This window comes from Taudactylus pleione, unplaced genomic scaffold, assembly GCF_031769625.1.
Source record: "Taudactylus pleione unplaced genomic scaffold, aTauple2 ptg000095l, whole genome shotgun sequence".
NCBI lineage: Eukaryota > Metazoa > Chordata > Amphibia > Anura > Myobatrachidae > Taudactylus > Taudactylus pleione.
In genome coordinates, this window is record NW_028284497.1 from 7,662,535 (window position 1) to 7,806,713 (window position 144,179).

At 43.9% G+C, this 144,179-nt stretch overlaps 2 protein-coding genes across 3 annotated transcripts in view; both read right to left on the reverse strand.

Annotated features, from left to right (window-relative positions):
* The window catches only part of METTL3 (methyltransferase 3, N6-adenosine-methyltransferase complex catalytic subunit), a 21,207-nt gene extending 17,718 nt beyond the window's left edge, over window positions 1-3,489 (reverse strand). Inside the window, exons 1-5 of the mRNA XM_088469953.1 lie at window positions 3,141-3,489; window positions 2,841-3,055; window positions 1,078-1,461; window positions 585-760; window positions 1-163 (exon numbers count right to left, since the gene is read on the reverse strand). The exon at window positions 1-163 is cut by the window's left edge and continues 54 nt beyond it. Of these exons, the coding sequence (XP_088326079.1) occupies window positions 1-163; window positions 585-760; window positions 1,078-1,461; window positions 2,841-3,055; window positions 3,141-3,246 (1,044 nt within the window). The 5' untranslated portion in view covers window positions 3,247-3,489. The remainder of the gene's footprint in view (window positions 164-584; window positions 761-1,077; window positions 1,462-2,840; window positions 3,056-3,140) is intronic.
* A 29,053-nt stretch (window positions 3,490-32,542) lies between these two features.
* Window positions 32,543-69,136, reverse strand: SALL2 (spalt like transcription factor 2). Of its 2 annotated transcripts, none has more exons than XM_088470220.1 (3): window positions 68,786-69,136; window positions 34,962-37,531; window positions 32,543-33,891 (listed from the first exon to the last, which is right to left on the reverse strand). In XM_088470220.1, the coding sequence occupies exons 1-3, from the start codon at window positions 68,856-68,858 to the stop codon at window positions 33,514-33,516; spliced, it is 3,021 nt and encodes a 1,006-aa protein (XP_088326346.1). In that variant the 5' UTR covers window positions 68,859-69,136; the 3' UTR covers window positions 32,543-33,513. The 2 variants fall into 2 exon arrangements, with proteins under 2 accessions (XP_088326346.1, XP_088326345.1); XM_088470219.1 differs by having other exon boundaries at window positions 34,626-37,531.
* Between the last annotated feature and the right edge of the window lie 75,043 nt (window positions 69,137-144,179).

The window sequence follows — 144,179 nt, forward strand, 5'->3', positions numbered from 1 at the left end:
CATTTCTTGGCTGGGAGTAGATTCAGATCCCACTGCTATCAATCCAGTCTCCACCCATGCATCAATCTCATAATGAACATATTTACAAGTGTCCATGTGGAAACATGTATTAAGAAAGGAGCAGTCACCGAGAGACTCATCAGTGTGCAGATTAATGATGCGCCTGTAAAAAAAATACAGTATAAATGCCTTTTCTAGACAGGAAAGAACCATAAACTGGGAGCAGTATGCAAATAACAATGAGGTAACATGTTCAGTCACATTCTAGCAGTGTAAAAGGAAGAATCTGGACATTTGTTTTGCAGACAGGAACAAATAGGTATTTAAAAAAAAAAAAAAAAACCCTTTTGCAGATTCTCCAGTTCATATTGTGTACTTATGTGGTAATGAGAAGTCTAAATTGATCCCTGACATGATCTGTATTGTAAACTCCCACAACTTTGTTGAAACCTTGATAGTTTAGTAAAACAACTATACTAAACGTATTCAGATAAATCAAATATTTTGCCAAAGAAAAAGTTGATGTACAGCTGAAAACAAACACGATTGTAGCTTAAATAAGGTTTAAAATGGCTAAGTATTACCTAAAGTGCAGCCTCCGGCATGGAGTGTCTGCTCCTGCCCCTCTCATGCATTCTTCTTTAGTCCCATAGTCACAAAACTCTTGAACCTGAGCCCTCCCACGGGATCGGAATTTCTCCACAATGGACTGCTCCTTGGCTGTGCTGGTGTTTAGAAGTTCTAGGATCTCTTGACTTACCTAATGTACAGCAATGTAAAGAATATTAAAATTTAAAAAAAAAAAAAAAGAGGTAATAATCAAATTACAAAAAGAAAATGTGATACAGAGCTGCAATGCTTATTTATTCCATCTAATTATGCAGGTTAATTGCCCATTATTACCCACACTTCAGTTTCAGGAAATAAGAATAATATTCAACAAAACCATCCATGCAAATCTTGAAAATAGTATTTTATTTAAGACAGCTGTGTTGTGCCCCATTAAAGTTATATGTCAATATAAACATTTAAAATATTTTTTAATATATGTGCTTTAAAAAAAATATATATATTTACCTTTTTGCTTTGTTGCTCTTTGGTGGATTGTTGACTTAGCAAGCTTTCTATTTCCAGGTCCACATGTGATGCATGTTTACGTGCCTTCTTTTGGGGTTCCAAAACTTTTTTCTCACCTGAAGTACCTGCAGCAGAGACAGCTAATAAGGAAGATGAGGGATCACTCTCCAGATTTCTTCTCTTCTTGGTTCCTGATGCAATGGTTGGACCTTTTCTTTCAGTTACTGCTACCATCATAGCAGAAAGCTTAGAGTGATCAGCAAATGTTACAACAGTAGGTCGGTCATCATCTTCATGTTCCCAACCTTTTACCTCTATTAGCTCTTGGGCAGCAAATTTCTGTAAAAGGCTTTCAACAGCTTGACGTGACACAGGAAAATTTGTCTACAATGACAGAAAATGGTTTCAGACAGAATGTTTTTATGAATTGGCAAAACAAGTTAGAGAGAAAGAAAAAAAGGGGGTTGTATACCAATGCTCCCTTCAACTGCAGTCTTATAGTAAGGACATACATTATTGTTTCTATAGCGCCATATTACACAGCACTTTACATAGAACAGTTTGGGGTCCATGTATTAATAATTGCGGCACTGCCACGATAATTAACGTTCCAACTGGCCGGGGATATTTTCATTTTTAATAAAAATATCCAGGCTATGTCCTACCGCTGTCCCCTCAAGTTACATCCCCGGCATTTCGGAGAAGTCTTTCACTGAAGTGGAAGACTTACCCGGGGGAAGCTGACGCTGCGCATGGGCACAGCATCAGCTTCTTGGACTGGCCGGGAACCCCCATAGGCAAAACAACATCTGAAGATGGTGTAAATTACAGGGGCTAAACTCTGAAAAGTTTTGCTTTTTGGAGTTTAGTACATAGGGGTCAGATCGTAGTCCTCATTGATAGTAATGGGGACTGCGATATGAAGTGCTAATTAGCACTTAGCAGGAGATTTCTGTGAAATCTCCCTCATTGTGCCATTAGTACATAGCATCAATACATCAAATTCTGCATAATTTTATGTAAAAAAAAAAGGGGTACTTCCGTATCTTTGCGGCCCCCTGCTGGATGTGTGTTGAAGATACGGAAGTAGCGTAAACTTCAGGAAACACTATTCGGACCCTTGCGGGCTCGCTGCGCTCGTCACGCTGCGGGCACGGTGGCTCCCCACATGGATTGATTCCCCTTCCATGCCCACTTGGATGGTAGGGAATGACGCTGGATGGTAGGGAATGACGTTTGACACAAGCTTATAAGCCAGTGTCCAACGTCATTCCCTACCATCCAAGTGGGCATGGAGGGGGAATAAAACCATGTGGCTCGCTTTGCTCGCCACAGTGCCCGCAGCGTGGTGAACCCGCAAGGGTCCGAATAGTATTTCTTACGCTACTTACGTATCTTCACTGAATAGTGAAGATACGCAAGTAGCGTAAGCAGGGGCCGCAAAGATACGGAAGTACCAAAAAAGGCTTGATACATAGGCCTCTATTTCTTTAACAATTCTTCTCATTTCATAATATAAATATTGGGAATTAGATTGTAAGCTTCATGTGATATAGTTTTGGGGAATTGATGTGGTTGGTTGTAAACATGTTTAGATGTTGGTTGGTAAATTAATCTGTATATATTGTGAGAAAATGGAAATACATGTAAATAATAATCAAATAAAGTAAATTGAATGAAGATAAGAAGGGTAGAGGACACAGCACAGGGATAGCAGAGGCAATATATGTATAATAGTGTGTATATAACTATATATTACTCACCGTAGTAATAGCCTGCTGTATAGACACAGAGTCCGCCGGCAGCACAAGGGACAGGTCTGACAGATGGTGCAGAAGTTTATTCTCCAGCTCGGGGTCTGGGGTCACCTCGGTAGAAGTAGAACCACTGCCGCCTTTGGAAGACTGGGCAGGAGCTGATGGGACAGGGCTGTCACTGCGGAGGGATGGAGCCAGCCCGGCCTCCGGGTTCTGTGGATCTGCGGGACAGGAGGAAAAAGGGGATGACATACCGTATTGGGTACAAGACAAGGTAAGTGCAGTGTAACCGATGGGAGCCCTTACCCAGGACAAGCTGGGACGTGACATCCTTCCGCCTCCGCTGCAGCCGCTCCCGCAGATAGTCCAGCTGCTTCTTATGAGCCTGGATGGAGCTCCATGTGTCGGACATGTCGCTACCACGTTGAGGGCCGGGTACCCGACCGCACTGATTATCCTGGGCAGGTTACATACACCGCTCCCCGGGGTAATATCAGCACCTGCCTGCCGGCTGTACGAGACGATTATCAAAGGTCCGTTGCAGCACCCAATTCTAGACCTAACCGTACGAGACAGCAGTGCAGAGAACCCACCGGATGTGTACAGTGTGCACCGGAGGCGGGGAAGAGAGCAACATGCACACACTTCCCCCTTACGTCCGTCATGCTTTCCTTCACTTCACGTCAGTGCCAGCATGTATATACAGTAAAGAGAGGGTATGTTTACATCATGTAAACATATGTAATATGTGGTCAAGGCTGTGACGATGACGACTAAGTGCAGGAAGGAATTTAAATGTGTGGCTGAGGTACATTTGTGAGCAGGGCTATGACACTGAGTGCAGAAAGATGTACATATGTAAGCATTGCTGTGACTGAGTGTAGGGGGTATGTACATATGTAAGCAGGGCTGTGACTGACTGTAGGGGGTATGTACATATGTAAGCAGGGCTGTGACTGACTGTAGGGGGTATGTACATGTGTAAGCAGGGCTGTGACTAAGTGCAGGTAGGTAGGCAGGCCAGTGGGAAGAGTATATACATTGGTTGATTAAACAGTAAAGGTGCATACACACGGTCAGATGAACGATTTGCAAACGATTGAACGATTTTTGACTGCATTAAAATGAATTGAAATCGTCCAAAACTGACTGCAAACACATCAGATGTCAGATATCGTTATCTGACAAACTGGAACGCGCATCGTTCATCCTTGCACACATGTCAGATTTTTCTTTCAGATATGAACGATTGAACAATTTAAAAAATCTGACCGTGTGTACGCACCTTAACGGTGGGTACACACCTGACAGATATATCTGCAGATGATGGTCATTCATACACACTGAACTGCCATCATCTGCATGCTGCAGCAGCTCGGGCGGCTAGGGGGCATGGCCTAATCACGGAAGGCGTGGCCACACCCCCTTCGGGAAAAAAAACATCTACGACATGGCGCTGCACGCTGGGGAGGGGGGCGCTGTGTGCCCCTCAGCCCGGTGCACAGCCAAAGGGGTGCGCGATCAGCGTGATTGCTCCCCCTCTTTGGCATAGGAGACTGCTCGGGCTGCTGCTTTAGCAGCCTCGGACAGTGTCTCAGTGCAGCCCAGCACACAGCAGCGTGTGCTGGGCTGCTGTGGATGGGGAGCTGTGCCGGACCCGGGTAATTAGTACCCGCTCATGGCTCTCCCCCCTCTCTGCAACCCTGTGTATGGACGATAAGCTGATCGCCCGTACACACTTGCCAATGGACAGATATGTCTGCAGACATATCTGTTCATTGGCTGTGCAGCACAGCCAATGCGATATGTCTGTGAACAATGTTGTTCACAGACATATCGCTTGTACACACTGGCCGACGGGGGCACGATATATTGGCCGATCAAAATATATCGGCCAGTGTGTACCCAGCATAAGGGACATTTTCTCATCTATTTGGCCAATAGTTAAATATTTCACAGATGTTTACTCCCATAAGTTTTCCATTAGGAGATAGCCCAGGTATAACTTACTGGGGAAAAAAAAACATATGAAATTAAACTCTTTTCATGCTGTAGCATAGTTGATTTTTTTAAGAAGCAATTGACTTCAATTCTCACTAGCACCTCACTGCTATTTGTTAAAAAATATCTGTGTCACATTTGAATCAGGAAAGCCGCTGGCATGAATTCAGTCCACATGTCGTTCGATAGACACTAAGGGGTAAATTTACTAAGGTGAGAGTTTTTAGAAGTGGAGATGTTGCCCATAGCAACCAATCAGATTCTACTTAACATTTAACTAGCACCTTCTAGAAGATAATAGCTAGAATCTGATTGGTTGCTATGGGCAACATCTCTACTTCTAAAAACTCTCACTTAAATAAATTTACCCTTTAGAGGCTTTTTGACTTGGACGCAAGCACCTTTTTCTGTGTGTAATAAAATGTACACGTTTGTACTGCACATGCACTCTAATGCAAGTATATGTATGTTAAGATAATTTATTTCTGCCTTTCCTCTCCTTACACCTGGAGGTTTGGAATGTAGGTGGGAAGGGGCGTTCAAGTCTGGGGAGGTAAGCTCGTCACACACCTAAATATTATTTTGCCAACCAGCCAACTAGTTGACTTGTTGTTATGAAAATCTGGTAAGGTGTATATAGCAAATGACAATCGGCCAATTGCTCTCAAACAATGGAAAATGGACAAAAACGATCATCAGACAAGTTTGTTAAATAAAATGGATTTAACTAAGTTGTCCGAATGACCAATTTTGGCTATTTTCTTGCATTTGGGAGCAAATGGAAGATTCTAGTTTGCTCACATACTCTACCAGGTTTTCTTTCTTACAAACCAACTAGTAGGTTGGTAAGGTAATCTATTAGATGTGTGACCCATTAAGTAAGGCTAAGTGACTTGTCCACTGACCCAGGGATCTGCAAACTGAGCGGCCGATTGGTAAGCCAATATATACTTATCAATCTGCCATTGATATGTCTGAGTGGGCATTTAAATGTGCCCGCCCAGTTGAGATGTCGGCGGTCCCTGCAGCAAGTGTACGGTCGCCCGTACAGCTAGGGGCATCGATATATCTGCAAGATATATCGTCTGTGCTGCAGGGCCGATACTATTATATGTCTATGAACGACATAGTTCACAGCAGTGACGTGCGGTGAGGTAAATGGCTGGGGAGGCACTGGCTAGTATCAGAGCCAGATTTACAGATACATTTATGAACCTGAGGGTTCATGTGGGCATTATACCAAGCTGCAGCAGTATATAGTGGATGTAGTTATGACCGCCGGTCTCAATCCCGACAGCGGAATCCCACCGAAGATGCCAGCCCGAGCGAAGATAAGTACGGGGCGCCCTTAGCGTTTGCCGCGCAGGGGGAGGGTTAGGATTAGGGGCTCTGGTGGGGTTAGGTTTAGGCACCCCCAGGGTGGTGCCTAACCCTAAGTCCACCCGGGGGTTAGGCACCCTAAGGGAGGGTTAGGTAACTTACCTCAGGCTGTCGGGATTTCATCCTCTCGGCCTTTAAACCGGCTGTTAAACAGCCGCCGGCATTTCAATCCCATTCCGTATATAGTGTTGGATATTTGGTGTGTTTTGATCAGGGATGTGCAGAAAAGGTAGACAGGGGAGGCAGTGCCTCACCTGCCATACGCTTTTAACTCCAGAGTTTTGACTATAAAAGAGACTAGAATAATACAAAGAAGATATTTATAATATTTTATTAAATTTTTTTTTTATAGTTTTTATAGTCAATACTTTGGAGTATACCTAAGTATGACAGGAAAGGCTCTGGTTCACCTGACCGCACATCACTGGTTCACAGACATATCTTAAGCTGGCCATACACAAGAGCAACTTTCCTCCAACCATCCAACTAGTTGGTTGGTTGGAATGAAAATCTGGTAATTTATGGGAGCAAATGACAATCAGCAATTTGCTCCCAAACAGCAGAAAACACGAAAAAGGTAATTCAGGCAAGTTGGTCAAATCTGTTTGATTTAAACAACTTGTCTGAACAACAGCTTTCGTCAGTTTTCCGGTGTTTGGGAGCAAATGGCTGATTGGTGTGGTGTATGGCCAGCTTTAGTGTTCTTGTTAGACTGTTTTAGCGTGGCGCCGCACCCTCCCCAATTAGAAATTGCTAATATGCTCCCTAACATTATGGCAGCACCCCACAGTGTCCTGCGCGCGTGGGGGAGTTCCGGTGAAACAATCAACAGCAAGTGAAGAGATGTGGTGCGCATGGGCATGCCATCTTCGAACACTGTGGGGAGAGTTTGGGGGCAGCCCAGCATCTCCATGAGTGCTGTAGTGTTCACTCTAGGTCCTGTGGCAGGCAGGGCGCCTGAGCTAGGGCACATCTGCGTGAACAGTAGGCCCGAAAAGAGGGCATGACCAATTAAAAGGGGGCGTGTCTTTATGACATGTCCCCTTTTCGTCACTCTTGGAGGTGTGTCCGGCACTTACGGACATGCCGGGCAGCCCCCAAATGCAGCGGTCACTGTGAATGGATGCCGGGCACATGCTCCCGGCGTCCATTCACGGGCGGTGACCGCTGCTCTGCCATTTTCCCCACCCGCGGGACACTTGAGTTCCGTGGGTGGAGGACAGAACCCGCAAGTTGTTTCAGCGGCGCGCTGAAACAGCCTAGCGGGAACGCTATGCTGGCCATGCCCCCTACAGTCTCAAGGAAACGCCCACTTTTAGTGCACGTGTGTGCGCGCCAACGGTGAACTATGGCTGATTGAATGACATATCGCATAGTGCAGTGCTTCCCAAACTTTTTGGACTAACGGCGCCCTAGTGCATCAGCATTGTTTTCACGGCACACCTAAGCCAAAAGTTTGTTATTGAGAAATTCAGAAAAATGCAGTGAAGTAGTAAAGTGAAGTAAATTGTGCTTACCTGTCATCCTTAGGTTTGGTTATATAGTGGTTGACAGGTTTTTTGCTTCTGTTTGTGCACATATTTACATTACATAAAGAATTTGATTTGATGCTGGACCACCATCCCGAGGCACCCCTGCAAGTGTCCCGAGGGAGGCACCCCAGGGTGCTGCAGCGCACAGTTTGGGAACCACTGGCATAGTTTGTACCCAGCATAAGGGTGTGAATACATAATTGACATATAGTTAATGGTGGACACGGCTTTTGGGAGACTTGTCTGTTGCACCCCTTTTCTACACCTAGATCAAATATCCGGGCTGATGATCATCGGCATGGACATTTTCAGTGTAAAAACATTCCATATTTTAGCCCACAGATGGCACTCACGGGTCTTTATACAATGCTTGTAAGGACTCAGCATCAGCATCGTTTCGGAATATCAGACTCATTTATCAAGCTACTGATACTCCAAAATGTTGCTGCTGGTGTGTCCTTACAAGTATTATACTGTATGAAGGCCTGTGAGTGTGCTCTGTGGACTAATGTGGGGACAAAATGCCTGTTGTTCCCCCACAAAAGCAGCAACCAAATCCAGGTTATAACAGACCTGGCTGATCACATTATAACAGGGAACCTTGTAGTGTGGGGTCCCCCTAACAAGTGACACAGCCAAAGCCTGTTAAGCACAGGCCAGATTTCATAGTGTAAAATGACCCACAAACAAAATGCAGACCGCATCCCCTTAGAAGAAAAGCATGAGTGCACCTCCCAACACCCCTATTTGGTGGGTGTTGAGATATGCTAGCATAGTCCAACTACACAAATCAACATAGAAAGGCCAAAAGTTATATTCCAGTGGTCACCCCGGGTTTTTGTATAATTAAAAGTAGAGAAAAAAGAAGGGAAAAATAAATACCGTAGTAAGGATAGAAGAGAAAACTGAAAAAGGGAGGAAGGGGGGGGGGAGGTCAGGATTAAGAAATCAAGATAGGGAAACCAACAGAGTCCAGGGGGTATATTTACTAATTTGTGGGTTTTTAGAAGTAGAGATATTGCCTATAGCAACCAGTGTCTACTTAACATTTATCTAGCACCTTCTAGAAGATATCAGCTGTAATCTGACTGGTTGCTATGGGCAACATCTCCACTTCTAAAAACCTGCACTTTAGTAAATATACCTCCAGGACTAGAGAGAGCCTGAGAGTGGACCCATTATAGACCAAATTGTGTGGTACTTAGCAGTCAAGTTATTTTGAACCTAGTAATATATTCCATGGAAGCAATATAGTTAATTTTAAGCCAACGAAGGTGTCTGATCATTGGTCCATTTTTTTAATTAACCTCATTAATACAGTTTATTGAGTCCTACAGTGGATCTAGCTGCAACATCGGGCTAGGGACTAATACAAAATAAAAAACAAATAATTAGTTTTTAGTAACTCTTTTAAATAATAATGCCAAAATCAGATCTTCCAGGTGGAATTATTTTGCAAAATAATACAAGCAGAAATAAATATGATATTTATAGCTTTATAAAATATAAGTTATTCAAAATGATTTTATGTTTGCTGTGTTATAATTATCTTACTTTCAATGTTTTTTCTTTTGATTCTGAATCAATTGTAGCAGTACACCAGACCACTTAAGCTGGGTACACACGTGTCCAATTCTCATCCAGTCTGGCCTACCAGTGGTCCGACATTTATTAGACTGTGTATGCTCACACAACATCTGGTTTCATCCAATCCTGGTCATCTAGTATTGTCAAAAGATTTTTAAGCCTGCTGAAAAATCAGGAGACCAGATCGCCAGGCACCCGACCCATATAGAAGTGTGTTCGCTAATCAGGACGATATACATGATATCGTATATCGTTCGATCGTCTATATTGTCCTGTTTATTAGCCCCTTTCAATGACCAAACGATGGTCGATGCGCGGGCACGGTTGGTCGATATCGACCATCGCCCATGCCTGCAGGTCGTTAGCCTGGTTACTATAGGGACCCTCGATCGTTGATCAAAGGTTGTTATAGTAGTTGGGGGGTTGGTGCATGTGTTGGATGTTCGATGATCATCCAGCACATGTAGGACGATCAGACAACGATATCTGATCGTTGTCTGATCTGACCGTGTGTAAGCACCATAACGATAGCTGCTGTGTATACACTTAGCAAAATGCTACAGTAACTGCTGTAATTAAGGCTGCTTAGTGCCTTGAATAATAGGTCAAAGACTTATCTCGTTCAGAAAATATTCCCATTGTGACTTACTTAATGAGTGATTAAAAGTGTACATAAAGTATGGTACCCTCTTTTTACTTACATGGGAACAATCACTTAGTAATCCATGGCACTATTCCATTTACAGTTTTATATGTATCAGATGCTAAATGCATTAATTTTTTTTATTGTAACAATATACATTTCATACAAAATATGACATTGATTCCAATTTTCGGTTCTCACTATCTTGGTGATATATTTGGCACAGTGTATCTGGAACTCTTCAATTATTAGCAGTGTGTTCAAAATAGACAGGTTACATTACCACCATAACAATACATTAAATAATTAGACCTTGGGGACGTAACCTAAATGGCAGTGAGGGGGAGGTGGTGTCAGCGACTCTCCAGCCTGTGTCCTTTCCAATCTGTGTGTAGGCTGAGACTTGCTCCTTACAGCTCCCCCTGAGTCTGGGTCTCCCGGTCATCAGTGCAGTGTGTGACATTGAAGGCTCCTCTACCCCACCTCTTGCAGTGATGCTTACTGGCTGGTTGGGCAGTGAAGATTTTCCCCTATTTGTGTGAGAGCTTATCTTTCTCTGGGTGGATCTCCTAATTTATGGTGCTACCTGATAACGACACACAGTGGCCCTACTTACCTCTTCTGTCTCATTTCTCCCTGCTGTGGTTGTATGTCTTCAGCCCTAGAAGGACTTCAGTTTTTAATTTTGTGCCCATGGAGTAGGGCCATGGGCGTACCTATAATGGGTGCAATGTACATAGGGGCTCGCATGGCACATCATGCACCCACAGCATATACTTGCATCTACACTGCATGCATTGTAATCATTGGAAAAATGATGCGGGTGCCAGGAGATTCATCATTGGGAAAATGGCACCCATGCCAGTTGCCTGGCTATCTGCGCATGTGCACTAGACTGTATTTGGTGCATGTGCCAACAAGAGAGGGAGGGTCCGCATGGAGAATGCACATAATCCCCTCCTTTTGTGAACCATCCCTAAGTAGGACACAGTTTTTCTTCAGTGTAGGATATTTTATTCTATTCACTACCTTAGACCCGTATTCAATTAGTTTTGCGTCCGCGATCAAGTATTCTACATCGCGTGTTTTGAACACAGAAACTTATCGCGTGCGCCCCTGCTATTCGCCGTATTCAATACCAAACCACGCAAAAACAGCAAGCCGCGAAATCGGAACAGGTGGAAAGTGCTGTCAGAAATGGGGAAATCAGGATGAACCTCCAAAAAAGATAAACTAACATTGGGGATCAATGTAGATGTGCCCGAATAGCCCTAATAGAGCTATTTGGGGTACTTAAGTTGTTTCAATAGCTTCTTATTAGTGTCTTTGCACAATTGGTGAATAATGGCATTAAGCAGTATTTTGTTGGTGAAAATAAGTAGTCCTGTCAAATTTGGGCTACTTGAAAAAGGGTACTAGCATATTTTAAAGTCTCTAAAGTGAAGTTTTAATAAAAGTTAAATTCCTCCGTCATACAAGCACCTGTTATCCCAAAAACACTTGGCCCCTTCTTAGAGAACCCTCAGAACCTTATTTCGCTAGTTTTTGAAATTGTCCCCCCATTGTGGAAATTGTGCTTTTTCGCCCCCAAAATGAAAGTACTTTTTTGGGGTGTTCTTAAGTTTTTTCCAGGATTTTTTTACGCAGTTGTCCTTTGGGGGGCTGTTCCAAAGGCTCTGAGTGGTTTCCCCACCTTTGCACCCCAAAATAAAAAAAATTCAACAACTTCAACAACTTCTTGTCTCCTGCTATTCAGAGGCGAATTTTTTTTGCCTATTACATTGCATTGACTTTCCGCATACGTGAAACCCGGCTGGAATTGAATACAGAGATAAGTTTCAACCATGCGAAAAGCCCTGATCCGAGATGCTTTTCCGCAGAAGTCGGCTTTTTGTGTCTAATTGAACACGGCCCTTAGTTTGTAAAGGTGTTCAATTGAACACCTACACTGAGTATGTAGGGTCTGGCACTGATGGGCAATAAGCTGCGAATTTTATGATCTAACAGGATTGTATAAAGTGTACGCACATACAATCTCCATTTGTCTCGGATAAATCGGTCTCATTGCATGATTGGTTCTTCAAGGATGCTTATGAGATGTGTTAAATCTGGTCAGAGTATCGTGTGCAGTGTGTTCAAATAGTTTTTCATATGTAAACCTCTAATGACTTATGTTGTCTCCGGTCAGAGCAAACAAATGTTATCTCACTGTGAGGGTTATTCAGTGGTGGACACAGGTACAGTGCTCAATGTTTTTACACTGCACATACGCCCCAATGTTTACCGCCGTGAGACGCAGATCGAAATTGCATGGGGACCTATGCAATTTCTATGGGCATTTCTGGGTGGTAAATGGGGGGGAATGGCTAACAGTTGCCAGCGTGTCAGTGACTGCATTTAAAGACCAGTGATCGCACTGATCGAAAATAATTGTGGGTCCCAGGGAGAGGGGAGTTAGGGTGGGCAGAGCTGGGGGTAGGGAGGGGTAAGTGCAGACAGTAGTTGCGACAGTGCTAGGGCAAGGAGGCGGCTAGGGGCAGGTAGTGCTGGGGGTAGGAATGGGGCAAGGGTAGATAGTACCTGTGGCAGTACTGGGGGCAAGGAAGAGGTTAAGGGCAGGCAGTACTAAGGGTAGGGAGGGGACATGCAGTGCTGGGTGTAGGAAGGGTACAAGAGTAGATAGCTGGGGCAGTATTGGGGCAAGGAGGAGGTTAGGGACAGGCAGTGCTAGGTGTAAGGAGGGGTCAAGGTAGATAGCTAGAGCAGTATTAGGGGCAAGAAGGAGGTTAGGGACAGGCAGTGATTGGGTAAGGTGGAGGTTGCACACAGTTAACAGTCAAGATAAATGGTAATACACAGATACACAGTTGGGGATAGTGAATAAATGCACAGTTACACAGTCAGGATTGCAGGGGGGCGTACAGCTGGCCAGTAATACCAGGGGAAGGGACCACAGAACCAGCCAGTGACACCAGGGACAGGGGCCCTCACCTTTCAAGGTGCTCTTCTCCACCAGCACGGTGTACACATGAGCAGCAGCGGCACCAGCTTCCGGATGTGTTTCTGCAGCACCAACGGGACAACAATGTTCTGCACCGCGGCCAACACTACCCCACCCAGTTCCAACATCCCCACAGCGTGGAAGCTGAGGCACAGTGAATGGAGAGTGCCTGCGGCTGAGGTGGGAGCAGAGTGTGAGGGAGAGGGACCGGTGTGTGGCTGAGTGAGCCGGGAGCACAGGGAGAATGACTGAGTCTGTCTGAGACACTGAGTGAGCGAGAAGCAGGCGGCAGACACAGAGGAGCCGCAAGCACCAGGGGGATTCTGGGAGCTGTAGTGAGTAGAATCTGCCGGCAGCGATTGGTTGAGAAGACGCCGCCAACGGTGATTGGCTGCTGCGGCATTGCACACAGGACACACAGCGCGTCCTGCAGTGCCAGCTCAGTTTTAAAAAACGGGATCCTAACTTGCTGTATAAACCCGTATTTTGTGATCACTGAAGACACGGTTGCATTGCCACCGGCGACCGTGGCCACTCGCCTATTCTGCGCCTGCCATAGGCAAGTGCAGTGTCTGCATCTTTGTACACACGTCGGCCAATTCGTGCCACAGTTGGTGGGGGTGGGTGTCTCAATAGGACAACCATCGGCCGTGCATAAAGATGCAGTAGCTACTGCAACTGCGTCCATCTCTGAATCACCCACTGAATGTATTTGATATGATAAACAGTATTCAACGTTGTTTGCATTAACCATGTCATGTATTTGTTCCTTTTGTTATCAGTGTGTATTATTAATTTTGGACAGTCTATGGGGTAATTTTACTAAAGTGAGAGTTTGCAAACTCTGGATAGTTTGGTAATTTTTTCCCACTCTCAAATTTACTAATGTCAAGCTTGGAAGAGAGATCTCCTTTGGTACGGGAAAATACTGGAGAGTTAGCAAACTATCTTCAACTCACCATCGGCAAAACTCGAGAACCTTTTCACTGGTGAAGATAGGATTCGGGAATTTACCAAGATGAGAGTTTCTAAACTCTAATGAGATGGAAAAACTCTCCTGTAAAAACGCATGAAATAAATACACCTGCCTGTGATCTGTGAGTTTGGCAGAAACATACACAGATCACTGTGATCCATGTATGTTTCTGCCTGTAAATAGAAAAAAAAGGATTAAAAGTTAAAAAAGATGACATAGCCCCCCCCCCCCCCCCCTCCCCCCAAAAAAAGACTATCCAGCCCCGGACTTGCCAGCCAGTCCTGGTTATTAAAATTACAGGGAACAAAATGTGTCTAAGGAAGCTGCTGAGATATTCTATAAGGCGGAGAAATGCATTACAGACTCCCTTTTGTGGTCTCCACACATCCTTGCAATAGGAAGTTGTCATGCTAAACTGCTTGGTGTGGGAACATCTCACTGAACACCATCTGTGAGTACTTCAATACCTGGTCACCAGTTTGGATCACTACTGAACATACCTGAACACAGAGATTGATGTGTCGGTAGTGACATCACTTGGGTCTCCATATCCCATCTACACAGCACTTGTGGATTTTTCCCCTTTATCATAAGAGGTTTTCCCAGTAAAAGCAATTGCTGTACAAGACTAATATACAGAATCTGGGAAATCAAACAAAGTAGATACGCTGACTAAAGTTTTTTCAAGATTAAATCAGATATAACTCAGTGAACTGTTTATTATTAATTAAGGTAGTTACCTTTCCTCACTGCTTTATGAGTCAGATGGAATGAATATTAAGATAACAGAGGATATTTATTGAGATTTATTCCTAAGGGCAGTGTGGAGTACTATATGAATTTATTGAAACCTCTTTGAAGGTTTTGACTGTGGGCCTGATTCAGAGCCGCTCGCTGCTTGCGAGCGCTCGCTCTGAATCAGGGCGGGGATTTAAAATTTTTTTTTCTTCAGGCCGCTCGCTAAGCTCCTAAGGGAACGCCTGCATTTGTGCAGCCACCCCCCCTCCCCGCCTACAAAACGGGGCGAGCTGTCAATCAACATCGACAGCCTCCCCGTCTTGTAGCGAGACCCGTAGCGACGGAGCTGTCGTCGCTGGATGGGTCTCGCTCATGCGCACCCCTGGAGGTGGCACATGCGTAGTGGGGGACCATCGACCTGCTTGCGAGCGCTGCTATATCAACAAGCTCAGATTAAGCCTGAATTTTTTCTTTTTAAATAACTATTATTTTTATATTGTATTTTATTGTGTCTTTATTATAGCCATAATGTCATGTATTATTAAAATGTATTGCAAATGATTATTGTGTAACAAATTTTTCATTATGACAGCGCTTCCTATTATATTTTATTTTTCCATGCTGAATCAGGCCCAGAGATATCAGGACTCACCTACTTTAAACCAAGTAGGTGGTGAGTGACAAAAAGTATGTTGTGAAGTGTTGTTTAAACACAAAATTTTCTGCATATGTGAAGATGCAAAAAGGTTATATAAAATTGGCTAGAAAGCAAGTAGACTCAAATTTATTTCTGCTGAATAAAACAAGTGCTTTAATATTCCTCATCAGAGTTGGGTGTGGTGCAGAGCAGAGACAAAGGGACAGTTACTGTGATGCATGCTGGTAGTTGTACAACACCTGCAGTATCAAGTGGTTAAGCAATGGTGTTACAACGCACTGGCATGCCTGCGTTTGCCCTACCCCCGCCACAATCCCGTCACCACCCACAAACGGCACTCCCTATCAATCACTGCTGTGGGTCTGCGCAGCCTTTGCAATTGCAGTTATGTTTTTAATTGCTAGTTCGTGCATGCGCACTGTGATGCATACGCATGCTCAGAATGCAACAATCGTCCAATTGCATGCGTCTTTGCAACTGCGATCCATGATGAATCAGGCCATATGTCAGCATGGAAGATTTTGACCATATGAATAAAGTTTTGCATGAAAGACTTCTTGGGAGCAAATAAATTACTTAAATAAAATAAAAAGTCTGCTGAAGATAAACATTTGCAATTGTTTAAAAATTACAGTGATTTATCCTCTTTAAAAATATCATGAAGATAAACGAGACATGGAAATTAAGACTCTTAGGGGGCAATTCAATTCAGTGAGATGTGAATATCACCAGACAGGAGTTCCCGGAGCTATTCAATGACGGTGCTGTTAAGTCCGACTAGAGGATTTCTGCTCACACCCTCCTGCCGGTCCTGATGCTGTTTCCTGCTTAGCGCAGCGCTAAAAGCATCAATGCCGGCATTTAAGTCAGAGACTCCTGCTTACCATGACTTATCAATCGCCCCCTAAAGAGACAGACCTTAAATTGGCAGTTTTGTCTAAATTTGAGGCTGAAGTATAAAAAGAGTCTATGTTGAAAAAAGAGCATGAAAATTAGGTGCTTCTTGCAACGAAAGAGCAAGACATTGTTGAATTGCACCAAAAGTGTGTGGTACTTTGGAAGGAAGTGGAAGCATTAGAAGAATATAATATGGGACATCAGAGTGACACAGCACGCACACAAGGAAAAGTGGCGGAACTAGCTCTAGTCTTGAAAGAAAAATACTTTGTTGTTTCCATACAAGAAAAACTTGCAGAGTGTGATTTAGAAAGAGATGGCCTAACTAGGAATAATATCTCCATATGCTGCAGAATCATGCTCAGTGGGAAAGAGAGAATAATTCTAAAGACATGGAAACAGTGAAGCAAAAATTGTCTATAGAATTTTATAATAGTTGATCCAGAATGCGCAAACAATTAGTTCTTATTCTCTTATCACCCTCTGCTTTCTATATACAGTGCCTTGATAAAGTATTCACCCCCTCTTGGCTTTTTACCTTTTTTGTTACATTACAACCTGTAATTTATGTATTTTTTAATCTGAATTTTATGTGATGGATCTGCACAAAATAGTCGAATTTGGTGAAGTGAAATGAGAAAACTATATATAAAAAAGAATCTTTATAAATAAAATTCTGAAATGTAATCACCCCCTTTGCTATGAAGCCCCTCAAAAATTCTGGTGCAACCAGTTACCTTCAGAAGTCACATAATTAGTGAAATGAAGTCCACCTGTATGAAATCTAAGTGTCACATGATCTGTCAGTATAAACACCTTTTCTGAAAGGCCCCAGAGGCTGCAACACCAGTAAGCAAAAGGCATCACACCATGAAGACCAAGAAGCTCTCCAAACAAGTCAGGGACAAAGTTGTTGACAAGTACAATTCTGGGTTGGGTTATAAAAAAATATCCAAATATTTGATGATCCGCCGGAGCACCATCAAATCCATCATCATCAAATGGAAAGAACATGGTACCACAACAAACCTGCTTAGAGAGGGCCGTCCACCAAAACTCACAGACCGGACAAGGAGCGCATTAATCAGAGAGGCAACACAGAGACCAAAGGTAACCCTGAAGGAGCTGCAGAGTTCCACAGCAGAGACTTATGTATCTGTGCATGTGACCACAATAAGCTGTACTCTCCATAGAGCTGGGCATTATTGAAGAGTGGCCAGAAAAAAGCCATTACTTAGTGATAAAAATAAGACGACAAAATTTGAGTTTTCCAAAAGGCATGTGGGCGACTCCCCAAATGTATGGAGGAAGGTGCTCTGGTCAGATGAGACTAAAATTTAATTTTTTGGCCACCAAGGAAAACGCTATGTCTGGCGCAAACCCAACACATCCCATCACCCCAAGAACCCATCCCCACAGTGATACATGGCGGTGGCAGCATCATGCTGTGGGGATGTTTTCAGCAGCAGTGACTGGGAAACTGATTTGAGTCGAGGGAAAGATGGATGGTGTTAAATACAGGGATATTCTTGAGCAAAACCTGTTTCAGTCTGCCTCTGATTTGAGACTGGGACGGAGGTTCACCTTCCAGCAGGACAATGACCCGAAGCGTACTGCTAAAGCAGCAATCGAGGTGTGTCTGGGGAAACATTTAAATATGTTGGAATGGCCTAGTCAAAGCCCAGATCTCAATCCAATTGAGAATCTGTGGTCAGACTTGAAGATTGCTGTTCACAAGTGGAAACCATCCAACATGAAGGAGCTGGAGCAATTTGCCTTGAGGAATGGGCAAAAATCCCAGGGGCAAAATGTGGCAAGCTCATAGAGACTAATCCAAAGTGACTTGCAGCTGTAATTGCCGCAAAAGGTTGCTCGACAATGTACTGACTTTAGGGGGGTGAATAGTTATGCACGCTGAAGTTTTCTGTTATGTTGTCCTAAATGTTGTTTGATTCACAATATAAAAAAAACCACAACTTCACAGTTGTAGGCATGTTCTGTGAATGAAATGATGCACACCTTCAAACATTTTAATTCCACGTTGTGAGGCAACAAAACATGAAAACTGCAACAGGGGGGTGAATACGTTTGCAAGGCACTGTATGTATATCTCCCATAAATATTTGTGATTAATTTATGAATATATTGTATGATTTTAAGTTTTTTATGCATTTTTATGTTTTATGGTTTTCCGGTCCCTGAGATATGCATCACTAAATGGACTCCGATACAAATAAAGAAACATCTATTAATTTCCATTATGTAATCAGTGTGATCATTGGAATGCAATATGAAATGTGAACATCATACCTACCTCTGTTTTCATGTGTTGTGCAATATGTAACCAAAGACAAATTTCCTAGTCTGTGAAACGCAGGAGCGTGATTTCAGGTGACTAACTTCCAGTTTTCGTTCCATGCTAGTGCGTGGAACGTATGACGCAACATCCGGTGACGGAGTTCCGGTCATGACGATTACTGGAGGTCCGAATGCACCTGTTTTTGCGGCTAGTTAAGGTCATTTGAGGGAGTATATAAAGGAGATCTGGGCAGCAGTATCTAAATGCTTCTGAGGAAGAACCATCAATGGTTTGAAACACGTTAAGCAAAGATACAAGGATAGTACAGAAAGTGGTGGAACCCTGACTAGGAGCTCCGTTGCAGGTTTCCGGGACATGCTATGGATGACTCCGTTTGACCAAACACCTGAGGGATATCCTGGCTGCGCCCTGTTTACTGTGAACTACCAAAGAGTTCACCCTATGGTGATATATGCTGTTTTTTTATGTCTAAATGTGAGCGGCAGTGCGGTATCTGGACAGCAGTATGCCCTGTGCAGCACTGCCGTCCCTGTTGCTCCCTCCCCGCCCCCTTCCTCCCTCTGAGCGCTTACCTTTGCATGCATTGGGTGGAGGGCTGGCGGGACTTACTGCTGGCTTTCTTGGTGCGCCGCGCACCACTGCAGGGGGTCTACTCCTGCAGACCTCCAGAGCCGGAAACTGTGGCCAGTGAACCTGGAAGGATTCCGCCCTGTTTGGAAGAACCGGCCGCAACACCCTCCCTAAGGCCCTGGTGAGTGCATCTTGTAAAATAAATGTTTTCATGTGTTATCAGTTTCTCTTTTCTTTTTGTTGAGATATTAAAGTGTCTGGAAGGAATAGTTCCCACCTGGACCTTCCTCAGAGGTATTTAGCCACTCAGTCTTGTCGGCAACCACTGCAGAGCCTCCTCGGCCATACTTGACATGCTCTGGGCGCTCAGCTATTCATCAGTCCTAGCAGCAAGCCACCAGGAGCGTCTTAAGCACAGTCGAGGTGCTCTGAACTGCTTCCTGGTCCAGCGACCCCAACTCCTTTGTGATGTCATGATGTCACATGTTGTGATGTGGAGCTGGCTCAGGGTGCATTACAGCCCTGCTACGGCCCTGGCACCGTGTAGCCCAAAACATAGGAAACAGTTGGACAGCAAAGTAATAGTGTGTAGCAATATTGTTTTAAAAAAGTAGAAAATTAATATATAGAAAACACCAGCTGAATTAAACTGCAAAAAATAAACTAAACAAAACTAATAGCCATCATATGCAAACCATTTTATCATTCACTGGATATAATAGAAAACAAATATGGAGGAATACTAAAAACAAATCAGCAGCTTTATGGATTTTTTTTTTTAGAACTGCCCATTGAGTGAAATCTGTGGCTCAGACGTCGATTATGACTACTTACTAGAAGGAACTGCAGGTAGCAAAGCATAGCGGAAAGAAGAAACCATATGATAACCAGTCTTTAAAAGTTCAAAATAAACTTAAGCGTAACCCAAATAGTTAGTACTGTAAACAGTGAACTGACTAGTTTTGTGGTCTCTTGAGTTTTTCATCTGCAAATATATTATTTGTTTTGCGTTATTTCGTCCTTTAACCTGTGCCTTTGTAGGAAAGCAATAAAAAGAGACATTAATGTCATTCAGTGGCTTCAAAGTATCAATGTATTTACCATTAGACTGAAAGCAACCCAAAGCATTTCTGACAACTTGCAGTACTGACGTACATTCTGTGTAGCATTGGGGTCAGGAAGTGAAAGGTCACAAAATTTAAAGAAAACAATAAATGGTTCAATGTGGGGTTTATTGAGAGTAGGAGTCAAGAAAATTATAGTTTCTAGCAGAACTAGGGTATAGGTCAACAAAAGGCAGAAAAACTTCATCATGGATGTGACAAATAAAGACAACAAATCAATGGATACAAAAAGAGTATGTCACACAGGGAGACATTTTAAGTTACAGAGGATCCTTTATTCCTTTATAAAGTTATATTGTTCCTTTATAAAATTATGAAAGAAAAAAAAAAGGCATTTTTTTCTCATGTTTGTTACTTTCAGAATACCCGACACAGAGGGACTGATGTATGTTATTAACCATTTAGTTAATGTGCAAAAAACACATTTAATTTTAGATTTTTCAATCCATCCAGGTATACAAGCCATCTAAAAAACATGACTATACTTAACTGCATGGGATAAAGGCATGTCAGCTATAGATATATAAATATTTATATATATAATCTAGCCATGAAACAGAAAAAAGGACAACGGAACTCAGAGACTTCCAATAAAGCTCATATATTTGCTCCAAACCAACGTTTCAGGGCCTGCAATATCTTTTGTCAAGGTAACAGACCTTGTTGCCTTTACAGAAGGGCTTGCTGTGTGTATGTGTGTGCGTGGGGGAGCTTACTACTGAGGGCATTACAGGGGCCGCACTACTGGGGGCACTACAGGAGGCATTACAGGGGCCGCACTACTGGGGGCACTACAAGGGCCTTTACTACTGGGGGTACTGCAGGGGGCAGATGCTGTGTGTGAGCGTGTATATATAGATATACATACTTCTGCCTGCACCCCCCTCTTTGTACTCATTTAGCCCCTCAGATGAAAATTACTTTGCACAGGTGGAGTGGCGGATAAGTTTTGTGTTTTATATATATATATATATATAAAAATATATATATAAATATATATATAAATATGTATTTTTAACACAAAACTTATCCGCCACTCCACCTGTGCAAAGTAATTTTCATCTGAGGGGCTAAATGAGTACGAAGAGGGGGGCGCAGACAGATGTTTGGCCTAGGGTGCCTAGAAGTCTAGCACCGGCCCTGGTCTTTAGGAATACTCCAACAAATTTTGCAAAGTAATTTGAACTTGATTGAATATTCACAAAGATATAGTACATAGGGGCTAATTCAGCATTACACGCTAGTGCAGTGCTGAACGCAGATTCCCTATTATCGGGAATCTGAACGTGCGCAGGACCCGCTCTTTGAATGTGCAGAACGGGTCTGTCACGACCAGGGTTTCTCGGCATAGCGGTAGGCGGGTATTAAATGTGAGGTCACTATGGCGGGGGGCGTCTGGCGGTGGTGCTGGTGCCTGGCGGGGAGCATTGGTTGTTCGTGATCCTGTGCTGGCATGTTGTCACTCTAGGCTTGTTTGGTCTGGTGGTGTTTCCGTCCGCTCCAGCATGGGCGCCACCATCTTGCCTCTAGCCATGTGATCTAATTGCCCAATCCTGGTGGGTCACATGCTCTCTCTGGCCTGTCACAGCGGAGCACTGGGTATTTAAGGGAGTTGAGAGCTCTCTTTCATTGCCAGTGCAACGTGTTTCCCAGCCGCCGCTGAGAGAGAGTTCCTGTGCTCACTTACTGCCTGTTGGATCTTTGCCTTAGCCTGCTTACCTGACCTGCTCCATACCCTGCTGGAATCCTCTGCCTCCTCCTATTGCCTCTCCCTTGCCTGAGTACCTGTGTCAGCTGCCTCCACTTGCTAATCCCCTGGACATTATCAATTCACTTCAGTCTGCAATTCACTACAGCCTGCAATTGACTTCAACCTGCAATTCATTACAGCCTCACAAGACCCGGATTACTGGTTACTCATTGCTTCACCTCAGTTCCCATTTGCACTTTAGTGCCATCCCTGGACTTTATTTTCTCCCATTGTTCATGTCTGCCAAACCACTCATTAAAAGTTCCACGTTTTGTTTTAAATCTGCTTCTGTGTTTGCTCCTATCACCACCCCGGGCCCACAACAAAACCAGAACATCACAGGGTCCTGCGTGATCGCATGCAGCCCCTGCTATGCCTTTGGCTGATAGACAAGCAGAGGCATTTAAAGGGCGGTGCGGGGATGGCCGGCGGTCCCGGAAACAGTGGTGTGTTGACCCCGTTTTCCGGGAGTGGCAGAGCCTGTGTCCATGGACACAGCTTCCTGGTCTCGCAAGCTGGCCGGCCTGCATAAGCTGAGGCCCTGCGCCGTCCCATGGTCGCGATGGTTAACCCAGCCTATGACCTCAGTCGGAGTGGTGGGATCACAAATGCAGCAGGAGGTGTCAGACACCTCTAGCTAAAACATGAAATTACTAGGTAATGGCGCTCAGTGCAGTTCAGCTTATAGAAATGAAAACAAGTCCAATTATACTCAAATGTCCAGTCTGTGATATCCAACGATAGATTTCAAATCCTCCTTTTTGGGTGTCTCATATCCAGATGTTTCTCGGAGTAGTATAATAAATTGAAACAAAGAAACGTCATGGAATAGTATTTCTAAATAACATACTGTATCAGAAAACTCCACAAATTGTGGGACACTCATTCAATCCGTGTTGGTATAATGGTGCGTACCGAACTTACAGGAAGTCTACTGTATATAAAGGCCTCACATCAAGGTATCTTTAACCGGCAATATGTCTATCAAATAGAACCCAAGCAACCAGTAATATTATCACGTATAATGCAATTAAGCGATGCATACCATACTCATTCTCTATGAAGCAGAAATCCTCACATTATGGTTTCTTTGAGGAGAATAAGTGGACTTAAGCTGGGTACACACTGGGTGATATATTGGGCGATTGATCAGCCAATATATATCGTGCCCCCGTCGGCCAGTGTGTACAGACGATATGTCTGTGAACAACAACGTTGTTCACAGACATATCGCATGTCGATATGTTTGTGAACAACGTCGTTCACAGACATATCGCATTGGCTGTGCTGCACAGCCAATGAACAGATATGTCTGCAGACATATCTGTCCATCGGCAAGTGTGTACGGGCGATATTCTTTCCAATAAAAAATAAATAAATTGCTTATCTGAATGAGATGGATAGAAGATTTGAAAAGTTCAAGAGGCAAGTGTAGTCACTCACAACGCGTTTTGTCGTTGATGAAGTCGCACAACGAAACGCGTTGGGAGTGACCACACTTGCCTCTTGAACTTTTAAAAACTTCTATCCATCTCATTCAGATAAGCTGCTATTTATTTATTTTTTATTGGAAAGAATATCTCCTTTTAAATGAAATGAAATATTTATAGTTACAGATAATTCCTCTGATTTTATCCACTGTTCTTTGTTTGTTTATTTATGTGTCTTATTTTTAATTATTTGTTGTAATTTGAATAATTTGTCAGTTTTTCATGTATATGCACTGGCACTTTAAATTCCTTTAACCACACTGTGGGGTTGAATATTAGCCCTACAGTTCATAATAAGAATATTGATTCGTATTATAAGTATATTAGTATTTCACTTTAGCAAACCAGTCGCTCTTCTGTCTATCAATTTTATATATATATATATATATACATATATATATATATTGTGATAGAAGCGATGGTAAAGTGGTCAATGGCAGGTACATTTGTCCTAGGTTTTTGGCCTATGTGTTCTAAAAAACCCCAGGAGAAGTCTGTTTTGTAAGCAGTCCAGAGTATCGGCTTTTGGAAAAGCCGGTTTGGGTCCTGGGGGTGTGGATGTGAGGAGAGGGAGGGCTCCATCCACAAGCCACTCCAGGTTTTGTGCCTTTCAGCTTGGTAGCAGGCTCATTAGGGCTTATAGCTGGAACTGGCTGATATAAGCTGTGTTCAGTTGTAGCTGAGTGTCTCACACCTGGGGAAGTAGGCATGCAGGCTAGCATGTCCAGAGACACTGTTATGACAACGCTGTAAGTACTGTGCACATACTGTTGTTGATGGTGTGGGCAGTAGGCCCTACCGTTCTGGAAGTGAGGGTACCTACTGTTTAGTTATTGCCCAGACGGGCTAGGACTTTTATTTATGATTTTTTATATTCATTTGGCACAATAAAGACTGGCGCCGACCAGTTTGTACGAGAACCCCAGACTTGTGTCCTGTTTCTACGGCTGCTGTGTGTGTAAAGAGGGAGTCCATCTACCCCAGGAGAGGGACCCCTATCCCGACTGTGTCACATTATATATATATATATATACATATATATATATATACACACCCTTCTGCTCCATGAGAGGTTTCTGTTCTCCCTGAGCTTGCCTTAGGACACCTGCATTACGGTTTGACAGGTGTACCGCCCCAATCAAACTCCCCACCTGTATGAGCAAACAGCGGAGCGCACTATTTGTCAAATATTGGTGCACAGTCCGTAGCGCACCTCACCTCATAGCCAATTGCACATGAGCAGTTGGGCAACATTATGGCCAGGGGCAATGACTGTGCTGCCCCATAGGAATCTGCTGCATAATCTCTGAGGTGGGCCCTGGTGGAGGCCCAGACCTCGTAGCAGCCGCATACCCTACACCCACAGTAGCTATGCCTGGAGGGTTTCACTCCTGGAAATTCCTTCCTGTGCACTGTTACGGTCCCTGCTGAAATCCAAGTAGAGTGTCTGTCCCTTTTCACATCATCATCAGGCCTCATGTTGTCATTATTCAAAGTTCCAGCATCAACAGTTATTGGTGACCTGTAGCTGCATGATCATACAATAAGAAGCAGGGCCAACCAGAGACCTAATTTCCTCAGTGTACCAACAGCATAGAGTAAGGACACCTATATAGTGGAATCCTAATATTTCATGATGGTGGAGTATGTTTAAAAATAATACCTTATGGCAGTGGTTCCCAAACTTTTTTGAACCACGGCGCCCTAGAGTATCAGCATTGTTTTAACGGCACCCCTAAGCCAAAGGTTTTTATTAAGCAATTAAAAATATATATAGTATAGTAGTAAAGAGAAGTAAATTGTGCTGACCTGTCATCCTTAGGTTCAGTTAGGTGGATAGGTTTGCACTTCTGTTTGTCCACATATTTACATTACATTGACCATAAATAAATTGATTTGGTGCTGGACCACCAACCTGAAGCACCCATGCAAGTGTCCCGAGGCACCCCAGGGTGCCACGGAGCACAGTTTGGGAACCGCTGCCTTATGGAATTAAGTTGAGAGAAGCTCAGTGCAATGATTTTCATAAGGAGGAAGTTATGGGTGAAAATGTTGCGTCACTTCACAGAATCTACATCATTCCTTTCATCTTGCTCGCCAATGGGTGTTAGTGTAGTACTTACAAAAATGAGGACCCTTAGTGTTTGGCTGCAAGTTTATATATGTTTTATCAAAATATGTACAAAACAGTAAATGGACCCAGCATATGCTGAGTTACCTCATTGTGTCCATCCCTCTATACTTACCCCCTGTCCAGGGCTGTCTTAACAGCATTCTACTGTGCAGGGCAATGCACTCCACTGGGACAGATGCCTGCCCAATCACAGTAATAAGACTGTAAACAGTCAATATAATTAAACCTTTAGATTTATTGGTACTTTCAACAAAATCAATGTTTAAACATGAAAAAACATGATGTAAAGAGAGGATTATGGACTCCACCTACATCTTTTCTTTAGCTCACAGTGCAGATCCTACTCTGCACTGCATCTGTGATTAAAGTATGGCTGGCCTATAAGAGCGGGGTCCAGGGGGATGTGCCCCCTCTTAATACAGCCCTGTGGTTGCAGGTTGGGATGCAGGTGGAGAATGCTGCCTGGCTGCTCTGATTGCTTGTAATTCACAATCAGGGAGACCAGGGAGCAACTTTCTCTTCCTAACTCTCAGCCGGCTGCCTTATGCATGAAGCGAACCAACACAAACTCCATGGAGATGCCCCCCCCCCCCTGGCCCAGCCTGCCCCTGCTCAAAGGCCCCTAGTCCTGGGGCCCTGGGCAGCTGCCCAGCGTGCTCATGCATTAAGATAGCCCTGTTCCCTGTGTAATGGTCTTCCTCTCTGGGTGGTTATTCCTGTTGCTACAGTAAGAGCCATGCCTGAGGTGTGTGCACTGGCTTTAACTGTGCATGGCAGACAGGACAATCGAGGAAAGTCCTTCCTACTTTCATTGTGCTAGATAAATGAGGATGAGTGCTAACAACAACAGTGTATTTGCGTTGTATCCATATTGGACATTTACATTGCAATGCAGCTTGTACCCTGGAGAGTGCGAGATTAACCGAGACCAAGCTAGCTTTATATATATTTACCCTAGTGCTTTTAAATGGATAATATCACTCCATACCTCTACCATAGGACAAAATCAAATTTTTTTTTTTAGAGCAATTTCTTGGTATGGACTCCGGGGCAAAGTTGAAAGGAAGTTGGCTATTATTATTCCTGCAGTGCATGCACAGAACTAAATGCATATATTTGCCCTTATTCAGAGTGGTTTAAATCTCTTCAACCAGACCACCACTATCTGTACGCTTAGATTGGTGGTTGTCATCATCATCTGTATGCACTTGCACCAACACTTTCCTTGATGCAAAGGATCCATCTGAAAACAATGCTGCATATGGTGCAGATCCGTCGACACGCCCTCACTGAGCTGTGCTTATGTGACAAAGCACAGTTACGCCCCTTCGGTCACAATTTGACTAAATTGCATACAACTCTGCATCGCCCATAGTTGCTCCTCAAACTGGCTTGAGATCAACTCTTCATCTATCACTCTGTCTTTAAAGCTTTGTTGCAAATTTACAAATACAGTGTACAGTTGATGTAATTAAAATAGTAAGTTTTTATACATTTAAATTTAAGCCTATGGTTAAATGTAAACTTTGGCAAAATGTATCTTTAATGTAATTTTGGCAAATAATCTTATGCATAGCAGCCTTCCAGAGACAAGTGACCTCCCCACCTATACCTAATCCTGCTCAGCCTCATGTTAAATTTGTCATTTCTTTAATTCTCTTGCACACAGTATCTAACCAGCTTCTTTTTCAGTCAGGCACTTTATTTCAAACAGGTGACCTCCTTTACTTCAGTTCACAATGTTTTCTTTTCCATTCCCACGAATTCCTTTGGAAAGGTTTACACAAAATTTGCATTCATTTCTTGGTCATCCAAGACTGTTATATTGTCCAAGGCCCAAAGAATTTTCTTTCTTTACATGTTTTTCCTACTTTCTTTTGTCTATCCGTTTCTACTTCACTAATTCCCCCTGCACCCGCTGTCTGCTAATGTCTACCCCCTCTCTATTAATCTCAGATTGCTTAGTGGCCAAAGAAACCCAGGGGAATAGAATGTGTTGGATCTTGTGTCCTGGCTAAGAGAATAGAGACTGATTTTATCCAGTCTTTCTACTTATTTGGTGTAAGTTTGATACATTAGTACAACCTGTGTTCTAAAGGCGATGTACTTAGTATCTCAGCAAGTCTTTTGGCAGTTCTTAACAATTGATAAAGCTGTTTGGACAAGAACGAACTCCACATTTCTAATATCGTCTTGAAATAAAATGAGTGATAAATTAGTTAATTTGTAAAGTGAAACAGATACAGAACCTGATTCAGCAAGGATCGCAACTGCGATTACACACGCAATTGGCCGATTGTTGTGTTCTGCGCATGCGTATGCATTGCAGTGCGTGTGTGAACACTCCACTGCGATCAGCTGTGCAGACCCATCGCAGAGTGACTGACAGGAAGTACCATTTGGGATGGTGACGGTGGAAGTGGTCGGCGAAATGCAGGCATGCCAGTGCGTTTGAATGCCGTTGCAGGGGAGTGCATAAATTAGCCACTGTGATGCCATACGCAGCTTGTGTACTCACTGCATGTGACGAGGTTAGCAATTCCTGAGTAAGGTCAGAACTAGTGCAAGTGTGCGTGAGGCTGTGATGGAACTCAATGTTACCGATGGTTTCACAGTCTTGCTAAGTATTACGGATGTGTGTAAGATAAGGTGGGCATCCTTATGTTGTGCTGCAATGGCATAGCGATCACAGAGGATTAGCATATCATCGCAGTGAGACTACGGGCGTAAACGCTATTGCAATCGCAGTTGCCATCCATACTAAATAACGCCTACTATGCATTAATGTAAAACAAAGGATACTTATTTCCATAATAGCATAGTAATGTCTGGAAATATAGAATCCAGCCATTTATGTCTTATTAATTCCAGGTGGCTTGTTTGATCAAGGATAGGCCAGTTTGCTGATAAATAATTTTCATGCCCCCTATGCTATCCCTTTCCAAATAGTGCTACAGTATATACTTAAGACTTACTATGAACAGTGCTGATCTAGTCAAGTACACGCACAGACCTAAATGTGAGGTGCCTATTCTTAGTGGAAATATTCCCAATATTAGTATATGCAATGGTGAGTTGTAGGTATTTTACCAAAAGTGTAAGTCAATGTAAATAATATGAACTAGTGGACACTGAATTGTGGCATAATATGAAACAGGGGCACTATAATGTTGCACATGAATTTGGGGCATATATGTGGCATATGAACTGGCATATTTTCAAATGACACTAAAATTTGGCATGCTATGAACTGAGCACATTTCAGTGTGGCACTGGGGACATTGGCATAATGTGAACTGGGAGAAGTGTGTAGCGTAATGCGTACTGACAGCACTACAATGTAGCATTTTGTGGACTAGGCACTGCTATACGGCATAAAATGAACTACGGCACAACTCTGGTTCATAAGCTGAACTAGAGCACTACTATAAGGTATACCATTTAAAATGAATTAGGACACTGCTTTGGGCCATAAAATTAACTAGGGCTCTAGCATGGGACATAAAATGAACAACCGCTGAGGACAGAGGTAAAGCACTGGGGTAAGGGCCCTCTCAAAATTATGGTGTGGGGCCCCACAAAGTTCTGACTTGTCCCTGTTTGTGATTGCCCGCAATGTTACAATGTACTGGGGAAGTAGAATAGATGAATGCAGGTGGGAAACCTGCAGGAATGTAATACATGGTATAACATCACTACTCAGCATATCAGCTTTTATCAATTCAATTGTATCCTATTGGTATGATTTACCTGTGGATGGAGTGCCGGCGGCCAGAAGACCGACAGCGGCATCCCGATTTTGCCGGTAAGTAGCATAACCCTCCCCCTCTCCCCCCTAACCCTCCCCCGGTGGTGCCTAACCCTAACCTCCCCCTGGTGGTGCCTAACCCTAATCCCCACTCCTTGCAGCCTAAAACTAACCCACCCCGGCAGGTCCCTAAACCTAACCCCCCCATCCTTGGTCTAACGCTAACTGTAACCCACATACTTACCTTCGGGATGCCGATGTCGGTATCTTGATCCCTTCGGGATGCCGGCGTCAGCAATCTGACGGGTGTCAGGATTCCGGCGTCGGTATACTGATGTCCGGCATCCCATCCGCCAGCATCCTGACTGGATCCTGTATCCTTTTACAGTGCAGTTATAGTTGTACCGACTACTTTTCCTAATGCCTTGTGGGGAAATCTATGTAGGTATCGACATTTAACAATCAAATAGGTACTATACAGTATACAGTGAAAGTGCACTTCTGAGCACTAACTGCAGCACATAATACACACCTGCTTTTCTGCCATTACTGTAAAAGATGAAACAAGTACTACTGCCCACTTTCCCCAATCCTCCTTGACATCACTTTCTTAGTACTTATATAATACAGAGATACAAATGTGTCTTAATTATTAAAACATATAAATCTTGGGGTTTTATAGTTACTAGTGCATGCCTTATAAATGTATTCCCATATTTATTATGTAGGAGGAAAATAAAATAAGAATGAAAGGCAGGATAGTGTATGAAAGAAAATGGGTAAAATAAAAGTGATAAAGAGGAAATGTTCACCCAAGTGCTTTAAAGGGATTAAATCCAGGCTCAGTTGGCAGGAAGTTTGGCTGAATAGGAAGGAGAAGCCAGCTGGCCTAACAGTGGGGGATATCTGCGGCGTGAGCCTGGCAAGTCAAACATAATCGCTTAAATAATATTATCTGTAACCAGGACCTCTTGATCTCATCTTCTTCCAATCTGTGAGAAGAATGAACGTCAGGCCTATGCTCAGCTGCTACAATGCCTGAAAATTGAGACAGGAGCCATGGAAACACACCATCTTCTAATATGCAGCTTGGGCTAGTTTCGCTTCACAGTCTCCATGTGCCTTCTTAGATGACATTAAGATGTACAGTACTTGAAAAAGTATTCAGCCCCTAAAACTGTTACAATTTTGTTACTTCATATTCTGAATTTGACAGACTGAAGTACATTTTGTCACTGATGTACAGAATAACAATTTGAGTAAAAAAAGTATTACTAAACCATTTTACAAATTACTAAAAAACCATAGACTTAATGCAACCCCCACATTTTTTGTTATATTTAGAAAGCTTTGAATCCACTGAGTTTGCTGATATAACATTTTTTCATGTACCTAAATTCTGTTATACAATACTTGTGCCTTTTGAATTAAAGATTGAATAAAAAAAAGAAAAACAGTTACTCATAACTAATTGTAAGCTCAAATTTGCACAATTGCAATATATTGCCTCAAAAGTATCACATTGTGGTCATTGGTGTTGATTCAGAGTCGAACGCTATTGTGATTTTCACGCTGTTGAGCGTTTATCGGCAGCGTGCGTATGCGTCACAGCCGCATTGTGTATGTGCGGCGAATGAATTGCAATTGAGCTCCCTGTGAGGAATCACTCGCAATTAATTGACAGGAAGAGACTGTTTTGTGGATGGTTAGGAGGAGTTCCCGCCAAAACACAGGCGTGTCAGGGACATTTCCTGGACGTGTACTAGGCAGCGTCTGCGATCGCATTCATTAGTACTGTAAATACTTACAGAAGGCACATTTGTGGAGGTCACCACAAAAAAGGTGTCGTTAGTCTATAACAACCAATAAGACATTTGCCGTTATTTCTGTTCTGTACTAGAAACATGCGGTTACATTTCTGTTGGTTTATATGGGTAAAAGTACCATGTTGTATAGTTACCTGAGCACTAGTTTTCATGAATGTCTACTATTGCAAATCATAACAATTCTAATCCCTGAATATCCTGGGGAGAACTACATTTTGGAGGCTCTCCAAACTCCTGAGAGAGTGGGCCAATCTGAAGTGAGCGACCCGGGGTTTTAATGATGTGATTCACATTGAATCACGTCATTTTGACGCCTACCCCCTTACTGTGTAAATGTCGACAAGAATGTTGCAAACATGTAAAGCATTAATAAAATCTGCAATGTGTTTTATTGAAGAGATTACTTTTATTAAGAGAAAACATTTCATATGGAAACTATTTTAGCAATAAGCTACTGTCTGATAAATTCTGTTCACTTTTGTCCTAATAGAACCAGTACTTTACCATACATCTTCTGAGTACGTTCCCTAAAAGTTTAATAAAGCAAACAAAAGAGGGTAAAGCAGGTAGCAGTATGCAAATCAGCCCGGAAGCAATGAATATATAAAGTTTGGAAGTATGAGTATAGTTATTAATAGTGAACGTCAACATATGTACCATACTAATGAGGAGCAAAACAGAATTAATGCTTTATCTCTACATCATCTCTAACAATGTATTTAACTGTAGTCTGGCTCAAAGCAAATATATAGCAACAATATGAACTGTTCCTGTATGAAAAACACATTTTTGCTTTCACACATCGGGGGAGATGTACTAAGGCTTGGAGATAAAATTGAAAGAGATAAAGTACCAACCAATCAGCTCTTAACTGTCATGTTACAGGCTGTGTTTGAAAAGTGACAGGAGTTGATTGGTTCGTACTTTATCTCTCTCCACTTTATCTCTCTCCAAGGCTTAGTACATCTCCCCCATACAGTTGTACAGTTTGTCAGAACTTAAGTTACATAGATGTCTATTTACTAAGCTCTCTTAGGAGACAGAGTGAAAAGAGATAAGGTATCAGCCAATCAGCTCCCAACTGTCATTTTTCAAACACAGCCTGTGAGATGGCAGTTAGGAGCTGATTGGCTGGTACCTTATCACTTTTCAATTTGTCTCTTAACACTGCTTAGTAAATAGACATCTTCTGTAGGGGTTTATTTACAATGCCTTGGATGGAGATAAAGTCGACAGAGATAAGGTACCAACCAACCAGCTCCTAACTAATTTTTCAAACACAGCCCGTGACATGGCGGTTAGGAGCTGATTGGCTGGTACCTTATCTCCATTCACTTTATCTCCATCCAAGGCTTAGTAAATAGACCCCTAAGTTTGAAACTTCTTGTGCTCAGTGTTGAAGGTCATTTTATCCTTCCTTCCTGAGCATGGTCATGCATTGGTTGCTATTATTCCTTATGATTAGAACTTACAAGCCAGATCAATCCCTTAAATCTCCTTCATCTGCATCAAGTTTTTTGTCTTTATATTTTTTTCTGCTGTATATGGAAAAAATACACTATACTTGTAGATCGGATATATTTTTCTGTAGCAGTCAACTTCAACTTGTAATTGATAAATTGTCCAAAATATATATTTGTCATTTTGTAGGTGGAGGTTAAAGGAAAACTATGGTTAGTTCTAGTGTTCATGTCCCTTAAACGTGTCTGAGCTTTGCACAGATCCTATTCGTTCTTTAGAAAGTTTTTCACACAGAATAATATGTTACTGTGTCTCCAGTCCATGTGTAATATTTGCCATTTTATTCCTCAGTAGTGAATAGTATTACACAACCCATTCTCCTTTCTCAATAACTAGGGTGTCTACTTTTTTATGAGCAAAAACAATCAAGACAGCTGTTTCAAATGACAAGCTGTCCCACAATGTCCTTTCAACTGCTAATTCACTAAATCCACGCTAGGAATTGGTATCCAGTCACCCTCTTAATCATTGATAAATGTGGCTTCAAATTTAGGTTTTGATGTGTCAAAAACCAGGACTGTCCCTGGTAAACTGGGACATATGGGATTACTAATTATTAGCCCTTTTTCCATATCTCATTGAGACTTTATTGGGTTTTCATAGCTTGAAAACTAAAAGAAAACAGTGCAACTATTTTAGTTATGTGTCAGGAGAAGAAGCACTCTCTAAGTAAGTCTTTAAGCCCACAGTTGATTGCTGAGTCATCGTTTATATATAGAGAGTAGAGTCAGTAATAATGTAATAGCAGTCATTCTCTATTCTGCATGTTTTAAGAGCACTAGTTTACTTCTCTTCTTTTACTGGACTTTCATATAAAGCATCAGTTCCACTTGGTTTCTTTTCCTTGACTTCCATTAGTGCTCCAGTGGAGATGTGCCCAACTTTAGCTGTCTGCAAGCCAATCGGAATAGGAGGTGAGATGACAGCAGCTGTGGACGTAATGTTAACATTTGATGGGGGAGGGCCACTAGTGAGATAAGCAGTGTATTGGTTCCAAAATGATAATGGGCTAACTCCAACCACTTGTGTAGGGATATCTCTAGACAGGAAATCCTGCAGCCTCACTGGGGTTCCTGAGAGCAAAGGGCCAAGGTTTTCCAGAGAGAGACGTCTTCCTCTTCTGGATGTGCTATTATTCCATACATGTGTACTCATGTGGACCTACGGATGAAAAGAGAGGGTAGCAAACATTACAATATTAATATGTAACCTGTTTTGACTTTTGTGGGTGCCTATGTTGAGTAAAGTCTAAACATAGACCTAAGTTTTTATTTAAAAACATCACAACTCAAACTCAAGTTATGCAATAAAATATTCTCACTCATAAGTGACAAATGACTACACTAATGCAGGTCACATTGATGGATCAATTTAACCTTGCTCTATCCATAGAGGAAGTAATTTACATCTGCATTCTTCATTTTTAATTCACTTTTATAATAGAAGTCTAAGCAGGTTATCAGAAAAACGACTAGTGACACTAACATAATGAAAAGAGTCAGGAGAGTTTTGAGCTGCTCCTTAGGGAGAATGCTCAAATAAACCACTTCTAGTCAGGAAATATGGCTTTTGGGAAACTCCATTTGCTCGGCACCATTAGGTATTGAGAGCAAGACAGGAAATTTCATTGGAGCCTCTTCTAACAGGAAAATGGTAAAATTCATGGTGGTTAATTGGGAAAGTTTTAAAGTAAATACAAATGGTATGATTAATGGCAATGATGTGTGCTGTTTTGAATGCTTGTAATTCCGATATAATATACTTTTTTTTATCAAGGAAGTTTAACTGAACATTGTTCCATGTGCTGTATAATTTCTTAGTGCTGGTTACGATAGTTCAGTGAGTGTCACAAGGCTTGTATTTCACTGAATAGTTAATTTAGATGGAGAGCCTACCTTTAGATTCCCTCGTGTGGTGAACGCCCTTCCACACATATTGCAGGAAAAAGGCTTCTCTCCTGTATGTATCCTCTCATGAATCTGCAAAGCACTGGCCGAGGAGAAAGTCTTCTTACATACTATGCACAGATGCTGCTTAGGGCTGCGTCTCAAAGGAGGGGACAGGGAAGAAGGCACCGGCAGCCGTGGAAGCTGGACCAGTGCCAATGTCTGGGGTGGGCTTAACACTTCACTCTTCACTGTGCTCACCAGAAATGTTTGGGCTGGAGTTGGCAAGTCTGCATTTGGGTGTTTGGGGCTGCTGACTGGCTGAGGAGGGAAATTTTGTCTCACCTGGTGTGCATGTAGCACATGCTTCGTCAGTATGGATGCCTCCAGGAAGCTCTGCTTGCAAACCAAGCAATGGAACAGCCCATCTTTGGTGTGGCATTTCATGTGTTCTCCCAGTGACTCCATACTGGGCAGTTTTTCAGAACAGAGGTCACACATGTGGGCATCTTCTTTACTTGGGCTTGCTGCTGGTTTGTTGCACATATCTGTCTCTGGGTCTTGCTTACTTTCTGTATTGTTTTGAACTTGAGGTTTCACATTTGCATTTTCAGGGCTCAAGTTTATCTCTGTCTTATCATCTTCATTACTTAAATGATCGCTAGTTTCTTTTTGTAGAGCTTCCTCAGAAGCTGGTTTAGTGGTTGTGCTGGGTTCTGATGGTGTAACTATTTCAATAGTTGTAAGTGGCACAGGTTGAACAGTGGCATGGGGAGATGTGCTGTTCTCATCGTTCTTCTTCACAGCAGAGGCTGCAGCATCATCATCCATGCTTGATATTTCTGACTCTATTAATGCTGCCTTTTCACTCTCTGATTCACTGGCGTCCAAAGAGTCTTCATCGCTGCTAATCTCATCTGAAAAGTCTGGAGTAGTCTTTTCTTCTATGGAATCGGTTTTGCTGCCACCTCCATGGGGAATATCTCCATTTGGAATCTGTCCACCGAGATGCATCCTTATATGCTGCTGGAGAGTAACGGCATTGGTAAACTTTTTCTGGCAAATTGGACATGAATTTTGAGGCTTTGAGGATAAACTGGATTTATGACCTACAAAGTGGGCTTTTAAATTACCCTTTGTTGAGAAGGCACGCCCACATATCTTACACTTGAATGGCCTTTCCCCACCATGTTGGTTATAATGAAGCCTAAGTGCCCTGGGACAACTTAACACTCTTAAGCAGATGACACACTGGTTAGGCACAGTTGCTTGTTTGTCTATTTTTTCCACCAATTGTTGGAGTTTTGAAGTCTCAGAATATCCCAGTGGTTCTACAGCATATGAAAAGGGGAAGTTTCCAGTCTTAAAGTGACTAGCTAGTAATGCCCAACTTGGAAGGGAGGTAACAAGCTTGCTAAGTTGCATCCTTCCAGTGACATCAGTTCCTCCATTCCCTGTCCTTTCAACTGGAGGGGTGTTTTCATCAGACTTTGTTTTTGCACAAACATTGGGAACTTTTAGTGCACCAGAGCCATCATCAGCTTTCATAAGTACCAGTTTGTTAATTGATTGTAGTCCTTGGCTACCTGTGCTTGAGAATAGGTTTAAGCCCTCTGTGGCCATTATTGGAGGTAATACTGGCTTCTTTTCTATTGTCTCTTCTTCTGCCTTCTCTGGAGGTACTGACATGCCATATGGTAATCCTGTACTAGTCAAAACATAGTCCAAATGTTCAGGAACAGGATGTGGGTTCATTTGTATATGAGGATACTTTTCCCGATGACGATGAAAGTGTACTTTCAGATTACCTCTAGTTGTAAACCGGTTTCCACATATGTTGCATTTGTATGGTCTTTCTCCAGTGTGAGAACGCAAGTGAATCTGGAGGGCACTATCACTGCCGAAAACTTTTGCACAGAAACGACATTTGTGCTTTCCCGAAGCCCTTTCCTGGTGACTTTCTCCACGTAGGGAATCACTATTTTTCTGCTTTAAAAGGCTTGGGGCATTCTCCAGTACTCTTGCCCCCAAAAATAATCCAGCTGGCAAGGTAGGTAAACCTGGTGGAAAAATTGCATGTGGAGAAATAAGTTGGTTTGGTGGAGAGCTTGGAAGAGAAGCTTGCCCTGGAATTGACTTGTCACCAAACCCACTCATCAATTTGTCCTTCACATTGGGAATGCTTCTGGCTCCAAATGTTTGCCCTATATGATTGTAGAGATGAAGAAAAGTCTGTTTGGGTGTTTCATCTCTGCAGAATGTTTTTGATGATTCAGGTCCACATTCAGATTGTTTTGATGGACTGAAAACTGGTAAAGTTTTGGTGCTAGTTGACCTTTCTGGTGAGGACATTTGTGTATTAGAGTTAGTCATGGAGAGGGATCCAAGCATTAGTACCTGTTGACATATTTGCTCCGTTATTTGCATCTGGCGTATCTGCCTCTGCTGGAGGACTCTGAGTTCTTCCAAGATCATGGGAATGTTTATGGGAGCTGAAGCAGTCTGACCCCCAGGAACAGCTTCTTGACTCATTGGAGCCATGCCCACTTTTGGTCCTGCCATCCCTTCCATAATCAATCCTCCATTGGGAATAAGAAATCGCTGAGATGGGCCCACACCTTTTTTGTCCATTTCTTGTCTCATAGAGCTCATAAAACTTGTTCCTCTGTCACAGTGTTCAGTCACCATTGTTTTCTTTTCTGATCCAACACTTTCTGGAGAGCTAGGTTGTGAACGAGACTCCTCACTGATGCTAGCTTGCTTGCTCTTTCTATTAGTTTCCGCTTGGTTCTCTACAATCACAACAACTTGGTTGTCAAGTGGACAGCATTCCTTGTGCCTGGTGAAATCAGAAGGTTCATCAAACTGGGCACAGCACTTCTTGCATACCTGAACTTCTTCACCTGCTGTGTCACCTGTAAAAAGATCATATAAAAAAAAATTACATTGGACAAAGTTCTAAATACTAGCAGGAGGTTCAAACCTTCTATATCATCTGATTACCAAGTTGCATACTGTACATATTTTAAAATTGGTTTTAACAAAGTGTTTTACACAATTTGGCAAAAGTAAACATTTGTAGTAGTCTGTGCATTTTACACCTGTCTGATTGCTTGCACTGTTTTCCTGCTATTACATGGAGTATGTACATGAGATATTAAGGAAAACAATTTACTTTAAAGAATAATTTCAACACTAAAATTCAGTTTACAGTAACGTACAATATTAACCCCCTTAATTTTAGCATGAAGCCCCCATTTCTATTATCCTCTGCCCCCATGCAAACACACACACTCTCTCTTCATTTAACAGGGCTCTCTTTGTATCCCGGCTTTTGTCAAGCATTAATACTCCGGAGAGAAAAGCCAGCTTCACAGCTCCTGGTAATTGATTTGTATTCACACAAGAGCCAAGGGGACCGACTTCCAAGCATTGATATGGTAATCCTTTCATGGTAACTGTCCCTTGTTCTGGCTAATTTACTCCTGGGTTCTTCGAGCTTAATTAAACTTGTTGAATTAGCTGGGGGGTACCAGGGCTTTGAGACACAGCTTGGGAAGAGAGCGTACATAGTACCAAGTAACTGCTTCTTGGAATTTGCTTTCATCTTCGATATTGCTGAAATAATGTACATAACACAGGCAGTACATATGCGTGTATGTTATTGGCAAAGAAAGTGTTCTGCCTATGCTTCATTCAGTTCAATTTATGATCCAACTTGTGCCACACTTACTTATCATATGTGCATGAAACAGAAGGTGAAACAGAACTTGCACCTTTATGCACAAAACCCCAAATTGCCAAATCTGACATAATTGCTTTTCGTTTTCTAAGAACAAAAAAGAAAAACTAGCTGTGTAGTTGCTGACATTTTGAACACCAAGAGAAATAGGCTTTACAGGAAATCAATAGCCATAAGCATCTTTGTCATGATGATGTGTAAACACATAAAAAGAAAATGGCTTATTTGCCAAATTTCAAATGAATTAAAAGGGGAGGGACTTCTGTAAGAGGTTGCCAAGCTTTTACCAAAAGCAGACAAAGACATTTTTTAAGACAAATCTGTTGTACCACTATTTGTGCACACCTAAGGCAGCAAATATGTTTGCTAAACGCATTTAGGGAATTGTTTAATACACATATATCTGACACTAGAATGAAGAATATTACTTTACATCTCTAATAAACACAGTTTGCTTAGTATGTTTGGATCAAGAAAGCTGAATACATTCAATCTTAAGGAAATAGTGTTTTAATGAGGAGGTGGGCAAGGTTGTTCCTGCTATGAGATGAGTGGAGTACCTCACCAGCGACACCAAAATCCGAGATTTGACAGACAAGCTACCCATCTTCCAACCTGATTATTCTCCGTCCCCATTACCTTCAGTCACTGCGCTCTGCAATCATTAATTAAAAGTAGAAGTGCAGTATGACATATTAATCACCCGATTTTTTTTCCTGCTGTCAATGTACTAGAAATACATGTAAAAATGCTAAGAAGGCAGTAGTATTAACTACAGTCCTGTGAAAATGTAAGGGGTGAGCATACCTGCACACAGCGTGTATAGTTTACTTTCCACAGGTGCATGGGATTGGCTCACATTTGACTTGTACTGGACAATTCTTAAATATCTTCCAAACACAATAAATATTATATAGACATAATGATTGTAGGAGGCAGTAGGCCTGATTCAGAGGTGGATGCAGAAGTGTCCGCAAGAGTGTCTATGGGCAGCCGCCCGTCTGTGAGTGTATGCATATGCTGATACAAAGTCCTTCCCTTGTGTACATCTGTGTGTCAGAATACGCAAGTACTGAGATGCCCACTTTCAGCGTCTGTACATGCAGTGTTATTGATTGGTGCGTCCTTGCACACCACTATCAATCACACCCTTCAAACTTGCACCAGCCCTATGGTAAGTGCAGTTTCTGTATTCAAGTTTGGCCTCTTATGTGTGCTGCTGTGTGCCTGTGTAAGCCAGTGGCGTAACTAGGGTATTTGGAGGCAGGGCAAGTTAAAAAACGGACCCCCCCCAAGTATGTGCATGCGCCGAAAAAGTGGGCATGGTCAAATGACACACCACCGTTTCTCGTCACTCTGGGAACATTCCATTCCATATGGACCTTAATGCCCCCAGTAGTATAGCCCCACTTGCAATGCCCCCAGTAGCAGTGCCCCTTATGCAGTGCCCCCTGTAATAGTGCCCCTTATACAGTGCCCCCTGTAGTAGTGCCCCCAGTAGTGCCACTTATACAGTGCCCCCAGTAGTGGTCCCCCCTATGCAGTGCCCCCAGTAGTGTCCCCCCTATGCGGTGTCCCCAGTAGTGCCCCTTATACAGTGCCCCCAGTAGTACCACTTATACAGTGCCCCTTATACAGTGCCCCCAGTAGTAATCCCTCCTATGCAGTGCCCCCAGTAGTGGCCCCCCTATGCAGTGCCAGTGCCCCTTACATATATAGAACAAAGACACACACAAAAAAAACCCACAACACTTACCTGAATCCCTGCTCCTGCATCCACCTCTGTCCGCTCCTCCATCCTCCCAGCCCACTCTGCACTATGGGGGAGACGTCATGACGTCTCTCCCATCATCCACTGTGGGAGCCGGAAGGTGGAGCTCATGAGTGAGCTCCAGCCCGTCTCCGGCCGTGGGTGCAGAAGCCAATGAGAGTCTGTTTTACTCAAGGCTCCTCTAAATATAAAAAACAAATTTACAATAGATAAAAAAATAAATAAACATAATAAATAATAAAACAAAAAACACGTATCTAAAACACACAGTAATTGCATAAAATTTTCACTGTCATGCCCAGGGCACTCCCATAACCCGCCCATAATATAGGCCATCTCCGCACCTGCACTAAGACACCACCCTGTCACTGTCCAGGAAGGCCCACTACACTTTCAATACACTTCTCTCTGCGTGTGCCTGAAATTATGACTGCAACTCTGTACCGACACAATGAGGATATATGTGCGTTGCGACTTAGACACATGCGCAGTTGCACAAAATTGCACTGCTACGTCCAGTGCGTGCACCTCTGAATCAGGTCCATTGACCTATCCACTAGTGACTGTCATGATTTAAGGAAACCACAGACTGACAGTTATATTATATAGTACTTGTGGAGATTAATGCCAAAAAGGTGCATGTATATATAAAATAAACTTCATATTCATACATCCATCTCATAGTATAGAAATCTGAATAAACACTTTCATCGAACATATGTCTACAAAAATCATTCTGTATCTGTGTATAGTAAGTTACTACAGAGGCTTAGGGCCTGATTCAAAGTTACATTAAGGTCGGCTCTAGAGGCAGCGGCTTAGCATGCTCAGAAATAAATGCAGATCTTCATCTGTATTCAGACTTTCTGCACCACTCCAATCCATCTGTTTGCGAAAGTAGCCATCATAACTATCAGTGCCCATTTCTCCAATTATTAAGCTTGGTGCAAGAGATTCGCCTGAAATCAGATGAGTCTCTGCGTTATGAGTAGCCCACAGGTCCTCCTACACGCACGATGCGCCCTCAGAACACTCAGTCTGTGTTAATTCATCCACACAGCTGTGGAGATGTGGCTGAGTTGTGTATGAATCTGAATTGCCATGATATTTCAAAGTTGCATATGCTCGTCCACGAAGCATGCGGAGTTCAAAAAATCAGTCGTTAAACGAACTTGTTTGCATCTCTGTTTAAGCACCTTAGGGCCTATTTATTGAAGGTCGAATAGTCCAAATGCCCTCAAAATGAATTAGTTTTACCAGTGATAGGTCTCTTTATCGCATCATCCTATACATCAAAGGGATTACCGCTAATAGTATGTTACTACAGATGTGTCCTCTTGTACCTTTGCCGCTGATGTGACAAATCGCGCTACGTATGGCGCGAGCACCCGCGATTCATAGGAATGCTGCCGTGGCCTGGCGTACTGTTGCATGGTGCAATGCGTGCACATATTTGCGGCAAATACGGAAGAGCATACATCTGTATAAAGATTTTTTTTACATACAATATTGCTTAAATTATTTTAATTTATCTTATTTTTATTATTGTATTTAAATGTATTTGTCATCATTGCTTTATAAAAAAACGATAATAATTATAGTAATTTAATAATTAAAATATCTACTGTATGTAAAATTTCACAATCTATAGGTATAAGCTATATAATAATTCCTAAGTTCTGTTCTGTCTCATCAATGCACGCGCAGTGGAAGCCAGGGCACTTGCCAGCTTCCAACGACTTCCACTACCAGGGAAACGGGACAGACCTAGCCCACCGAAGAAAAATGTGGGCAGGTTAAGTAAGGGGGCAGAATGGAGCAAGGCGGGGCAGAGGAGCAGGGGGGGGGGGTGATGGAGTGGAGGAATGGGACGAGCAGCAGTCAGAGTTTATGTGTGTATGTTTTTTATACTTCTTTAATCTGAAATCTGGACATTAAGTTGAATTGCGCATATGACTCTGTGACCTAACACGACCGAGACTAGCCAGGGGAAGTTTCACCTCTCTAGACCAATGTTAATAAACAAGCATTTTTTATATCAATTTGGGCAATGAAACATTATTCTTGTAGCTGAAATGTGAGGAATATTGATAAAAAGGGCCTCAAATGCCTTGAATAATAACATTAAAATATGGTTAAAGAGCAGGAATATAAATTAAGGACTAGGGGCCTATTAATCTAATAATATTTGCAAAATATCTCCCCAAAACATCCAATTTCTTGGGGTACCCATCAATATTAAGTATCTCCTGGATGTACCATGGAGGGACCACAGTAGATATCTCAGAAATCTCCAGTGGTTCCTCCAATTCCGACAGCAGAAGCAACCACCATAGCTTTTGATGAGGGACTGCTAGGCTGTCATGTTTACCAAACTCCAGAATGGTGTTTGCTTATTTTAGCCTATGGGCTACATTCGCAGAGTTTATCATTACTGTTGCCCGCTCACACATGAGCCACCGGATGTCAACATGAGCTCTTCTGACTTTGGCACATGTGTAGATGGTTTAAGTATGTGCAGGTAGTCAACAGCAGCTTTGTCTACCTGCTGTGGTTGGTGCATAAGATCAACTGCTTGGCTAGATCCTGGAATCCTTTTTAAAATGAGATAGATGCTATTCACCACATGGAAAGCTAAACAAAGAGTGAACACTCTTCTCAACCAGCACAACCATTGCAATAGTTTATATGTTTAACATATAGGGCTGTTCCCCCCATTCCATCTCAACAATAAATCAATAGCACCCTCTTTTAATAATTAGACATGCTTCACCCCAACCAGTACTGAATTAATAGCATATACATTAATTATAGAGAGCTCCTCCAACCAATTCAGCCTCTCACTAAATCAATAGGCCTCATTGCTCCCAACTCAGCCACACACTGAATTAATAGCCCCACTTCAGCATTAGATATACTCCCATGACCTCACTTTAAATGTATAGGCCACACGATTAAATAGCCCTCACTACTAAATTAATAACCCCTTTCATCACCTCACCATTACATTATTATACAGTACCTCCCCCACTCCATCTCCTCATTACATCAATTGTCAGTGTTTTCCTCCTGAGATGCATGCTGTATGCACACCTCTTTCTATTTCCCTTGCTGTTCTTCTATACTGCACACATGTGACTCTGGAGTTCAAGATATGCAAAATTGCCTTTGCATGCACTGACTCTCATTCTGCTGCCAATGGCCTTAGAGGTGACGGAGAGAAGATTGATGGAGTAATAGCAGTGGATAGACCCCCAGCCCTGCACTTGATTGCTCCGCTACATGGGACAGTCAGGGAGCTGGTCTGTGACATAAAGTAAAATATATTGGCTTGTCCAGCCCAGTCCCTAAGAATGCCCCATAGCAAGTGGCGGTCCCCATAAAATAAAGCCACCACATGTCTATAAGAAAACATAATGAATCCCACACTGGAGCCTGCCACCCCTACCTCCAACACAACTTGTGCCCTGGTTGCACTGCGCTATTTATGGCTGTGGCTGCACCACAAGTTTTTTAGTTTGATTATATAACAGTTTTAAAAACTAAGACAGAAATGTAGCAATTTACAACACTTTTATTTCCACAACATTGATTTGGAACATCAATAGTGCAATGAAGGTCACCAATGACCTTCCCATGGCCAAATCCAAGGGTCACTTTTCTCTTCTCATCCAGTATCTGGACTATAGATAGACAGTTAAATGGTCGACAATGTCTAGATAGACAGCAGATGTTAGACAGGCAATAGGTCGACAGGGACAAAAGGTCGACATGGAAGAAGATTGACAGATACAAGTGGTCGTCTGGGTGAAAAGGTTGCCGCAAAAATGGTCGACGCACAACTGGTCAACACATGTTTTTTTGGGGGGGGGTTTGAGGGTTAGGTTAGGGTTAGGCACTTACACCAACGATTAGGGTTAAACACTTACCGCAATGATTAGGCACTTACCCCAATGGTTAGAGTTAGGCACCAGAAGAGAGGGTTAGGAATAGGCACTTGAAGGGATGGTTAAGGTCAGACATCTACCCCGATGGTTAGGATTAGGCACCAGGAGGGAGGATTAGGGTGAATATTAGGCTTAGAAAACAAAAAAAATCATGTGTTGACCATTTTTGTCCTGACCTTTTGACCCTGTCGACCATTTGTGCCAGTCAACCTTCTTCAATATAGACCTTTAGTGTGTCAACCTTTTGTCCCTGTTGGTCTTATGTCCCTGTCGACCTATTGCCTTTCTAACATCTGGTGTCTACCTAGACATTGTCAACCTTTTTACTGTCTATCTTTTATACCACACCCTTCTCATTCACCTTGATCTGTCTGCCACCATCAACATTGCTGAGCATCCTCTCCCCCTTTACACTATCCACTCCATTGGCCTCTGCAACTTTGCTCTGTCATGGTCCAATTCCAACCTCACCAACAACTACTTTTTTTTTTTATATACCTCTGTCTCCACCTATCCCTCATTTCCTTTTCTTACTTTTTCCCTTCATCAGCTCATTTGGCTTTCAATGCCATCAATACTTTTATGGCATCCAAATCTTCCTCTCCTCCTGTCCACTCTCCCTCTACCCTCTCATGTATCTCCAACTGCCTTTCTGCGATCTTCTTCTGGATAGCCCAATATTTCCTGAAACCTAACATGTCCAACACCAAAATTATTGTTTTCCCCCTATCATTGTCCTCCTCTCTCCGCAGTCATTTTCTCCTTCACTTTCTTAGCCCTAATGTCACCATAAGTCTCTTCCACTCTCATCATTTCTTGCTAAGACTTCTGTAACCCCCTCTTCCCTGGTTTCCCTCTTTCTCACCTGTCCCACCTGCTGCTCATCTCATTTCCCACTCCTGTCATCTGGTGTCTGCCTCTCCTTTCTACTGCCTACTTCACTGGCTCTCTATCCAATCCAATTTAAACTCCTGGATGTGGATCGAAAGATCTACATTAAAAAGATAGACAATGTCTAGATACAGTAGACACCAGATGTTAGACAGGCAATAGGTCGACATGGACAAAAGGTCGACACACTAAAGGCCAACATGTAAGAAGGTCGACAGTTACAAATGGTCAACAGGGTCAAAAGGTCGACATACATATGGCCGACATGAAAATGTTCGACACTGGTTTATTTTGTTTTCTAAGCCTAATCTTCATCCTGACCCTAACCCTCCCTCCTGGTGCCTAACTGTCGGGGTAGGTGTCTGACCCTAACCATCCCTTCTAGTCCCTAACCCTAACCTTCCGGTAAAAGCCTTCCCCTAACCCTCCCTCCTGGTGCCTAACCCTAACCGTTGGGGTAAGTGCCTAACCCTAACACTCCGGTAAGTGTCTAACCCTGACCCGCCAAAAAAAGTTGACCATTTTCATGGCGACATTTTGACAACGTCGACCATTTGCACCTTACATGTCGACCTTTAGCGTGTCGACCTTTTGTCCCTGTTGACATTTTGTCACTGTTGACCTATTGCCTATCTAACATCTGGTGTCTATTTAGGCACTGTCTACCTTTTTACTGTAGATCTTTAGACCGGACCGCAAACTCCTCACCCGCACTTACAATGTCTCAAATCACTTCTTCTCTCTCTACATCTGAAACCTAATCTCTCTCCGCACTCCCTCTCACCTCTGTGCTCTACCTCTGATTAACATTTCTCTTCCACCTTGGGGCTTGATTCACTACCGTATGCAACTGCGATTACGCATGCAATCTAGCGATTATTGCAATCTGCGAATGCATATGCATAGCAGTTCGCGTGCGCGAACCGGTTTCTGTGATTGGGACTGCGATCGCAGTGACTACGCAGGCTCATCACAGAGTGATTGACAGGAAGTGCTGTTTGTGGGAGGTGAAGGGGGCTGGTTTGTGAAACGCAGTTGTCCCAGTGCATTCGAACGCCGTTACAGGGGCCTGCATAAATTAGCCACTGCGATGCCGTATGCAGCTTGAGTACTCATAGCATGCAATGAAGTTAGTCATACTTGAGTATGGTCAGAGCTTGTGCAAGTGTGCGTGAGGCTGCGATCGTACTTGATTGTACCGATGGTTTCGCAGTCTTGCTAAACATTATAGATGTGTGCAGTGGCGTAACTAGGGTATTTGGAGCCCAGGGCAAATTTGAAAAGGGAGCCCCCCCCCCCAACATCCCGAGCTATTCCTTCGGCGCGCGGAAAAAAATGGACGTGGTCACTTAAAAATGGGGCGTGTCAACATGACACACCCCTTTATTTTCACGCTGAACATTCCTATCCATATGCACCTTAACCCCAGTAGTACCCCTTATACAGTACCCCCAGTATGCAGTTGTGGTCCCTCTTATGCAGGCCCATAGTAGTGCCTCTTATACAGTATCCCCAGTAGTGGTCCCCCTTATACAGCCCCCAATTAGTTCCCCTTACTCAGTACCCCCAGTAGTGGCCCCCCAAATGCAGTGCCCCACGTAGTGTTCCCCCTTATGCAGTGCCCCCAGTAGCAGTCCCCACAATGCAGTGCGCCCAGTAGCGGTATCCCCTTATGCAGTGCCCTTTATATGGTGCCCCCAGTAGTAGTCCCCCCCATGCAGTGCCCTTTATATAGTGCCCCCAGCAGTAGTCCCCCCCCCATGCAGTTTTCCCAGTAGTGGTCCCCTTATGCAGGCACCCTGTAGTGATCCCCCCTATCCAGTGCCCCCTGTAGTGGCCCTTCCTATTATTGCCCCCAGTAGTGGTCCCCCGAGTGCAGTGCCTCTTGTAGTAGGCCCCTTTTATAATGCCCCCTGTGGTAGTCCCCCCCCAAGTAGTAGTCCCCAGTAGAGTAGGTCCTCCCAATGGCGCCCCCAGTAGTAGCCACCCCTCCCCCAGTAGAGGTCCCCCCAGTAGTAGCCACCCCCTCCCCCGTTGTGCAGATAGGTTTAAAAAAAAAAAAATATATATATATATATAAAAATATACTTACCTGAATCTCTGCTCCTGGTCCTGCTCCCGACGCCGCTCCCGCCCGGGCTGGCGCACTCAGCATTATGGGACAGACGTCATGACGTCAGTCCCATTACCCCCCGCGGCGCCGGTCCAACGGCGCCAGGGCACGCACCCTGCTCGCCCTGCCCTAGTTACACCACTGGATGTGTGCTAAGTAAAGTGAACGTCCTTGTGTAGTGCTCAGACGGCTTAGCGATTGCAATGGATTAGCATACTATCGCAGTTGTACTGCGTGCGTAATCACATTTGAATACGCAGTTGCGATCAGTAGTGAATCAGGCCTTTGGTTACTTCCTCTCATGCTTACCTTCTAGCTTTCGAGGCATCCCCATCTTCTGGAACTCACTCCTCACCCATTCAGACTCTCAATAAGTCTCCACAGCTTTATTTATTAATTTTTTTAATTAATCTTTTTGTTAGAAGTTTTTCAAGGGAATACAAAGAAAAGGAAAAATAACATAACCATTACACATAAACATAGTTGAGAGGCAATGAATTGAAAACAGTCCATGTACATAGTAAGCCAACAAGCAATTGACAGTACACGCTTAGCAAAACTATGGAGAGCTTAAATTGGGATGCATATGATTTGGCAAAGAGGCAGTGATGTGCCTTATATACAAAGGAAATAGAAGAGGGGGGACAGACATTGCTGTACCCATAAAATAATGGAGGGTGTTATTCAAAAATTAAACAGTTTGCAGCGGTGAGTTTTGTAGTGGGGCTAGATACTTATGGGGGGGCCCATGGAAGCAGAAAGTACTGAGGGGACACATGGATCTGGATTCTTATGATGGCTCTAATGAGGTTGTGAATGTGTATTCCATCTCCCCAGCTTTAAACGCGCCCTTAAAACATACCTTTTTATTAAAGCCCTCCACATAACTTGATACTTTTCTCCTCCACCATCTCTCCTTCCCAGTTCACTATTTAACTGTTCACCCCCATCCCATCAGTATGTAAGCTCTTACGGGCAGTATCCTCTCTCCTCTTGTTCTTCCCTTGAACACCCTAGGTCACCAGTGCTCTGATCCCTTGTCTCCTTGTACAAGATCACACATTACTGTATGGATACCCACCCATGACTCACTTCTGTATGCTGCTGCTAGCTTCAACATGTTACCCTACCCTTGCTCCTCTTATCTATCCTACCCAGTCTGTGGTGTGATAATAATGCTTGGTACTTATTCTATGGTCAGCCCTTGTGTATTGTATATATGCTCTGATACTGTTTTGATTTTCTATTTTTACGCTCTACAGTGCTACATACATGTTGTGGTGCCTTAATACAAAAAAGGTAGTAATAATATTTAATGTTATACTTTTCTTTTTGTCATAAGTTTCATAATAAACCTGTCATACAGAGGCGTATCTATAATGGGTCCAGGGGGGCCCCGCACTGCACACCCTGCACCCATAGTATTACTTACCTCTCCAGAGTCTCACGTCGGTGCGGGGGTCCGGCGCGGTAAAAATGACTGAAAATGGCCACTGTGGCCATTTTCTTGTCGTTTGTGCATGCACAGTACAGGGAAAATGGCCGCCGCCGCCATTTTCCCGGTGACCTGCGCATACTCTATAGACTCTGGGTGCACTCTAGTGCCCAGAGTCTATAACTCTGGCGTTGGCCTTGCACAACTCAGTGCGCTGCCGGCCGCCGGACAGAGAGGAGGGGGCCCGTGACAGAGAAACGTCCCTGCTTTCATACATCATTCTTATAAATCCAGAATGAGAAATAGGGAATGAAAGAGACTGGAAAAGTTTGTCTGCTGCTGTGTGACAGTGGAAACATGAGACACTGCCTATCACTGGGGTGACAAAGCATTAATGGCCTGACAAATGTATTTATTAATTACCAGTTATTTATATAGCACATACATATTCCACACCGCTTTACTGAGAATATTTGACCATTTATATCAGTCCCTGCCCCAGTGGAACTTACTATCTATATTCCCTACCACATGTACACACACACACAGACACACACGGAGAGAATATACAAACTCCACACAGCTAGGGGGATTGAACCATCCATACTGATAAATCTCGTATCACTTGGCACTTGTGTGAAATACTTGACAGGCCAAATGAACACCACTTGTACGTCACTTTGTTAACTTAAGATATACCCATTATTCCTGAGAGGCAGTTATTATTATTATTATTATTATCCTTTATTTATATGGCGCCACAAGTGTTCCGCAGCGCCTTACATAGTACATAGAACTAATAAGTGAACAAGAAACAAGTAACTTACAGTACATTACAGTGCAGGACAGGGACACAACTTATATACATTGCTGAAATAGTGATTAAAGCACTCACAATAAGCTGCCGGGAGTTGGCGGTCCCGTGTTAGGTGCCCTAATGGGGAGTAGAGAGTAGAAGAAAATGTAAAGAGAAGCACATGAGGGAAGAGGTCCCTGCTCATGAGAGCTTACATTCTAAGGGGAGGGGCAGACAGACAGGCGTGACACAGAAGGGGAAGATAGGAAGGAAAGAGCATGAGGTGGGTTAGGAGGAGTGCTGGAAGGCCTTGATGAAGTAGTGGGTCTTGAGAGCCCGTTTGAAGATTTGTAGAGAGGTGGAGAGTCTGATAGGGAGAGGGAGAGCATTCCAAAGGTAGGGAGCAGCACGGGCAAAATCTCGGATGCGGGAGTGGGAGGAAGTAATCAGTTGGCAAGAGAGGCGGCATGCATTAGTTGAGCGAAGTGGGCGGGTGGGAGTGTGAAGGGAGAGAAGGTCAGAAATGTATGCGGGAGAGGATTTGGTGAGGGCTTTGTAGGTGAATGTAAGAACCTTGAATTGGCATCTGAAGGGGAAGGGGAGCCAGTGTAGGGCTTGAAGGAGAGGGGAAGCAGATATAGAACGTCTGGAGAGGAAGATGAGCCGAGCAGCAGCATTGAGAACAGATTGTAGTGGAGAGAGGTGAGAGACTGGGAGGCCAGCTAGGAGAAGGTTACAGTAGTCCAATCTGGATATGACCAGTGAGTGGATGAGGGTTTTAGTGGCATCCTGGGTGAGGAAGGGTCTAATCCTGGAGATATTTTTTAGGTGAAAACGGCAGGACTGCGAGATGTGCTGAATGTGCGGTTTAAAGGAGAGGGAGGAGTCTAGGATAACTCCAAGACAGCGCACTTTGGGGCTAGAGGAGATAGTTGTGCCATCAATAGATAACGAAATTGTGGAAAGTGATGTAGTGGAAGAGGGTGGGAAGATGATCAGCTCAGTCTTAGACATGTTAAGTTTAAGAAAGCGCTGGGACATCCACGAAGAGACAGCAGAGAGACAGTTGGAGATACGGGTAAGGAGCTCAGGGGTGAGCTCAGGGGTGGAAAGGTAAATTTGAGTATCATCTGCATAGAGATGATATTGGAGGTCAAAGGAGTTAATGAGTTCACCTAAAGAGGATGTATATAGGGAGAAAAGGAGAGGTCCAAGAACAGAACCTTGGGGAACTCCTACCTTTAGTGGAAGTGGAGGGGAAGAGGAGTCAAGAGAGGACACAGCGAAGGAACGATCAGAGAGGTAGGAGGAAAGCCAGGAGAGGGCAGTTTCACGTAAACCGAGAGAGTAAAGGATTTGCAGGAGGAGAGGGTGGTCTACAGTGTCAAATGCAGCAGAGAGGTCAAGGAGAATGAGCAGAGAGTAGTGACCCTTGGATTTGGCAGCAAGGAGGTCATTGCTGACTTTCGTGAGGGCAGTTTCCGTGGAGTGGAGAGATCGGAAGCCAGATTGAAATGAGTCAAGGAGGGAGTGGGAGGAAAGAAAGGTGGTAAGGCGGTTGTAGACAATACGCTCAAGGAGTTTGGAAGCAAAAGGGAGAAGAGAGATGGGTCGATAGTTTGAAAGTATGTTAGGATCAAGGGTAGGTTTTTTAAGAATGGGGGAGACAAGAGCATGTTTGAATGCAGAAGGGAGAGTGCCAGATGATAGGGAAAGATTAAGGAGGTGAGCCAGATGGGAACAGGCAGAAGGAGACAAGTGGGAGAGGAGACGGGAAGGGATAGGGTCAAGAGGGGAGGTGGAAGGAGGGGAGGACCGGATGAGGGCCAAGACTTCCTCTCCAGAAGCAGGGGAGAAGGATGTCAGAGTTGGTGAGACAGAAGGGGAGGGGTGGTAAGGGCAAGGAGGGAGAGGAGTGCTAAGGGTCTGATGGGATATGATGTCCTCACGTATGGAGTCAATTTTAGATGTAAAGTAGGTGGCAAAGTCGAGGGCAGAGAGCGAGGAGGGAAGGCAAGGAGGGGAAGGGCAGAGTAGGGAGTTGAAAGTGGCAAAGAGACGCCGGGGGTTTGAGGACTGGGAGGAGATGAGGTTCTTGAAATATGTTTGTTTGGAGAGAGACAGGGAAGCACTGTAGGAGGAGAGAATAAATTTGAAATGGAGGAAGTCAGCCTTAGAGCGTGACTTTCTCCACTGACGCTCCGCAATTCTTGAACACTTTTGTAGGTATCTGGTGCATTTGGAATGCCAGGGTTGTGGTGTGGATCTGCGAGGGTGAGTGGTTATTGCTGGAGCAACAGAATCAAGAGCAGAAGCAAGGGAGGAATTGTACAGGGAAGTAGCTTGTTCAGGACAGGAGAGAGAAATGATAGGGGAGAGAAGAGAGTCCAGCAGGGAGGAAAAAGCAACAGTGTCAATAGCCTCAATATTACGCTTAGTAATGGTAGCCTTAGGAGTTAGAGGAGGGCAAGGAGAGAGGGATAGGTTAAAAGAGAGAAGGTGATGGTCAGAGAGGGGGAATGGGCAATTGGAGTAATCAGAAATATCACAACGGTGCGTAAAGACCAGGTCAAGTGAGTGCCCACTCACATGGGAGGGTGAGGAGGTCCATTGGGCGAGACCAAATGAAGAGGTGAGGGTAAGGAGTTTAGCTGCAGAGGATTCTGTGGGAATGTCAATAGGAATATTAAAATCACCTAGGATAATGGAGGGAAGATCTGAGGAGAGAAAGTGAGGGAGCCAGGAAGCGAAGTTGTCAAGGAATTTGGAGGGAGAGCCAGGGGGACGGTAAATGACAGCTACTCTGAGGTTTACTGGTTGGAAGAGTCGTATAGCATGAACCTCAAATGTGGGGAATGTAAGGGATGGTTCAGAGGGTATTAGCTGGTATGAGTAACTGGTGGATAGAAGGACCCCAACTCCACCACCATGGCGACCCCCAGGCCGGGGGGTGTGGGAGAAGGCAAAGCCCCCAGAGGATAGAGCAGCAGGAGAAGTGGTGTCAGAGGGTGAGATCCAAGTTTCAGTGATGGCTAGGAGATTCAGAGAGTTGGAGATAAAAAGGTCATGGGTGGGGACCAGTTTATTACAGACTGACCTGGCGTTCCAGAGGGCACAGGATAGAGAGATAGCATTTGTGGGGGAGATGTGAATGAGATTGTCCGGGTTGCTGTAACGTGGAGGTGAGATTAATTTGGGGGACCGATATGAATAGAGTTTAGTGATGGTGCGGGCACCTGAGCTGGAAAGGGAACCAATAGGAGGTGGGCAGGGAGGGAGATGTGGATGGCAGTGGGGTGAAGTGACAGGGAGAGGAGTGTAGGAGGAGGGTTTGGTGGTGGGGTAGTAGGACAGAGGGGGGGTAGAACAGGAAGAAAGTGGAGTAATGGGTGAGGAGTGAAGAGTAGGCAGACAGAGGAGGGGGGAGAAGGGGAGGAGGAGGTGGAAGAGATAAGGGGGAAAGGATAAAGGTGGAAGCAGGGGGCAGAACAGAGGATTAGGTAGAGACAGAGGGAAGGAGGGAGTTGACGAAAACCTTGTCATGGTGTTTATAAGTAAACAAGAGGAAAGAAATTTGGAAATTTAAATGAGATATGAGTGCAAGAGATTTGTAGGAATGCAAGTAAGAAAACAGTGACGTATCAAAGAACAGTGTATCAATATGTATGCAGATTAACAAGATTGTTATAGGGAGAAATAAAAGTGGGGTTCTAAAGTGTGCAGAATGTGAAAAATAACGCAGATTGTAAGCAGACAGAGGATGTGAGGCTAGGCAAGAGAGCTGAGATAAAGGACAGTGTTTCAAAGTTGATAGATATAAACTGACATGGGGAAAAGTACGATAAGCATTGAATTGTATGCTAGAATCAGTAGGCCAGCATTATGAATAGCATTAGAAGTGTTCTTGCCGTGATTGTACAGGGAGTCCAGTTGTAGTCTGAGTCTTTAGATTGTTGGGGTTTGTTGCGTGATGGACCAGTTAAAAATAGTCTTTAATGTGAACTGAACCCTTTGGCTTACTTTTGACAGCGAAAAAGTAATGTTAAAAGAAATTTCCCTTATTACTTTTAGCATATCTGTAGGGTAATCTTTAGTGTGAGTCTGATGGTGGGAGGTATCAGCATGAGGCTAGGACGTATAGCCTTGCATCTTATCAAGTTTATATGTTTGACTATAGTGGTTAAACCTGCTCTCAGGGGTCATTTTCCTGTGGTCTCTCTCACACTTATAATTTACAGTAACCAGTCATAAAACCTTTACAAGCTAAAACTCTTTTCTCTTTTCTGGTAAATTTAAATGACACATCAAGAATGGCGGTCAGTATTTAGACTGCCGGCTTCCTGACTACATCCCATAAAGAATAGTTTGTGTATCTTTAAACAGCTCCACACATGTGCATGCAAGACTTCTACAGTAAGAGAAACCTGACTTCTATGTGTAAAGTGCCATAATTGGGGTGCCTTGCCCGTTGTTATGATGCTGATCAGGTGAGGCAGTTCACCCCATCTATGGAAGACTGATAAGCTGAGGAAGCCCTTTTGTCTGCGTGTAGACCCTTCCACGCTCCTTACTCAATCCTCCCCCTCCTCACCAGCTCTGCTCTTTTCCCCCTCCTATACCCTCCGTTTTTTCCTATTCAGATCCTGGGAAAGAGATTTTGCAGCTGGCTGAACTAAGGTTGTGAGTCACAAAAGCCCCCTCTCATCACAGTGACAATGCAAAGAAAGTGTCCCAAACCAATGAGCTGAGAATGGAGCCAACCCCCCTGAATTCCCATCCAAGCTTTGCTGCTAACTCTACAAGCCAGAGAGGCTTTATCTCGCCCGCACTGTGTGTGGCCTTGCATTAATATTATGTATTTGTGGGATGCCAGCATATTCCACAGTACCATATAATAGGCAATTAACAATGGAATCCTTGGCACTTTCTAGGCGTTTGTGTAAACCTGCATATTAAAATATTTTAGTCCTTTCTCCATTACGTATCCTGTGCTAGTGTATGGACTCGTATAGAGATAATGTAATAAGTAATAGTATTGCATTGATAATATAGGACAATGTTAATTGTCCTTTTACAGGAAAATACTAGTCAATGTTTACAGGTTATATTTAGTTTCACTTTTTGTAGTAAAACGTATTTGAGTATCTTATTATGCAGAGCAGTCATCAGTTGTGGGATTATAGATAGATATAAGGTTTTGCGCTAATGAGTAATAGCTGCTGAATACCTGGAAGGTATCCCCACCTTCCTAAATATTAGGAAATATGTATAGTTGGTGTCCGCGCTTTGAGGTCTGATGATGTTCTATAGTATACAATCCTAGTGTATTAGTTGAGGTGTAAGGACCTAAGTGAGTAAAAGTAATGATGGGTTCTAGTGTATATATTGTGTTTAGTGGACCAATCGTCCGAGCCTTGCTTGTGCAGTCCTGGTGTAAACCACCTGTGTAGTACTGTAGGATGGCTGTTCTTAGAACATTAGTCCCAGTGACGTAAACTGGTTTGCTATAACTTTAGGCAGTGTGTTCATCTGTATATGCATCAAAGATCAGAATGATGGTATTAAAAGTTAATGGTACACTGTTCGTAATAACGATGTATTGTAGATGTATTCTCCCCTCTCCAATGGTCTCTGTACCAGGAAACTGCCACTCCACCTCAAGGATTCACAAAACAAACCAGACAAACCACAGTATCAGGTGCTGATAGATACTTAGGTGCGGAAGATAGATAGCATAAGGAACTTACCCAGCTCTTGGCATGATCCCGCAGATCCACCAATGGCACTTCCTTGTATGGCTGTTGAGTGTGGGTGTAAGGGGCAGGGGACACAAGGTCCAATATTATCTGGACAGAACGCTATACATATATGGAAGGGTTAAATACATTTATTACTCTGTGCCCATGCCTGGTTGCGGCCATAAGGGTCTCAGAGCGAGAAATAGACAGTACAGAAGCAGATCAATATGACATGCAATCTGAAGATTAAAATGTGTAAAGTCAAGTATCTATAAAATATCGTCCCAACGCGTTTCATCCCATGTGGGGACTTTTTCAAGGGTAGGTGAAAAAGTCCCCACATGGGATGAAACGCGTTGGGACTATATTTCCATAGATACTTGAAAAAGTACCCTTGAAAAAGTCCCCACATGAGATGAAACACGTTGGGATAAGTTCCAACCACAAGAAAAGCCCCGATCCGCGATACTTTTTCACGGAAAACGGCTTTTCGCTTCTAATTGAATACGGCCCTAAATAGGAAATATTACACGGTTTTATCAATAATCCCATGCAGGGACAGAGCTTGCGATAAAACTCTGTCCCTTCAAATCCCCTCCGTAGTCTTCTCCCTGTATTTTTTTGAAAAATACAGGGAGACTGTGTCTGCGCATGCGCACGCCATCGGATACCGTGACTCAACCCCCCCTCGACCGACCCTTGCTCAGATCACACTTACCTCTGGTGCTCCAGTGATGTTCTTTGGGGCTCTGGTCAGCTGGTCCCCTGGCCTGCACTGTGACCCCGGTCAGCTGTTCTATGACCAGCTGACTGGAGCCCTGGAGGACATCACCGGAGCACCGATCACCCTGGAAGCCAGTGCGCTTTTTTTCTGTTTTACAATTTTTTATTTTTTTTGCAGTGTTCAGCTTGTGGTTTATTTAGACCACACAGCTGATCACGGGGCCCGGCCCCCGGCTCTGCACTGTCTGTTAGAGCAGAACAAGAGTCAGTGAACCGGGGGAAACCCTGGATAACGCCATCTCCAAGTGCCATTATTATCACAGCGCTTCCCCCGGTAATTTTTCACAATATATTTTTAGTGACTCTGGCCAGATCACATTTTTTCCCATTACAATTATGGAACATACGATCTGCTTACTAAAAATATGTGATAATTAGGGTTTGGAGTAGAATTTTAAGAATGCTACTACAATTGCCCATTAGTAAATTTATGTGAAACTAAAATAATGTGAAAAGGGTGTGAAAACAGCCTTTTTCACTTTATTTTACTAAACATAATGTTAATAAATAGAGCCCACTGTGTTTTTAAATTATTTGTATTTTTAATTATTCCTTTAACCATTTATTTTTAACTATTCCTTTAACCACAATTTTGATATTTTTAAATTTTGTTTATCCATGACAATAGTGAGTTGTATTATGATGCAATTAATCTAACTAATAAATCATTTGATTACTGTTTATCAATTTTTTGTTTGGTCATCTCTTATTTGCCAATTGCAACCCATCTTTCATGTTTAGGTAAGAGGGTGTTTGACCACTTATATCTTAAGTGCTGACACTACCAGTCCTATATTGCGAGGCTCCCATTTATGGAGAGTAAGGAACTAGTTTTGCATAGCAGAAGTGACACAATAAAGTTTTGATCTATAAAGTACCCCTCTCAGCGCTGCAAAGGGAGTAGATGGGATAAGGGTGAAAGAGAAGAGGGATGGAAGAGGGAGAAGACGGGAACATAAGGAGACTGGAATAGGGGGAGATGGAGGAAGACGGGAATTGGGGGAGATAAGAGAGGAAAAAATCTGCAACAATAGTGGCAATTGCTAGTGACTTGGCAAATGACAGGTCGAGTCTCCTATATCCAAATATTCCGAAATACTGAATCTTTTTAGCATGACTGAGATAGTGAAACCTTTGCTTTTTGATGGTTCAATGTACACAAACTTTGTTTAAGATACAAAATTATTATAAATATTGTATAAAATTAACTCCAGGCTGTGTGCATATGAAACATAAATTAATTTCATATATGCACACCAACTTTGTATAAGCCACAAAATTATTGAAAATATTGTTTAAAATGACCTGAAGACTGTGTGTATAAGGTGTATATAAAACATAAATACATTATGCAATGCAAATATTCTAAATTACGGAATATTCCGATATCCAAAATAACCCTGGTCCCAAGCATTTTGGATATGGGAGTCTCAACCTGTACTAGTAAATATACAACAGAACAGGTATTGCAACTCTGACTGCTGTGACATTTGTTAAACAGGCTTTCCCATGAAAACATTTGGAAACCCCACTCTATAAATGCTGCATTTGCCTCTGTCCTTGAAATATTTGTAGCACTTTATATGTATCAGATTACATTTTAGTTAAAAATAATACAAAAAGATAATTTTAGAGGGTTCACAAACTTTTGTATGTATCTCACCAGAATTAACAACAGGAAAAATATGCATTCCAAAATTCTGGTCATCCTAAAAGCTTGTTCAAAATAAGTAGGAAATTGCCAGCAAATAGAAGAGAATCCATGAAGCTTTATGGAATATGCACATTGTAAATAAAGGCAGTGATTTAGTTCTAAAGAAATTCATATACAGTATATACAGATTTTTACATGACCCAAAGGTGATTGTTTTTACTATTATAAAAATTATAAAAAAAATTAAGACCAGCGCGATGCACCATTATTAGGGGTCAAACACTTAAGGGCTGATGCCGAGGTGAAAGTACACCAATTTGCAAAGCGTATGGTGCATGAATTTGCTTGGGTGTGTTTACACAAACAGGCCATAGAGAGAGAGAATGAGCTGGAGGCATGGCCAAATCGTGAAGTAGTGGCATACTTGCCTACATTTCAGGGAGATTGTGATAGCCACACCTATGAGCGCTGAGGTAAAGTGGGCGTGTACTGCTACATCTAAGAGGCGTGTCAGAAAATGTACTTACATCCACATGTAAATGTGCCCCAAAGATTGGCTACGACCCCTCTCAGGACCAGAGCTCGTGGCCTGTCTATGGCCCTGTTTTTTCAAACATTTTTTATTTAAATCTACAACTGTTTTACTTCCTACCTTGCATCAGATAAGTGGTGGGGTGCACTATAATCAATAAAGTGTTCAAACCCCGAAATATGCAATTTTCGGGAGCTTGACCACATTTCTCATATGCACAAAGCTTCAGAAAGCAAAGCTTTCCGCAGCTTTGACCAGATGGTTAACACCATCTATAGATGGTGTTACCCAATGGAAGCCTATGGGCTTCTTTCCGCAAAGTGTTTTGAGAGAGATCCAAACGGATTCTCCCAGCACCCCTGGCGGCGTGCATGTCGTTCTGGGCATGCACAAAGGGACTTCTGGGTCATAAACCCAGAAGTTCCTCTTGCAAAAGACAGCTCTTATTGAGAGAGCTCCTAGCTCAGCTTTAATTCACAAAAGCAGGCAGCGTTTTCCGTGCATGCAAAATAAATGTAACAAACTTTTATATCTGTCTTGTCTTAGCATTTGGGCATCACATTACCGTGTCTACTTTAGACAGAGTTGTTTGTAAATGCAAGTTGCGACTTTTCTCCCCTGCAACTTGCTATCCTTTTAATACTGGGTACACACTAAACAATGTGTACCCAGCGCAATATCGCAAATGATGGGACCTGGCGGGGGGAGGCGGCATCGGCAAGTGCATACACACTTGCCAATACTGGCAGCGTTGGAATGATGGCTGCAGCATGGCCCCCCTAACAATATCACCCGTCGGACCTGCATGCAGGTCTGATGGACGATGTAGCTGACGACACACTTACCTTACTTTGAGTATAGAAAACATCACCAAAAAGGAACAGCGCAGCACGATATCTACACTACCGTTATACGTAATAGGTTGCTCACAGTGGTGTATCTATAATGGGTGCAGTGTGTGCGTGGTACATAGGCCCCCCGGGTCCAGGGGGGCCCCGCACCGCACACACTACACCCATATTATTTTAGACTTGTCCGTGGTCCCACGTCGGGTGTCTGCGCTGCTCAAAACACCGGAAAATGGCCACCACGGCCATTTTTCCGGTGTTCTGCGCATGCGCAGTACACTCCGGGCACTAGAGTATGCCCGGACTCTACTGCGCATACACAGAACGCTGGAAAAATGGCCACCACGGCCATTTTCCAGCGTTCTGCGCATGCGCAGTAGACTCCTGGCACACTCTAGTGGCCGGAGTCTACTAAGGCTCCGGTGGCTGGCTAACCGCGTCAGTCGGCTGCCGGCCACCGGGGTGAGAGGAGGGGGCCCCGCACAGGGAGTGCACACGGGCCCCCTCCTCTCTTAAGACGACCCTGGTTGGTCACCTACACATGCAACTGCTCTCCTTAACAAAACAAAAGCAACTCAGAGTGCAGGTATCAATCTATAACTATGACATTCCGATGCACCGGAATCGGCCAAATCGATCATAAAATCGTCTATTGTGTACCCAGCTTTAGTGTGCATAGGATCATTTTCCTGATGAATGTTTTTTTGCTCTGTCAACTTGTCCACTTCTTGCACTTGTGGTAACTTATTCCTTGGAGGACGAGACGGGGGTTTGAGGAGTGTGTATTGGCAACCAAAGTACAGTAAGGGCGTGTTGACCCGAAATGCATTCCAAGATGGCAACCTAATAATCACCAATGCACCTGTTTGGACGGGGAAGACTTGTGGTTCTGCAAGTTGGGAGCTGATGATGATGATGACGGCTGCATCTGATTTGCTGAATGCATCTAAAGCCGGGTACACACTAGACCATATGGTATCCGATCCGGCGGATCGGATGATGTATCGTCCACATCGGGCAGTGTGTACCCGCTATGTCGCTGACGATTTGCCCTCCCATGCGTCATCAACGACATCGCCTGTCGGACCTGCATGCAGGTACGACAGGCGATATCGTGAGTGGCGGCCATGCTGCCGAATGCAGCATGGCCCCCGCTATCGCACCGTTGCTCCCAGCAACTATTAGCAAGATTACACTGTACTAAACACTCGATTTAAAAAAATAAAATGTGATTCCTGTTTATGAAGTGGAAGGCTGCTACATTATTGTGTACTTTTTAAAAAGTTACAACTTTATATTTATGTATGGTCCAATTTGCTTTTGACATGCTCAGTGTGACTTGGGTACTATATACACTTTCCTACCACTGCAATGTACATGAATTGTGTACTGTGATTTTGCCCATCTTTTGTACTCACAGTGTGTGAAGCCAGACCTCTTGTCGTATATCTGGTGCATTTACTCCTGTTATTTGCAGGGGAAAAAAAAACATGCATTTGATACCTATGGAGACTTGATCACATCTCAGGTTTACAGCCAAATCTCGCATAGGAAGATAAATATGATTTTTTTCACAGGCGTTTTTTATTTTGCGCTTAGACACAAATTGCCCTGTAAATGACCATTTCAATTGCATTTATGACCGAAAAGGCAGAAATTGGCTGTAACAGGACACTCATATGCTAACATCATCTCTGTTTGGCATTAGGCAAAGGGGTACGTAATAGGAAAATAAATGCTTTATTATCAACATAAAGCATTTTCTCCAATATTGTCTCTATACCACATTCAGACCAAAATCCCGAGATCGAACCGGGATTTTGAACACAGGTCATTCCCGGATGAGACCCCGTTCACACCGCACTCGGCCAAGTTTACACTGCACACACATGCAGTGCTTTCTATTCTGCCGGTGCATGCAGATGACATAGGGGCCTATTCATCAACACTAAAATAATGGTTTTAAGGACATTTGCCTTAATTACCATTTTTTTGCGTTCATTTCCACACTCCCCATACATTAGTATGGGGATGTAGAAATTAGGCTATTCATCAAATTCCGAAAATGATCTATCATCAGTCCTGTGTCATGCCAACAGTAAAGCATCCTGAGACCATTCAAGTGTGGGGTTGCTTCTCAGCCAAGGGAGTGGGCTCACTCACAATTTTGCCATGAATAAAGAATGGTACTAAAACATCCTCCAAGAGCAACTTCTCCCAACCATCCAAGAACAGTCTGGTGACGAACAATGCCTTTTCCAGCATGATGGAGCACCTTGCCATAAGGTAAAAGTGATAACTAAGTGGCTCGGGGAACAAACATTGAAATTTTGGGTCCATGGCCAGGAAACTCCCCAGACCTTAATCGCATTGAGAATTTATGGTCGATTCTCAAGAGGCGGGTGGACAAACAAAAACCCACAAATTCTGACAAACTCCAAGCATTGATTAGGCAAGAATGGGCGGCCATCAGTCAGTATGTGGCCCGGAATGTGATTGACAGCATGCCAGAGCGAATTGCAGAGGTCTTGAAAAAGAAGGGGCAACACTGCAAATATTGACTCTTTGCATAAACTTAATGTAATTGTCAATAAAAGCCTTTGACACTTATGAAATGCTTGTCATTTTACTTCAGTATACCATAGTAACATCTAACAAAAAGGTCTAAAAACACTGAAGCAACAAACTTTGTGAAAACCAATACTTGTGTCATTCTCAAAACTTTTGGCCATGGCTGTACATAGTATATACAATCACATATTTTGAAAGCAGAGTTTTAGGAACCACTACAGGAGTTTATGAAATCACAGAGAGTATAGTCACAGCCATGATCATGCTGCAGGAGGAACCAGTCACACCTTCCAGGAGTGGATTAAGAGAAAAAGGACCCCGCATGCTGCTTCATTACCAGAGTCTACAGCACATGCGCTGGTCTTCAGGAAAATGGCATTGGTGTGATTTCTGCAGCTCTGACCACAGGTAAGTATAGTATATGGGTGCACGGTGTGTGGTGTGTACATCCTTGCCCTGCACACCGTGCACCCATTCTAGATATGCCCATGACAGCTTCCAATAATAACCGCTGCTGAAGGCACCAGTCACACCTTCAAATAATAACCTGGAGAGTAAATACTGTAGCCTCAGCAATGATTATGTTGCTAAATGCATCAGTCACACCTTCCTGGGATGCAGATAAGTGGGTGTCAGTTTGGGCACATGCCCTGGGTGTTGAAGGGAAAAGGGCGCCAGTAGTGAAGCTGAAGCTGCTGCACAGAGCACTGAGCAGAGATGGGGGACAGTCAGCTTATTGTTATCCCCTCCCTGGACCGTGCTCTGCTGCAATAGGCTCTGCATGGCCCCTCCTCTTCAACGACAGCCACCATGGTGGGCCCTGCCTGACAGGCACCTGCTTGATGATGTGTCTTGCTTCCTGAACACAGGAGAGGAACAGAAAAATCTCCAACAGGTAAATTATGGTATTGGGGTATAGGTTACGGTAGGTAAGAGTAAGAAGGTAAATGGTTAATGCTTTAATTGGGTTAATTAAGATGATGAGGGGGTAATTTACATAAATGGTAATATTTGATGCTGTTGGGGCTAATTAATAATGGGGATAATGTAGGTAATTATTGTAAAAGGGTCAATTATATTAATTATACTGAATGGGGTTGTTACGGTGATACTGAAGTTTTTTAGGTTTATTTATTAAGGAACGATTAATTAATAATGAGGGAATAATATTGTAAGGAAAACAAAAATACTGCCTGTATTTTGATACAGGTATGTCTAGACAGACAGTCAATAGGTCGACACCAGATGGTTGACATACAAATGCATACCTCCCAACATTTGTTGGGAGGGAGTCGGGACCTGCGCGCTTCGAAGGCGAAAAGGGGGCGTGGCCTAATCGTAAAGGGGGCATGGTCTGGTGACACGCCCCCATTTACATCACTAATGGGGCGTGCCCAGCATCTCCGAGATGCTAGGCAGCCCCCGGGCTTCCCCCCGTACGCTGAATAGATGCTGTGCGCATGCACACAGCGTCTATTCTAGCTCTGCATACACGTGTGTATGCTTCCCCCAACTTCCCCCCACCGCGGGACAATGCGGCCCACGGGCGGGACAGCGGGACAGTCCCAGAAAAACGGGACTATCCCGCTAAATGCGGTACAGTTGGGAGGTATGCAAATGGTCAGCACAAAAAATGTTGGCACATGTTTTTCAGGATTTTTTATGATTTTTAGGGTTAGGGCAAGGTTTCAGCTTAGGGTTTGGCATTTGGTGGAAGGCTAGGGTTAGGCTGTGGAAGGGGACGGTTAGGGTTAGGCACTAGGGGAGGGTTACGGTGCGTATCCACTTCACGACTAATGAATGACTGAACGATAACGACATCGTTATCGTTCAATCGTTCATTATACTGTGCAGTAGATATTGTGCCCACACTGAACAATATGTCGTTCAGTGCAGGCACCCTCCCTCATCCCCGTTTATGCACAACCTGATGATATAGTCAGGTTGGGCAGTATGTTCAGGCGATGACAGATGCTGACAACGACCTGCGGGAGTGCGCATCGCTGGTCGTTGCCAGCATATTCACTGCACGATTAATGAACGATTGAACAATAACGATGTTGTTATCATTCAATCGTCCATTTATATTGTGTAGTGGATATGCGCCTTTAGGGTTAGGCACTAGGTAGAGGTATTAGGTTATGGTGAGGATTAGGGTTAAAATACCTGTATAAAAAAAGAGTGTTCACCTTTTCTGTGTTGACCATTTGTGTGCAGACCATTTGAATCTGTCGACCTTAGTCCATATCGACCATTTAAAAGTTCACCATTTGACCCTGTCAGCCATTTGGTGATGACCTACTGACTGACTATTTAAAAATGTTAGATTTTTCAATCCACACCCCTGTATTTCATGGCAGTCACTGATGCTCTGTATTACATGGTGATCACTGTGATGTTCTCTGTATTATATGGCAGGTGCTGTGATGTTCTATGCATTATATGGTGGGCACTTTGATGTTCTCTACCTTATATGGCAGTTATATAGGAAGAGGTGACTACTATCTACAGGGGAGAGGGGAGGAGAACACCGAGCTAAGTATTTGCACCGGGTTACAGAAAGCCTAACCTCACATCCAATAACAATCTGTAGAGTAAATAGCCGCAGCCATGATTATACTGGAAGAGGCACAAGTCACGCCTTCTAATAATAAGTTGGAGAGTAAGTTTGCAAGGGAATTATATTATGCTCATACTGGGCCTGACTCTGAGTCGGACGCAGACTTATGCTAATTCTGCAAACGATTTCCAAGATACTGAGACACCCACTTGCAGCGTCTTGCAGCTGTGTAAATCCATCTCGGCACATCTTTAGATACACCATGAATGCACAATCGAAACTTGCACCAGCCCTATGGAAGGAACAGTTTCTACATCTTAACATGGCGTCCTGGGTGAGCGACTGTGCGACTTTAGACGCAGCCACTGCCAGCAACACGCCCACATCTGCCTTGCCACCCCACTATTACCTCCCAGGAGCGCCTATTAGAAACCGCTCTCCTGCATCCAAATTAATACCGTGTCGCGGTGCGGTAACAATCAGGACAGATGCTCAATGTGACTCAGACGCATGTACATAGCACATAAACATTGGCCAACTGTGTGATAATCGGCATATTGTGCCACTAAATCAGGCCCACTATGTTGTGAGTTATAAGCCTATATGAGCATATAATATGGTATGATTAATGTACAGACATATGTCTACCCAATGCTACTGGGAAATGTATTCAAAGTACAAATTAGCACTCCCTTATATCAGCATATGAATCGGTCATGTTAAAACGTATGTCAATTTTTTATAAACCACTCTGCATTTATATATATTATTTTATGTGCATGTAGATGCATATACAGTACAAAGACGTCACATTTTCATAATTTGTATATATGTCTGTGACCAAACGCTAAGTTGTTATCAAATTGAAACAAAATGGAATGGAAAAACATATGATAATAGTTGTTATTAGTTACTATATCTTGTATAACAGTTGCTGACACATAATGTAACATGGTACATTAAGGCAAATAATAGAAAGTTATGGTGGCCCTTCCCCAAAGAGCAGTCAGGGAGTTTTTATTCCCCCATGCCTGCCCCTTATTGCATTGTTTGTCAGTTGCCTTATACTGTACATCTATTATATAGATGTTCTAAAAAGTTTAACTGTTGCTCTTCAATTTAATATACACTATGTTCTTTCAAAGTTGCTAAAATCCAGTAGTCCAGGTACAGTGTCCCAGAACATGTATCATTTGGTATCGGCCTGCCTCACTGATGCACTATGCCCAGCAGCACTATAGAAGCAGAGAAGGCTGTTCTCTATAGGTCAAACATCTCTCTTCAGACATAAATACATAGGGCTTTCTTTACAAGTCTATTGTTAAGATGGGAAAAGCCTTTTCTCCTGTGTTTTCATCCAGGAAAGAGCTTTTCTCAGATTAATGTGGAGAAAGCAGACATTTCTCTGTTGCTCACCTATTTAGTGTTGCTTGTCGCCGTTTTCATAGCCATCTATAGGGATGTATGCTTAGTGCAATTTACTAAGCAACAAAAATCTTTGAGGACGTGTGAAGCTAGAAAGGGTAGTGCGCAAGTGCATTGTGCTGTGACCCGCCACTGTCAGCATAAGACTATCGGTGAAGGAGAGAAAACCCTCACAGAAGTGTACATTTTGTGCCAGGACTCCAAAAGATAGGTTCCGGAGCTACTAAAATCTGTATCACTGCCTACTGCAGTATTACATAGTATGCCACACAATGTTGTTTAACATTGTCCATTATTACTATTATTACTGCATTTTGTCCTCACTCATTTTGCATTATGGCACCTCTGTTATTAATGCTTTTTACTATGTAACGTGTATCTATCTGCAAGACACTGACTACTTTCCATCTCTCTCCATACTGCTGCATCATGAACCACTTACTGTATGCTACCATCCCTCTCTTGTTCCCCTTCTTCTCAATGTCACTTATCCATTCTTACATGTGTCCATTTCAACCTACTGTACTTTTTTCCTCTGTGCTTCCTCACTGCATGTTACACTTCTATGAATTGCTCATCCTGCCCACTGTAACCTATGTAGTGCACCCTAGGTGGTTGCCTCGTCTGGTACTTCCAAGGGCTGAATGAGCAACACGTGGAACTAATTATACAGTGGGCATTGTTTATTGCTTTTCATTTTACCCTTGTATTAGACTTGTATTGCTTATCTTGTACATTGTAACCTATGTAGTGCACACAAGGTGCTGTCTCGTCTGGTACTCTCTTGTGTAGAATGAACAATGCATGGTTCTGATGGTTTTGCAAGGATCATTCATCTCGCCATTTTTTTCTCCCTCATTTTGGTCATCTCTTTCAGGCATTGCCTATTCTATCCGATGCAAGCATATGTAGTGCTCCTAAAATGGCTGCCTCACCTTGTTATGATGATTAATCCTTGGAACTGATGACCCAAAATGGCTGCCTCACATTTATATTATATTCATGGCATCTGTATTTTATACTAATCTAAAACTTTGTATCATGTTCTGTATTTTACAAAAGTCTAAACCACCGTATTTTCATGGTACCTATAACGTGCCTTGAGTACTTTTGGAGAAAAGCACTATAAAAATAAAATTATTATTAGTTACAGACAGTTATAGATGATTATTATTAGTTAGCGCTGACTTTGAAAAAAAATAGACCCCAAAATGAACTGTGTGTCAAGTTGTGTCTCATTAAATATGGGTAATTTAACTTTTACAGATCTATTCAGCAAAGCTTGTAACGGCAGCACGAAACATTGTTTTATTTATCAAAGCTTGGCGAGAGATAGAATAGTTATAGATAAAGTACCAACCAATCAGCTCCTAACTTATTTTTCAAACAAAGCCTTTAAAATGTAAGTTAGAAGTTATTTGGTTAGTACTTTATCTCTCACAATTTTATTTCTTTCCAAGCTTTGATATATACCCCCTAGACTAGTGTCTAACTCCATGCTTATGATACCGATATTGTTTAGAACTGGCAACTTTAACACTGTGTGTCTGCTGGTATTAGAATGGGCTGTGTGATCAGTTCTAAAGCAGTTATTGTTCTGCCTTTTGAATGTGTATATTAGTATTAATTCATTGAAATATACATCTGCTTTTATTGTATTTCATGGAGAGTAGTTAGAGGAATATTATTTTGACAAATAACTCACATAGAACATTGTTGGGTATATTTCTAAATGTGTTCTTAAGTGGAAAAATAGAACACAAATAAACACTGTTTTCAAGTTGTCTCAAATTGAGACAGTAACAGAAAATTGCAAGTTTTATATGAGGTCCTGGCGCATATAAAATATACAAATAGTTTTTTCTGAGTGGCCATTAAGGCCAGGGACCGCTTCTAAGGCAACTTTCTACTGCAGTGAACATAAAACACTTTCTGTTCTGAGACTGCGAGATTTTTGTGCATGCAACATAAATGTCATAGCTATCTTTCTGCACACCTTTAAGTTTATCAGGTAATAGAGAATGCAGCTGTTGGTACATATAGTGTAAAAGAAAAAAAATACTTAAAAGTACTTTATAAGTGTACATTTTGGGTACTGTTTTTTCCCTCTAAGTACTGTAAGTGAAGATATGCAAGTAAGAACAATACTGTTTTTATTATTGTGTTTCTTAGTTAATAATATTTAATTTTACAACAGCTATTTGTACAAAATTCACTAATTGTAATGGGTTCTGAAATATGTATGATTTAATTGTCTGATAATATATTAATGATAGATCTGTTAGATATTGTATAGGCCTTGTATAACTTTCCCAGCATGGACATCCTTTGAAAAAAAATCTGCCAATATGTGTAGTCGAGGTCTTCAAAACATGTCACTATGCTTATCCATGCTTGGGAACATGGCTTGCTCTTAGTCTCTATATGGAATATATATGAAAGCTGGCAAATTAGTCAGATGATCTAAAAAGTCACATGGAATGATCCGCAAACCTAATCTGCATTACACTGTTTCTCTCTGTCCCTAAATACAGGAAACACCACATGTTCTGAATCTTATAGTGCACATAATTGCTAAAGACCCTGGGGATACAATACTCATTGCTGTTGCTGTACCTCTAATACAAGCAGTGTTTCTACAGTTAAATGCCTACATTACAATTATATTATATTGGGTAGTCTTGTGCGTCCACAAATCCCATAAATAAAAAACACTGATAGCATATAGCTGAATGAATATATATATATATATATATATATATATATATATATATATATATGTATATATATACATACATACATGCGAGAGAGGTATAATTATTAGTATTACTATTAATTAATTTCCTAATTAACTACTGTATACTGTATCTGTATATAGACACATCAAGTCATTATTGTAATTAATAATATTCTTCTATGCTGTAATAGATAAAAGTAAAGTGGTTTAAAAAGGTACCGACAGTTGCATTATGTAAAACCATACAGGTATCCAATGTACATGCTGGATTGCATTTAGCATACAGTACAAGCACTGTGTATTAATATAATTGTTTTAGCCAACACTGAATCACCTGCCTGAAGTGACTGTGATGCAGCCTTGTAGCATGTCTGTATTAAATGACTAATAAATCCAATTCTATATCACGTCTATTTTATTTCTAATAGAAACATAAACCACAACCACTTAAAATCTTTTCACAAGTGTAGATGTTTCACACTTTTCTAAATATGAGCTTCCAAACTCCTTCCTGTGAAGAGTTGATTAGTCACAGTTGAAGTCCAATGTTTCCCTCCTAGCACACCTAACACAGAGACACACACTCCTCTCCCTGAACTTGCCCCATCTCCAGTCACTGTCCTTACCATTCTCTGAAGAGGTCGAGTTGTCACAGTCAGAGATGAGCTGCTGAGGTTTCCTCTGTTTCCTGCGTGACATTTCAACCACTGATTTGTGCTTAAAACACCACTTCCACAGAACAAGTGCAGAATCCGATCTCTGCTGCTCCTGCACAATGGGCTAGATTCTTCTTCTTTGTCCCTCTTCCTGCTCAATACTGGGTGCCATTTAACATAGTTAATCTAATAACAATCCCTCTATCTATCTATCTATCTATCTATCTATCTATCTATCTATCTATCTATCTATCTATCTATCTATCTATCTATCTATCTATCTGTATAGTTATCCATCCAGCACTCAGAAATGTAACAGGAACTTTCTTTGTCTCTCTGCCTGTGGCATATTTAATCTCTCCCTGTGTTTGCTTTATCTGAAGCTCTTGTCCCAAACTCTCAGGCACATCACTGTTGGTCAGCTACTGATCAGACACTCCTACTTTTTCCAACTCCCACTTATTGTGACAAATAAGGCAAGAATTCCATGAAATTGACTGATTGCCCCTCTGAAATGGGTGCCTAGCCCTCCCCCAGTGTCACCTTCCTTTTAGTAGCAAAGGACAGTTTGAAGAATGTGGCTTTTTGAGTCTGCTATATGGCAGGCACTCAGTCCTGAATGCTATACCATGGTTTACATTTAGATAATTATAGTCATTTTATGATTTCATACATGATGGAGAGCTGGCAAGAACGCTACTGAGTCAATAACTTTGCAGAAGATATATTAATATATATTATATATATACATACAGTATATATATTATATATGTAATATATGCAGTAGAAAGTGTTTGTACAGTATATGTCCTATGTAAATAAATGGTCTCTGTTAATGATGTGGAAATTCTGTCAGTTTCAATAGTAACACATTTTAGAGAATTGCATTCCATGACAAAAATGTTCAAGATGTGTTGCTGGGATTTTGTTGTGTGATAAAGTTACATCTGGATTCAAACAGCGAAAACTCTGGTTAATGTTTGGCAGTATAACTTACTTCCAAGACACCATACAAATACAACTTGTATATTTGCTTTGGTAGCAATGACATCTATATGGATAGGGGTTAAGCTAGGCACACAACTGACAGTGCAAATTTCGACTGATGTCTTTCCGACAGGTCCGACATAGTGTATGCAGCACAGCCTATGTCAGTGACAGATCCGACATGTTATCGACCGACCTGGTGCAGTGTACACACTAAAAAATTCTCTGTCCAACAACCTAATATGTGACAGGTCGGCATGGGAATTGTATAGTGTGTACCCAGCTGACTTAGTAAAGTCACAGCTGTAGACCTGATGGAAGAAGACCTTCTACACACTCAACAGGAAAAGTATCTCGTTCACATTCAGCATAATAACACTTGGGGTCAAATGTAATAGGGTGAGAGTTTAGAATATGTGACAGTTTTCTCACACTTTTTAAACTCGGCCAATGTTATAGAGTCCGAGAACAAAGCAACAGAGCAAACTCGCAGGTTTTTCAGACTCAAATAACTCTCACGATTTAAAATCTCATCCAGATGATTTCCCATTTTGAAGATAAAACTCGACCAGTGTAATAGTATGAGAGATTACTGCTAAACTCTCACATTTTATAATCTCTCACCCTATTACATTTGGCCCTTGGTATTTTATTTTCTGTCCCTTAATGCCATGAAAACTATATTTAGTTTTGGGGGTGATGTTTTTTAAGACCAACATTGCCTTTTATATTTATAACACATATAGGGTCTGATTCACTACTGATCGCAACTGGGATTACACATGCATTTGGGTGATTGCTGCATTCTGCACATGCGTATGCATCGCAGTCGTGATCGCAGTGGCCGGTTCACGCACACCCACTGCGATCAGGACTGCGATCTCAGTGACTACGCAGACCCATCGCAGAGTGATTGACAGGAAGTGCCGTTTATGGGAGGTGATGTTCATTCTGTGTGCTGTATTATTAAGGGCTAAAACCACTTGCAGCCCTATTTATCATTCTTTTTTTACTAAAAAAAATGTGAAATAGGGTGTTTTTTAGTTTCACTTAAATGTATTAAACGGTTTTCGGAGCATTTTTCGTGTAAAAAAAAAAAAAACTACTCCAAGCCCTTCAATTTGCGTATTTTTAGTAAGCAAATCGCATTTCCCATACCTGTAATTTATTTACTAGAAATTAATTGTAAAAAAAAAACAGAGGAAAGTCCTGTGATAATAAAGCCATCTTCAGATGGTGTTATACAGCCTTTCCTCTGTTTCCCCAACTCCTGCTCTGCTCTAACAGGCAGATCCGGGAGCCGGCCCCTGTGATCAACTTTGTGTGTCTTAAGAGACCACAAGCTGATCACTTTAAAAAAAAAACCTCCAACACTTACCTGCATCCAGGGACCGGTGATCAGTGCTGCGGTGAGGTCCCCTGAGGCTCCAATCAGCTGGCCTCCGAGCTCCTGCACTGTGACCCCGGTGAGCTGCTCTATACTGTTATCTCAATTTACAGCACAGAGCAGCTGACCGGGGTCACAGTGTCGGAGCCTGGAGACCAGCTGACCAGAGTACCTCACCGCGGCACAGACCACTGGACAGGTAAGTGTAAGCTGAGCGGGGGTGACCACGGGGGGAGGGTCGTGGGAGTGGGGGGGCGGCAGTCCCAGGGTGGTCGCAAGGGGGGTTGTCCGGCAGCGCATGCATAGTCACACTGTCAGCGTATTTTATTTGTAAAAAATATCGTGAAAAGTGCGGAGAGGATTCGCAGGGACAGAGCTCTCTCACAAGATCTGTCCCTGCATGCGATATTTGATACATCCTTGTATTCAGATATCGCAATGCAAATTTTATATTATCACAACCCATCCGTATCTTAGATGCAGATTGTGATGAATAGAGCCCTTGGAGAGGGAAGGTGGCATTTGCCTACATATATTTCTAAGGAGTAAACTGTCCCTGTTTGCAGTTACTTTCATACATTTAAATACATTTTGCGAGTTGTTTTTTTGAAGGCTGCATGTTTGTCTAAACTTACATTAATATATATGCTGTGTACTCGCATGGACATGACCAACAAGTGATTATATAATTAACTCATCAATTTAGGTTTTTTTTTGTGCTGAAAAACAATACTAAAATAACTGAGAGGTTTACTAACTGTACTTAAAATTTATGCCGATATTTAAAATTCTCATTTTATTTATGTCCTTTTGTATATACTTATTTTAATTGTTTTCTATATTTGGTGTTAGTTGATAACTACATGCACAATTTCAGATGTTAAAATGATCTAAATAAACATTGAATCATTTTAGAAACTTGGTTCTAAAACCTGTATTACTAGTTTTGGATATACCACTGAATGTTCTATTCTTCTCAGGCTCTTTGATCCCCCTCTCATTCAGCCTGTCATGAAGTTCTAGCAATGAACAATTCCTCTGCAGGGGGCAAAATGAAGGAGGGGGGAGAATAGAGGGGAGAAAAGGGACAGTGAGCGGAGGTAGGCATTGGGAGGGGTGTCAGTAAAAGTATCTATGTAGTCACACAGCAGATGTCCTCTAGATGTATAATTTGAAAGTGTTGTCACAAACACAGCCTCAACAGGATACTGAGGGATATGTGTTCAACCAATTTGTAGTGCCGCAGGAAATCCGGTGACCTTAACCATTTCCATACTGCAGGGGCCAGAACGGTGTCACAGCAATGTTCAGGGAGCAGTTCCAATCCTGGGTCTAGAGCTAGAAAGGGAAAAGCAAGGTGAAGGTTATTAGATGGGGTGGCATATTTAAGAAAACTTAAAAAAAAAATCTTTGTTAAGATAAAGATTACTGGAAGAGTTCAGATATTTTAAAAAGAACCAATGACAACAGCAAAGATAATTAAGACATAAGAGATAAAGAACTTTGTTTAACAACTGTATGAAATTTATGCTACCAAAACCAAATTATCTGTGATTGCAGCAGCAATCCCATATATTCTAGTGATATAAAAATGTAAATAATAGAGAAGTGTTCAGTACACAAAACCTACCTCCATTATACTCTCTATTCAGGCTAAATACAAAGGTTGACAATTATACCAAACAAAAGTGTAGTACTCTGGTGGTGGGGCTTTCTAGTGCAGGTTCTTTATCCTTTTTTGCATATGCAAAGAGTGAGCCACCAACGCCAGCACAGATAGAGGCAAGATTCCTAGTCAGGGCCACAAGAAACACACTCGTGTAGAGGGAAAACTTTTTTTAAGGGATGCTGTGTAGCAGAGCCGTAACTAGACTTTTTGGTGCCCTGTGCCAGAGAGAGCATTGGTGCCACCCCCTATTTTTCAAATAGGGACATAAGACTTATATCTGAAAAAGGGCCATGGTCTCATGGCGAAGGGCCAGGATAGAGATAGGGGAGGCCAGGAGATGCTGGGGATAAAAGAAGAGGAAGCTAAAAGTGAGAATGATAATAAATAGAAAATTGACAGGCCCAAACAGCGCCCCCTGCCCTGCGGTGCTCTGTGCCATGGCACATGTCGAACCACCCTAGTTACAGCCCTGCTGTGTAAAGACTATGTGGGAGAAGGGCGGGGTGATTAAACTCAGTTTGACTGGGGCCAGCAGCGGCTTCTACCCTCTTGGATGAGGAGGGCTGGCCATGCTGTCTACACTGCACTAGGATTAGGAAAGGAGGAGAGAGTCCCCTCACAATGGATCTGGCAGGCGCCAGGACCAACACATGTGCACAATCGGCAGTTGGACTGTGCATGTGCAAAACATCGGCTTCTAGGGACTGCAGTAGCTGTAACCCCTCGAAGCCGGGTAAGGATGCCTGAAAGACTTCCCACTGGAAACATGCTCTGTCCAAGGGCAGTCCAAGGGGGAGAAAACACCTCTCCCTGGGACTGTCTGTCCTGTGTGTGATTGGCAGGCAGTGCTTCCATTAGGAAGTAACTGCCAGTCACAGTGTAGCCAGTACAGTCACGGACTGCAACTGGCTCACTGAGGTGGCATATTTTACTGGGGGGAAGGCTGTAGCCCTGCCCTAGGTAAAATCTACCACTGGCTGGGACTAAGGGCCTGATTCAGAGCCGGACGCTATGACCAGAGTGCTCGCTCTGAATCAGGGCCGGCCTAGCTGAAAATGGTGCGGCCTCCTTTCAGATTTCATTTGAGGGTAATTACATCCAAATCAGGTGAACGGTGTAGGAATTACAACGGTTTCTATATGTGCCTCCCACTTTTTACCCTCAAATTAAATCTGAAAGTCTGCAGTTAAAGCACATCTTGTTTGTTTCATTTCAAAGCCATTGTGGTGGTGAATAGAGGCCAAAATATGAAAATTCTGTCAATGTCCCAATATTTATGCACCTGACTGTATATATATATATATATATATATATATAAATATATATAGTATATATATATATATATATATATGCATACATACACACAAAAAACAAACACACACACATGTATACTGTATTTATATATACATACCGGCAGTCGGGATGCCTGCTGTCAAAATGGTGACAGCGGCATCTCGATGCTTGGTATCCCGACAGGGGTCGGGTAAATATACTAACCCTCCGCCCTTCTCCCCCTAACCCTCCCTTCTTGCACCCTATCCCTCCTCACTCTGCACCCTAACCCTCCCCTCTTGGTGCCTAACCATCCCCCCTTAGTGCCTAACCCTAACTGGGCCCCAATGGTGCCTAACCCCCCCAGTGGTGTCTAACCTTCAACTCATCCCCCCAAAGCCTAACCCTAACCATCACCCATGATGCCTAAACCTAACCCTCCCCCCCCACGGCTAACAGATAAGATGCCCCAATGTAACTCTGAATCGGGATGGCGGCTGTCCAGATTCCAGCATCGGGATCTAGACTGGCATCAGGATTTTGACACCTATTTTTCATCCCGGGTCGGGCTTCAGACGCCGGGATTTCAATAGCCGGCATACTAACTACATCCCCTGTGTGTGTGTGTGTGTGTATATATATATATATATATATATATATATTGTGACACAGGCGGGATAGGGGTCCCCCTCCTGGGGTGGGTGGTCTCCCTCTTTACACACACCGCAGCCGGAGAAACAGGACACAATTCTGGGGTTCTCATACAAGCTGGTCAGAGCCAGTCATTATTGTGCCATACATAAATAAAACAAAACATAAACAAAATACTATCCCGTCTGGGTTCTAACTAGACAGTAAGTTCCCTCACTATCAGAACAAAATCCCCGTCCACAGTACCTTCTGGTTTACAGCCAAGAGTGTCTCAGAGCAAGGTAACCTGCGGCCTGCTCTCCCAGGTATGTGACACTCAGCTACAACTGAACACAGCTTAAATCCGCCAGTTCCAGGTGTGAGCCCTAATAAGCCTGCTACCAGGCTAAAAGGCCCAAAACCTGGAGTGGCCTGTGGATGGAGCCCTCCCTCTCCTCACATCCACACCTCCAGGACCCAAACCGGCTTTTCCAAAAGCCGATACTCTGGTCTGTTTATAAAACAGACTTCTCCTGGGGTTTTTTAGAACACATAGGCCAGAAACCTAGGACAAACGTACCTGCCATTGACCACTTCACCAGTGCTTCTATCACATATCCTCCCCTTTGTTTTGGCCTGTGGGGCGGAACAACTGCAGCCCCCAAACAATTGACACGTGACAAAGCATCTGCATTGGCTTCCTGGCCTGTGTTCTACTGTAAATTTAAAGGTTTGTAACGCCAAGAACCATCTTGTTGTTCTCGCATTACTGTCCTTGTTTTCTGACATCCAGTTCAGAGGGGCATGGTCAGTGATCAATCTGAACTTCCTTCCCACCAAGTAGTACCTGAGAGTTTCTAACTCCCACTTTATGGCCAATGCTTCTTTCTCGACAGCAGCATTGTTTCTTTCCGGCTTAAGAAGAAAATCTGGTGTTCTTCACCCAGTTTGCTTTGGGACAGGACCGCTCCGATACCTACATCTGACACATCGGTTTGTACAACAAACTCTCTTTCAAAATCAGGGGTCATCAGAACTGGTTGGGTACATAATGCTATTTTTAACTCCTGGAAAGCCTTCTCTGCTTCAGGACCCCATTCCACCATGACTTTCTGTTTGTCTTTGGTAAGGTCAGTCAGTGGGACTGCAATGGTGGAAAACTTGGGTATAAACCTCCTATAATATCCAGTGAACCTGTCGAAGCTGGATAATTGGCTGAGACCAGATCAGTTTACAATTAAATCACATCTTGCGACTGGCCGCAAGACTCCATTTTGGAAATGAGATCGCAAGACGCCATTTTGCAAATGGCCGCCTAAGCGCTTTTTTAGGTAAACTTACCCTTTAGTACATGTGGCGATATTACTACTAGCAACATGCAATTGCATCTTTCATCATTTCTCATACACACATTAATACGCACAATTGCGCTGTTAACTAGTCGCATATTAGCGAATGCATAGGACTTTGTATGAGTATTATTAGCTTTATGCGCACGCATCTGCCCCAAGTTAGCTAGCATCCTTATATCAAACCCCGAATACTCATACATTACATATTCACACATAAGGTTTAGTAAGTTTTAAAGTATATGACTTAAGTTGGTTCAGTTAGTTTAAATGCTGTGAAATAAAGATATTTGATAACTTAGGTTCTGTACATGATAAGAAAGCAGTGTTTGGGTTCATACTGATGCGTACTCTTTCAACAGAATTCCGGTACTATCGGTGTGGAGATCGCATCATGCATACGCAACTTATGGACCGCAGAGACTACAAGCAATAAAATGTATATTTTAGGAACAACTGTTAGGATGCAGCATTGGGGGTGGGAAGGGAAGACCCCCAGCTGTTAGAGGCAGGGAAAGTCTATTTGAACCAGCCTGTTAAATGCTCTGTAAAAGATGCTTCTCCCCTGGGAACCAATGACATCAGCAACAAACTCCTCTATTGTCCGTTCTATTCTGGGGGGGTATAAAATGTGTGCTCAAACGCTGGGTTCTTGTCTTCTTGCTGAATGTTGAATGACGAGGGGTCTCTTGCTGATACCTATCACCGGGTCCGGAAGCTCTGCGTATGTATACTGTGCTTGGGTCTGTATATTTCCTTTGTGTCTAATTGTGTCTGGATCAGTAGCGTGTAACTGACTGTACTTTCACTTGAATAATACTTTGTGCTTTGGAACCACATGTTCTAAGTCTGGAGTCTCTATTTACTGTATGATTGCGTATGCGAATTAGCATTATTCTTAGAGTTTTATAGGAAGGATTTTAGAAGGTATAGGCAGGGGTATATAGACGTTCAATTTCAATATCGTCAAACCCTAAGAAGGCTCTCACCTGATACTTATTCAGGGGTCGTGGCCAGTTTTGTATTGCCTCGATCTTATTGAGCTGTGGCTTTATCTAACCTCTGCCAATGGTGTACCCAAGATACTTTACTTCTTCCATCCCCAGACAGCACTTTTTTGGGTTGGCTGTCAAACCTGCCTTATAGATGGAGTCCAACACTGCTTGTACTCTGGGCAAGTGAGACTGAAAATCAGGACTATGAATGACCACATCATCCAGATAAGCAGCAGCATACTGTGTATGGGGCCTTAGAATCCTGTCCATCATTCTTTGAAAGGTAGCAGGTGCCCCATGTAGCCCAAAGGGCAACATCTTGTATTGAAACATCCCCTCTGGTGCAGAAAAAGCTGTCTTTTTTTTGGCGTTCTCAGTTAACGGCACTTGCCAATACCCTTTGGTTAAGTCAAGAGTAGTTAAATATCTGGCTGACCCCAGCCTTTCAATTAGTTAGTCCACCCTAGGCATAGGGTAGGCATTGAACTTTGACACACTGTTCAATTTCCGGAAGTCATTGCAGAATCGCACACTCCCGTCAAGTTTTGGAATGAGCACAATGGGACTTGACCACTCACTATGCGATTCTTCAATTACATCCAACTCTAACATTTTTTAAATTTCCTTTGACACTGATTCTCTTTGGGCTTCTGGTAACCTATAGGGCTTTAGGTTAACCTCAACCCCTGGGTCAGTGATTATGTCATGTTTAATGACCGTGGTTTTCCCTGGTAGGTCAGAAAATAGCACCCTATTTCTGATCAGAAATTCCTTAACTTCCTGCTGTTGATTGGCCGACAGGGTTTTTGCCACTGTCACTTCGGGTACCATGGGCCCAGGGTTTACTGGAGGGGCTCGGATGGCTGACAGTGCTGCCCTATCCTTCCAGGGTTTTATAAGATTTACATGGTATATCTGTTCTGGCTTTATTTTCCCCAGCTGGTAAACTTTATAATTGACCTGCCCCACTTTTTCTAAGATTTCAAAGGGTCCTTGCCATTTAGCCAAAAGTTTACTTTCTACTCTGGGAGCCAACACTAACACTCTGTCCCCAGGAGCAAAGTTGTGTAAGCGAGCATTGCGGTTGTATACCCTCTGCTGTGCCTGTTGGGCCTGTTCCAAGTGCTCTCTTACTATCGGTACCACAGCAGCAATTCTTTCTTGCATTTGAGAAACATGCTCAATAACTGTTTTATACGGACTGGACTGCCCCTCCCATGTCTCTTTGGCAATGTCAAGTAATCCCCTTGGATGTCTCCCGTACAATAAATCAAAAGGGGAAAACCCTGTGGAGGATTGGGGAACCTCTTTTATGGCCAACAGCAAATAAGATAACAAGTAATCCCAATCTCTACCATCTTTGTCCACTACTTTCCTTAGCATGTGTTTTAAAGTTTTATTAAACCTCTCTACTAACCCATCGGTTGGGGGATGGTACACAGTGGTTCTTAACTGGTCAATTTTAAACAGGCGGCATAACTCCTTCATGATTTTTGACATAAATGGGGTACCTTGGTCAGTCAGGATCTCCTTAGGTATACCCAACCTGCTAAAGACATGAACTAATTCTCTAGCAATGGTCTTGGTTGACGTATTGCATGATGGAATCGCTCCCGGGTACCTGGTAGTGTAATCCATTATCACCAGAATATATTGATGGCCCTGGGCAGATTTCACAAATGGCCCAACCAAATCCATAGCTATTCTTTCAAACAGAACCTCAATAATGGGTAATAGAACCAGAGGACTTTTGAAATGTGGCCTTGGAGCATGATACTGACATTCAGGGCATGATGTACAATAGTCAGATACCTCTTTATGGACCCTGGGCCAAAAAAACCTCTGCACAATTCGCTCAGTGATTTTCTCTACCCCTAGGTGGTCTGCTGTTATATGACCATGGGCCAGATCTAACACTGTTCTTCTGTATGCTTTGGGAACTATTAATTGTTCCACAATATCTTCCCCCTTCTTAGTCATCTGATACAACAAATCCTGACATACTGCCATGTGAGGATATGACAAAGGACTATCGGGATCTATGGGTTTAACATTTTGATCACCTTGACATTCTTCCTGGCTTTTACCAGAGTAGGGTCATTTAACTGCTTCATGGCAAAGACCTCTCTTCTGACCTCTAAATCAGGCAGACGATCAACTGGCTCAACAACACTACCCACCTCAGTGGGAGGCACATCACTTGGCGAGCCACCATCACGCTCCGCATTCTCTAGTTCGCCAATCATACTCGAAAAAGGGAACATCTCTGACTCTGCTACTACGCCAGTAACCCTCTCAAATGAGTCAGGGCGATTTGCAAAATCGGCTTTCCCACAACTTCCAGAAGTGAACAAAGTCTCTCCCCAATATTGCATCATACATTAAGCCATGTACCAAACCCACAGAGACTATCGCGGAACCACATGATGTCTCGATGTTCACTTCTGCAGTAATATAATAGTGAGTGTCCCCATGTATGCAGGTCACACCAACAGTTTTCCCCTTACGCTTCAAGAGGTCCACCAGCTCCGCTTTCACAAGTGTCACCAGGCTACCAGAATCTAACAGAGGGCCTGATTCTGACCCGCTCGCGAGCGCTGTTCGCTTGCAAGCGGGTCGATGGTGCCGAAGTGCGCATGCGCACGACGGAGGGAGCTCCGTCGTGCACATGTGCGAGATCCGGCGAGTGACGAGGAAGTCGTCGCTCCGGGTCTCGCACCAAAGGGGGCGTGCTGTCGGTGGTGAGTGACAGCACGCCCCCTTTGGTGGGTGTGCCGGGGGTATGGCTGCCAGACGGAGGCGTTCCCATGGGAACGCCTACCGTCTGGGTCCGGCCCCACTGACATCACTAGTGATGTCAGTGATGTCATTGGGAGTGATTTTGGCTCTGATAGAGCCAAAATCACTCCAGGGCTTGCGGTCACCGATACCCTACCGCAGGGTCTCATCGGAAGCCCGATGGACGCGATGGTCTTGACCATCGCGACCATCATCATGGACACTCACTATAGCTGTGGGTGGTAACCCACAGCTATGCGAGCGTCCATGAGGCCGCTCCAAAATGAGGTAGGAGGGCCCTGATTCAGAGCGAGCACTCTGGTCAGAGCGTTCATCTCTGAATCAGGCCCAGAGCCTCCACATGGTTGCCTTCTACAGTACGTACACACATGTGCTTATAAGTCTCTGCCCGCCGGTCGGCAGTACAGGCTGGTTGTGCAACGAAAAACCCCCTGCAGTATACATGAGTAGTATCACATTGCATAGGTTCAGAGGTAAGTGGACAATTAGCTGCAATATGGCCGACGCCACCTCATCGGTAACACTGAATCACATTATAATCTAGTCTTTTACGGGGAAGGAGGAAGGAGCCTTCCTGGCCTGCCTGGTCTGTCTCCAGGTTCCTCACCCTCAGTCTTAGGTACTTTCCATCACCCAGCACCCTTTTCCCCTGGAACAGTCTTACCAGTGCCGATGGGAGTTCTCCATTGCGCCATCGGGGCCCGGTGGGGCAGACTCAACAGCTCCTCAGCCGCCATGTATCTCTCCACCAGTTCGACTAGCTGGTCTGCGGATTTATAATCTGCATGGCTCACCCACTTGCGCAGAGATGGACGTAGCGATTGCAGATACCGGTCCATCACAACTCTTTCCACAATCTGTGGTCCTGTCAGCATCTCGGGCTGCAGGAATTTTGTGGTTAGATGGACCAGGTTATGCATCTGTGAGCGTGGAGGTTTTTCCATTTGGAACTCCCAGCGGTGGAAACGTTGGACCCGAACAAATGAGGTGACTCCCAAGCGGGTTAGAATCTCCCATTTTAACTTTGCATAGTCCTTGGCATCATCCAGGCATAAATCATAGTAGGCCTTTTGCGGTTCTCCAGACAGGAAGGGTACCACAAGACTTGCCCACTGTTCCTTGGGCCAACTCTCCCTTTACGTGGTTCTCTCAAAGGCCGTAAGATACGACTCCACGTCATCACTCGGGGTCAGCTTCCTCAAAAAATGACTGGCTCGCATAGAGCGATTGTGGGTTGGAGGGTCAGTGGAAGCATCTCCAGTCCGGGCTACCAAGTGTTGTACTACCTCTTTTAAGGACTGGCAGGTTTCCTCGATGGCGACTTGTTGTTACCTCTGGGCTGTCTCCAAGGACAACAGTTGCACATTGGTGGATTCCTGCTGAGCTCTGGTAGCTTCCTGCTGCAGTTTGTTCGTTTCCTGACCACTTTACCAGTTCTTCTATCACAATATATATATATATATATATATATATATATATATACTGCATATATATATATATATATATTATATACTGTACTGTATATGAGTGGTCGCAGTGGGAATTTAAGATAGCACTTATGTGTGCGCTGGAGGCACGCATGCGCCAGAAAAGGGGGTGTGACCACTCAAATGGGGGTGTGTCCTTAACACACACACACCCTTTTTATTAGTGTAGTGTACCACACTAGTACACATTATGCCACACAATAGTAGTGCCCCTTATAACACTTTCCACACAGCAATGCCCCTTATACACATTATGCCACACACACAGTAATGCCCTTTAAAAGTGATGTCACACAGTAATGTCCTTTACAAAATTTGTAGTGCACATTATACCACCCAGTTATAAATGTCCCTTACACATTATGCCAAATAGTAATGCCCCTTATAACATTATGCCTCACCTCCTCCTTGTGTCCCTTCAGCAGCCTCAATCTCATGATGACCTCCTCCTTGTGTCCCTTCAGCAGCCTCAATCTCTGATTTTAAATGACCGCTCTGCCATATATATACCACCCCCACTACTCACTCCCAGCATCACTAACACCACTCCCACTACTCACTCCCAGCACCACTAACACCACCCCCACTACTCACTCCCTACACCACTAACACCACCCCCACTACTCGCTCCCAGCACCACTAACACCACCCCCACTACTCACTTCCAGCACTACTAACACCCCCACTACTCACTCCGAGCACCACTAACACCACCCCAACTACTTACTCCCAGCACCACTAACAACACCCCCCACTACTCACTCCCTTCACCACTAACACCACCCCCACTACTTACTCCAAGCACCACTAACAACACCCCCCACTACTCACTCCCTGCACCAAGAACACCACCCCCACTACTCACTACTCACTCCCAGCACCACTAACACCACCTCCACTACTCACTCCCAGCACCACTAACACCTCCACCACTACTCTCTCCCAGCACCACTAACACCTCCACCACTACTCACTCCCAGCACCACTAACAACACCCCCATTACTCACTCCCAGCACCACTAACAACACCCCCCACTACTCGCTCCCAGCACCACTAACACCACCCCCACTACTCACTCCCAGCACCACTAACAACACCCCCCACTACTCACTCCCAGCACCACTAACACCACCCCCACTACTCACTCCCAGCACCACTAGCAACAACCCCCACTACTCACTCCCAGCACCATTAACAGTACCCCCACTACTCACTCCCAGCACCACTAACAACACCCCACCTACTCACTCCCAGCATCACTAACAACACCCCACTACTCACTCCCAGCACTACTAACACCACCTCCCACTACTCACTCCCAGCACCACTAACACCACCCCCACTACTAACTCCCAGCATCACTAACACCACCCCACTACTCCCAGCACCATTAACACCACCCCCACTACTCACTCCCAGCACCACTAACACCAACCCCACTACTCACTCCCAGTACCACTAACAACACCCCCACTACTCACTCCCAGCACCACTAACAACACCCCACCTACTCACTCCCAGCACCACTAACACCACCCCCCACTACTCACTCCCAGCACCACTAACACCACCCAAATAACTCACTCCCAGCACCACTAACAACACCCCCACTACTCACTCCCAGCACCACTAACAACACCCCCTACTACTCACTCCCAGCACTACTAACACCACCCCCACTACTCACTCCCAGCACCACTAACAATACCCACACTACTCGCTCCCAGTATCACTAACACCACCCACACTACTCACTCCCAGCACCACTAATACCACCCCCACTACTCACTCCCATTATCACTAACACCACCCCAACTACTCACTCCCAGCACCACTAACACCTCCCCCACTTCTCACTCCCAGCACCACTAACAACACCCCCCACTACTCACTCCCAGCACCACTAACAACACCCCCCACTACTCGCTCCCAGCACCACTAACACCACCCCCACTACTCACTCCCAGCACCACTAACACCACCCCCACTACTCACTCCCAGCACCACTAACAACAACCCCCACTACTCACTCCCAGCACCATTAACAACACCCCCACTACTCACTCCCAGCACCACTAACAACACCCCACCTACTCACTCCCAGCACTACTAACACCACCCCCCACTACTCACTCCCAGCACCACTAACACCACCCAAATAACTCACTCCCAGCACCACTAACAACACCCCCACTACTCACTCCCAGCACCACTAACAACACCCCCTACTACTTACTCCCAGCACTACTAACACCACCCCCACTACTCACTCCCAGCACCACTAACACTACCCACACTACTCGCTCCCAGTATCACTAACACCACCCACACTACTCACTCCCAGCACCACTAATACCACCCCTACTACTCACTCCCATTATCACTAACACCACCCCAACTACTCACTCCCAGCACCACTAACACCTCCCCCACTACTCACTCCCAGCACCACTAACAACACCCCCCACTACTCACTCCCAGCACCACTAACAACACCCCCCACTACTTGCTCCCAGCACCACTAACACCACCCCCACTACTCACTCCCAGCACCACTAACACCACCCCCACTACTCACTCCCAGCACCACTAACAACAACCCCCACTACTCACTCCCAGCACCATTAACAACACCCCCACTACTCACTCCCTGCACCACTAACAACACCCCACCTACTCACTCCCAGCATCACTAACAACACCCCAATACTCACTCCCAGCACTACTAACACCACCCCCCACTACTCACTCCCAGCACCACTAACACCACCCCCACTACTCACTCCCAGCACCACTAACACCACCCCCACTACTAACTCCCAGCATCACTAATACCACCCCACTACTCCCAGCACCATTAACACCACCCCCACTACTCACTCCCAGCACCACTAACACCAACCCCACTACTCACTCCCAGCACCACTAACAACACCCCCTACTACTCACTCCCAGCACCACTAACAACACCCCCCCTACTCACTCCCAGCACCACTAACAACACCCCACCTACTCACTCCCAGCACTACTAACACCACCCCCCACTACTCACTCCCAGCACCACTAACACTACCCAAATAACTCACTCCCAGCACCACTAACAACACCCCCACTACTCACTCCCAGCACCACTAACAACACCACTTACTACTCACTCCCAGCACTACTAACACCACCCCCACTACTCACTCCCAGCACCACTAACACTACCCACACTACTCGCTCCCAGTATCACTAACACCACCCCCACTACTCACTCCCAGCACAACTAATACCACCCCCACTACTCACTCCCAGTATCACTAACACCACCCCCACTACTCACTCCCAGCACCACTAACAACACCCCACCTACTCACTCCCAGCATCACTAACAACACCCCACTACTCACTCCCAGCACTACTAACACCGCCCCCACTACTCTCTCCCAGCACCACAAACAACCCCCCCACTACTCACTCCCAGCACCACTAACACTACCCCCACTACTCACTCCCAGCACCACTAACACCACCCCACTACTCCCAGCACCATTAACACCACCCCCACTACTCACTCCCAGCACCACTAACACCAACCCCACTACTCACTCCCAGTACCACTAACAACACCCCCACTACTCACTCCCAGCACCACCAACAACACCCCCTACTACTCACTCCCAGCACCACTAATAACACCCCCTACTACTCACTCCCAACACCACTAACAACACCCCCCCTACTCACTCCCAGCACCACTAACAGCACCCCACCTACTCACTCCCAGCACTACTAACACCACCCCCCACTACTCACTCCCAGCACTACTAACACCACCCGAATAACTCACTCCCAGCACCACTAACAACATCCCCACTACTCACTCCCAGCACCACTACCAACACCCCCCACTACTCACTCCCAGCATCACTAACACCCCCACTACTCCCAGCACCATTAACAAGAACCATCAACCTGCACTACTCCCACCATTACTAACAACCACACCACACCACACTAATCTCAGCACCATTAACAAGAACCAACAACCTGCACTACTCCCACCATCACTAACAACTCCCCCCCCACACTACTCACAGCATCATTATCAACCCCGCACCCCACCCCCAGTACTCTCTGCTTCAGTAACAAACCCCTGACCACACTCCCAACATCATTAACCTGCCTCCACCGCTGTCACTCTATTTTTCTTTAGGGAGGAAGCAGGAGCCGAGGAAGGCCGGCGCACAGTGGTGAATCCAGGCAAGCACTGCTCCGTGAAGGGCATCTAGTTGCTGCCGATAGGAGAAATTGGCCCAGACCCCAAGCTGCTTTGTGCAAGCCGTGGGAGCGTGATGTGATGTCACCCTCGTGCTCCCAGAAGCACAGGAAGGCTGGAAATAACTGCAGGAAGCAGCGGAGCTGGAGACGCTGTCACGCCGCCGAGCACCATGTACTGTACTTGCTCAGCGGTGCAGTCTGGTGGCAATGGCCCGCTAATGGCGGCTACAGAGTGAGTGTGGTGCGGCATACTGGCAGCCAAATTCTTAACGGTACGTCGCACCCAAGCTTGAAACTTTTAGAAAAAATAAATAAATGTTTAGTGCTGGAAGTGCCGGTATGCCAAACTGGCACATTTCGAGCACTGCTGTATATATATATATATATACTGTATATACATACATATACTGTGTGTATATATAAATATATATACTATATATACATATAATGTGTCTGTACTGCCCAATCACTGTGGCCAGCAGTGATCGGGCACAAGGGAGGCAGAAGAGGCGGAGCTGCTGCTGGCCAGGAGGAGGTGGGGTTGTCCCCGGCAAGGAGGAGATAGCTGCGCTTCTGCAATACTCAGGAGCAGCAGCAGCCAAATGGGGGAGGTGGGGGTGCTGGCGGCTGGACACAACAGCAGCCACGGCCGGCTTCCATGAGCCGCGGCCGCTGCTTTCTATAGAGGTGACTGCTGCCCTACAGTCGTGCCGGATGGTAGGATACCGTCTTCCCGATTACTGCTGGCCACAGTGATCAGGACATGGCAGCAGCTGCTCTTACCGAGAGCCGCGGCTGTTGCTTCTATGCAGGGCATGGCTGCCCTTGCAGCCGCGCTGGGAGGTGGGTGTCGCCGGGTTTTGATCACTGTGGCCTGCAGTCATCGGGACACAAAGGAGGGGGAGCTGTGGGTGCAGAGGGACCGGGAGGTCCCTCTGATATAGGCGGCTGTGGGAAGATTAGCTTCTCGCAGCTTCCTAGTGGGCATTTCTGACTGGTCACATCAGATGTGACCATGTCAGGGAAAGCCCAGTCTGGTGTGGTCGGATCTGATGTGACCGTGACAGGCAAGTGGTTAAAGAAGTACTGAAGTGTTTGTGTTGACACTGCAGTGTACTTGGTGAGTGTATTGGTACTTATCTATCCTGCCTACTGGGTACCAACTGTCAGGGCCGGATTGAGGGCCACATGGGTCTGGAGCTGAAAATGATCAAGGGCCTATTATGAGAAGCAAAGGAGGTGTGACCAGTGCTGTGTGGGTGTGGCCAGTGCCATGTGGGAGTGTACACACCCTACACTATCATCCCCAATGTCTTTCTAAATATGTAAAAGAAAAAAAAAAAGCTTCATTTTTTGAGGTAACTAGAAATATAATTTTACTACTTATGATTTATGGCTGACCTTGTGGACAGCAGATGGCCAGTCAACATCATGCTGTCATGATGATGGGCCTATTTTTATAAGGAGGCCTGGAACTGTAGCTCCATCCACCCCATTGCTAATCTGGCCCTGCCAACTGTCAAAGGCCTTATATTCCGGTACTCCTGAGCAAATACAAGGAGTTCAGTAAGTCCCTCCGCAGTGACTGTGGGGAAAATGTATGGAGGTGCGATACCAGAGAAAATGGTAACTGCACAAGTTACATGCAGGGAAGCGAGTGGAATGACAGGGGAGCCATGTGTGCTAAGTGTGTTACAGACAGTGGCTGCCTCAAAGGTGGGGCTTCAGCGCAGTCCAAAATTTAAATAGGGGAGCCATACAAACTGCCACCCCAAACGCTGGCAAACACCGCCGGCTGGGACTCACTGGTAGTTGGTGTAGCTCCCCTATTTCAATTTTGGACTGTCACACAATTACAGTAGCACACAGTCACTGCGGAGGGACTTTCCAAACTCCCTGTATTATACATGTTAAGTGGACCATACATCTACGGTCCTAATTCCCTGTTCTGCTCATCTGATCTGCCGATCGGTGATCAAAATCACTGATCCGTGGACATCAATGATTGCCAATCCGTATCAGATTGGGGAAAAACAGCATGTTAAAAATCCCCGACTTGCCGATCCCGTTCATTTTTTGGTTGGGATCAGTGAATTAAGTATTTTCAACATGTTGAATTTCCCCAATTCCCTAACCCAGGCATCGTCAGAATGGGGCATTGGGGCAATACATTGCAAATGTATGAGCTCCATTACACATGTTAGAGAACAGTGCAGTCCGGCACTGTCTTCTCTCTCTACTATACATGCTGAGTACTAGGACCCAGAGCCAGAGGGACACAACTTTCAACCTGATGACATCACCGCTGGGCTACTGCTCATGTGCAGCTGGTGCCATCTTTACTGTGTAGAGTGTCACACTACTGTGTATATGCTGTTGAGGTTAAGGCTGTTAACCCCTGCAATACCGCTAATCTGCTTACCGCTGATACCTCTGTGTTACCACTGTTACCCTGTTGATATCAATAATCCCAGTATCATGATTAGGGACTCTCTGTGTGACCTAACAGCCACTTTCACATTCCATTGTACCACCCCAATCTGCCATATCAATACCACAGAGAGCCAGATGCTTGCTTCGCTCTTAGTGGTGGCTCCTGACTGGTCCATGCTATCTCTTCCTATCCGCTCAAATTACTCCAATGCCTATTAATATATCCCCTTGTATTTTCTATAACTGAAGCTACTGTCAACTCTGACGTACCTCCAGTCCCTGTCTCTGTCTCTCCCTCTTCCTTCTAATTTATGTTTTCTTCCCCACTGGTCCCTTTAAGCAACAAATTGCTGCTTGTCTTTGTTTGTCATTGATAACATTGGACCTCATTCAGAGGCGGTCGTAAGCAGCCGCTCGGTCGTACGCCTAACGACCGAGAAACTGAAAAAGGAAGCAATCGCACAGCCGGTTGGTCGCTACCAAAGTGACGCCCATATGTGAACAATGCACCTCCTCTAGCTAACGAGTGATAGCAGTTAGCGATCTAGTCAATCGTTGTCAGTCGTCAGTCGCTGTATGTTAATTTTCTTCTGATGGTTGCGGCCACTTGTGTTGTGTTGATGCCCACAAAAAATAAAAAAAAACGCATAGAGAAAGCCATCACCATGAAATGTATTTATTCTTATTATTCGCTAATGCAAACGCAGCTGAATCAATTACAAGCCAATTAGAAGTTATTAGCTTCAACAATCGATTATTAGCTGCTTGCATTGTGTGGCTCAAAATAGAAACTTCAATCCTAACATCAGTTACGTTTGATACTATCGATTGTACTGTGTGGCTTGCGGGAGCTCCCTACCTTAAGATGTACTATCAGCCAGCCCTCTAACCTGCTCACAGAGTGACGTTTTACTACTTCCGGCCTTCAATGTCGGTCGTAGCAGGTAATTTACATATGCCCCTAAAACGCCCTCAAAACGCTGAGGCATGCCTGCGTTTTCAGACCACCACCCCCGTCAACACCCACAAACGGCCTTTCATGTCAATCAACTCTCGGAAGCCACTTCCTGCTCGTAAGCCGTACGATCTACAGCATTTTGGATCGCAAATCCTCGTACACACATGCGCACAACTAACCGTACGCATGCATTGTTTGGAAACATCGGATGCGTACGACCCAGCGGCCGCTTACGACCGACTCTGAATGAGGTTCATTGTCCTGCTGCTCCCCTTCTCTGTGCTCTCTGCATCCCCAGAATGTGCAGCACTCTCCTCTGTACAATAGCACCTATTAGTTGCTTCCCATCTTTTTCTCTGCTCGCTTCCATAACTGCCTATCTGTGCTTACTCCACACGTTTTCCTATATATTGCTCCACTTTGAATTCCTGCTTTTTCCTTGACTGTCAAATTCCTCCTGTCATATCTCCTGGTTGCCCTTCCTGGATCCCTCTGCCCAGCAGTCCATTATGTCCCCTTTCTATCTTCTTTTATTGCCTACTCTCCCTCTCTTTGGGGCATATAGTTCAATATCTGCATCTCAGATGCGGATAGGATGTGATAAAGTCGCACAAAATCATATTGCAATATTTCAATACATCGCAATAATCAAATATTGCATGCAGGGACAGAGCTTGTGAGATTGCTCTGTCCATGTGAATCTCTCCCCAGCACTTCTCAGGGTATTTTTTACAGAAAATACCCTGGGGGTGTGTCCACGCATGCGCTGCCTGCTACCCCCCTTAATCCATCCCACTCTGAGATTCCTCCTCCTCTATCTGTAAGCCCTTGTATTATGTCTTATTCCTGGAAACACTTTAGACATTGCTGTCTGTAAAACCCTATCAGTGATTAGTACTGATTTTAACCAACAAAAGGGGTTTGGCCAGTAAAGAAGGGTGTGGTGTGGGAGATCACCTGGGAAACAAAATCTAATAGGTGTATTCCAAATACTTCTGACAACAGGGCAAGTCCAAAATAGTTAAAAAAATATCCCCCCCCCCCAATAGGCATTTAGGACATACAGGGGTCTGTTTACCAAGCAGTATTAGGAGAGGTGAAAAGTGAAGAGTGAAAAGTGATAAGGTGCCAGCCAATCAGCTCCTAACTGCCTTCTCACAGGCTGTGTTTGAAAAATGACAGTTAGGAGCTGATTGGCTGGCACATTATCACTTTTCACTCTTCACTTTTCACTTCTCCTAACACTGCTTAGTAAATAGCCCCCACAGTGTGTCTTCATTTATCTAATGAAGTCTGATAATATAGGAATGTCCTCTTTTCATATTTCAAATCACCTAGTAATGCCTTCTTCTAAACAGACTATTCCGTAGAGGCATGAATGGAGACCATTGTGTGCCAGGGCAGTTACATTTGTCTCTAGCTGACTTCCACACCCTGAGGCATGTTTTCATGGTAAGTGTGACTGCTGAACTACAGTGGTGACCCTTAGAGATCGGATTGCGTAATTAGCCATAACACTAAAACGGCAGCATATAAAATAGCTGTAATTTTGTCAGTGTAAGACTCTTATCCCAAACTGACAGAGACTAGAACAGCAACAGGGAATAGTAATTAGGTGTTACCAGACCACCCTCATCTACCTGCCAGTGAGGTATTGAGCCTATTCCTGGATGGACAGGTTGACTATAGAAAGGGAATAATAGCATCAATTGTTTAGAAAAAAAATGTGTCACACTGAAGAATGATGGACTAACTAAGTTGGAAATCATTTTTATCTTTATTTTTTTTCAATGACAGTGAGTGGAACAGAGAACCAGGCAGGGAAAAGGTTTTATATCTCACAAGTTCTTCTGTAAGTTCAGAAATGAATTTATTGATACAGTGTATAATAGTGAATCGAAATTCCTCCATTCACATTATTTGGCAATTATAGAAAACAGTAGCAGTGAGTCAGATTTAATGCAAACAGGAAAGTGTTATTTCAGTGTGCGTCAAAAGATATCCCAATTTTTATCTGCTGTTTATAAAATTGTGAACTTCTGGTTAAAAATAAATAAGTAAAATCTGCCTTTAAATGCAGGGTTCTCATTGCTAATTTCCTGCCTCATTTTCCAGTCTTGTTGAATTGTGTTTTTACACCCGTGTTTGCCTTTAGTAAATCTCCGTGTTTGAAAATCAGGGGAAACTCGCATGGGAATGCAGTCACGACCAGACACGATTCTTAAATATACCCTTAAGCCTTTGTGAGCAGTGCCTTCCTATATAATTATGATAATTGTATACTGTATATATTTATATGAAGTTGCAAACTTGTTTGTACTAGTCTGCAAGTAATTTGCCGTTTGTTCTATTCCCTTTGTACTGTGCTATGGAAGAATGGAGAAGTGGACAAGTTATCCATAGCAACCAATCTGCTTCGAGGTAGCATTTACAAGTACAGACTATAAAATGATAAGTAGGAGCTGATTGGTTGCTATGGGCAACTTCTCCACTAGTCCACTTTTACACTGTTTTCACTGCTTGATACATAGGGGTCTATTTACTAAGCAGTGTTAGGAAACAGAGAGCCTGATTCAGACCCAGTCGCTAAGCTGCGCTCGCTAGCTAGGGGCGATTATCGCACATCAGCGCATGCGTATGCTTCAAAGTACGCATGTGCAAACCAGTCAGACCCGCTCGTGAGCGCATAGCGCTCGCAAGCGGGTCGATTTACTGGGCAGTGCGCACACGCAAGACCCGGAGCGAGTGAGAAATCACACGCTCCGGAGCTCACTACAAGACGGGACGGCTGTCGATGTTGATCGACAGCTCGCCCCGTTTTGTAGGCGGGTCGGGGGGTGGCTGCACAAATGGAGGTGTTCCTGAAGGAACGCCTGCCATTTGTGGGCGGCCCTACTGACATCAGTCATGATGTCAGTAGTGAAAGTCCTGCTCTATTAGAGCAGGAAGTTCACTGGTGCTTGTGGTGGACGAGACCCTACCACAAGGCAATAATCATGACCATCACCAGGCCACCAGGCCGCAGATCACATATCTGCCTCAGGTTTATTTTTATGGATAACAGTGAGAGGTTTGGAGACCTATATGCTAATCCCTACATAATAATTTGGGTAAGTAAAGTAGCCGTTGCATGATAGTTACTGTAGTATTAGATAACACTACAACCTCCATTTTTTTTCATAAAATATCACCTATTCTTCCTGTATCACACATGGAAGACTTTCATATTCATAAACATCAGGCACTTTCAAGCTACTCATACCTAACTGCACACCCATAACAGAAGAAACTGTGGGGTCTATGTACTAAGCCTTTGGGGGTCTATTCATCATACGTTAAATGGCCCATAACCATGAAAAAACACTAGTTTCCGAATATTTAGGTTACCGGGCCATTCATCATCAGGGGTCTGAATAGGACCACCTGATATTCGGCAAACTCCTCCAAATTGCCTGTGAGAACAAGCGCCATCTTCAAATGGCGCTAGTTCTCGTATCCCCACTCCTTCTTATGGGAAGGAGTTCCGGGGATGTGAAGAAGGATCCAAGCAGATCCCTCAGCTGCCTCCTCACTGACTCCCAGGCGACTTTGCGCATGCATGACCTCTACTCACACATGCATAGAAGCTGGCCGCGGGGACAGGTAAGTAACGCAGCTACTAATCGCGGGGACAACTGCTTTTCAGAGCATGAATACCTCATCATCAGGGGATATACGGCCCCCAATGATGAATAAGCCCCTTGGAGAGAGATAATTTGAAGAGAGATAAATCACCAACCAAACAGCTCCTAACTGTCATTTTTCAAACAGCCTGCAAAGTGATAGTTAGGAGCTGATTGGTTGGTACTTTATATCCATCCACTTTATATCCAAGCCTTAGTACATATATTGTGAAAATTGGTTGCATATTTAACAGCTGCCAAGCAGGTGCGCCTGAGGGTGGTGCACATTATCCGGGCCAGGACCTGTCTTGGGGCCTGAGAGTACACAGGAGGTATAACCACGCCCATACCATGTTCAGGGGCGGATTGGCCGTAGACTTCACCAGGACTTTCCCCGGTGGGTCGGACCATGTTAGGGCTACTAAAATCTCCTTTTTTCCTGTTTCCTTTTTTTTTTTTTTAAACCGTGTCCCGGCCAGCTGATCGGGAGGCGGCCCGGCCTCAGCTCATGTTCCCTTGAGAGAGGCACCGCCTCCAGTCATTTGAGCAGCTTGTTATCGGCGTGGCTGCCTGAGACTAATGGCCTGGCAGTCCCACCCGACCGGGCCGCACCTCACCTCACCTCACTGCACCACCACGGAGCACGCCACTATCAACCTGGCTCTTGCACTGTCCTCAGCTCCTGCATCACAGATACCAGCAGCAGCTGGACCAGAGGTGTTGCTGCTCTGGAGGCTGCTGTGGATTTGGACACTGCACCAGTGAGTGTGCGGGGGCCAGGCATGCCATGCATAGAACAACTCCATGTAAGTGCTCCCATCCCTTTGTCTCCCCCTTATTCTCCCCCTTATTCAGCCAGTGTCTCTCAAACCCCTACCACCTAACTGTCACCCTCCCCCATCCCAGTATCTCCCCCCACAACCAGCCCCCTTCTCACTGCCCCAACTTCTTAAAAACCCCAGCCAGTCCAGCAACAGTGCCCACCCCATTGAGCCCAGTGTTTCCCCTTCCCATCCAACCCAGTGCACCCCCATCTCACTGTCCCTTCATCTAGCCTAGTGTCCCTCTCATAGATCACTCTCTCCTTCCCTCAGCCACCCCCATCCAGGTCAGTGATCTCCCTCCCTGTGCACAATGCAGCCATCACGTTATCTCCCTCATCATTAGAACCACTGGGTTGGGTATGGGATATCGGGGCTCGGGATCCCGGCGGTCAAAACTCGACACAGTCATCCCGATAGGGTAGAGAAAGGGGGGGACCAACACCTGTCGGTCGGTATCCTAGACCCCTCCTTTCCCTACCCCTAACCCTAAGCCACCATTCCTGGTGCCTAAACCTGCCCTTGTAGTGCCTAACCTCACCTGACCTCTCCCCGCACCATAAAACTAAGCCTCCCCCCTTAGTTCCTAACCCTCATCCTAGTGCCTAAATCTCACCCCTAACCCTCCCCCTTACCCCACTACTTAGCTTCAGGATTCCAGCAGCCGGGATTCTGACAGGTGTTGGGATTCCATCGCCGGCATTCTGACCACTGATAAAAACAAAGGGAGCGGCTTGCTGCCACGCTATTTCACATGACACGCCCCTTCTCATAAGGACACTTTTTGGGGCGCACACCTTCAGGGCGTGCAAAAGTCCTTCTGTTGCTCTTTCAGTTAGCCAATGCGGGCCACTTTATGACATTTTTCCAGGGCCACTTTAAATTCCCAATCCGCCCCTGGCCATGTTACTAATTAAACCCCAATGATCCTTTTTGTGGTACACACCCAGGGTTGGACTGGCCCACAGAGGCACAGGGGAATTCCCCAGTGGGCCCCACTGCCTGTGGGCCCACCCCCCTCTTCTACTAGTCATCTCTATAACTTGGTCAGTTACCTAATGGAGTAGGACAACTGATCAGCATGTGGGCTTGATTCCCTTCTATAGAAACTACACCAAGAAATGGTTAGCCAAGCATCTGTGGTGGCTGGCCACACCCCCTTTGGTGGATAACCAAACCCCTTAAGCATTGGCCCCTACCACTGCATTCCACGGTGGGCCCTTTATGCTCCAGTCCGACACTGTACACACCATAGTAAAGTATACAATGAGGGGGTATAGCCGTGCCCCTCTGGTGGCCACACCGCCCCAGCAACCAGGCCTGTCTAAAGTCTTTGCGGCCTTGCTGTCAAGATTCTATTCTCTTATTTTTATACAATAACACTTTATTGCTTTATTATTTTGTGTACTAATACTGTTAAGCCACATCTCTATTAGTGGGCATAATACAGGCATATCGATCATGGGTCCAGGGGGGCCCTGCACTGCACATCCTATACCCAGGACTCACCACTGTACCTGAATGTGCGGTGTAATGCTCTCTATGCCAGTCCCTCCCACAACGCCATCTTTCTAGGGATGTGTGCATAAAGATGGTGCCGCACAGGAGCTAGCAAAGATTCTGGCACAGAAAGATGACTAGTATAGGAAGACGGTGCACCGCACTTAATGATGGGAGGGGGTCTCACTGCACATGGGCCACCTCAGCTCTTAATACACAACTGGGGCGTAAGTATACTGAATTGATGTATATCTAGTACAAATTCTACTCTCTTTGTGACATCCTGAGTTGCATCTGACTCAATGTATATACATAAATACACTTTTGTGTGTGTGTGTAATCTCCTACCTGCGTTTAGTGCACAGTTAAGTCCAAATCTAAATTATTTTAGCCACAGTTATATCTGCTCTAATTAAATCTTATTTTTCAATCCATGTCGCATATATAGGTAGGCTTGGACTGAGATGCTGGGGATTCGGGGGATTCCCCGGTGGGCCCCAGTGATTTATAGCCACTCGCTCTGCTGTGGGAGGGCGGGGCCTAGCCCATGTCACCTGCACCCTAGCCCATGTCACCGGCACCCTAGCCCATGTCACCGGCGCCGTGATACAAACTGCAGCTTCTTGCTGGGCAGTCAATTTAGTTGACTGACCCGGCGGCTGCAGGAAGTGGGGAACGTGTGCTGGCATCAGGTGACATCATGGGGAGGAGTCATCACAGTGCAGATGTTCCCCTCTTGCCGGGCTGTCAGAGAGGATCCTTGTTTACTGACCCGGCTGACGGCTGGGAGGTTTTGCGGCGGCAGGAGCCGGGAGGTGAGCACTGGCTTATATTCATGTTGCGGCAATCTGTATGTTTTATAACAGCAGCAGCTGCCCACTGATTCCTGTGGTAATGTCACATGCAGCCAGTGGGGGGAGGAGCCCAGGCTACACAGACACATAGCATAGGAACCAGGTCCATTAATCATATCTTCCCTCTGGGTAGGTAAGTGCATGTGGTGGTGTGAAAAATTTTGTGTTATCTAAGAAGGTAGGTATATTGGGGGGAGGGGGGCGATTTTTTTTCTGGGGGTGTTGTAGTTTAATATTGTCTATGGTGGGGTCAGGGCCGTAGCTAGGGTAGTGTGGCCGGTGCCATCGCACAGGGCACCACAGGTCAGCGGGCGCTGTTTGGGCCTGTCAAATTTCTGTTTATTATCATTCTTGATTGTAGCTTCCTCTTATTTCATCCCCAGCATCTCTTGGCCTCTCCTATCTTTTCCCTGGCCCTTCCCCATGAAGCCATGGCCCTTTTTTGGATTATGTCCCTTTGAAAAATTAGGGGGGCGCCAATGCTCTTTCTGGCACAGGGCACCAAAAAGTCTAGTTACGGCTCTGGGTGGGGTGGTGTATTAATCTTGTATGTATGTGGGGGTGTATTAATACTGTGTGTTTGTGTGAAGGGTGTATTCATATTATCTGTAGGCCACTGATGCTCTCTGTATTATGTCACGTGCACTGTGACACTCTATTATATAGTGAGCACTGCGACACTCTGCATTATATGGTGGGCACTGCGCACTCTCTGTATTATATGGTGTCACTACGACATACTGCATTATATGGTGGGCACTGCGGCACTTTCTGCATTATATGGTGTTTACTGTGGCACTCTCTGCATTATATGGTAGGCACTGCGGCACTCTCTGCATTATATGGTGGGCATTGCGGCACTTTCTGCATTATACGGTGGGCACTGCCGCACTGTGTATAATATGGCGATCACTGCAACACTAATATATGGTGGGCACTGCGACACTCATTATTTAGTTACCACTGTGGCACTCTCTGTATTATATAGTGATCAATGTGATGCTCTGCATTTTATAGTGAGCAATGCAACACTCTGCATTATATGCTGGGAGGGTTAGGTTTAGGGTGCTGGGAGGGAGAGGTTAGGTTTAGGCACTAGGAAGGGTTAGGGTAGAGCAGTGGTTCTCAAACTCGATCCTTAGGACCCCGCACAAGTCACGTTTTCCAGGTCACCCAGCCGGTGAACAGGTGTATTCATTACTCACTGACACATTTTATAGGATCCACAGGTGGAGGTAATTATTTCACTTGTGATTCTGTGAGGAGACCTGGAAAACATGCACTGTTTGTGGTCCTGAGGACCGAGTTTGAGAACTGGTGGTGTAGAGAGAGGGGGAGGGTTAGGATACCGACTGACAGGTCGGGATTCTAACCGCCGGGATACTGAGCGCTGGTATCCCGTACCCAATCCAATTTTCCCTCACCGTACATACAGTTCAGACTCTAATTCCTGCCTTCTGGAGACTGGACATAAAAATTATTACTTACCTGGTTTTAAAATATAACTATAATAACAGATTCAGCATTATTATTGTTATTTTTTTATTTTTAATTTGGCTCTGGACCTGTGCAGTTTTTTTTTTTACTTAATGCTCCTCTGCTAGCTAGCCACACCCCCAGCTGGCCACACCACTTGAGCTTTGTGCCGTCTCCCTTCAGTGGGCCCCTACCATTGCATTCCCCTTGTGGGCCCTTCATGTCCCAGTCCGACACTGTATATAGGAAAAAATTACACTAACAGTGCAGTTTAAACTCCTCTGAAATGGGGCAGAAACATTGGCTGATGATTGGAGATAATAACAAGAGCAGAAGAAATGCTTCTAAGACTCTCATGCTTAAGAGAAGAATACAAATCCTTGGTGGTAGAGTTTGTTAGGTTAAAGCTCGAATGTAGTTCCATTATGTAATTTAGATGTACACATATTTCTGCTAGGGCAGCATCATACTTACCTACTTTTGAAAAAGCATCTCATGGAGATTGTGAAAGTAACACCTAAGAGGTGGCGCTAAAGTGGGCGTGTACTGCTCCATTAAAGAGGCGTGTCATAAAATTGACTTACATCCAAAAGTATATGAGACCCAAAGCATTTGTTGATGAAAATACACTAATACTTTTTCAGAAAATGCATGTAGCCATAGGGATCATTGTGCCTTATAACTAATGCAAGGAAATTATACTAATGACTCCATTTAAATGTATGTATCTAATTTTTTTTTTATATAACAGCTTCATAATGGGGATAAGGTGCAATCAGGGAGTCAGGGAGATTGCTACCATTTCAGGAAGTCTCCCTGACAATGAGGGAGAGTTGGAAAGTATGGGCAGCATCGCCACTAGACTTTCCTCCAGTTAATTGTTAATATATTCCCTCCAGCACACTGCAGCAATATCAATAAAAATACTTGAATCCTACATGATAACAGAAATTCAGAGGTATTAGTAGCATACATTTGCAAATATATGATTAAGCGCTGGGCTAACGTCAAGGCTCCTCTATACCAGCATCCCTGACATTAAGGGGTTCACGTCCGAGGCACAAGGCACCCCAAAATAAAACAGCCAAGGACCATCCCCAGGGTATCACACAAAAAGGGATAAAGGTGATATTGAAGTGTAAAGATAATCAATAAGTGTTAATATAATGAGAAACAATTAAAATTACATATATAGGGCCTGATTCAGAGCCGGACGCAATTAGCGCTCGCTCATCCAGAAAATAGGGGTGGCTATTCAAATGAACCGTTCGCTCTTTGCGGTCTGTTCACGCCTCTAGGTCTGAACGAGCGAACAAAACTTGCGGTCGTTTTTTGGGAAACTACGCCCCCTGGCCGCTCGCATCCTACGTCATGTCCGCTATTTATTAGATTAATCGAGTACATCGACCAGGGTATGAGCTGCTCGCTATTCTTGTGGTTGGTTTTTGCTACCACAATTTTACGAGCAGTTCTGGCTATAAAATAACCCAGTGACGTGGTCAATGACGCTGCTGTTTTAATTATGCACACCCATAAAACGCCCGTTTTGACCTTTCAGCACGCCTGCGATCGGATCTCCACTCCCCGTTTTCAAGCACCTTCCCCTGTTACCACCCACATACGCCTCATTCTGTCACTCAAATTATCAGGCATTCGCGATTTTGCGAGCACATGAATTTTGACCGCACTGACTGGTTCGCGCATGCGTATAACGATCCGTACGCATGCGCAGTTGGGCAAACATCGCTCGGAGCGAACGAGCTGCCGCTTACGAGCGGCTCTGAATCAGGCCCATAGTCAACAAACAAATATTTGTTTGTTCATATTATATGTAATTTTAATTCTTTCTCATTATATTAACACATTGATTATCTTTACACATCTATACTTTTCACTTCACTATCACCTTTTTTTCCTTTGCATTTGATGCCTTGGGGATGGTCCTTGGCTGTATTCTTTTGGGCTGCCATGCGCCTCGGACGTGAACCCCTTAATGTTAGGGATGCCGGTATAGAGAAGCCTTGACGATGGCCTGGCGCTTAATCATATATTTGCAAATGCATGCTACTAATACCTCTGAATTTCTACTATCATGTAGGATTCAAGTATTTTTGTTGATATTGTTGCAGTGTGCTGGAGGGAATATTCCTTTTTTTCTGTGGTTCAGTGTAAACCCCGCCCTTTACAAGCACCTGTGCTATATCATTAAGCTGATGTGAGCGACCACCATACTTTTCATTTGCAGCTCTGATAGGCATGAAGGGAGCCAGCATTGGGAGGATGTGCTGGTCCTTATAGTGCCATTTGGAGGTTTCTGGGGTACCTCCTAGTTGAGCCAGCTCTCGGCTTATACATGTGATGTTATTTTGCAGTACATTAATTTGTAATTATATGACCCAGAGTGGGTGCTACTATTAGGTAGCAATAATTATTTTGGGGTGAGCTTTTGGGTGTGTGGGCCCCCGGAGTTGCTCTGGCTGGGCCTTTTTCAGGGCATCACCACTTAATTCACATAGATACTTTTTCATCACTTTTCTATTTGTTTGTTCATTATATATGTAATTTTAATTCTTTCTTATTATATTAACACTTATTGATTATCTTTACACATCTATACTTTACACTTCACTATCACCTTTTTTCCCTTTTCGTGTGATGCCCTGGGGATGGTCCTTGGCTAGATTATTTTGGGATGCCTTGCCAGGGCCAGATTAACAATGGGGCGGATGGAGCTCCAGCTCCAGGCCACCCCATGAAAATAGGTCCACAGGACCTACTGCAGTGCATGCTGTGTTGACAGGAAAAAAAACTTTTCCTGTCACCAGTCCACTACAGCGTTCCAAAACCCCACCATTCTGCAGGATTATCTCCCATTCCTTCCACCCCCATCTATCTATCTATCTATCTATCTATCTATCTATCTATCTATCTATCTATAGATGTAGTATAAAATATACTGTATATGTGTGTAAATGTGTATATATGTGTTTATAGCATATATATATATATGTGTGTGTATATATGCATGTATGTACATATGAACAGTATATATATATATATATGTATATAAATCTAATATATATATATATATATATATATATATATATAAAGTCAAAATGATCCGGCACTGCCTCATTAAATATAATGGCAGCTGGGTGCCTCCACAATGTGGTCACGCATAAAGATATCGGTAGAAGAGTGGCACTCACGGCACAGCAAAAGAAGAAATGACACAGGCACATGAGGTGACTTCACCTCGTGTGCCTGTGTCATTTCTTCTTTTACTGTGCCGTGAGTGCCACTCTTCTACCGAGATATATATATATATATATATATATATACACACACACACACAGGAATCTGTATGATATACAGCTGGACAGGATGCCCCCAGTCAGAAGACCGACAGCAGCATTCCAATCTAAGTACCCTAACCCTCCCCCTTTCTTCCTCTAACCCTACCCTGGCGGTGCCTAACCCTAACCTCCCCACGGTGGTGCCTAACCTCCTCTCGGTGGTGCCTAACCCTAACCCCCCCTTCCAGCACCCTAAACCAAACCATCCTGGGTTGGTGCCTAACCGTAACCTCCCCCCGGTGGTACCTAACCCTAAACCCCCCTCCCCGCAGCCTAACCCTCCCCGGTCGGTGCCTAACCCTAATCCTCCCCGGGATGTCCCTAACGCCCCCAATACCAGACTAACACTAACCCTTACCCGTTTACTTACCTTCAGGATGCCGGTGTTCGGGATGCTGACGTTGGTATCTTGATCCCTTTGGGATCACAGCATCGGCTTCCTGACGGGAGTCAGGATTCCAGCTTTGGTATACAGACGTCCAGCATCCCGTCCCCTGGCATCTTAACCGCAAGTGGTATATTAAGAGGGTACAGGAGCTTGAGGTGCACTTAAGGGGACGGATTCTTGACTTGGACCCAGAGCTGGGAGTGCAAGGAGTGGCAAGCGATATGGAAGACTTCAGAAGCCCTCCCTGCGTTGTACAGAGTACCACCTCTGCACATGTGTGATGTCACACCCACCCCACCGCTCCCAAAGGGACAGTGTCACAAACAGGAAGAGCGACAGGCCCTGGACTAATGTGTACAGGGGTCCCAGAAAGTTGGTTTATGAAGGTCTCTAAGATCCCGCCCCCCTTGTGCTCACCATCCCATCCCCTCTGCTGGTCCGTCCACTTTGCACTGTGCTGTGCAGTTCTGTGTCACAGCGCATACATGCTGCTCCTTCGAGTCCCAGCTATACAGCACGGTCACTCTGTATATGTGTGCATCCGATCGGATCCCTCTCAAGGGGCAGCGTACCGATAAGAAGCCCATAAGCTTCTATTGGGTAACTCCACCTGAAGATGGCATTACCCATTGGTGCTTTGTACATATGGGGAATGCGGTAAAACCACCCAAAACTGCATTTTTGGGGTTTTACCGCATTTTCCCCTTTAGTACATCCCGTCCCCGCCCTACTTGTTCTATTAGCACTATCTCAGGATGGCAATAACAGATTACATTTTAAAAAAACATACAAACAAAAAAGATATATTTTTTTTATATGTAAAGACTTCTGAGTTTTTTTTTATCATTTTAAATATTTTTTTTTTATTTTAAACTTAATTTCTTTTTTTTTAATTAACAAAAAAAACTTAATGCCCAAATAAGCTCATGCATACACAGCTGTACAGTAAGGTAGCCCTTACTGCCCTATTCCAGTATTACCATTGCAAATAATATTTTTTTTAAAAAAAGGAATAGCTAAAGAAGGCAGTTCATTTATGAATTTACGGCAGTGACTAGGGATGTGGGATGAACACTTATAGAAATATGACAATGATCTGTGAAAAATTTAGATTTTTTTTTTCTTTTATTTAAACAATTCTAGCACTTAATGAAAGACAGACAATAGAGTTCATACCATTTCACACAGAGCACAACTTTTTCTTGTAATTGCTCCACTTTAGCCACACCCATGGCACTGGCCTCACCCCCTGTGCAGACCACACCTCGCAGCTCACGCCCTCACATCTCTAGTTACACCATCGCAGCGACTGTCACACCCCCTGCAGTGGCACACAACAGGCCAGTGGTTCCCAAACTGTGTGCCATGGCACCCTGGGGTGCCTCGGGACACATGCAGGGGTGCCTCAGGTTGGTGGTTCACACCAAATCAAATTATTTATGGTCAATGTAATGTAAATCTGTGGACAAACAGAAGCTCAAACCTGTCCATAACCACATTACTGACCCTAAGGATAACAGGTAATCACAATTTACTTCACTTTACTACTTCACTACATTTTTTCAGGATTTCCCAATTACAAGTGTTTGGATTAGGGGTGCCGTGAAAACAATTCTGATACTATAGGGCGCCGTGATTCAAAAAAGTTTCTGAACCTCTGCAATAGGCCCTTCATAAATATCAGCTCCAGGCCCATGTGGACATTAATCTGGCACTGTGCCTTGCGCCTCGGACATGAATACTTTAATTTTAGGGACGCCGGTATAGAGCCTTGACGTTGGCCCGGCGCTTAATCATATATTTGCAAATGTATGCTACTAATACCTCTGAATTTCTATTATCATGTAGGATTCAAGTATTTTTGTTGATATTGCTGCAGTGCGCTGGAGGGAATATTCCTTTTTTTCTGTGGTTCAGTGTAAACCCCGCCCTTTACAAGCACCTGTGCTATATCATTAAGCTGATGTGAGCGACCACCATACTTTTTAATTGTTAATATATAACAGACATCTAATTTAATTATAATGTATGTAACTCCTGCTACCTATGGACTACCAGCAGCCACTGCAATAAAGTTATAGACACAGCTCGAAATAGCTCTGACACTCCATAGTTCCTGAGAATCAGGATAGTAACTAACTGATTGGAATACCACTGTATATTGTCTTTAATGACTTCACTTTAGACCAGCTCTGTGCTTCCCTCCAACTTTATCACCTTTCCACAAATACAAAAAATTATTATTATAATACATTGACAGCGAACTGCAAAATAATACCCCTTTCAGATCGCAAATGGTGGGTCGCACCCGGGATTTGTGCACGAGTCCATTTCAGGTGCAACCCGCCTGAGACCCCTTTCAGACTGGCGGATCGACCGGGTAATAATGCCGGTTCGATGACGCCATCGGCTTCAAGTGATGAGCTGGCGCCAAACGCCAGCTCTCCTTATGCAGTAAACGGCCTCGACCCGGGTTATCCGTTCACACCGCACCACGAGCCGGGTTGCACTCGGTTTCAACCCTGCTTATTACCCAAGTTGAAATACCGTGTTATTTCAACCTGGCCCTTTCACACTGTGCAGTAACCTGGGTTGCTGCGCGTTCATGTGCAATAACCTGAGTTACTTGATGGCAGTGTGAAGGGATAATCATCTGTATCAAGAAATATTGCTTTCTGTCAACTGATAGCTCTGTCCTTTATGATACTTGTAGTTCCTCAATATTTTATATGCCTGTTCATTGTTTCGCTTGCTGTATGTGGTAGTGGTTTGTTATTCAACTTTCAATCTATTTAAGAGATAACTTATTGTTATATCTGTTAGATTCTTGTTTTCACTCATGTCTTCACTCATGTTACATTATTAAGGGGTCTATTTACTAAGCAATGTTAGGAGACAGAGTGAAAAGTGATAAGGAAGTGATAAGGTGCCAGCCAATCAGCTCCCACCTGCCATCTCACAGGCTGTGTTTGAAAAATGACAGTTGGGAGCTGATTGGCTGGCACCTTATCACTTTTCACTCTGTCTCCTAACACTGCTTAGTAAATAGACCCCTATGTCAGTTCCGTGTTTTAGGAAATTCTGCCATTTTTTGATTTTTATGTATTTGAATCATACAATCATACTTACCGACATTCTGGCTGGGTAGCGGGTACTAATTACCTGGGCCCGAGCTTGTTGGAGGGGGCCCAGGTCCAATGCCAACGCGCCGTCCCTCTTACCTGTAACGATACTGAAATTGAACCTCTATATACCACTGCTTGTACCTTCTAAAATCCTACCTATAAACCTCTAAGGATGACGCTAATTTGCGTACGCAGTCATACAGTAAATAGAGACTTCAGACTTAGAACATGTGGTTCCAAAGCACAAAGTATTATTCAAGTAAAAAGTACAGTCAGTTACACGCTATTGATCCAGACACAATTCAGCACAAAGGAATTATACAGACCCAAGTACAGTATACTTACGCAGCACTTCCGGACCAGATGATAGGCATCAGCAAGAAACCCCGTTGTCATTCAGTGTTCAGCACTAAAAACCCAGTGTTTGAGCACACATATTTATACCCCCCCAGAATAGACAGGACAATAGAGAAGTTTGTTGCTTATGCCATTGGTTCCCAGGGGGGAAGCATCTGTTACAGAGCGTTTAACAGGCTGGTTCAAATAGACTCAACCCAGCCTCTAGCAACTGGGGGTCTCTGCCCTCCCGCCCCCATGCAACATCCTAACAGTTGTTCATAATATACATTTTGTTGCTTGAAGTCTCTGCGGTCCATAAGTTGAGAATGCATGATGCGATCTCCACATCGATAATACCAGAATTCTGTTGAAAGAGTACGCATCAGTACAAAACCAAACACGGCTTACTTAGCATGTATAAAACCTTAGTTATCAAATATCTTTATTTCACAGCATTATACTAACTGAACCAACTTAAATCTTATACTTTAAAGCTTATTAAACCTTATGTGTGAATATGTAATGTGTGAGTATGCAGGGTTTGATATAAGGACGCTAGTTAACTTGGGGCAGATGCGTGCGCATAAAGCTAATAAAACAGCGGTTTCATACAAAGTCCTATGCATTCGCTAATATGCGGCTAGTTAACAGCGCAATTGTGCGTATTAATGTGTGTATGAGAAATGGTGAAAGATGCAATCGCATGTTGCTAATAGTAATATCGCCACATGTACTAAAGTGTAAGTTTATCTAAAATGGCGCTTAGGCGGTCATTTGCAAAATGGCGTCTTGCGATCTCATTTCCAAAATGGCGTCTTGCGGCCAGTCGCAAGATGGCGTCGCTGCGATACAATTTTAAACTGATCTTGTCTCAGCCAATTATCAGCAGTTCTGTATTTACCTCGGTATTCATACAGGCCACCATCATAATTTCGTTCTTTTGTTTTACTCTATTTTTACATTTTCCACACTTCAACACAATAGGAACACACCGGACACATATGCCAATTATTATGATGACAATCAGTATAAGGATTAAGAATTTGCCTATGCTGGCGATCACTTCCTGGACCCATTCCCCTAGACCTGAGAACCATTTCACTGGGTTCAGCCATGAAACCCATCCTTCTATCTTCTCCCCTACTTCAGCCACTGAAGTGTTATGGTTCTTACGAAACTCCCATTTTAGCTGCAGAATTTCATCCATCTTCCGGTCTATCACCTCCTTGGGGTCGCTGGTATCATTGGTGACATAGGTGCAACATTTTACTCCAAATTGGGTGGCCAGAGTTACGCAGTACCCTCCAGTAACAGCAGTTAAATAATTTAACACTAGCCTGTGTTGCACCATTTCTTTCTTGTACGCTTGCAATTCTCTCCCTATATACCTGAATATGTCATCGTACATCTCGGTGATATTATCTATCAATTTAGCATGTTCCTGAATATATCTAAAATTTTATGTACCCCGAGCAATTCTGGTGGGATCCAGTGCGACTAAAACTTGAAAGCCAGTTGTCTCACTAATTAACTGAGCGGCTTTATGCACATCACCAGGTATCATATTTCTCTTGCCTCTGTGTTCATATTGCGTGTGAAGATATGGTGATGGTGTGTTTTTATGTATACCAAGCATTTCAACATGCGTGAGGGTCATAACTTCTGGGACTACTCTTCCCGGGTAACACAAACCTTCGGAACTCTGGGAGAGCCATTTATACGCTTTTCTTCCACATACAAAATATACATTATCAGGGAGAACATAAGGGATGGTATGCATCATTATCATTAAGCACATTTCTCTTGCAAACAATCCTATTTCTGGGTTTTCCATCTGGTTCATGCAAGTCTCTGGCTGTATTATTTTAGCACAATAACCATCTGGCACCTTACCAATAATCTCCTTGGTGGAACTCAGTGTATACCGATACCTAAAATGTTTCCCACTAGATTTAATTGAGTGTAACAGATCATGGTTTATGGACTCATTATCAGCTCTTTGTGAGAAGGTCATCATCTGATTATTCCCCGTCACTTCCCAACCTCCGGGTTTATTGGGGTTGGTTATGTTTAAACACAAAAGTGATCTATCTACTTGGAATTGATAGAGTTTGAAATGAGGTGGTTTGGATGAGAGAAATTTTCCATCCAAGGTTTTCCCTTTTTGTAATTCTAAACTTTCCGTGGTATTCAGCAGAAATGGCACCAACCCTACGTTATGCTGTCCCTGTGGCACGTGTGAACACACTCAGCAATCAGTTTGATTTAACACTTTGCCTACCATGCTATGATAATCCTCTAAAGGATACCCACCCCAGTACGGGTTATATTTAGGTTGGCACTGTTGGATACAGTTCTCATCAACTAGGGACCCACAAAGCTCACAAATACAGGAATCTTCAGACGATAAACCTCCACACCGGAATGACAGCTCTCTTAACAATAACTGTACTAAGATTGGTCAGACACTCCCCTGATTGGCATTGCGTTCCTCCTGACTCCACTCCATCAGCACTGCCATCAGCTCCCGTTTCCTCAATCGGTCCCCCATCACAGACACTGGATATCCCCAAACCGACCAGGATGGTGAACACTCTAAAAGAGACTATGAAAATGAACACAGCAGGCCTGTCCATTGTCACAACAAGATCTGCAAATTTCTCTTAGTTCAGGTATCTCACTACAACCTGCTCAATCCTCCCGGAACAAGCTCGCGATGAACAGGTCCATGCTATCAGCCTTGTCTCCGGCTTGTTTCTCCACCGGTTGATTGACCTTTTTGCAGTGAGCGGAATGGACCCAGGTATCTCTCTCGGTCACCTTCAAAGATGTAGTACTTGTCAGCAGCACCTGGTACCTTCCCACCGATCAGTCAAACAACCTGACCGCAAGAAATTTCTGATCATATCATATTCTCCTGGTTCAACATCATGACAGTTAGTTTCAGGCATATCATTAGACAACAATTTCAGTTTCTGCTGCTGTTGCTTTAACTGCTTACTCATTGATATAAGATACTTTACAGTTACCTCGTTGTTACCCTTCAAGTCTTCCTTATAATCAAATGAGGTTGTCCACCGAACAGTATTTCAAATGGGGACAGATTTAGAGGGGGTCTATGAGTGGCCCTTATGCTATGTAGGACCAAAGGTAACACTTCTGGCCATCCCAGTCCAGTTTCTGCCATTATTTTACTTAACTTATTTTTAATAGTCCCGTTCATCCTCTCTACCTTGCCACTGGCTTGCGGTCGGTAGGGGGTATGAAGTCGGCTATTAATACCCATCAGCTTACACATATTTTGAAAAACATCACCTGTGAAATGAGTACCCCTGTCACTCTCGATGATTTTAGGGATACCGTACCTGCATACAAATTCCTGGACTATTTTCTTGGCAGTAAACGCAGCAGTATTAGTGGCCGCTGGGTTGGCCTCAACCCAGTTAGAAAATACATCGGTGCACACTAATACATACTTAAGGTTCCTGCAGGGTGGTAATTCGATGAAATCAATTTGTATCACCTGGAAAGGTCCATCAGTCGGTGGAATGTGGGACGGTTCAGTAGGGATCGCTTTCCCTAAGTTCTTCCTCAAGCAGGTCAGACAGGACATTGCTATCTTTTCTGCTTGTGAAGAAAAACTTGGTGCGCACCAGTATGCCCTCACCAACTTGCACATACCTTGTTTTCCCAGATGAGTCAGACCATGTGCTGCCTCAGCCAGGCTGGGGTAATATGCCTTGGGGGCTACTGGTTTACCTTGTCCGTCCCTCCAGAGCCCGGAGGACTCTTGCCCACACCCCTTGGACTTCCAAATGGATTTTTCCTGAATTGAACACAAATTTTGCATCTCAATTAATTTCAGCATATCAATTATTTGGAAAGATAATTTTTTCAGTTGGAGAAAACATTTTCAACCCTGCTGCCCATTTTGCAGCTTCATCGGCCCTGTTGTTGCCCAGTGACACCGGGTCATCCTCACATGTATGGGCTTTACACTTAATTACTGCCACTGTTTTGGGCAGTTGGATTGCTTCTAAAAGATGTTTTATGTGTCGGGAGTGTGCAACTGGTGTGCCTGCTGCTGTCATAAAATTTATGAGACGCCATAGAGTCCCAAAATCGTGCACCACCCCGAACACATACCTCGAATCAGTGTAAATGTTAGCGGATTTGCCTGCTGCCAGTTCACACGCTCTAGTTAGTGCTACTAACTCTGCCACCTGGGCTGAGTGAGGAGGACCAAGGGGTTTAGCTTCTATGATATCTGTGTCATTTACAACAGCATAACCTGTACATAATTCACCTGTGCCTGTTTGTTTATGACAACTCCCTTCCGTATAAAAAGTCACATCCACATTCTCTAAAGGTGTGTCATGTATGTCAGGTCTAGCAGTAAAGGTCTGATTCAGATATGTCATACAATCGTGCATATCATTATGTCCGCTGAACTCACCTCCCACCAGCAACTCGTCTCCCTCCACCCTTTGTACATCATGTTGTACATATGTTAAATACGTTGCTGGATTCAGCGTGCTGCAACGTTTAACAGTGATGTTTGCGGGTGCGATTAGAGCTAGTTCCCATTTGGTAAACCTAGCCAAAGAGACGTGTCTGGTTTGAGCTGGGTTCAACAGAGCAGATACAACATGGGGAGTGTAGACAATCATATCATGACCCAGTACTACGTCCTCACTTTTACTCACCAATAGAGCGGTAGCTGCTACATTTCTCAAACAAGTGGGGAGTGATCTTGCTACAGTGTCCAATTGGGCACTGTAGTATGCTACGGGCCTACTGGCATCACCATGTTTTTGTGTAAGGACACCTGCAGTACAACCATCAGCTTCCGTACAATACAAATCAAAAGGTTTTTCATAATCAGGTATTCCCAATGCAGGAGCTTTTGTCAGACTATCCTTAAGATTAAGGAAAGCCTGCTCTGATTCCTCTGTGTGTATGACACGATCGGGCTTTGAGGAAGAGACTAATTCCTGTAAAGGCAAGGCCAAAATAGAAAATCCTGGGATCCACATTCTACAATATCCACACATTCCCAAGAAGGTACGAATTTGCTGTTGATTCTGCGGCAGTGTCATGTTTTGTATGGCCTGGATTCTATCATTTGTAAGATGTCGTAACCCCTGGGTTAGGCAGTGTCCCAAATATTTTACTCTGGATTGGCACGGCTGTAGCTTGTCCTTAGCCACCTTGTGTCCTGTATGCGAGAGATGAAGTAACAAAAGTTTAGTATCATTCAAACATGACATAAACGAGTCAGAACATAACAATAAATCGTCCACATATTGAATTAGAACAGATCCTTTGGCAGGTTGAAAAGATTGTAAACAGTCGTGCAATGCCTGGGAGAAGATATTGGGGCTGTCTATGAAACCTTGTGGTAACCGTGTCCATGTATATGGCACACCTCTGTATGTAAATGCGAATAGATACTGACAGTTAGGGTGGAGAGGCACACCTGGATAAGATTTGAAAGAGGCAACTTCCACACCCGGATAAGATTTAGTAAGTCAACTTCCACATCTATGAAAGTTTGTATGTCGGCCACTTCCACGCACCTCTCTACAACAAAGACAACATGTACACCTGCTACTGTGTATAGAACGGTAAAGCTACTTACTGAGCGGCTAGACTAACCCTTGCACCTAGCCCTTAAAGATCATACGATACCCTTAACTGTAGGGAACAAGTTACCACTACCAACAAATACTCACTGTTACACACTTTTTTCCTGTGCAGAAAAATACACGTTAACCCAGATATTGATAACAATTGAAAAATGTAAACCTCAGCGGCTTTGTTTAAACACGTGGCAGCAGAACCGGAAGTACGTATACACTATTGTGCGACCAGTCGCATACACAATAATGCGACTACCACACAACCGTATAATGACTTTTTAGCTGCGTACGCAAAAGTGCATTTTTACTGTGCGCAAAACTGCGACTCAGCCGCATACTCAATACTGCATCACCCTTTTAAACATTAGGTTCTATCAACAAAGGAAGACAAACTTTTTCTTATCTTGTCCCTGGATTCTAGTCAGCTTCCTTTGCTCACACGAAAACGGATAGCGATTTTTCAGCACAAAGCGGTTGAAGGAAAACCCTGCATGTGGCCACTCCACCCTTTGCTGAGATATCGAGAGCCGTATGTGCCATGTGAGTAGGTAAGCGACCTCACTACTACGAAACCCCCAACTAACGATACTGAAATTGAACCTCTATATACGCCTGCCTGTACCTTCTAATATCCTACGTATAAACCTCTAAGGATGACGATATTTTGCGTACGCAGTCATACATTAAATAAAGACTCCAGACTTAGAACATGTGGTTCCAAAGCACAAAGTATTATTCAAGTAAAAAGTACAGTCAGTTACACGCTATTGATCCAGACACAATTCAGCGCAAAGGAATTATACAGACCCAAGTACAGTATACATACACAGCGCTTCCGGACCAGATGATAGGCATCATCAAGAATCCCCGTCGTCATTCAGCATTCAGAATGAAGACTAAAAACCCAGTGTTTGAGCACACATATTTATACCCCCCCAGAATAGACAGGACAATAGAGAAGTTTGTTGCTTATGCCATTGGTTCCCAGGGGGGAAGCATCTGTTACAGAGCGTTTAACAGGCTGGTTCAAATAGACTCAACCCAGCCTCTAACAACTGGGGGTCTCTGCCCTCCCGCCCCCATGCAAAATCCTAACAGTTGTTCATAATATACATTTTGTTGCTTGAAGTCTCTGCGGTCCATAAGTTGAGAATGCATGATGCGATCTCCACACCGATAATACCGGAATTCTGTTGAAAGAGTACGTATCAGTACAAAACCAAACACGGCTTACTTAGCATGTATAAAACCTTAGTTATCAAATATCTTTATTTCACAGCATTTATACTAACTGAACCAACTTAAATCTTATACTTTAAAGCTTATTAAACCTTATGTGTGAAATAGTAATGTGTGAGTATGCAGGGTTTGATATAAGGACGCTAGTTAACTTGGGGCAGATGCGTGCGCATAAAGCTAATAAAACAGCGGTTTCATACAAAGTTCTATGCATTCGCTAATATGCGACTAGTTAACAGCGCAATTGTGCGTATTAATGTGTGTATGACAAATGGTGAAAGATGCAATTGCATGTTGCTAATAGTAATATCGCCACATGTACTAAAGTGTAAGTTTATCTAAAATGGCGCTTAGGCGGGCATTTGCAAAATGGCATCTTGCGATCTCATTTCCAAAATGGCATCTTGCGGCCAGTCACAAGATGGCGTCGCTGCGATTCAATTTTAAACTGATCTTGTCTCAGCCATTTATACAGCTTCGACACCTGTTAGCAGCTCAGCACACGCTGCTGTGTGCTAGGCTGCAGTGGGAGACTGCTCGCTACTGCCACTGAGCAGCAGCAGCAATCTCCTGTTCTCTGCCTGTGGGGAGGAGTGATCACACTGATCGCCCCCCACCTGGATTTGGGCCGGGCTGATGGGGTGTCAGGGCCCTCCTTCCTGGCGCACAGCAAAAAATTTTTTTCCAAAGGGGATGTGGCCACGCCTCCCATGATTAGGCCACATCCCCCTTCTGGGCTAGCTCTCTACGCCACTGCAGGGGGCAGCCAGGTTGGTAAAGTGGGGGGTGTGGTGCAGCATAGGGGGTGGGCATGATGGAGACATGATGCGGAATTGGGGGCAGAGAATGAACATGACCGGGCGATTGCATCATCGTGGCCCCACCCAGCTACACACTGCAGAGATTACAGCACAGCAGAGCCAAAATCACTCCCACTGACATCACTAGTGATGTCAGTGGGCCGGCTTCTGACGGGAGGCGTTCCCGTGGGAACGCCCCCGTCAGGGAGGCACGCCTACCAAAGGGGGCGTGCTGTCAATCAACATCGACAGCACGCCCCCTTTGATCAGACACAACGAGCGAAGGACTTTCCTTCGCTCGTCGCGTCTGGCGCATGCGCACGACGGAGCTCCCTCCGTCGTGCGCATGCTCAGACCATAACATCGACCCACTTGCGAGTGGACAGCCGCTCGCGAGTGGGTCTGAATCAGGCCCCTTATTAGAGATGTGCAGTTTAGTTTTCCTGAAATACAAACACACCCAAACTTAGGGATTCTCAGTCGAATCGAGTCCCACTTCGAAATCAGTTTGAGGCTCTATGTGGAACCAAGTCCCGGCTCGGGTCTGCTGTTAGTTCACAACTTGGATTTAAAAACTGAACTCTGGTTTTGGATTGTATGTAAATGGATCCAAATGACATAAATTAGCTGCTTTTATCAATTTTTTTCAGCAATTTGTATTATAGTTAAGGAATCTAAAACCGAACCAAAACTAAATCCGAACCAAAAACACTTGAGGGTGGTTTTGCCAAAACTAAAAGCAAAACACGATGATGAATTAGAACTGAAACCAAAGCCAAACCACGGAAGTCTGTGCAGATCTCTATTCTTTACATACCGAACTGTCGTTTAGTGTGTAGTTTTCTGGGGATTACTTTGGTTTTAAGAGGGCTTAGACAAAAACCCTTCTTTGTGCCATAAATACCCCTGACATACTGCCATGACTCTCTCGTCTGGTAGTAATAGCCAAAGCCGGAGAGGCCATTTGGCACTTCTGGCAAATGTAAGTTTGGCCGATGGTCTGAAGGGCCAGCGCGGTCGTTAATATATTGGCCCGCATCTGGCTGCCTGAATAACTCTATACGTAGCTTACAGCTGCAGTGACGTGTAGAGTATATAGGTGTTAACTGTGCTTCTGCAGGGGCAGCTAGAGTGATTCTGGAGTGAGACGGAGCCAAAGAGAGCAGTGACATCACTGTCCCGTGAGAAGAGGAGCCATGGATACAATTGGGAATAAGGAGTGTGTCCCGGCCAGTGATGTTTGGCAGCATTTGGAATGGCAGTTGGTGTGGCTCCCCTATTTGAATTTTGGTCTTCACTGCAGCCCCATCTCCGGAGCCGCCACTGGTGCTGACACAACGATTGAGGGGCGCCTCAATTCCGCAGCTTGGTAAACCTGACATTTTAGCTTCCTCAATAGAATGGGACTGCTTTTGTTGTCGGAAATGGAGGGACTGTGGCAGATATATCAGAGATGTCTGCTGTGGTGACTCCTTATTGTATCCAGGGGATTCTTACCATTTCAGTTATAACTATATATTATAAATATGCCCTTTAAGGAATTGTTCCCACTTGAACGTCTGTCAACACTTCATGTTGCACTGCACCAGTAACACCCCATCAGCATGTACCAATATTGTGCATGGAACCCACAGCAGGTGGGCATGTGTGCTTTAAATGCCAGGGCTGATTTTTTTTTGTCCACTGGAGAAGAGACTGGGCAAGCCAAAGCTGGCTATAGCACTATCCTGAGCATGAGACCATTCTGCATTTCAAGAGAGAAACTCTGGAACTCAATAAATGTAGACAGATCCAAGATCATGCTGCCACAGGACCTGAGGTTTACCACAGTTTAATGTTAAACCAGGTTTGTGGATAGAGCTGAGGTTTTTATCTACCACAGTTATCAAAGTCCAAGAAACTTCCATTGATATTTCTTGTAGTTATCATTGCCTGTTATTTATCAGACAACCCTTGAAGAACATAATTAATACAGAGACTGTGTTCATATTTGCATTGGCATAGTGAAATCCTATATTAAGTTAGAGAAACAAGAAGAGGACATTGGGTCTCATTCAGACCCGGTCGCAAGCGCTGAGTGCTCTCAACCGGGTCAATGTTAAGGCCCTGCGCACACGCAGCGGCCGCACTGCGCGTGCGCAAGCCCTGGAGCGAGAGAGAAATTCCCTTGCTCCGGAGCTCACTACAAAAGGGGCTTCTATCGATGTTGATCGACAGCTCGCCCCATTATGTAGGTGGGGCAGGAGGGGGGGCTACACAGACGGAGGCGTTCCTGACGGAACGCCTACCGTTTTGTGGGCAGCCGCACTGAGTGATGTCAGTGGGGAGCTTCCAGCTCGATCAGAGCAGGAAGCTTCCTGGGGCTTGCGGTTGCCGAGACCCAACCTTAGGGTCTCGTCGCAAGCCCTGATGGTCGCGATGGTCTTGACCATCGCGACCATCAACCTGGTCGGTCGCTAAAGCTGTGGGTGGTAACCCACAGCTTAGCTAGCGACCAGGAGGCCGCACTAAAACATACAAGCGGCTGCCCCCATTCAGAACGAGCGCTCGTTTCTTGCAAGCGCCTCTGAATCAGGCCCATTGTCCCTTGCAGTTTGAGAGATAGAGCAGTGATGTTCACATGCAAGTGGAATACAGTGACCGTGTGGTTGGCTAACTTTGGGGTGTGTTTGCGCTTTGGTCTCCATGTATCATCGAAAAGTTTACTTATGAAGTGTACATTATGCGCACCTACCTCTCTCATTTACTTTACCATCTTACCATTCATACATGTGCCATATTAGTTTGTTCTTCCAATAAAGCATTTGGTTTATTTTTGTATCTGACTAGCCAAGACATAACTTGTTGAGTCAACGAACTCGGTTGAACACACTGCAATGTCATTTGAGGAAGAGAGATTTCCCGCCATCATCATCATTATCAAACACTACTTGTTTCCTGTTTTCTGGTTTAGTCAGGCTTATATGTATACTCAATTTTTTTGTAGAGCCTATCACTTCTGCTTAATCCCAACCCAGCTGAATGGGCATCTCTCTAGTACTATTTCGGGGCTTCGGCCCAATTGCTCTCTCTGGGATCCTCAATCTATATTAAAAATAAAATTGTTGTCCCCTCAGCAATGCAAGTTCTGTTCACAAGTTTGTGCCACTTTAATGTATGCTTGCCAGCTCTACGGGAGAGTCCAATATTATGGGGGCTTTAATAGACTCCCAAAAAGTGGGCTAGTATCCCGCATGTGGGAGTTTATTGATGAGATTTGCATTGAATCGAGTCATCGCACCCTACTCCTACTATCCCAGCGTTAGAGTCACCAAGTATGCTTTAATGTATTATGTGTAACTCAAAGAAAGGAACTGTAATAGTGTTACCTCTATCTTTCTTCTTACTGAAAATAAGTGTGAAACATACAGTATAAGCCCACTTAAACTTACTATATCCATAAGAAAACTAAGAATTAAGCTCACCAAGCCTTTGTGGAAAAAAACACAAAAGCAATTCATATTGTTTCAAACTACAGGTATAGACATATCTTATTGATACTGGTTTTGCATTTGTTATGACATGTGATTTACTGCCACCTAGTGGTATCTATAGACATTCCAGAAGTTCTTTCAAAAATCTCCATATACAGTAGATTATTATTATTATTATTATTATTATTATTATTATTTTTATTATAGAACCACTACTTATGCAGTGTTGTACAAAGACTAATTGTCATTCACATCAGACCTTGCTCCATTGGATCTTTTAGTCTAAACGCCCTAAAACACAAGCACACATATGCACAGTGCACACTACTGTAATTTTAGTCAGGATCCAATTAACCTACCATTTTTTATGACCCGGGAGTCCTACTGCGCATTCGCGTCCGGCAGCCTGTGGATGTGCTAGCCGTATCCCTCTCAGGGGAACTCTGCGTATCCAGCCACAGATGTGTGAGTATAAGAGCGACTGGATAGATGTGTCCACTGTGGTGGTGTGCCAGTTGCTACAGCACAGAGAAGAAGAGCACCAGGGCAAGGGCAGGAAGATGTTTTTACATGTGGAAGTGCAAGGGGTAAAGAACCCTGATAAAAAAGAATAGGGTTCCTGGAGAATAGATCCTTACCTACGACCATGGATGGAAGTTGGCTTACATGCCCATGACATTCCCAAAACACACATTGGGTTAGGTATGGGATGCCAGTGCTGTCGGTAAGTATCCTAGCCCTACCCCTAACCCTAAACCTAACCCTTCCTCCAGGCAGCCTAAACCTAATCCTCCCTCCAAAGCCTAACTCTAACCCCCCCCACCGCAACCTAACCCTCCACCTAGTGCTTAACCCAAACCCTCCCCCTAACCCCAATACTTACCGTCGACATGTCGGCATTCGGGATGCCGGCAGTGGAAATGCTGGCGCCGGGATCCTGATGTCGGCATTCAGAGCACCGGCATCCCGACCTCCGGGATATAAACTACATCCTGTTGCCATCCAGTTACCATCCTTAAATGCCTTTTTCTCAGAAAGTGTTGTCAGTCTGCAGGATCAATCTGTTTGCTCCAGCAATCTTCATCAGTGAGCATAGGGCTAATCTAGTGCATGAGCAGTATGCTGAAATCAGTAAGATCCGTACAGATTGCTCTTGCATTCAACTCAGAATCAGACCATTCTTCCAGATATCCATGTGACTCACAGCACTGAGGTCATGGGTTCTATTCCCAACCAGAGCCCTATCAATGTGGAGATTGTATGTTCTGCCCATACGTGGGTTTCATCCAGGTTCTCTAGTTTCCTCTGAAAGCATACTAGTTGGTTAATAGGCTGTTAATTAAAAATGTACAGTGCCCTATTGTGTATGTGTCTGCAGTTGTGTACTAGTTCATTTAGACTATAAGCTCTAACGGGCTTACGGCCGGGAGACTTGCCCACTTTTCCAGGTGGCCCGGGAGCGCCACACGATTTTTGGGAGGCTACCAGCCGTTCTGGGAGAGTAACATAGAAACATAGAATTTGACGACAGATAAGAACCACTTGGCCCGTCTAGTCTGCAGGAAATTAATAATAATAATAATAATAATAATAATCATAAAATTGGTATTTGTGGGCACTACTCATAAATATACAGGACTGAGGGTCTGATTCAGCAATGATTGCTATTCTGCTAATACGCACGCTATGCAGTTGCTAATATCAGCTGTGATATGCAAATGATTGTAATCGCAGCCTAACATAAGGATGCCCACTTCCCCTTACTCACAGCCATATACTTTAGCAATATAGTGAAATACTCTGTAACATCAAGTAACATCGGACCCATACGCACACTTGCACAAGCCCAGACCTTACTCAGAGATTGCTAACTTCCACGCACGCTATGAGACTTCAGACTGCTTATGGCATTGCAGTGGCTAATTTGTGCATGCCCCTGCAACTGCATGCAAACGCACTGGCATGCCCCTTTACCACCCACAAACGGCACTTCCAGTCAATCACTCTGCGGTGGGTCTGCGTAGCCACTGCGATCGCAGTCCTCATCGCAGCAGCTGGTTTGCACACGCGTACTGTGATGCATGCACATGCGCAGTGCGAAACAATTGGCAGATTGCATGCGTATTCGCAGTTGCGTACGGTAGTGAATCAGGCCCTGAGCAAACATTTGCACAACTGTATGGCTGCTAGATTTAATCTGGCACCTTCTTACAGGATGTGGAGGTAGACATTGGTTACCAGGCAGCAGTCATCCAAACCTAAATTATGAGCTCAGGTGTGCACCCTATTTCAAAATCTTTCAATATATTTGTGTCACTGTATAATTTATATTTTGGTTTCTTGTAATGGATAGATTATAAAGCATATTCTGCCATCGTGTGGACACTTTTCATATTGCAATGTATGTCTAATTCACTTTGTATCCTCCTGTATTAACTTCAGTTAATCTTTGCAAAACCAATAATTTTTTTTTATTATTTAAAAATAAATGTAATAACCTATGCCCATATTATTCCAGTCACAAAATAGGCTATGTTGACCTGTTTGTGATACCAGGTCAATTGGGGTGTATGAATTCTTCAGGCACAAAGGGCCTGATTAAGTAGGGATCGCAACTGCGATTGCCTAGTGATTACGCACGCAGTCTCACTGTGAAGATATGCTAATCCTCTGTGTTTGCTATGCCATCGCAGCACAACATAAGGATTCCCACCTTGCCTTACACACATCCGTAATACTTTGCAAGTCTGCGAAAACATCGGTAACATCGAGTTCAATCGGAGCCTCACGCACAGTTGCACAAGCTCTGACCTTACTCAGAAATTGCTAACTTCATCGCACGCAGTGAAAGCTCAGGCTGTGTATGGCATTGCAGTGGCTAATTTATGCACGCCCCTGTAACGGCATTCAAATGCACTGGCACGCCTGCGTTTCGCCGACCCCCCCGTCACCACCCCCAAACGGCACTTCCTGTCAATCACTCTGCGATGGGTCTGCGTAGTCACTGTGACTGCAGTGTTAATCGCTGTGGCTGGTTCACGCACGCGCACTGCGTTACATATGCATGCGCAGAACGCAACAATCGGTCAATTGTGCGCACAAGCGCAGTTCCGATCCTTGGTGAATCAGGCCCACAAGCAAGAAAGTAATTAGACATTAACTTTTCTTAGGTAAAATTATACTTTACTTAGTTCTCTTAAAAAAAATATTCATAGAGTTTTTCCCCTTGCTAACATGACATTGATCTTGTGTCATTACTTTTGCCCAAGTTTTGACATGAGGTAACCTGCTGGATTGCTTCATTTCTAGGGAAAGGTTTGCGGGAAAACTCACACTACAGGACATATTCAATTGGCCGCAAGGTTTACCCCGCAAACATTTACGTGGTCATCACAACCAAATTTCTAATACCGTGTGTATGCATGCTCCCCATACCCAAGGAATCCTGTAGAAGAAAATCGGTCACCAAATATGATTGCCCAAAACCCCATGAGAAATGTTAAATATAAATGGGAAACAGTCTGTAATGTAAAAAAAAAAAAAAGAGTATTACAGGTTGAGTCTCCCATATCCAAAATGCTTGGGACCAGGGGTATTTTGGATAACGGAATATTCCGTATTTTGGAATATTTGCATATTATAATGAAATATCTTGGGAATGGGACCCAAATATACACACAGAATGCATTTGTGTGTTATATATGCCTTATACACACAGCCTGCAGGTCATTTTATACAATATTTTCAATAATTAATTATGTGGCTGAAGCAAAGTTTGTGTACAGAAATGAAATTAATTTATGTTTCATATACACCCTATATACACAGCCTGAAGGTAATTTTTAACATTATTTTTAATAATTTGTGCATTAGACAAGGTTTGTGTACATTGAACCATCAAAAATCAAAGATTTCATTATCTCAGTCATGCCAAAATTGTTCCGTATTTCAGAATATTTGGATATGGGAGACTCAACCTGTAGTAATAATGATTATTACTTTCCCAAAGAAAACATTTTGTAAATGGCTGGTTTGTGCATATAATTAACTAAATATACAGTACTTATACATTACCCTTCTCAATAGGCAATGCAGCAGCTCCTCTCCTCTAGAATGCAGAAGTATAATAATCTTAATGGAGGTGAGGGAGCTTTGTAATACCCTAGCACTTTGAATGGGTCCAGAATGATCCTCATTTATCCATGCTGTATTTACCATCACTAATATGGTGCACGTGATGTTGCTAGTGAAATATAATTGCAATGTACACCACTAGTAGCAGTGTCTAATGTTTAGATATTAAAAAATATGAGTGGAGCTGTGAGTTCCCAAACCGATTGAGTCATGTTCAGTCCATTAAGTCAAGTTTGTGGTTGAGTCGAGTTGATTGTAAGGAATGAGCATTGGCAGAACAAAAGAAAGATATATAGGATTCTATTTTAAAAACAAAGCAAAGAGACACATAAGATCTCTGCTTTTTGCTTTGTTTCTATCTCCATTTATATTTTTTAAGTGTGGGACAGCCTTTGCGCTAAAGGGCTGTCCCAGTGGGAAGATTTCAAACATTAATCTCATTCTCCTTTTAACTTTGTCCCTCTCTCCTGTGCCCTCTGCAAAGCCAGATCTGTCTATAATAAACTGGTCCTCATTCATGACAGCTTGATCTCCAACTCCCTGAATCTCCTATCCATCACCAAATCCTGAATTTACCCACCTGACACCACTTTTCCTGCATCTATCTTCTTTGGGGGCTTCACATTCTCTCACACTCCCTGGCCTGGGCGCCACCATGGTGGTGGTGTTGGGGTCCTGCTATCCACTGCTCATTCCTACCGATTCTTACTTTCTGAACTCTCCCTTTCATTCTTTCCATTCGAGGCTCATGATATTCGCCTCTTGCAACCTCTTCGAGTAGCTGCCTTTTTTCATCCCGCTGGCCTTAGCTCAAAATTTCTCGATAACTTTGCTTCCTAATCTTCAAATGGGCTCTAAGGACCCATTTCTTCCTCAAAGCTTTCCAGCACTCATGCTAACCTAAGGGCGCTAATCTAATAGGTGACAGTATACACTACAATATAACTGCAGCCTCCCAACCAAGGGTATTGTACCCCTTAAATATCACAATTAAAAAAAAAAGGTATATATAGATATATAGCCTTAACAGAGAGTGCTGTTTAATTGGTTGAGATACAATAAAATTTATTCTCATAAGATGACAATTTATACATCAACATATGACGAACAATACATTAAACCACATATAAAAAACCAGCAATACTCAATGATTGATTATATATATCGTATTAATCATATCAAAGATATACTTTTAAAATAATATCTATACATTAATAAGGTTAGTCAATATGGAATTGGTATGAAATACCGGCGGTTCGATTCCCGGCAGCGGCAGCCCGACATCAACAGAGATCCCGGCAGCGGAAGCCCGACAGCGTTGGAAATCCCGATCGTGGATAGGTAAGTATTGTCTAACCTAACCTAACCTCCCTAACCCTAACCCTCCTTATGGGTGCCTAACCCTAACCACCCCCTTCCCCGCTGCCTAGACCTAAGTCCCCCCGGGGGGGGTGCCTAACCCTGAGTCCCCCCCCGGGGTGTCTAACCCTAACCCTCCCTCCCCCTAACCTGACCCTAACCCTCCCGGGGGGTGCCTAACCCTAAGTCCCCCCCGGGAGCCCTAAACCTAACCCTCCCCCCCGCGGCTGTCCGCACACGGCGCCTGGCATCACTACGATCGGGATGCCAGGCGCCGGTCTCCCAGCATTGGGGAAATGCCGGGCGTCTACATCTAGACGCCCGGCATTTCACCCTTGCCGGGATATGACAGTCGGGAAGCCGGCTGCCGGTATTTAGGCAGTCGGCTTCCCGATTGCATACCGTCAATACACAATATATAAGGACTTTGGTCCCAATTAATAGGAAATAACAACCTGTGTCTCTTAGACACCTCAGATTCTGTACAATTCAATAGGCAGGGCTTGTACGAAGCCTACAACTGGCAATATTTGTTCTTTGCAGCTAATTGATCCCCCTGAAGCCAACAGCAAAGTCTCCTTTATATGAAGCCAATTAACCAGTGTGAATAATCCATGCAGTTAGTGTGCGCTTATGGAGCGGTGTTAGTGTCCTTAATTGATAAGAAACAACAACCTGTGTCTCATTAGACACCTCAGATTCCGTGCAATTCAATAGGCAGGGCTTGTACAAAGCCTATAACTGGCAATATTTGTTCTTTGCAACTCCCTGAAGCAGACAGCAAAGTCTCCTTTATATAAAGGCAATTAATCAGCTATATGGAGCATCAGAGGAATATTGTGAAAAAAGTTAGGAATAACACGTTGTACAAGCATATTTCAGATTGAGCACTGGGGGGTCTGGAACGAATTAAGATAAAAGCCATTGAACAGATCCACACCACCATAGGAGGGGGAGACAGATTCTCCAGACTCTGTAGGAGGGAAGCTTATTGGATTTGTAGTCTTCAAACCATGGTTCCACATGGGTTGAATGACACCATAGAATTGAATAATGTATAAGTTACTCCCTCCCACACAGTTAACAGTTGGGGTATTTGGTGATATAAATTGAGATGTAAAGCTTGTATAGGGAATTCTGGTATTAGAATTAGGGGATCAACAAACCTATTAATAATACATATCACCATTTATATGCATATACAGAGAATTTGTGTTGGTTATTAGTTTTATTAATACACATCTTTTATTATTATTTCTTTGGTGTAATGAGGTGACAGTATCCCATTGAGATATAATATTTTAGGTCATAAAGGCTGTCCTAATAGATATCATGACGGCAAGAATTAATTGTTTAGTTTTTAAATTTTAAATTGTATTAAGTTCTATATATATAATATGATGTATTTACTAATGATGGAAACACAGAATCCCAGAAGGAGGCTTGGATCATTTTTATAAAAAGGATGTTTCATAATTTAAAGATGGCTGCCGCATTCTAGTGAATAGAGAATAACCCAAAGAGAGGCTTGGAATGCAGCGCCTAATATATGTGGCAAAATGTCCGCCAATCGGGATGTTGGAAAGATGGTCGCCGATCTCCAGGAACAAAGGACAGTCATAAAGAGGCTTGAGATGCATGGCACATATGGCGCATGCGTAGATCCAGTCTGAATACAGGGCATATCTATGGCAAAATGATAGCCAATGCGGAGGCTTTAAAAGATGGTCGCCATACTCTATAAATAGAGGATAGCCATAGAGAGGCTTGTAACGCATGACGCATACAGCGCATGTGCGAACTCTGTCCAAATGAGGGAATAGAACAGGGTATAAATATGGAGGTGGAGATGCATATGGAGTGTCTGAGGAAGCCGCTGATGGTGTCTTACTAGGCGGAGAAACGCGTTACACATGGTACCTGGATGTTAGAGGCGGTAATACTATATTGACAATTGTCATAAGCGCTCACTAAGGAATTGGAGGAAGGACTGTATATTTACAATTGACTATTAATTCTTGTGGGACAGAAGCAGAGAGCATTATGCCCAATATGTGTTGAATCAAAATGGGATTACAAGTGGCTGCTTACCACAATATGCATGCTTTTGAATACTAACACCGCTCCATAAGCGCTTACTAACCGCATGGATTATTCACACTGATTAATTGCCTTTATATAAAGGAGACTTTGCTGTCAGCTTCAGGGAGTTGCAAAGAACAAATATTGCCAGTTATATGCTTTGTACAAGCCCTGCCTATTGAATTGCACGGAATCTGAGGTGTCTAATGAGACACAGGTTGTTGTTTCTTATCAATTAAGGACACTAACACCGCTCCATAAGCGCACACTAACTGCATGGATTATTCACACTGGTTAATTGGCTTCATATAAAGGAGACTTTGCTGTTGGCTTCAGGGGGATCAATTAGCTGCAAAGAACAAATATTGCCAGTTGTAGGCTTCGTACAAGCCCTGCCTATTGAATTGTACAGAATCTGAGGTGTCTAAGAGACACATGTTGTTGTTTCCCATTAATTGGGACCGAAGTCCTTATATATTGTGTATTGACTAACCTTATTAATATATAGATATTATTTTAAACGTATATCTTTGATATGATTAATACGATATATATAATCAATCATTGAGTATTGCTGGTTTTTTATATGTGGTTTAATGTATTGTTCGTCATATGTCGATGTATAAATTGTCATTTTATGAGAATACATTTTATTGTATCTCAACCAATTAAACAGCGCTCTCTGTTAAGGTTATATATCTATATACTCATGCTAGCCAACTACTCCATGCTCCTTCCTCACTATCTAGCCCATCTGTGTCATCCATGATTGTCTGCCCATCCCCTTTAGAATGTAAGCTCTCATGAGCAGGGCCCTCTTCCCTCATGTGCTTCTCCTTGTCTTACTTATACTTTCATCTACTGATAACTCCCCACAACGACACCAGACACTTGGTTGCTGACACCCTGCTGCTTATATAACCATGTATTTGTCCTGCATTGTTTGTACTGTTAATAACTGTTTTAATGTTCTTATTTCTTTATGTACTATGTAAGGCCCTGCAGAACCCTTGTGGCGCAATATATAAATAAAGTATAATAATAATCTTTTGCATTTGCAAAAGATGTTTACATGGTCTGCTCATGCGCCAATCAGCGTCAGTGACGTCAGACCGATGCTGTTTGGAGATGCAACCAAATTGATTACAGAAGAGGAAGCCGGAAGGGGGAACGGGACCCACCTGGGGAGCAGAGAAGACGGAGCCAGCTGGGCAGCGGAGGGAAGCAGGAAGAGAACTCCTCTTCCCTGCTTTTCTCTGTTTGTGCTGATAAAAAGACATATTACGCCAACTAGAGATATAACCTTATGTTTCTCAAAAGTTATGAGAGAAGTTTCACTTCTCTCATCTATATAAATACCATTCCTGCTCAGCCCCCATTATATCCAATGGGGGTTGCAGGAATGTGAAAAGAGAAATGAAAAGGCGGAGAAATCAGTAATTTTTCCCAAATTTTTCATATAACTAAGGGGGAGATGTATCAAACCTTGGAGAGAGATACAATGGATAGAGATAAAGTACCAACCAATCAGCATCTAATTGCCATTTCACAGGCTGTGTTTGAAAAATTACAGGAGCTGATTGGTTGGTACATTATCTCTAGCCACTTTATCTCTTTCCAAGGTTTGATCCATTTCCCCCACAATAACAAGAAAATAAAAGTATGGCTTTCTCCAACTAAAATGCTGGAAAAAAAACATATATTTGTTTATTAAATAGACCCCATATTCTGAGATCAGTGAGAGTCATTAGGTTGACATGAAGTGCTGAGCCAGAGAGATACAGTAGGAACATGTGAGGTTCCTGAGTGTGAGATACAAATGCAGATGGTCAAGTGTTATAACAGAGTAGGTGTCATCAACAAGTTATGGAAAGCACTGTGTGCAGCAAAGCAGTGTAGTTATACGCTAATGTGAATGATTATGTGTCAGACAATATACTTATTAAATTACCAAATTTCCTTAATAAATAGGATCAACCGAGTTGTGACCCAAAGTTTAGTAAATATGCCTTTAAGAGTGACACCATTAACATGGTACTGCTACCAACCACATGGTTACGTGCCACACTAATTATCATTGCTATTTTGAATTGATACCGTTGCCATCAGTATTTATTAGAGATGTGCGCAGACCCCCATGCTTTGGTTTGGAAATTGTAGTTAATTTTGATGAACATCATCTTTTCCACATTTTGAGGAAGTAGCCTCCTACGCCGATCCTGGCTGTGCTGAAAACTCTTTCTGAGTACACACTGGAGGGTGGGCAGCTTAAGTAGAGCAAAGACAGTTTGTGCAAGAGCCTCCAAATTGCCTTCTTTTCCTGCCATTAGTCAAACGGACTGTCTGACATGACTACTTGGATGCTATCATTAAAATAATCCCCAACTATTCTTTCAATGATGACCGAATTAGATAAAGTCGCTGTAGAGGTGTCAATAATTATAGTCCCGACCAGATGTCAAAATGTTGTCATCTGCTTCACCAGTGGGTCTCTTAGGAAAGCTGAGTTTTTTTGCTGTGTAATGTGCTTCTTGAGTTGACAACTTTCTCGCCAACAGCTATTTGTATATCTTCAGATCTGTGTCCGTTGGAAAGAAAGACACGACGTATGACTTAAACCTAGGACCAAGCACTGTTGCCAAAATGTATTGATCCAATTTTAAGATGCTGACAACCCTTGGATCCTGGCAAAGTGAATAAAGGACTTGTTCTACAAGTCTGTCATACCTAATGGAATTGCTTTGTTTTAGCTCCTTCAGATTTTTCAAGCTGTTTTTCCAAAAGCCTACTTAGGGGAATCACCTGACTCAACTTGGCAATGTCTGAACTCAACTTTGAAGTGATTTCAGCACCTTGCACAACACAGAAAGTATTCTCCACTGAACTGGAGTAAGGTACATTCTCCCTATGTGATGGGTCGTTGTGTAGCTTTGGATGGCTTTTTGCTGTGCCTCCATCCGCTGAAGCATATAAACATTTGAATTTCATCTTGTTACCACCTTTTGCTTCCGTTGTTGGCAGGGCAAATTAAACTGTTCTTGCAGGTGTTGTAATCTTCTATTTGCAGCTGCTGAATTGCTGAAAAGGTCCCAAAAATTTTCAGGCCACAGACAGCATCTCCAGCACGGCCCTTTCATTTTTCAAAAAATTCTGCACCAAAATAATTGATTGCAATGAGTTTTTCTAAGAGGTTGACACTTGTATGCCTCTTAGTGAAGCTGGTGATACAGAGAGTAGCCTGCCTCTGAGTGAGCTGGTGTTTGTTAGCTACTACTGCTGCTGTCGGTGCTGCAGAAGGCAATACACCCATCCAGTGGGCTGTCACATTCATGTAACCTTTAGTTTGCCCTGTTCTGTTTGTCCTTTTATCTGAGGTTAAGTGGCCAGTGGTTACAATGGCATTTTGGAAGGCGCAAATTATGTTTTATTTAATGTCCATTTACAGGCAGGGAATTGCTTTTCTGGTGAAGTGGAATCTAGATGGGATTTGGAAGCAGGGACACAGGACCTCAATTAACTGTCTAAAATACACTGGACGCATAGCTGTTATGGCGTCAGTGATCCACTGTGCAACTGCTGTCATATTTGCTTCCTCTATCAAAGGATTGTTTAACAGTATATTGTTTTTTTTAACTACAGTACTACTAGTACCCCCAGCAGCAGTAGGCCTTGCGCTCAAGGATTCTTCTGAGGAATCCTGTATAGGGGAGGACTCACTTAGCCTTATCAAATTGGATGCAGGACTACTTCCATTATTGAGGATATTGATGATGAAGGTGTTGGTGGTGGTGATTGCAGATGCTTGGATCTAGCAGAAAGAAGGGAGCTAGCTGATGCTGGACTGTTTGTTGCTACTTTTTTAGCATAAGTTTCTCATTTTGACAAAAACCTTTCATGCACACGCTGCAAATGACGTAACAGGGAGGAGGTTCCTAGATGGTTAAAGACCCTACCTCTGCTTACTGTGACTTTGCATACGCTAAGATGGGAAGACAATTGTTGTCCGGATTTGTATAAAAAATTTCCACACATATGAGGTTTATTTTTTGTTTTATGCCCAGGCATGACAATGGCCTTCTTCTTATCACAGGTCACAACTTCTTCCACTGTTGCCTCACTTACACAAGCAGCATCCTCATCATCAACATCCTCATCATCAACATCCTCATTAGCACCATATCATTCTCAATGTCTAGGTCAGCATCTTCTTGACTTGTGCTGCTCATCCCCACATTGGCAGAGGGTGCAGAAATGGAGGATCGAGGCTACTCTACAAGTACAGTATCAGAAAGGTCAGGCTCACACATAGCATTCATGGATACACTTAGACTCTCCTCAGGGATTTGTGACTTTTCTGAACACACAGGGCCTGATTCAGAGCTGAACGCTCTGACCAGAGCGCTCGCTCTGAATCAGGGCCCTCCTCCATGAAAATGGAGCGTCCTCCTGGACACTCGTATAGCTGTGGGTGACCACCCACAGCTATAGTGAGCGTCCATGATGATGGTCGTGATGGTCAAGACCATCGCGACCATCGGGCTTGCGACGGAGACCCTGCGGTAGGGTCTCGCTTCCGCAAGCCCTGGAGTGATTTTGGCTCTATCAGAGCCAAAGTCACTCCCACTGACATCATTACTGATGTCAGTGGGGCCGGACTCAGACGGTAGGCGTTCCCATGGGAACGCCTTCGTCTGGCCGCCATGCCCCCGGCAAGCCCACCAAAGGGGGCGTGCTGTCAATCAACATCGACAGCACGCCCCCTTTGGTGTGAGACCCGGAGCGATGGAGAGCCCGTCGCTTGCCGGGTCTCGCGCATGCACACGACGGAGCTCCCTCCATCGTGCGCATGCGCAGTGGGGGAACATCGACCCGCTTGCGAGCGTACTGCCGCTCACGAGCGGGTCTGAATGACCCCCACAGTTTGTTCTACTGCCTTAGTGGTTTTCATTGTTTTTACACCTCTTCTAGACTCTGAGGGGTATATTTACTAAAGTGCGGGTTTTTAGAAGTGGAACTGTTGCCCAAGCAGCAAACCAGATTCTACAGATTTATACAGCACCATCTAGAAGATAATATCTAGAATTTGATTGGTTGCTATGGGCAACATCTCCACTTCTAAAATCCCGCACTTTAGTAAATATACCTGAGTGAGAAGGGTTTACATCACCATGAGAGGCAGAAGAAGATGCCTCACTGACAGTTGCAGAACCACCACTCATAAATAAAGGCCAAGCCCTGAGCCTTTCCTTGCCACTGTGTGTGGTGAATGACATGTTGGCAATTTTATATTTTTCTGCACTAAACTTTCCCTTTATTAGAAGTGTTTTTTTTCTTTACCACTGTAAAAGAAAGTTTTTTTTGTTTTAGATGCCCTGACTTAAACCCTCTATGTCCTTAGGCATCAGCTTTAGTAGATGATGTTGGCAGCAGCTGCAAAGCTAGTAATTGGTTGCTGCTCCTGCTCTTCTCTGAAATGATTGTTATCCATATCAATGAATACACAGAAGTACTACAAACAATAGAATAATATAATTTTGTTTTACTACTTTTTTCACAAATGACAGCTTACAATGTGTGGTATCACAGCGTTTATATGTATGTGAACAAACGCATTGGGATACAGCACACAACAATTTGTAAAAAAACCCAACAACTTTATTTATACTTTTTTTTTACTGTTTTTTTTTACATATGACAACTGACACAGCTTATATTTATGTGATCACAGGCCCTCATTCAGAGCCGCTCGCTAGCGGCAGTATGCTCGTTCCGAGCGATGTTCGCACATCTGCGCATGTGTACGGTTTTTAGTACGCATGCGCGAACCAGTCAGTGCGGCCGAAAATCGTTTGTACGCTATATAGTGAGTGCCTGCTTTTTTGAGTGACAGAATGAGGCGTATGTGGGTGGTAACAGGGGAAGGTGCTTGAAAACGGGGAGTGGAGATCCGAACGCAGGCGTGCTTAAAGGTCAAAACGGGCGTTTTAAGGGAGTGCATAATTAAGACATCAGCGTCATTGACCACGTCACTTGGTTTTTTTTAACTCAGAACTGCTCGCAAAATAGCGGTTGAAAACACCAACCACAAGAATAGCGAGCAGTTCATACGCTGTACGATGTACTCGATTAATCTAATAAATAGCGGACATGACGTATGGTGCGTGCGGCCAGGGGGCGTTTTTATCAAATAAACGAGCGTATGTTTTGCTCGCTCGTTCAGACTTAGAGGTGTGAACAGACTGCAATTTGCGAACGGATCATTTGAATAGCCACCCCTTGTTTTTGAGCGAACGACCGCAAATAGTGAACGGCTCTGAATCAGGCCCACAGTAAAAAAAAATTAAATACATTTTTGTTTTATTTTTTGTTACTTTTTTTTACTTAACATTTTTTAAAACTTGTTTTGCAAATGACACTGCAGAGTCACACAGCTTATGTTTATTGTAAACGCAGTGGGGTATGGCCTGCAGAGTCACAGTACAGCACCAGTGTGACACACACAATAGATGTATAACTAAATTTCTGCCCTATAAAAAATAATAAACAATGATTTGTTAACTGCCTGTACTGTGAATCTAGCTTGGCCAATATTACACTAAGGGGACTGGATGGAGTGGACAGATAGGTCAGCTCAGCACTGGCATGGATAGAAACAGTGGACAGCTCCGCCACTGGAGTTGATGGACACAACACAGCAGAGCATCAGCCACTGGAGTTGATTGACACAGCAGCAGCCACTGACTGGAGTGGATGGTTAGTGGACACAGCAGCAGACACTGGGAGTGGATGGACAGTGGACACAGCAGCAGCTACTGAGAGTGGATGGACTGAGGATACAGTACAGCAGCAGCGCCCACTGAGAGTGGATGGTCAGTGGCCACAGCAGGCACTGAGAGTGGATGGACAGTGGACATAGCAGCAACCACCGAGAGTGGATAGACAGTGGACACAGCAGTCGATGGAAACAGCACAACCCAGCAGCCAACACAGCGGTGGACAGTGAGAAATGGTACCCAAATCACCGCCACGAGGGTCTTATATATAATCCAAAACTTGCAAGAGATCCGATGCCATTTTGCCTAATTTTAGAGTCCGGAATTGGTGGGGAGATCTAAGCGGCGGGTCCAGATTCCCTCGGATTGGGTACATTCGGGTGGGCATGGTTCTCAGAGAACCATGCCCGTTCATCTCTAGTAAGTATTATACTGTTTATAAAATATTATATTATAATGAAAGTCCCCAAGTGATGAGAAAGTCATGATTCCCCTCAATCAAATATATAAATGTGTGAATTATGTATTTGATTGGTGGAAGCACCATTTAAAAGACTGATAGATTTAATCCTCCGGCAATTCTGCTATTGAAACAGGATTCAGCATGGAAGTGGGCAACAACGGGCAACCTTGAGACTTGCCTTCTTTAACGGGCATCCATATGCTTTTTGTATGCTTCTCTTTTATGACTGAACTGGCATTACTGGGAGTCAACAGGGAATTTGGTTGATGAAGAAGTGTCCCATAGGCATCTAGACAGAGTTACGGGCTATTCAGAGGTGAACATATGTAGAGACCCATCAGATTTCCATCTGACCTCCTGCACCATGGGTGGGACTGGTGCAAATACAGATCAGTGTAATGAGGGCTGCTCTCACAAGCATAGGTCTGGGGGCAGTTCAGTCACAGAGCTGCGGCCGACTCAGAATAGAGGCGATAATCACATGCAGTGTGGGACTGGGGCATGAGGGGCCCACCAGGGGAATGCAGTGGTAGGGGCCCATGCTTAAGGGGTGTGGTCATCCACCAGAGGGGGTGTGGCCAGCCACCACAGACACTTGGCTAACCATTAGGCAAATGTTGGTGTAGATTCTATAGAAGGGAACTAAGCCCCCATGTTGATCAGTGGTCCTGCTCCACTAGGTAAATGACTGTCTAATAGAGTAACAATTTATAATTTGAGGTCTGAAACCTGACACCTAGAGGAGGGGGGTGGGCCCACAGGCAGTGGGGCCCACCGGGGATTTCTCCTGTGCCCCTGTGGGCCAGTCCAACCCTGGTCACATGGATTTCTGATCACTGGAAGTGGATGGAATTATGACCAATTTATGTGTAACTCAGAATCAGCAGGTGCAGATTATCCATATGAATATGGCCTCCTACAGTATGTTAATGATTGTGTGTCTCTGTACACAGCCACTATCCGTGACACGCCCGCGACACTCCTATAGCACATCGATAAGACGGAGCATCTCTGTGCATCTGCTCAGCCATCTCCTTGTCACCTCCCAGTAACTCCCAATATATTTTCAAAACAAATGCTGAGACAGTGAGTCTCCCGAGCTCCTCAATTGCAACTCTGATTCTGTGCGCACGCTATCTGGACACATGTGCCATGCGAATTAGATGCATGCGCAGAAAAAAAAATTCCTCCACTGCGTCCGACATCGCTGCTGGATCTGACTCTGTGGCCAGAAGTCCACAAGATGAAATCCACTTCCTCTGAAAATACTTGCCTTTTTGGGGACAATCTTTGCCCAAAATAAAGGCCCCCCATGTCCCCATACATCAGCAATCAGAAAACCACAATTAAATGATTTGACGACTTATTCCCCGATTTAACGATTTCCCAATCTAGCAATCTGCACTCATACATTAGAAATATTTTTCAATGATTTGCTGATCACTTTCTGCCGTTCTTGAAAGGCCCATCATTTTACTAGTAATGTTCTGCAAATCTGCTGATCATCTCCATACATTAGCAATCTACAGCCCCAATTGATCTGTGAAATCCAACATGTTGGACAACCTGATTTACCAATTACAATCACTTCTTGGTTGAAATCTGCGATCTGTGAACCCCATACATTGCAGATTTATTTACACAATCATCTGCAACACACAGAATTGCCCAAATTGATTGCCGATGTATGGAGGCCTTAGGTTATCTGAACACATCTGCAGTAATAACGGGTGGAAATTCATCTCACAATAGTCCAAAAATTGCAATTAATCACAACTGATCCAACAGTGCTCAATGAATGTTACTTTGTAACCTGTTCCTATCAGGTGTATGTCTACAACTTTGTCTTTAATTTCCTTAGAATGTTTCACAGCTTTCCTTAAGATTCACAGTATGACAAATGTCATTTGAATTAGGGGGTATTTTAAAAGCTGATCTTTTTTAAATGATTTACAGGTAGAGGCTAATTGAAAGCCAGTTGTTAGGGCAATGTCTTTTATCTGTGTGAATGCGAACCTTCCACAGCACAGGGGTTGAATACTTATCTAAACTAGGGGGGAGCGGGTTCGGATTTCTGAAATCCGAACCCCCCCGAGCCCCCCCGATCCGAGTCCGATCCGAGTCAGGCTCGACTTTTCCCGCCTGACTCGGATCTGAAATCGAGGCAAAACGTCATCATCCCGCCTTCCGAGTCTCGCGGGTTTTGGATCCTATATAAGGTACCCGCGTCGGCGCCATTTTCTCACTCGGCTGTGGACAGTGAAGAGGGAGGGTGGGAGTTAGGGCTGTGTAGTGTAGTGTAGTGTAGTGCTGCTGTTGTCCACTACTTCAAAGTCCATAGGGGCTGGCTGTGTTATGCTGTGCTGCTGTTGTTAATAGGGGCTGTGTCCACTACTTCAAAGTCCATAGGGGCTGGCTGGACTGTGTTGTGCAGTCAGTTCTCCATAGGGGCTGTGTCCACTCCAAAGTCCTGTGCAGTGTCCCAGTCCTAAAGGGGTGCTGTAGTGTTGTCCAGGGGGTGCTCTGTCCATCAGGGGTGCTCCCCCCAAGTGCTAAAAAAATAATATATTTTCTGTGTTTGTGAATTGTGTGCGCAGTAGCCGCACGTGCATCAACAAAGTAGTGCCAAGCGTGCGCCTGTGTCATAAGTAAAGGGCCGGCTGGCTTGACCGTTAAAGGGTGCTGTAACCCCCGAAAGTACACTCCAATCCAAACCAAAAAAAAATAATTTTCTGTGTTTGTGAATTGTGTGCGCAGTAGCCGCACGTGCATCAACAAAGTAGTGCCAAGCGTGCGCCTGTGTCATAAGTAAAGGGCCGGCTGGCTTGACCGTTAAGGGTGTTGTAACCCCCGAAAGTACACTCCAGTCCAAACCAAAAAAAAATTATTTTCTGTGTTTGTGAATTGTGTGCGCAGTAGCCGCACGTGCATCAACAAAGTAGTGCCAAGCGTGCGCCTGTGTCATAAGTAAAGGGCCGGCTGGCTTGACCATTAAAAGGTGCTGTAACCCCCAAAGTACACTCCAGTCCAAACCAAAAAAAAAATTATTTTCTGTGTTTGTGAATTGTGTGCGCAGTAGCCGCACGTGCATCAACAAAGTAGTGCCAAGCGTGCTCCTGTGTCATAAGTAAAGGGCCGGCTGGCTTGACCGTTAAAGGGTGCTGTAACCCCCGAAAGTACACTCCAGTCCAAACCAAAAAAAAATAATTTTCTGTGTTTGTGAATTGTGTGCGCAGTAGCTGCACGTGCATCAACAAAGTAGTGCCAAGCGTGCGCCTGTGTCATAAGTAAAGGGCCGGCTGGCTTGACCGTTAAGGGTGCTGTAACCCCCGAATGTACACTCCAGTCCAAACCAAAAAAAAAATTATTTTCTGTGTTTGTGAATTGTGTGCGCAGTAGCCGCACGTGCATCAACAAAGTAGTGCCAAGCGTGCGCCTGTGTCATAAGTAAAGGGCCGGCTGGCTTGACCGTTAAGGGTGCTGTAACCCCCGAAAGTACACTCCAGTCCAAACCAAAAAAAAATTAATTTTCTGTGTTTGTGAATTGTGTGCGCAGTAGCCGCACGTGCATCAACAAAGTAGTGCCAAGCGTGCGCCTGTGTCATAAGTAAAGGGCCGGCTGGCTTGACCGTTAAGGGTGCTGTAACCCCCGAAAGTACACTCCAGTCCAAACCAAAAAAAAAATTATTTTCTGTGTTTGTGAATTGTGTGCGCAGTAGCCGCACGTGCATCAACAAAGTAGTGCCAAGCGTGCGCCTGTGTCATAAGTAAAGGGCCGGCTGGCTTGACCGTTAAAGGGTGCTGTAACCCCCGAAAGTACACTCCAATCCAAACCAAAAAAAAAATATTTTCTGTGTTTGTGAATTGTGTGCGCAGTAGCCGCACGTGCATCAACAAAGTAGTGCCAAGCGTGCGCCTGTGTCATAAGTAAAGGGCCGGCTGGCTTGACCGTTAAAGGGTGCTGTAACCCCCAAAGTACACTCCAGTCCAAACCAAAAAAAATTATATTTTCTGTATTTGTGACTTGTGTGCACTGTGGCTGCACGTGCATCAACAAAGGAGCAGCGCCAAGCGTGCGCCTGTGTCCCATAAGTAAAGAGCCGGCTGGCTCATTTCTTAAAGGGTGGTGTAACCCACAAAGTGCACTACTCTCCAGCAAAAATAAAAAAATATTTTCTGTGTTTGTGTGCGCTTTAGCCGCACGTATATATCAATATAACATAAATGGAGGACCAAACTTCCTCCGATAAAATAAAATAGGGAAAGATCAAGAACCACTTCCTCCTAGTGCTGTTGCTGCTGCTGGGAGTTGTTCATCATCCCAGAGAGGAAGTAGGAACATCACTACTTTTACTAAACAATTGACCCTCCAACAGTCCCTAGCGATGAGGATGAAGTACGACAGCAGTCATCCTGAAGCAAAACGTATAACTGAGGCCTTGACTGCTATGTTGGTGTTAGACGTGCGTCCGGTATCCGCCATTAGTGCAGTGGGATTTAGACAATTGATGGAGGTAGTGTGTCCCCGGTTCCAAATCCCATCTAGATTCCACCTGCATCCTCAAAGCAGCAGCGACAAGCGTGCGTCTGTCTGTTAAAGGATGGTGTAACCCTCAAAGTGCGCTCCACAAACAATAAAAATATTCTTCTTCTTTTTTCTGTCTTTGTGAATTGTGTGGGCTGTAGCCGCACTTGCATCCTCAAAGCAGCAGCGACAAGCGTGCGTCTGTCTGTTAAAGGGTGGTGTAACCCTCAAAGTGCGCTCCACAAACAATAAAAATATTCTTCTTTTTTTTTCTGTCTTTGTGAATTGTGTGGGCTGTAGCCGCACTTGCATCCTCAAAGCAGCAGCGACAAGCGTGCGTCTGTCTGTTAAAGGATTACATTGGTGACAGCATCCAAGTAGGCATGTCAGACAGTCCGTACCTGTACTGGCAGGAAAAAGAAGCAATTTGAAGGTCCCTGTACAAACTGGCTCCATTTTACCTGAGTTGCCCCCCCTCCAGTGTGTACTCCGAAAGAGTGTTTAGTGCAGCCGGGAACCTTGTCAGCGAAAGGCGTAGGAGGTTGCTTCCACAAAATGTGGAGAAGATGATGTTCATAAAATGAATTATCAACTCTTCCAGGGAGACCAGCCTCCAGAACGTACAGAGGGACCTGTGGTTGTGGATTCCAGCGGGGATGAATTAATACTCTGTGAGGATGAGGATGTACACAACACCGAAGAGGGTGAGGAATCGGTGGATGAGGACGACATCTTGCCTCCGTAGAGCCAGTTTGTGCAGGGACAGATTAATTGCCAGCTTGTTTTGTGGGGGCCCAAACAAACCAATCATTTCAGCCACAGTCGTGTGGCAGACCCTGGCGCTGAAATGTTTGGTTTGTTAAAGTGTGCATGTCCTGTTTATTCAACATAAGGGTGGGTGGGAGGGCCCAAGGACAATTCCATCTTGCACCTCTTTTTTTTCTTTGCATTATGTATAGTTTGGGGCCTAGTTTTTCAAACTGCCATCCTGTCTGCCACTGCAGTGCCACTCCTAGATGGACCACGTGTTTGTGCCGCCCACTCGTATCTCTTAGCATAGTCATCCAGCTACCTCGGTGCAACCTTTTGGACATAAAAACACTATTGTGAGGTGTGAGGTGTGAGGTGTTCAGAATAGACTGGAAATGAGTGGAAATTAAGGTTATTGAGGTTAATAATAGCATAGGAGCAGAAAAACCCACAAATTCTGTGATTTTAGCAGTTTTTATGCTTTTTTTCAAAAAAATACAGATCCAAAACACAAAACCCAGAACCCAAAACACGGAAGGGTGGTTTTGGCAAAACCAATCCAGATCCAAAACACGAAGAAAGATCCAGGTCCAAAACCAAAACACAAAACACGAAAAGTGGCCGGTGCACACCCCTAGTATGCACCTGACTCAAGCGCAGTGGAGAATGATTTCCGTGTTGTGCAAGGTTCTTCAGCCCTTCGAACTTGCCACACGTGAAGTCAGTTCAGACACTGCCAGCTTGAGTCAGGTCATTCTCCTCATCAGGCTTTTGCAGAAGCAGCTGGAGAAAGTGAAGGAGGAGCTAAGACGGAGCGATTCCGCTCGGCATGTGGGACTTGTGGATGAAGCCCTTCATTCGCTTTGCCAGGATTCCAGGGTGGTCAATCTGTTGAAATCAGACCACTACATTTTGGCCACCGTGCTCGATCCTAGGTTTAAAGCCTATGTGGTGTCTCTCTTTCCGGCCGACACAAGCCTGCAGAGGTGCAAAGACCTGCTGGTGAACACACTGTCAGCTGAAGCGGAACGTGACACGTCAACGGCTCCTTCTTCATTTTCTCCCGCAACTGGGGCTGCCAGGAAAAAACTTAGGTATCCTAAGCAACCCGCTGGCGGTGATGCAGGGCAGGCAGGACCAAGTTTGGACATCTGGTCCGGACTGAAGGACCTGGCAACAATTTCTGACATGTCTACTGTCACTGCATATGATACTGTCACCATTGACAGAATGGTGGAGGATTACATCGGTGACAGCATCCAAGTAGGCATGTCAGACAGTCCATACCTGTACTGGCAGGAAAAAGAGGCAATTTGGAGGCCCCTGTACAAACTGGCTCTATTTTACCTGAGTTGCCCCCCCTCCAGTGTGTACTCCGAAAGAGTGTTTAGTGCAGCCGGGAACCTTGTCAGCGAAAGGCGTAGGAGGTTGCTTCCACAGAATGTGGAGAAGATGATGTTCATCAAAATGAATTATCAGCTCTTCCAGGGAGACCAGCCTCCAGAAGGTACAGAGGGACCTGTGGTGGTGGATTCAAGTGGGGACGAGTTAATACTTTGTGAGGATGAGGATGTACACACTGAAGAGGGTGAGGAATCGGTGGATGAGGAGGATGAGGATGACATCTTGCCTCCGTAGAGCCAGTTTGTGCAGGGACACATTAATTGCCAGCTTGTTTTGTGGGGGCCCAAACGAACCAATCATTTCAGCCACAGTTGTGTGGCAGACCCTGGCGCTGAAATGATTGATTTGTTAAAGTGTGCATGTCCTGTTTATACAACATAAGGGTGGGTGGGAGGGCCCAAGGACAATTCCATCTTGCACCTCTTTTTTTCTTTGCATTATGTACAGTTTGGGGCCTAGTTTTTCTAACTGCCATCCTGCCTGCCACTGCAGTGTCACTCCTAGATGGGTCACGTGTTTGTGCCGCCCACTCGTGTCGCTTAGCATAGTCATCCAGCTACCTCGGTGCAACCTTTTGGACATAAAAACACTATTGTGAGGTGTGAGGTGTTCAGAATAGACTGGAAATGAGTGGAAATTAAGGTTATTGAGGTTAATAATAGCATAGGAGCAGAAAAACCTACAAATTCTGTGATTTTAGCTGTTTTTATGCTTTTTTTCAAAAAAATACAGATCCAAAACACAAAACCCAGAACCCAAAACACGGAAGGGTGGTTTTGGCAAAACCAATCCAGATCCAAAACACAAAGAAAGATCCAGATCCAAAACCAAAACACAAAACACGAAAAGTGGCCGGTGCACACCCCTAGTCACACATCACAATGTCAGGAAATCGTGTGTCCTCTTCGACATTTGAATAGTGTTCTTGCATGATTCAACTCGTTGTATCTGCTCTTCTGTGAGATTTCTGGGTACCCGCCTGGCACACACGCTATGCATTTTCTGTTCCTTTGTCACAATATGCTGAACCCATGCAATTGAGATGCTAAGTGAACTCAAAAGTTCACATAGAGTTAAACTTCTGTCATTTTGCAACATCTCTGCAGCTTTGGCAATCTTGACATCTGTAACCGCGGTGGATGGTCTCCCAGAACGCGCTTCGCCAGTCACTCGCATATTACCCTCTTTGAAGTGCTTTCACCACCGAAATACTACAGCATGGCTAATTTTTCTCCACTGTATGCTTGCCATAACATTTAATGAGTTTCATTTCCGCTCTTTCCAAACTTAATACAAAATTCAATCTCACATCTCTGACGTAATCTCACAGACACGTCTTCCTCATCCGTCATGACGAAACGTATGAAGAACTACCACGCGCTGTGCCCAAACAAAGATGACTACGGCAGTCCAGCTGCAGGGTCAGACACATCAATGTATGAGCTTCACAATAACCAGCATAGCGTTGCCACGTCTACCTATGGAGATGAAGAGGTAAAAGTGACTCTCAAATATAGGGGCACTCAACCACTCTTAATGGTTAAAACGTAATGTTTGTTATTATAACCAATAATATATAGATACATATTCAACATAAATTTAGACAATATAAGTGCTGAAATGTGTACAAGGTGTCACATGTACCAGACCTAATAAGGTATTATCATGTGCATAAACAGCAAAAATATTTGACTTACATACTTAAATTATACACAATTATTAAAAAACATGTAATAAAATACACCAGTATTCCAATACTCCACCAATAGCAAGGCACATTGTTGAAAAGAGACACAAAATTTTGGACTTTAGCGTAATCTTCTTTGATCACATTCCCGCTTTTAAAAGAGGTGGTAATCGAGAGCGAATGCTTTTGCAATGTGAAGCTAATTGGATCTACTATATCAATACTATGGTGCCAAGAGGTTTATTGAGGAACTTAATTTAACTTGTTTTCTTTAATTATTCTTTGCCGAGGATGTTTCCCTTTCTAGTATAATGTTTCCTATTTTTCTCATTTAGTTTATTGTGGGTATTTGGTGATGGGTTATGTTTTTATGGGTGTGGTACAAGAGATAGACATAATTAGATAGACAAGGTCTAGGTAGACACCAGTTGTTAGACAGTCATTAGGTTATGGTCAGGCACTTAGTCCGACGGTTAAGGTTGGGCACCAGGAGGAAGGGTTAGGGTTAGGCACCAAGGGGAGGGTTAGGGCTAGAAAACAAAAAAAAATCAAGCGTTGACCATGTTTGTGTCGATCTTTTGACCTTGACTACCATTTGTACCTGTCGACCTTCTTACATGTCAACCTTTAGTGTGTCAGCCTTTTGTCCCTGTCGACATATTGTCCCTGTCTACCTATTGACTGTCTAACATCTGGTGTCTACCTAGACATTGTCTATCTAATTACTGTCTATCTACAGCCTGGAACCCTGTTTTGATTACACCTATTGGATGGCTGTTATGGCAATAGGTTGCCCCCACTGGTATTATAAATAACTTTTATTGTCCCCAGTTACTTTAAGCTGTTCACATTGATGAAGGTTATCTTCCGGCCAGTGACACTCTTGTTGTAACGTACCTTGTGGAGAGCATCATTTCCAGCCTGATGGGGAAGCCAGCCAGGTACATGCTGGGATGCCATGCCGGTATTGCGGGCTATACTCGATTGGGTGAGTAGTGGTTCAGCCCTCTAACAGATGTTTTCAGTTTGTTTATTTTGTGCACTATAATTATGTTGACTTTGCAGCAATATATTGTCTATGTTCCATGATGAAGGTTCGTGGAAGCACCAAAAAAGCTGTTGAGGTGTGAATCGGGCTGTGAACCCGTTGCTCAAGATATGGACAGCACACTGCATAATGGTGATGATGCTGCATACAGGAAGGCTGCTACTGTACTTTGAATATGTGAGAACCATGCTGCTATGCATTTATTTCATGCTGCTGTTGGAACTTATATAATTGCTACTGTTTTGCACTATGCACTTTTGACACATGACAGTCATCATGCTGCTCAATTATTGATTATAATTTTTTTTTCTATAGTAAGAATGGCGTGCTGGTTTACTTCTGTTGCTACAGAGTTCTTCTATATATATATACTGTGTGTATATATATATATATATATATATATATATATATAGAGAGAGAGAGAGAGAGAGAGAGAGAGAGAATGTGCACAGATCCATTTGAATATGGATTTTATAAGTATTTATTATTATGAATTCATCACACTTATATTTATTAAGTTTTTACAGTATATATAATATATAGTCCACTTAATTTTTTTTACTATACTCTCTTATTATTGCACTTTAAGTTTTGTATACCTATATACTGTATATGCATAGGCGAAAGTAGACATTTGGTAATGGGTGGTGCCAGTTCCAACCTCTCACCAGAACTTATGTCACATTCAGTGTTGCAAATAGAAAAAAATTGTTAGAGCCAGTGTATGTGTGCACCGTAGATGCGCACCCAAAAGATAGGCATGGCTACGTGTCATGAGGGACATAGTCACTTGAAATGGGGGGTGTCATTATGACACTCCACCCACTCTACAATAGTGCCCCCAACTCACATTACGCCACACAGTAGTACCCCTTATTCACATTATGGCACATATCTCAACACAGTAGTGCCCACAATGCCACACAGTAATGCCCCTTTTTCACATTACGCCACACAGTAGTACCCTTATTTCACATTATGCCATACAGTAATGTCCCTTTTTCACATTATGTCACACAGCAGTACTATTATTGCACATTATACCACACAGTAGTACCCTTTATTCACATTATGCCACACAGCAGTACCCATATTGCACATTATGCCACACAGTAGTTCCTCTTATTCACATTATGCCACACAGCAGTACCCATATTGCACATTATGACACACAGTAGTTCCTCTTATTCACATTATGCCACATAGCAGTACCCTTATTGCACATTATGCCACACAGTAGTATCCTTATTGCACATTATGCCACACAGCGGTACCCTTATTGCTCATTATATGCCTTATTCACATTATGCCATACATTAGTCCCCCTTATTCACTTTATGCCACATATTAGTTCCCCTTATTCACTTTATGCCAGACATTATGCCACACATGAGTCCCCCTTATTCACTTTATGCCACATATTAGTTCCCCTTATTCACTTTATGCCAGACATTAGTTCCATTTATTCACTTTGTCACACAATATTGCCTCATCCACATTAATAATGCCCCTTATTCACATTATGCCAGCCACAATATAGCCCCTTACTCACCTATTCTTCTTCTTTCCTCTGATAAGCCCTGCCCACTTTTTTCCTTTTTCCAGCCCCTTGGGTTCCTTGGAAAAGAAACCCTGGCTCCCCATTGGTCGACGGTGGCCATCTTTAAGTAGCCTTCTATGGGGGCAGCAATTTTCTGTTAGCCCCTGCTACTCAGAAAGATATCTCCTGGCTGGAAGCAACAGGGTTACAGCAGAACGGCCGGGGAGCAGACGAATGGGCTGCGGAGGCTAAAGGCTGGCCTGGTGCACCCCCTGGACCACCCCTTAGTTTAGCTTATGTATATACTGTATATGCAATAATTCTGTAAAAATGCAGCCCTTTTTTCAATTTTCTTTTATATGAATGATGTTTAATTGTATGTGGAGTTATGGAGTGCCGCGTTTACTGGAAATGTTACAAAAAACGGAAGTTATGCTAGTGCCGTGACTATTTTCATTTATAGTATATTTATTACAAAAATAGTATCTTCTAATCCCCTCTGTTTAATAAGCATCCCCTGGTTTTTGCCTCCTAGGGTGTGTATACTCAAAATGTAATAATATACAAAATCCAGCCTTTCAAATGGTTTCCTAAAAATAGAGAGGAGGGGCCAACCAGGTGTTTACAAAAGGAGCACCGCAGTTAACCGGGAATGTGTTCCACCTGGTGGAACACAAAACCAGAAGTAAGTATACAATATATGATTTAGCGTGCGTTCCATGGCTGGAATGCAATAAAGGTTCCAAGGAGATTATGGAACAGGTTTTCGAGGTGTGGAAAGTCTCTTTTTAAATTAATAAAGTGCAGTTTATTATTTATGGAAATGTGTTTATATTGTATGATATATGTTTATTTAAGTGTTGATGTACTTTTTATATAACATTCTGACTCAATCCCCAGCCTGAATTTATGAGGGAGTTTCTAGGGGGATTACGAGGAGATACTTGCCACCATCAATATGCACCTTGAGAATACTCATGAGGAGTTGAAATGCATTGGTGAAAGGGAGCAACTGACTGGTGATTGATACAAATGGGTGGATTTATTCACTTCTAGAGCACTAGTGTCCAGGATCCTCTGCCAGGAGGCGCTTGGAGTATTATGCTCATACGTAATTTGGTGTGATGTATATACTGCCCTATCTGGTACATTGCTCTTTATTTTTGTGGTGGTGAAATTGAGATTTATATTTTGTGTGCGATTGTATTTTGTCCCCTGTGTTTGAAATAAATGGTGTTTCACTATGTTCTACTTTTCTCCCTTCATGTGTATAATGTGGACATAAAATCTTGAGTGTTTGAGGAGACCAAGTGAGACCGTATTGAAGTGGATTATAAGGCACCTGGGACTAAGAAGTGGAATTAATGGATGAATAAGAAGTATCCTACTTTGGTTTATATCCTGGAATTTATATAAAGGTCATTGACTGTACCCATTGGGACATTTTAGTATACAAACTTTCATTATTGTTTACATTTTATCCTAGAAGGTTGCACAGTATACAGTATATCTGTATTCATTGTTGCTATTGAAAGTCTTGGGTGACTACCTTCGTGGGTGTTGAGCTACAACAATATTTTGAAGTGCAAGGGTGACATATATCTCTTTCCTTACAATCACTCACAAGGTTCCCTGCTGTGCTAAACACTCTTTTTGAGTACTAACTGGTGGATGGGCAGCTTAAGTAAAGCAAAGCTATTTTGAACGAGTGGCTACAAATTTTTTTCCTCCCTTTATTCAAAGGGACTGAGTGACATGTTAATTTGTACATTGTCATTAAAATAATTTTCCACCATTCTACTGATGCTTACTGTATCAGATTGAGTCACGGTAGAGGTGTCATTCATTTTGGGTAATTCTTTTAAGTCTGACCAGATGTCATAATGGTGTCTCACACTGGTAGGCTGAGTTGACTCATCCCCATTACAAGTGGGACTCTTGGGAAATGTCAATTTTTTTCTGGCAACAGCATTTTCAGGAGAAACTGAAGCAGAAGACATTGTTGTGTCATGTGCCACTTGAGCTGACAACTTGCTCACAAGAAGCTCTTTGTACCAATTAAGATGTCAGTTGGAAATAAATACATTACATAGGACTTAAACCTAGGACGAAGCAGAGTTGCCAAAATGTAGTGACCCAGTTGCAAGATGTTGCAAATTCTTTGTTCCTGGTGAAGGGATTAAAAGAACTTGATCTACAAGTCCAATATACTTAGTGGAATCACTTCATTTTATCTCATCCTTCAGTTTCTCTAGCTGCTTTTCCAGTAGTTTAACTAACGGAATCACCTAACTCAGGCTAGCAGTGTCTGAACTCAATTTATTGGTTACTATTCAAATAGTTTCAGTATTTTGCATAAAACGGAGAGTATTCTCCACTGTGCTGGAGTAAGGTATATTCACCCTCATCACCCTATGTCATTGCTTGTAGTGTATGTTTGGATGGCTTATTGCTGTTCCTCCAGTCACTGATGCATATAAAGGGTGGAATTCCACCTGGTTACTGCCTCTTGCTTCAGTTGGTAGAATGGCAAATTAAACTGTTCTGGAATCTTTTACATTAGGTTGCTGAATGCCAAATATACCCAGAAATTTTATAGGCCACAGACATCATCTGCTGCAAGCACCTGCCATTATTTAAATACATTCTGATCCACCAAGTTTATTCTGTGTGCAAACATGGTATGTATTCAAA

What these genes read in the sequence shown, in the direction of transcription:
- SALL2 (XM_088470219.1), bottom strand. Translation starts at nt 68,858, where the DNA reads ATGTCACGCAGGAAACAGAGGAAACCTCAGCAGCTCATCTCTGACTGT. An exon ending in CTCGACCTCTTCAGAGAATG is followed by an intron (nt 37,532 to 68,785) that starts GTAAGGACAGTG and finishes ATCTTTTTACAG; the next exon opens with GTGACACAGCAGGTGAAGAA. An exon ending in CCACACGAGGGAATCTAAAG is followed by an intron (nt 33,892 to 34,625) that starts GTAGGCTCTCCA and finishes TTTCATCCGTAG; the next exon opens with GTCCACATGAGTACACATGT.